Source organism: Dendrobates tinctorius, unplaced genomic scaffold (assembly GCF_039654945.1).
Source record: "Dendrobates tinctorius isolate UK_male_01 unplaced genomic scaffold, ASM3965494v1 ptg000230l, whole genome shotgun sequence".
Lineage (NCBI taxonomy): Eukaryota > Metazoa > Chordata > Amphibia > Anura > Dendrobatidae > Dendrobates > Dendrobates tinctorius.
In genome coordinates, this window is record NW_027361897.1 from 6,281,212 (window position 1) to 6,397,500 (window position 116,289).

The 116,289-nt window shown below is 45.0% G+C and overlaps 2 protein-coding genes across 6 annotated transcripts; one reads left to right on the plus strand and one right to left on the minus strand.

The window, feature by feature from the left end:
- Positions 1-27,850: 27,850 nt before the first annotated feature.
- POLL (DNA polymerase lambda) lies at positions 27,851-67,286 on the minus strand. Of its 3 annotated transcripts, XR_012222583.1 has the most exons (10): positions 67,084-67,194; positions 64,706-64,823; positions 61,500-61,797; positions 59,731-59,890; positions 57,908-58,225; positions 57,339-57,512; positions 57,005-57,133; positions 30,821-30,989; positions 29,538-30,516; positions 27,851-28,342 (listed from the first exon to the last, which is right to left on the minus strand). XR_012222583.1 is itself a non-coding variant. In XM_073555810.1 (9 exons), exons 2-9 carry the CDS (start codon positions 64,812-64,814, stop codon positions 30,155-30,157), a joined length of 1,719 nt encoding a protein of 572 aa, XP_073411911.1. In that variant the 5' UTR covers positions 64,815-64,823; positions 67,187-67,286; the 3' UTR covers positions 27,851-30,154. The 3 variants fall into 3 exon arrangements, 2 of the variants coding, with proteins under 2 accessions (XP_073411911.1, XP_073411910.1); XM_073555810.1 differs by having other exon boundaries at positions 27,851-30,516; positions 67,187-67,286; XM_073555809.1 differs by having other exon boundaries at positions 27,851-30,516.
- DPCD (deleted in primary ciliary dyskinesia homolog (mouse)) lies at positions 66,297-88,156 on the plus strand. Of its 3 annotated transcripts, none has more exons than XM_073555813.1 (6): positions 66,297-66,319; positions 71,904-71,984; positions 72,957-73,081; positions 74,840-74,973; positions 83,456-83,558; positions 87,987-88,156. In XM_073555813.1, exons 2-6 carry the CDS (start codon positions 71,945-71,947, stop codon positions 88,089-88,091), a joined length of 507 nt encoding a protein of 168 aa, XP_073411914.1. In that variant the 5' UTR covers positions 66,297-66,319; positions 71,904-71,944; the 3' UTR covers positions 88,092-88,156. The 3 variants fall into 3 exon arrangements, with proteins under 3 accessions (XP_073411914.1, XP_073411913.1, XP_073411912.1); XM_073555812.1 differs by lacking the exon at positions 66,297-66,319 and adding an exon at positions 67,177-67,302; XM_073555811.1 differs by lacking the exon at positions 66,297-66,319 and adding an exon at positions 67,309-67,539.
- The last annotated feature ends 28,133 nt before the right edge of the window (positions 88,157-116,289 follow it).

The window sequence follows — 116,289 nt, forward strand, 5'->3', positions numbered from 1 at the left end:
CCGCAGAACAAAAAGTGCAATAACGCGCGATCAAAAAGACGGATATAAATATCCATGGTACCGCTGAAAACGTCATCTTATCCCGCAAAAAACGAGCCACCATACAGCATCATCAGCAAAAAAATAAAAAAAGTTATAGCTCGCAGAATAAAGCGATGCAAAAATAATTATTTTTTATATAAAATTGTCTTTATTGCATGAAAACACCAAAACATAAAAAAGATATAAATGAGGTATCGCTGTAACTGTACTGACCCGAAGAATAAAACTGTTTTATCAATTTTATCACACGTGGAACGGTGTAAACGCACCCCCCCAAAAGAAATTCAAGAAACGCTGTTTTTTGTTCATTCTGCGTCCCAAAAATTGGAATAAAAAGCGATCAAAAGATGTCACGTGCCCGAAAATGATACCAATAAAAACGTCAACTCGTCCAACAAAAAATAAGACCTCACATGACTCAGTGGGTCAAAATATGGAAAAATTATAGCTCTCAATATGTGGTGATGCAAAAACTATTTTTACAATAAAAAGCGTCTTTTAGCATGTGACAGCCGCCAAACATAAAAACCACCATAAATAGTAAATCAAACCCCCCGTTATCACCCCCTTAGTTAGGGAAAAATAATAAAATTAAAAAAATGTTTTTATTTCCATTTTCCCATTAGGGCTAGGGTTAGGGTTAGGGCTAGGGTTAGGGGTGTGTTGGGGTTAGGGTTGGAGCTAGAATTAGGGGGATTCCACTGTTTGGGCACATCAGGGGCTCTCCAAATGCATCATGGCGTCTGATCTCAATTCCAGCCAATTCTGCGTTGAAAAAGTCCAAGCCCTGCCATGTGCCCATACAGTAGATTTCTCCCACATATGGGGTATCAGCGTACTCAGGACAAATTGCAAAACAACTTTTGGGGTCCAATTTCTCCTGTTACCCTTGAGAAAATAAAAAATTGGAGGCAAAAAAAACATTTTTGTGGAAAAAAAATATGATTTTTTTATTTTCACGCCCAGGCGTTATAAACTTCTATGAAGCCCTTGGGGGTTCAAAGTGCTCACCACACATCTAGATAAGTTCCTTGGGGGGTCTAGTTTCCAAAATGGTGTCATTTGTGGGGGGTTTCCACTGTTTTGGTACATCAGGGGCTTTCCAAACGCGACATGGTGCCCGATCTCAATTCCAGCCAAAAGTCAAATGGCGCTGCTTCCCTTCCGAGTTCTGCCATGCACCCAAATAGTCCTTTACACCCACATGTGGGGTATCAGCATACTCAGGACAAATTGAACAATAACTTTTAGGTCCTGTTACCCTTGGAAAAATAAGAATTGGAGGTGAAAAGATCATTTTTGTGGAAAAAATATGATTTTTTAATTGTACCGCTGTACCTTATAAACTTCTATGAAGCCCTTGTGGGTTCAAAATTCTCACCACATATCTAGATAAGTTCCTTGGGGGGTCTAGTTTCCAAAATGGGGTCACTTGTGGGGGGTTTCCACTGTTTAGGTACATCAGGGGCTTTCCAAACGAGACATGGCGTCCGATCTGAATTCTAGCCAATTTTGCATTGAAAAAGTCAAACGGCGCTCCTTCCCTTCTGAGCTCTGCCATGCGCCGAAACAGTGGTCCCCCCCCCACATATCAGGTATCAGCGTACTCAGGACAAATTGCACAATAACTTTTGCAGTCCAATTTCTCCTGTTACCCTTGGTAAAATAAAAAAAATTGGTCATGAACTAATTTTTTTGTGAAAAAAAGTTAAATGGTCATTTTTTTTTTTAAACATTCAAAAAATTCCTGTGAAGCACCTGAAGGGTTAATAATCTTCTTGAATGTGGTTTTGAGCACCTTGAGGGGTGCAGTTTTTAGAATGGTGTCACTTTTGGGTATTTTCTATCACATAGACCCCTCAAAGTGACTTCAAATGTGATGTGGTCCGTAAAAATAAAATGGTGTTGCAAAAATGAGAAATCGCTGGTCAACTTTTAACCCTTATAACTTCCTAACAAAAAAAAATTTTGGTTCCAAAATTGTGCTGATGTAAACATGTGGGAAATGTTACTTATCAAGTTTTTTGTGTGCCGTATCTCTGTGATTTAAGGGCATAAAAATTCAAATTTGGAATATTGCGAAATTTTAAAAATTTTCGCCACATTTCCGTTTTTTTCACAAATGAACGCAAGTTATATGAATGATATTTTACCACTAGCATGAAGTACAATATGTCACGAGAAAACATTGTCAGAATCACCGGGATCCATGGAAGCGTTTCAGAGTTATTACCTCATAAAGGGACAGTGGTCAGAATTGTAAAAATTGGCCCGGTCATGAACGTGCAAACCACCCTTGGGGGTAAACCTCCACTCCAGCGGTGCAATCTAAAAAAAATGCTGGTGTGGTGCTTTTAAAAAAAACAACAAACCTGCAAGAGATGAATGAATTGGGGCCAGTCTTCAGTTTTCTCGGTCACATTAGCCTTGTCTGATCACAGTATAGATTCAGTTACTGTTTTTTTTCTGTCCTTGCCCCCAAATCCTTCTGCAGTGCTAATACATAACCATGCTCTGTATCACGGATTTGCCCATAAATATGGAAACTTGGTTAATAACTCTAAACATTTAAGATCTAATTACCCTTTCTACTTTTACAGATTATCTCGTCTTCCCAGAGGGCAGCACAGTGGTGAGCCGCAGAACAAGTCAGTATTTGTGAATCACAGTCATGTAGCACCATCTGCATTTCACGCCTGAAAACTGTGGACTGCTGCCACCTGGTGGTGCGTAAGGGTTTTTGCAGTTTGAAGTTCTTTCCATGCTATCTATCTATGTATGTACCTCATGGAAGCATGAAAACATTTTCTTGGGAAAAACAAAGAGAAAATAGACTACAAATAAAGTCCTGCAAATAATCCCTCACCAACGCTGCTTATTTATTACATACAGATCGTGTCCGATTTTACTCTTCACCACATTTTATTTTTTGCAACCTTCCCATTTAAATATTTCTTATAAATCATCAGTAAATGTACTAAAGGCAATCAGTCACCAGGTTTCTGCTACGTCACCTGAGACAAGCATAATAGAGAAACAGACCCTTATTCCAGCAATGTGTCACTTCATTTACTGGGTGTAGCCTTTGTGATACAATCAGAGTTCCTAGATGTAGCAGAGCTCAGAAAGCTGCCCCTGCTCACACCACAGCTCTGTGTGTAAATTGTCTATAGACAGTGAGCTGCTAATCAGAGGAGGGACGTGGTCGGGCCAGGAGTCACATGAGCTGTATCAACCTAAAACAGTTCCGTGGCCAAACAGACATACCTCTCAGGCTTCAAGCTACAATTCTAAAAAGAATTGGAATATTTGTTATCGATAACCTGATCTCGTGCAGGGTATAGTCCTGAGATGTTTATTCTGTCTGGCATTAGATTTGTCATCTCTTTTATGCCATTTTTTAGTTGCTATATTTCATCTACCTCATCTTCAGCACGCTGTATGTCATTATAATATATGTGCAATAAAATGGACATTATTGTATTAAATCCTCTCTACTATGGTGATTTCTCTCCTATCTATTAATTATTTGACTATTATCTATATTATTTATAGCCTTATTATTTTTTAGGCTTGAAATTGAGATGTTTTTTCGCCATTTTCTCCTTTTCGGCTGTCACATGAGCTGTAGTCTGGACAGCGATAATCTCCTGCTGATAAAACACTTAATGTATGGAAACAATACAGCCCAATAAGTGATCCCTGAAATCAGTCTCAGCCCCTACCTCATCCTCAGATTTCAGAGAAAAAACCTGCTGACAGATTCTCTTAAATCAGATTTGTGATGCGGCTTTTCCTTCCCTTTAGCTATTGTCTCAATCTTCATGCCGCCAAGGCAGCCCAGTTCTAGAATCAAGGAAACAAACTTCCTGAAATAGGACCTGTCACATTCCATAAATACGTCATTCATTTACCTGGAGTGAATGTCGCTATTCTCTTGAATCCTGTCCATTCCTGAGATATGACCCGACCTCCGCTTTCCTTTATGCAAATTGAGTCTTATTAGCCAAGTGGGCGTTGCCCTCAACTGTTCTCTGTACAAATCTTCTTCAGGACCACACGCACTTGGCTAAAATATACACTGCTCAAAAAAATAAAGGGAACACTCAAATAACACATCCTAGATCTGAATGAATGGAATATTCTCATTGAATACTTTATTCTGTACAAAGTTGAATGTGCTGACAACAAAATCATACAAAAATCATCAATGGAAATGAAATTTATTAACCAATGGAGGCCTGGATTTGGAGTCACACACAAAATTAAAGTGGAATGTAATGTCCTTAAAACAAGTCAAACGATGCTCAGTAGTGTGTGTGGCCTCCACGTGCCTGTATGACCTCCCTACAATGCCTGGGCATGCTCCTGAGGGATCTCCTCCCAGACCTGGACTAAAGCATCCGCCAGCTCCTGGACAGTCTGTGGTGCAACGTGACGTTGGTGGATGGAGCGAGACATGCTGTCCCAGATGTGCTCAATCACATTCAGGTCTGGGGAACAGGCGGGCCAGTCCATAGCTTCAATGCCTTCATCTTGCAGGAATTGCTGACACACTCCAGCCACATGAGGTCTGGCATTGTCCTGCATTAGGAGGAACCCAGGGCCAACCGCACCAGCATATGGTCTCACAAGGGGTCTGAGGATCTCATCTCGGTACCTAATGGCAGTCAGGCTACCTCTGGCGGGCATATGGAGGGCTGTGCGGCCCTCCAAAGAAATGCCAACCCACACCTTTACTGACCCAATGCCAAACCGGTCATGCTGAAGGATTTGCAAGCAGCAGATGGCTCTCCATGGCGTCTCCAGACTCTGTCACATCTGCTCAGTGTGAACCTGCTTTCATCTGTGAAGAACACAGGCGCCAGTGGTGAATTTGTCAATCCTGGTGTTCTGTGGCAAATGCCAAGCGTCCTGCATGGTGTTGGGCTGTGAGCACAACCCCCATCTGTGGACGTCAGGCCCTCAGACCATCCTCATGAAGTCAGTTTCTAACCGTTTGTGGCCTGCTGGAGGTCATTTTGCAAGGCTCTGGCAGTGCTCCTCCTGTTCCTCCTTGCACAAAGGCTGAGGGAGCGGTCCTGCTGCTGGGTTGTTGCCTTCCTACGGCCCCTTCCACATCTCCTGGTGTACTGGCCTGCCTCCTGGTAGTGCCTCCAGCCTCTGGACAATATGCTGACAAACACAGCAAACCTTCATGCCACAGCCCGCATTGATGTGCCATCCTGGATGAACTGCACTATCTGAGTCACTTGTGTGGGTTGTAGAGTCTGTCTCATGCTACCACGAGCGTGATAGCACAACCAACATTCAAAAGTGACCAAAACATCAGCCAGAAAGCATTGGTACTGAGATGTGGTCTGTGGTCCCCACCTGCATAACCACTCCTTTATTGAGGGTGCCTTGATAATTGCCAATAATTTCCATTTGCACAACAGCATGTGAAATTGATTGTCAATCAGTGTTGCTTCCTAAGTGGACAGTTTGATTTCACAGAAGTTTGATTTACTTGGAGTTATATTCTGTTGTTTAAGTGTTCCCTTTATTTTTTTGAGCAGTGTACTAGCTTTATATATAGGGAAAAGGGGCCATATCTCAGGAACGGAGAGGAGCAGGAACAAAAGAAAAACAACTCCAGATTCAAGAGAACCAGCAGTATTACACCAGTGAAAAATAATTACATTATTATGGCAAGCGACAGCTCCTCTTTCAGGTGATCATACACATTAGAAGATCATTAGCTGAATCTGACAATTTTGGTAAAGCTAATGTGTATGGCGGTGTCTTAACTCTTCCCTGGTACATGAGAGGAGAAAACAAGGCTTGGGCAAGTAGGATTTCCATACAGCTGAAAGAATTGAAGAGTAACTGTAATTTTCATTTTTATTTTATAAATTAATAGTACACATGAAAATAAGAAACTTTGTAATATATCTTGTGGGAGAAATCTGCTTCTGTCTCCTCCTGGACTGAAATTCCATTCTCAATTCATGGCTAAGCTCGGTCTTTAGTGAATACAGACTAGAGATCAGCGCATTTGTTCGGATTTGGTTCCAAGTACGATCGGAATCAAACATTGTTTTTACAATATTCGTGGAACACAGGCGAACGTCATTAGAGTCAATGGGAGTAGAAATGGCCGAATATGTTTGGAACCGATCATCAAACACACATTCGGCACGAATAGGGTACCAATATGGCACGAATATGGCAAATTCAGATTCGGCGACCGAATCCGAACAAATTTGCTCATTTCACAGACTTTCCAATTACTAAGGTAGGAGATGACAGTTGGTGCTCATAAAGTTCTATGGAGGGAGGAGCTAGAGGCAGACTCACATTTTGCTGCAACGGTTACATTTCTTCATAGAATTTTATGAGTACCTATCGTCATCTCTTATGTCAGTAACGGGAATTTTAGATTTTTTTAATTGACAATTTTGAGAGGTAACGATCAGTTCTGGTGGAGAAAGAAGTGGATCTCTCTGATAAGATACATTACAACGTTTCCTGCTATCACAGGTACTATAAATTTAGGGAAAAAATAATAATAATAATCCACTCTTCATACACTATGGGGATTATTCTTGATGAGGAAGCGTGCTGAAGTGGATGCTCCTGATTCATTAAGAGGCGCCTCTAAGTAAATTTGGGGAGGTGCGTAATGGCGTGCGCCTCGTCCCAAATCTTATTCCAGCCTGAATCTGATGAGCAAAAGTCACCACATCTTGTTATACCCCAGCTTTTATAAAGTGAGAATGGCGTGAAAGTGGCAAAAGTTACATTTTTTTGCACAACTTTGTGTTGCGTAAAAAAATTACAACTTTTCCTATTTTTTTTTTGCGAGAAATCTGTCAAGAAAGCTTTGATAAATCTTTAACAAAAAAAATCAGATTTCCATATATCCGGCCATCTGTATTAATTTATGTGTTTTGTCAAAACGGCAACATTTGTCATTCAGCTTTTTCACCAACTTCTACCGCAAAATGGATGAGCGGGATAAAAGACGACAAAAAGTAACATGTGAACGATGCCGCAAACTATAGGATCTGTCCTCACGTCACTGGGATGGACGGATACGTGGAAAAGATGCCTAAAGGGGACAAGAAAAAACACAGTAGCTTTGTAATTTATCAGGTCAAAATAGAGATAAATAAGACCCTGCACAGAGTGAAGGCCAACAGAGGGCGCTCTATACCCAAAATCTCTTCCCATTAGGAATGGCGGTCGTCGCTGGGATCCAGGAGGCGTCTCAGTTATCCCTTAAAACTTGTCCCTGACAATCTTCCATGGTCCTTAACAACAGAAGCCAACACCACCGTGCCATCATATACTTTAAGAACCTATGTGTAACGCTATGTACAGCTCACTTTTATCCAATTTTCCTTTCTCTTCTGCCTAACTGCTGTCTGTTCGCTCACAAGCGGATGTTGGGTGGGCTACACCTGTATAGGTGGGATTACTATTTGCTTACAGGTACCACGAACCAAATGAACCATTCCTCCTTACATTTCAGGATTAGATGAGGCCAAGACACAAAGTCTTAGAGAATCCACGGATGTCACCAAGAACAACCACAAGAAATTAGGTTTTTCTGCCCCAATGATGTGCCGAGTATGAAGAGGCAATGACAAATCAATATGTAAAAGTCTAACAAGGCCTCTATCAGGCTCCTAGGCGCAGTTTCTAAGATGGTAAAGAGGCATGGGTCAGGGTCGTGGGCAATGGTTCAGAAACAAAGTCACAAGTGGGGGCACAAATAAACTGTAAGGTACCAAAGTGCTGCAATTTGGATAGACCTAAGAGGGATTTCATAAGAAGCCCTATCAGTTTAAGTTTAATTAGCAGGTAGTTCCTCCTGCTGCCACTAGGGGGCACTTGGGTTGTAGTACCATGTGCCAACCACCAGAGGGAGCTCTGATATGTAGTTCCATGTGTCAACCACCAGACGGAGCTCCAAGGCTGGAAACTGCTGAATGATGATGCTGTAGAGAAGAATGTGCCCATGGACTGGATTCAGTAGATACAAGTAGGAGATGGCATCACCCAGGACTCAGTTTACCGGCTTAGCCCTACATCTAAATACATTTGCCATGTTAGATTGCCTTGTTGATGACTCCCTGTAAACAAGCCCCCAATGTCTATGGTCCATTTGGCATATACAGTGCTGATATATGTAGGTTTACCTCCTATTTTGCTTCCTTTCCCCTAAGTAGTCACTACAAAAATGTATATTCAAGGGATGCCCAGCATTAGGAGACAGTTTATTTTACTGAAATGGATATATTAGAGGTTAAAAAATTTTTTTCATTGGATTTCATTAAAAATGTTGCACCGTTTGCGTTCTATAACCTCTATTGCTGACTGCAGAATGAGCTAACTGAGGATCCATTAGCGAGCCCGCTATGATTTCTAATAGCTAGTTTATCACTTTTTTCTTAACTCCTCTTATCTGACTTATGAACACATCAAAGGTTGAATGCGGAGGGAAACAAAAAGCTTCTAAAAGCCAAATGGTGTAAAACTTTTAATAAAACTCAATTGCAAAAATGTTTTTAAGCCCCAAATACATGCAATTAAGGAAGGGATAAAAATGGTCCCAAGAGGTGGACAAACACTTTAGATTCACACACATACAGTTCCCTCTGCTGAGTATTACTTTGGGGTTTTGTTGTGTAGACTGCCTGAAAAAAGACAAATATTGCCGGAGGCCGGACAGTGTCCACAGTGACTCCAGTCAATTGGGGCTCACGTCAGAATCCGGCTTTTCGGAGGTCCTGACATAAGCCCTGACGTCGTACTCCGCAGAGGGCAGCGTATAACTGTGAGCCAGGAATCAGCAGTATATCTCATTTACAATGGCGGACCATGGGCGACATATGCAAACTGTAGGGCAGATGTCAGATGCGTTCGTAGGATGGATATGCCAAACAGATCCCATAAACGCAGTGTGAATGGAGCCTAGGTACTAATGTAAGACACACACTGTATTTAGTATGACCCCTAAAGAGGTTAAAGCACAAAATTACCCTCCTATAAACTCCTGTACTTTACATAAGAAACACTTAAAAGGCACAGCTGACGGGACGCACGGCCCTTCGGATATGTGTCCGAGTTTAATCCCCTACATAACGATCACAATTAGAGCCTCTCGGTGAGCGAGGTGTGAAATCACTCATCACTGATAGTTTTTTGTTGTGCAAGTGTGACCACATCTTTCATATTCTTCCAGCTGGGTTTTTATTAATGCTAATTGCCCCCTTAAACCTCCCGGCTAGGAGACACCAGTTCACCTTTCTCACACCGTCCATGACAATAGAAAGGGATGGGGTCTCGTATTCTCTTCAGAGCCTCCTAAGATATTCCATTTTATTGGTCTATCCTCTGTAGAGACTGTGATGTCTCAGGTTAAACCGTGACCTGGTCCGGCTGTAGCCACCTACTTGTCAATTTATGCACCTGGACCTGGGACTTTGACTTGTAAAAGATTTAATGACTTTGGCTCGCTCTTTGAAGGCTCATTGTTTGAGGGGTTAATATGGTGCTACCAATGACATTTTTCGCTGGCCTTCTTGACTGTGCCTTGTAATTCTTTGTGAGACTTTTGCACTTTAAAAAAACCCTCAATGCATCTGACTACAGACAAAAATAAGTGAAAAGTAAGAATAATATCCGAGGGCACCGGAGACCCAGTAACTACTGCTCATTTTTAGTATTCACTAATGTTATAAATACTGCATGAAAAGTGATCTCACATCACGGTCCGAGTGTGGACCTTCATGTACAGACCGGCAGAAAGTCTCCGGACCCCAAATCAACTACTCCATAGACATACACTACCGTTCAAAAGTTTAGGGTCACTTAGAAATTTCCTTATTTTTGCAAGAAAAGTTTTTTTTCCAATTAAGCTAACATTAAATGATTCAGAAATACACTCTATGCATTCTTAATGTGGTAATTGACTATTCTAGCTGCAAACGTCTGGTTTGTAATGCAATATCTTCATAGGTGTATAGAGGCCCATTTCCTACAACCATCACTCCAGTGTTCTTATGGTACTTTGCGTTTGCTAACTGTGTAAGAAGGCTAAGGAATGGTTAGAATACCCTTGAAAACCCTTGTGCAAGTAGGTTAGCACAGCTGAAAACAGTTTGGCTGATTAGAGAAGCTATAAACCTGACCTTCCTTTGAGCTAGTTGAGCATCTGGAACATTACATTTTTTGTTCTATTAAACTCTCAAAATGGCTAGAAAAAAAAAAACTTTCATGTGAAACTTGACAATGTATTCTTGTTCTTAAAAATGAAGGCTATTCCATGCGAGACACTGCCAAGAAACTGAATATTTCCCACAACGGTGTGTACTACTCCCTTCAGAGGAGAGCACAAACAGGCTCTAACCAGAGAAGAAAGAGAAGTGGGAGGCTCCGCTGCACAACTGAGCAACAAGACAAGTACATTAGAGTCTGTAGTTTGAGAAATCGACGCCTCACAGGTCTTCAACTGGCAGCTTCATTAAATAGTACATGCATAACGCCAGTGTCAACGTCTACAGTGAAGAGGCGACTCCGGGATGCTGGCCTTCAGGCAGAGTGGCAAAGAAAAACATGGTTACTTACCGATAACGGTATTTCTCAGAGCCCATGGCAGCACCACGGAGGGGATCCGCCCTTCAGGGTCAGGAAACCTATAGATAAAAGGGCTATACCTCTCCTCCGTCCCCAGTTGATTACAGAGCATCAGAGGGTCTCCATGTTAGTTATACAACAGAAATATATAACATTATAATATTGCTTATTATCAAAGAACACCGTGCCTATACAAAAACAGTTTACAAACAGTAAAACGTGCTCACCGCACACGTGATGGGGGAAATAAGCGGGTGCTATCATGGGCTCTGAGAAATAGCGTTATCGGTAAGTAACTACCTTTTTCTCTATCCCCCATGACAGCACCACGGAGAGAATTACAGAGACTGGTAGTTTAGGGAGGGGAACACAGTCTGAAGGACCCTTCTCCTGAAGGTCAAGTCAGACGCAGAGGCTAGATCTAATCGATATTGTCTAAAAAAGGTTGACCAAGTTGCTGCCTTACAGATCTGTTCTATCGATACCGCAGATCTCTCAGCCCATGAGATCGCCACTGCTCTTGTGGAATGGGCTCTCAACCCTTCCGGGATGGTATTCCCGCTGGAAGAATAGGCCAGGGAAATCGCATCCCTTATCCACCTTGCCAGGGTACTCTTGGATGCTTTGAGTCCCTTCCTGGGCCCCTGGAAACACACAAAGAGAGAACCTTCCTTCCTACACCCCTTGATGGCTTCTAAGTATTGAACTAGACATCTCTTCACGTCTAGGGTGTGAAACCTCTCTTCTCCCCTTATTCCTAGGATTTGGGCAGAAGGAAGGACAACTTCTTGGGACTTATGGAAATGCAATGCTACTTTAGGTAAGTAGGCCGGGTCAGGCTTTAGGATGACTATCTTCCCAAATTTTTGTAAACGGTGGTACTGCAGATAGGGCCTGAATATCGCTCACCCTACGAGCCAATGTTAGCGCTATCAGTAGAACAGTTTTTAACGATAAGTGTTGTGAATTCGCTTTCTGGCCTACCTCTGGTTACTAGTGAAGGTAGTGGAGCTGGTTGTATTGAAAGAGGGGTCGCGAGTTCTCTTTCTGGGCTCCCTCTGGTGGTTACTGGAGGTAATGAAGCTGATCTGATTAATAGAGGCTTGCCACCTGATAATGAGGAGGATGATTGGAGATCTGGAGTTTCTGACTGGATTTAAGACAGCCGACTCCCTTTATCTCTGCTGGTGATATTTTCCTGCCTCCTGAGGTCTTAGTTTCCAGCTCAGTTCCTGCATGCTCAGCTAAGTGTTCTTTTGCTATTGTTCACATTTGATCTGGGTTTGTCTATTTCAGTTTTGTGTGGTCAGCCAGCTCCGGCATCCATATGTTACTGCTTGTGCCAGTTTGTTTTTGTCCCTTATTAGAGTGGCCTCTTTTTGCTCTGCTTTCAGAATATACCAGAGTGCTGATATAGTGGACTCAGACGTGTTGGACATTTTTTGCAGGGTTTTTTGCGTGATTGCAGACAGTGTCTTTCCTTTCCTGTCCTGTCTAGTTAGTGGGGGCCCCATCGTTTGCTCAGTCTATTTTCCTACCTGCGTTTGTGTTTTCATCTTGTCTCACCGACAATATATGTTTGAGGGCTATCTATTCCTTTGGGGTCTGCTCTGGGGCAGTTTAGATTTCCTCTTTCTTGCTTTAGGCTTATTTAGCTCTCCGGCTGTGTCGAGACGTTTAGGATCATCGTAGGTACGCTCCACGACTACTGCTAGTTGTGTGGATAGGATCAGGGGTCTGCAATCCGCTTAGCTACCAACCTCTTTGGTTTTCTGTGGCTTAGCTTGGTATTGCTCTCCTCCTCGGTGACCCATTCATAACAGATAAGATTTTTAGAGGGGCTGAATCAATAGGCTCGAATGGGGAACCTTTTAATCGAAAATTACCATCGTGGGATCTGAATCTGGTACTAGCTGCACTAATTATCGGCCTAGACCTAGTTGCAGCTTTAATGAATCGTGTCATCCATGGGTTACCTTCTCTCATGGTTATATAGAGCGCCTAAAGCCACTACCTGTACCTTTAATGTATTGACTGCTAAACCTTGTTCTAGGCCCTTCCGTAAAAATTTGAGAATTTTAGTAACCAGGACCCCATCCTGGACTCTTACTCCAGAGGTGGACAGGATTTTTTTCCAGGTTTTCCCATAAGCCTTTGTCGTGATCCATTTCCTACGTTTTAGCGTAGTAATTAGGTTCTCTGAAAAGCCCCTTCCCCCTCAGCAGTGCCCTTTCAAATTCCATGCTGTTAATTGGCGGGTCACTGCCCGAGGGTGTGCTACTGGTCCCTGAGATAGTAGGTCTGGGAGATCCGGTAGGATCCAAGGGTCGGTGATCGATAGCATCCTCAGCCAGGAGAACCAAGTTCTTTTTGGCCAGAAAGGGGCTATTAATATCATTCTCATTTTATCCTCCCTGATTTTCCTTATGACTGCAGGAATGAGGATGATCGGTGGAAAGGGATGTCAGGTTCTGAGTCCATGAGAGCATAAAGGCGTTCAGGGCCCGAGGATTCCCCCTGGGGTCTAGAGAAGAAAATGTTTCCACCTTTTTGTTTTTGAAATCGGCAAACAGGTCTATGTCCGGGGGTTCCCCACACCTTTACAATCTGCCAAAAAATGGACTGATTTAGGACCAACTCGCCCTGCCTCAATTGGTTCTCTGCTCCCGAATGTGTAATGTGGAGAGGGATAGCAGATTTTCCTCTGCTAGGCTGAGGATTTTGGAGGAGGTATTCATTAGGGCTCGGACCTGGTTCCCCTCTGAAGGTTTATACAGGCCACCGTCACTTGGTTGTCCGAGAATATGTGGACGTGATGACCCCGTAGCGAAGGTAGGAAGCGTACGTAACCTACTGCCCAAAGTTCTTTCTGGTTTGAGGAGGCCTCTAGTTCCTGACCCCTTTATTCCCCCTGAGCAACCCTGCTATCCATGGTGATTATGCGTGATATTTTTGTAACCCAGGGGTCCCCTTGGATAGGTTGTCGGTAGAGTTGAGCGACTTTAGTCGGATCGGGTTTCATGAAACAAAATTCGTTTCAGATGAAACTGGTCCGACTACGGCAAAAAAAGTCGGAGTTTCGTCGGAAACCCGACCCCAATGCAAGTCAATGGGAAATAAAAGTCGGCATTGAGCGGATGAAATTCATCCGCTCAATGCCGACTTTTATTTCCCATTGACTTACATTGAGGTCGGGTTTCGGACGAAACTCCGACTTTTTTTGCCGTAGTCGGACCAGTTTCATCTGAAACGAATTTTGTTTCATGAAACCCGATCCGACTAAAGTCGCTCAACTCTAGTTGTCGGTATTCCTCCACCAGGTTAGGGAATGAATAGTTCTCGAATCTAGGGTTATGTGACCCTCTAAGTGGCCCGTTAATGCCAACTGGTTTGCTAATATATCCCACTGGAGATCCCTTGTATGTAGTTGCGCCCACTGGACTGCAGGTAAGCAGGCGGAAAGGGAACACAGCAGTGACATCGCTTTTCTTAGAGTCATGGAGGGGTTCCGTATGGCTTTTGCGCAATTTTTTCTTTTTTGTGGCTTGAGAGGTGGCACTCTTTCTTGTTTGAGTCCAACGTGAGCCCTAGGAAATCCTGCACTTTGCTGGGATCCAGCCTTGATTTTTTCAGGTTTAGAAGCCAACCAAGGTTCTTTAGAGTATCCATCACTCTGTCCCTCTGTTCTTTGCAGTTTTGGGCCGAGTCGCTTGTTATTAAGAAATCGTCCAAGTATGGGATTATTAGGCTATGTGCCCACGTTGCAGAAATGCTGCGGAAATGTCCGCAACATTTCCGCAACTCCTTGCAGTGGGTAAAGCGCCAGTGGAATTCGCATGCGTTTTCCCGCAAAACACAGGAGTTTTGCAAGCGTTTTTAGCTTGCAAAATGCTTTCGCTTTCACAGTGCTTGCGCTTTTGAAGCATCGCTTGGAAAAAAGTGATTGACAGGTTGGTCACACACTTGTCAAGCATAGTGCTTGACAAGTGTGACCAACTTTTTACTATTGATGTTGCCTATGCAGCATCAGTAGTAAAAGATAGGATGTTAAAAATAAAAAAACTAAAAAATATGGTTATTCTCATCTTCTGACGGACCCCGATCTCCTCAGTGGCGCTCCTGGTACGTTCTGCTCCCAGGGATGCTTTGCGCGTGAGACCGCAACGTCATCCCAGGTGATTCGCGCAATGCATCCCTGGGTACGGAAGATGCAGGCAGCGTGGCTGAGAGGCGGGAAAGCTCCGGGGGCCGCCAGAAGGTGAGTATATCCAAATTTTTTTTGTTAATTCTATTTTTAGCAGGATTATGGTACCCAGGGCCTGGAGGAGAGTCTCCTCTCCTCCAGACCCTGGGTACCATCTGCACATGAAGCGCTCACTTTACGCATGGTGGGCATAGCCACATGCGTAAAGTGAGAGTTTCAATGCAATCCTATGGCGGCAGAATCGCCACGATTCCGCAGAAATAATGAACATGCTGCGGATTTTACGACTATGCGATTCTGCAGCGGGAAAATCAGTAGCATGGGCACAGCAACTGCAGAATCCCATAGGATTGCATGGGAATGCATTTTTTAAGCGTTCCCGCTGCGGCAAAAACGCGGAGGAAACACTTAAACGCAACGTGGGCACACAGCCTTAGGATGTCCTGCTCCCTTAGGTGTGCCATCATCTCTGCTACTAATTTTGTGAACACACGTGGGACTATAGATATTCCGAAAGGCAGGGCTCTGTATTGGAATTCCCTTATTTTCCCCCCCTATGGAAACCGCTAGTCTGAGGAACTTCCAAGAGTCTTTGTGATTGGGGACGTGATAGAACGCGTCGCTGAGATCTAATACAGTCACGAAACAGTTCGGGAACAGGATTTTGATGGTGGATTTGATGGATTCCATTTTGAATTTTTGACATATCTATTTAGCTTCCGTAAATTTATAATTGTTCGATATGTGCCATCCGATTTGGACACTAGAAAAAGCGGAGAGTAGAACCCTTTGCCCATCTGCTGAGGGGGGGGGGGGGGGGGGGGGAACCTCCTGAAGGACTGGTTTTTTTTTTTACTAGATTTAGGACCTCGCATTCTAGAGCTTTTTGTTCTCGTGTAGAGGATCTTAGTGGGGTTACCACATTTTTGAGGTGGGAGAGAGAGAGAAAGTCTAGTATTAAGCAGATTGGAGAGATAATATAACTTTTAATCAATAAATTTAAAATAATTTAGAAAAAAAAAAAAAATTACTCATGAGTATATCACCCATCAAATCACAGAAAATTAGTGCAATCCCAAGAAAAAGGTAAAGTGCAAATAGTGCTACTCATACAACTGCACCAAGCAATTTTTTGCCATAAATATTTCATATATAAGAATTTCAAAGACCTAGTTAGCATATGGAGCCAAAATCAACTGATTTTAACCTGTATTAGGTCAGATATCAAATTAAGGGATTTAATTAACATAACGGGCCAAGCAACATGTTGGTTTTACCCATTAGCATCAATTTAAATCAACACCTTAGTATACATAATAAGAAAAAATGCCCATGCTAAACTTAATATTGCAGGCAATAATTACCACAAACACCAACATATACCAACACCTTAATATACAAAAACAGAAAAAAGGCCCATGCTGAACATTACATTGCAAGCATTAAGGACCCAATATATGGAACAGTCTCACCCCGTCCTTCACTATAAGGGACGAACAAATTTATCCCGCTTTGTAGTTTTGAGCCGTATCAGCGGGCAACAGTGCCTGAGGGGACACGATGACCCCGAATTATTGCCCTTTACTCCCCTGAAGAATCTAGATAAGAGGAAAAGCGTCAGGAGTGGCGTTGCCTGGTGGAATAACCTTATCACCTGATGAATTTGTTCGTCCCTTACAGTGAAGGATGGGGTGAGACTGTTCCATATATTGGGTCCGCTTTAGATGTTAAGCGGACTGAGTCAGCGGACGAGTCTGCCAAGAAAGCTGCAGCTCCCCTTATCACTGGGATAGATTCTAGAATCTTATCTCTAGGTGTGCCCTCCCTCAGTTGTTTCTCGAGTTGACCCACCCATATCATTAGGGATCTGGAGGTACATCTTGCCGCTATGGCCGGTCTAAGGATTCCCCCTGCTGATTCCCAGGCCCCCTTGAGGAAGGTGTCAGCTTTTTTTTTTTTATCTAAGGGGTCCTTAAGTGTACCCATGTCCTCAAAGGGGAGGGCGAACATTTTTGAGGCCTTGGCCACGGCAAGTATCGGGGGCCTTGTCCCAAGATGTGGACGCCTCCTCGTCGAAGGGATATTTCCTTTTAAGGGAAGGGACCATGGAGTTCTTCCTGTCCGGCTTCTCCCATTCTTTTTTGATCAGGCCCTGTACATTTTCATTTAGCGGAAACACCGTTTCTTTTGGCCCAGTCTCCCGAACATTATGTCCTGAACTGACCTATCGGGATGAGGGTTCGACACCCCCATGGTATATCTCACAGCTTTCACTAGTGTGTCTACCTCGTCTAGCGGAAAACAATGATGCCCCCCCGTTTCCTCGTCTGAGGAGAAAGAGTTCGATGTATCAGAGTTAACTTCTCCAGATGTAGAGGGATCTGACTGGGAACTTACTAAGGTGTCCTTTTTTTTACTTTAACCCCCTGTTTTAGAGATGTAAGGGCACTCTGAACCTCTTATAATTACAACTCTAAGATCAGAGGCAAAATCTAGAGTTTCCTCGCAGAACACTTCTTGTATACAAGATTCACAGAGCTTCTTATCCCATGATTGTGGTAAGACTCTGTTACAAGTGGGGCATTCCCTGTTCTTCCTTTTCCCCTTCTTCTTTCCCTAATAAGGGAAAAGAAGCCTATTACAATGGTGAACATTCTCGAAGATCACTCACCAGATGGATGATGATCTGCTGTGCTGCGTTGAGTGACTACTGGACCGGGTGTCTCGCCTGTCCCGGTCCTTCTGTCGATGATGCTGCTGCTGCAGCTCCTTCTGCTGGTCGTTATCCTCCATTTTGCGCAGGACACTTCCAGCCAGGAGCATTTTCTTATGCCCATTTTTAAATTTCCCGGCGTGTGACGTCACTTCCTTCCATCCTGCACCGTGCTTACCCGGGGAGCGTGCACCGCGCATGCACCGATACAGGGAACCAGAAGACATCTTCTATTTCCGGAGCAGAGGGCATCTTGGTCCACCACTGTATACTTTGGCGTTGCAACCGCACGTCTGCTCCATGTCCCCGGCAGCCCCAGCCTCCTATCCGGAGCTCTGTCCCCCCCCCTCTCACCCTGCAGACCCAACGGTGGCGGATTCAGGAACCGCACCCGACGTGACGGGGCTTCCCCGCTGCCAGAATCTGGACAGGTCAGCCCTGGATCTTCATCTGTCAGGTACCGCAACCTGTAGGCACCCTTCCAAGGACAGGAAACCAACTGGGGGCGGAGAGGTACCGCCCTTTTATCTGTAGGTTTCCTGTCCCTGAAGGGCGGATTTCCTCTCTCCATGGTGCTGTCATGGGGGATAGAGAAAAAGCCATATCTGAGACTGGCTAATAAAAGGAAAAGATTAATATGGGCAAAAAAACACAGACATTGGACAGAAGAAGATTGGAAAAAAGTGTTATGGCCAGACGAATCCAAGTTTGAGGTGTTTGGATCACAAAGAAGAACATTTGTGAGACGCAGAACTGAAAAGATGCTGGAAGAGTGCCTGACCATCTGTCAAGCATGGTGGAGGTAATGTGATGGTCTGGGGTTGCTTTGGTGCTGGTAAAGTGGGAGATTTGTACAAGGTAAAAGGGATTTTGAATAAGGAAGGCTATCACTGCATTTTACAACGCCATGCCATACCTTGGTGAACAGCGCTTGATTGGATCCAATTTCATCCTACAACAGGACAATGACCTAAACCACACCTCTAAATTATGCAAGAACTATTTAGGGAAGAAGCATGCAGCTGGCATTCTATCTGTAAAGGAGTGGCCAGTGCAGTCACCAGATCTCAGCCCCATTGAGCTGTTGTGGGAGCAGCTTGACCGTATGGTACGCAAAAAGTGCCCATCAAGCCAAACCAACTTGTGAGAAGGGCTTCTGGAAGCATGGGGTGAAATCTCTCCAGATTACCTCAGCAAATTAACTGCTAGAATTCCAAAGGTCTGCAATGCTGTAATTGCTGCAAAGGGAGCATGCTTTGACAAAAGCAAAGTTTGAAGGAGAAAATTATCTATATATATAAAAATGAATGTATGTATGTGTGTCGGCCACGCCCACACCACATAGCCCCACCCAATCACTAAGCATCTTTCATTTCACTTGGCTGCTATGAGTCTGCCATTGTCTGCCCCCCAGAAAGGAGCAGAGAGCACATGACAGAAATGAATCACCCCCTCCCGTACCCATCACACATCCTCCATCCCATAGGCACATCTTCCCTCTTAAAAGGGATCCCCGGTATGGAAGGGAGAGCAAATCTACTCTGCGCTTTGATACTGACCCCAGGCCTTTTTTAAAGGGATCTCCGGTATGGAAGTTAGTGCGCTAATTCTGACCCCAGGCTTCCATTAAAGGGATTATTGGTATGGAAGTCAGGGTAAATTCATAGTTTTGATACCTTCAGAGTGAATCTACAATTTTCATAGTCATGAAAATAAAGAGAACTCTTTGAATGAGGCGTGTCCGAACTTTTGGTCTGTACTGTGTATATATATTATATATATATATATATATATATATATATATATATATATATATATATATATATATATATTGGCATAGTGACCACTGTGTCCGCTATGGGGCGCTGTATGGATGTCCCAGGAGAGAGGATGAATGGCAGAGTCAAGAATAACCATTATGTATCTCAAGGTGGGTGGCCTTGAGATGGAGACTGATGTGTGTGTTGATCAGCAGTGATGATGCTGACGTGTTGTGTCAATGTGTCAGGGAGAAGTCTCCAGGTAACTGGGCGGACCCAGTTACCTACAAACCCACCCAGGGGGTGTGTTTAAGAACGCTATTCCAAAGTGTCTGTGAATGGTTCAAAGACCTGTGATGAGGTCATAGCCATGTGACCCGGTGGGCGTGGCTACGGACCATATAAGGTGGCCAGGGTAGGTCACATGTGGTGAATGCTGGGACCTGGTTGGTCCGTTTTGGAAGGTCCCGTCTGAGAGAGATGGGGCTGTCTTCCTGACAGCAAGGAACGCTGTGTTGAATGGCTGCACGTGCCTGATGATTCCCTGGAGGGAATGGACGTCTGCAGCATGATGAAGGAACTATGAGGAGACCCTGACGTGGGTGAGATATCTGAGGCTGAAGAGCCTGTGTATGCATAACCTGTGTGACCACAGGGACTACAGAGCTGAACTCTGTCATGGACGCTATGCTGATGTTATGAAGTTTATGTTGCTGCTCTGGGTTTATGATGCAAAATAAACCGCATGGACTATGATTGTTTATGGAAAACCCGTGCCGGATCTGGTTTTGTGGCTGCTAAGCGAGTATTCCCTACTTAAATGACAGCGCTACCTCACAATATAATCATTATATAATCTTTAGCTAGTTTCAAATAATCTTTTTTTTTTTAACCTTACCAACGTCTGGACTAGATTTTAAATTAATTTGGCACCTCATTTGATTAATAAAAGTATGAGTGTTCATGAAAAACACAATTGTCCGGGTGACCCCAAACTTTTGAACGGTAGAGTAAATGAAAACTATTTTTCAGTCCGTACCCGGGCCATGATACAGAAGGCCATGCAGCCGTGAGCCACTCCCATCTTTCATCTGCCCTTGCACTCGATGGTCCTTAAATAATATAGGACGGCTGCAAAATGTAAGATTAATGGCGACCACACAGCTCCGAGCCTCGTTGCTCACAAGAACTGGGGTCCGAGTGATTACTCCTCTTGCACAAATCATTGTCCATACAATTTGCCTTGTATTTTTGAGAAATTGCTTATTTTACCGCCAACAAAATTATTATTATCTACGATCACGTGTTCTGGTTTAGGCTCTGTTCACACTGCATTTTGGAAGTTTCGTTTGTTTGCTCCGTATTATGAATTCAAGTCCAAAACGGATCCGATGCAAAACTAATACAGCCGAAAGCAGAGGAGCCCTATTGATTGTTATGGGGTTCACCTGATTTCTCTTTGGGATCAGTTTTTAGAACGTACATTCTACAAAAAGGTTTGCAGCCCTGCAAACCTCCCTATTTGCTAGTATCTCCGGTATCTGTACTCATTAGTAGGCCTGACGCAAAGTCAGACGTACGACAGACTGTGATGAAGATGTTACACTGGACCTACTAACCAGAAGAGGCGCAGGAATACAGATAGGAGAAGGATCGCAGAGTCTGGTCCAATGGCCATAGATTACTGATATGGCCACTGGACGAGGCCTCTACAATCGTTTTGCTGAACCATAATAAAAAAAACCATTCAAATGAAGGGGCCATCCATCGAATGGATCAGAAAAACAGAAATAAAAATTGCTTAGAGCAAATGTGGCAACAAAATTCTAAATATGAACAGGCAACAGAGCGATTATAATACACCATGAACGTAAAGAGGGGTTTATAGTTACTATCTCTACTTGTGTCAGTGGTTACTACTAGTGATGAGCAAACATACTCAGATGTGGTGTTATCCAAGCATGGTTGGGTGCTAATAGAGTGTCTTCAGTGTGCTCGTATAATACGTTACAGTCCCCCAAACTGTATGTCTCACAGCTGTTCAACAGACGCAAAACATGCAGGGATTCCCTAACAAACAGGCATTCCCTGCGTGTGTTGTGGCTGTCGAACAGCTGTGAGATATGCAGCCTCGGGGACTCCAACGTAGTGAGCACCCGAGCATGCTCAGATAACACTTTATCCGAGGACGTTCATTCATTACTAGTTACTACACATTTACAAATATAATTTCAATTGGATAAAAAGGAGATTTTTGTGTACTCACCGTAAAATCTCTTTCTCTTAGCCTTTAATTGGGGGACACAGAACCGTGGGTGTTATGCTGCTGTCCACTAGGAGGCGACACTATGCATAATCTGAAAAAGATTAACTTTGGCTCCTCCTCTGCAGTATACACCCCTGGACGGCGTCAGCCTTCTCCAGTTTTGTGCCAAAGCATAAGGAGGAACGTAACCAAATAACATAACAATGCCTGTAAGAAGGCTACTATGTACGAGCTCAAAGAACAATATGAGAACTCAACAGTAAACAACGGCCCGTAAGGGCAACAGGGTGGGAGCTGTGTCCCCCAATTAAAGGCTAAGAGAAAGAGATTTTACGGTGAGTACACAAAAATCTCCTTTACTCTGTCGCCTAATTGGGGGACACAGAACCGTGGGACGTCCCAAAGCAGTCCCTGGGTGGGAAGCAGTGGACGAATATTGTGTTGACAGTTCCCTAGACTTGGGGTACTGCCGCCTGCAGAACCAGTCTACCTAGGCTCGCATCCGCTGAGGACTGGGTATGAACACTGTAGTGTTTCGTAAACGTGTGTAGGCTAGTCCAAGTGGCCGCCTTACACACTTCTTGTGCCGAAGCCTGATGCCGAATGGCCCAGGAGGCCCCTACTGCCCGTGTAGAGTGTGAAGTGATACCGGCCGGAAGAGGGGAACTGTTAAGTCGGTAGGCCTCATGTATGGTGGACTTGATCCACCTGGCAAGGGTAGCCTTGGAAGCCGGCAACCCCTTGCGACTACCTTCCGGAAGAATGAAGAGGGAATCAGATTTCCGGAAAGGTGCAGTCTTGGACACGTAAATCCGCAATGCTCTGACGAGGTCAAGCGTATGCAGAGCCTTCTCCACTCTATGAACCGGAACCGGGCAAAGGGAAGGCAGTGAAATCTCTTCATTGAGGTGAAAGTTGGACACAACCTTCGGAAGGAAGGATGGTACCGTGCGGAGAACCACCTTGTCCTGGTGAAAGGCTAGGAAAGGCCGTCTGCAGGAAAGTGCTGACAATTCCGACACTCTGCGTAACGAGGTGATCGCCACTAGAAAAACCACTTTCTGAGACAGAATGGAGAGTGGAACTCCCCTAAGAGGTTCGAAGGGTGAAGCTTGCAATGCTGTCAGGACCAGATTCAGGTCCCACGTATCCAGCGGACGTTTGTAGGGAGGAACCAATCGGGAAACTCCCTGGATGAAAGTCCTTACTTGCGGTTTAATAGCAATGCGCTTTTGAAAAAGGACTGAAAGCGCCGACACCTGACTCTTAAGCGAACTTAAGGATAGCTTGGCATCTAGGCCCGATTGAAGAAAACCTAGTACCTTCGGGAGGGAATAAGGGAGTGGGACTTGTCCATGAGATTCGAACCAAGAAAAGAAAGCTCTCCAGGTGCGATAATAGAGCTTGGCGGAGGCAGGCTTCCTTGCCCTGATCATAGTTGCAATGACTGCCGGTGAAAAACCTGCCTGGGTTAGAATCCAGGTTTCAAGGGCCATGCCGTCAAATTGAGAGCCCCTGAATTCTGGTGGAAGAACGGACCTTGAGACAGAAGGTCGTGACGGTCGGGTAGACGCCAGGGGGCGTCTGCTGTAAGTTGGACGATGTCGGCGTACCATGTACGTCTGGGCCAGTCTGGCGCGATGAGGATGGTCGGAACTCCCTCTTGCTTGATCTTCCTCACGACCCTGGCGATTAGGGGGAGGGGTGGAAAAATGTACAGGAGTCGGAACTGGGACCAGTCCTGGACCAGGGCATCCGCTCCGAGCGACCGCGGGTCGTGTGTCCTGGCCATGAAATTGGGGACCTTGGTATTGAGATGGGATGCCATTAGGTCCACCTCCGGGGTTCCCCAGCGTTGACAGATCTGGTAAAAAATCTCGGGATGGAGAGACCACTCCCCCGATTCCATTCCTTGCCTGCTGAGGAAGTCGGCTTCCCAGTTTTCTACACCCGGAATGTGTACCGCAGAAAGTACCGACCTCGTGTCTTCCGCCCAGCGGAGGATATGAGCCACTTCTCTCATCGCCTGGGCGCTGCGGGTCCCGCCTTGGTGGTTCACGTATGCCACAGCCGTGGCATTGTCCGACTGTATCCGTATGTGCGAGGCTGCAAGCAAGTGATGAAAGGCTCTCAGTGCCAAGAGGATGGCCCTGATTTCCAGAACATTGATGGGCAATGTCACTTCCCTCGGTGACCACTTGCCCTGTGCCCTGTGATGTAGGTGCACTGCCCTCCAGCCTGTCAGGCTTGCATCGGTAGTCAGGATCTTCCATTGTCCTGAGAGGAATGGCTTCCCTCGTGTAAGCGAGGTTGGTTTGAGCCACCAATGCAGGGACCTCCTGGTTGATGACGTCAACCTGAACTCCCTGTCGAGGGAGAAGGGGTTCCTGTCCCAAGACCTGAGTATGGCTAGTTGAAGGACCCTGAGGTTAAACACGGCAAATGGCACTGCCTCTATTGCTGCTGCCATCCGGCCTAGGACTCTCATGGCAAACCGGAGAGATCGAGGAGGACTGCGAAGGAGTGTGCGAACTCCCAGACGGATGGCCAGTGTCTTGTCCTTGGGAAGGAGTACCAGGCCCCTGGTGGTGTCGAATACCATTCCCAGGAATGTTAGAGTCCGAGTTGGGACAGTCGACGATTTCTGTAGGTTGACTAGCCATCCCAGGCGACTCAGTGTCTAGTGTGATTGAGACACTGACCTCGCAGTCCTTGAAAGTGGGAGACTTGATGAGGAGGTCGTCCAGGTACGGGACGACTAGAATGCCTCTTGAGTGCAGGACGTCCATGGTGGCCGCCATGACTTTGGTGAACGTTCTTGGAGCCGTGGCAAGTCCGAATGGAAGGGCGACAAACTGGTAGTGATTTTGGTTGACCGCGAACCTGAGAAACCTTTGGTGGGCGGGAGCAATTGGTATGTGGAGGTAGGCATCCTGTATGTCTATGGAGGCGAGGTATTCTTCCTGGTCCATGGATGCAATGATGGACCGGAGGGACTCCATGCGGAAATGACGGACCCGTACGTAATTGTTGAGCTGTTTTAGGTCCAGAATGGGTCGGACGCCGCCTCCTTTCTTGGGTACTACGAACAAATTTGAGTAGAATCCTCGGAATCTCTCGTTCGCGGGAACCGGCACCACAACTCCTGATTGAAGGAGAGAGGAAACCGCTTGGTGGAAAGCACGAGCCTTTTCTGGTGGTGTTGGAGGAATAGAAAGGAAGAACCGGTTCGGTGGAACGGAAGTGAACTCTATCTTGTATCCGGAAGACACTATTTCCCTGACCCACCTGTCTTCTGTAATAGGTAGCCAGACTTGCTGAAAGAGTAAAAGTCGGCCGCCTACTGGTGGGGTGTCTTCCGGAGGTCGCGAGTCATGATGAAGCGAAGTTCTGAGGTTTTCCTCCCTTGGGTTTCGCTTGGCCTGCTTTCGACTGCCAAGCCCTGTCCGGTCGCTGCTGCGTCCGTGGGTTGTCCCTGCGTGGAGAACGGTTACGGTTTTGCACTGGGCGCGAAACGGACCAGCCCGAGGAATTCCGAAAGGATCGGAATCGCGTCTGGTTTCTTCGTTTAAACGTGCGTTTCGGTTTTAGTTGAGGGAGAGAGGTACTCTTACCCCCAGTGGCATTGGCAATCATGGTGTCCAACTTTTCGCCGAAAAGTCTCCCAGTAAAATATGGAAGTCGCGTGAGGGACTTCTTTGAGGCCGCATCCGCTTTCCATTCTCGCAGCCAGAGGATGCGTCGGATCGTGATGGCGTTTGATGCTATTCCTGCTACACCTCTGGCGGAATCCAGGGCTGCATGAATCATGTAGTCTGCTACCACTGCTATCTGGACCGCTTGGTCCGAGAGCTCAGGATTTGAAGCCTGAAGACCCTCCTGTAGTTTTTTGGCCCAAGCCAGGATGGCCTTGGCTGCCCAAACTGAAGCAAACGCAGGGCCCAGAGAGGCGCCTGCCGCTTCGAAAATAGAAGGAGCCATGCGTTCTACTTGCCGGTCTGCTGCGTCCCTGAGGGTTGAGCTATCCGGCAGAGAGAGTAAAGTCTGCGCTGCTAGCCTAGAAACCGGAGGGTCCACTTCAGGTGGATCTGTCCATTGTTTGGTGTCTTTCTGTGGGAAGGGGTACTTCGCTTCCAAATATTTGCGATTAGCGAATTTTTTCTCAGACTGCGCAAACTGTTTGGTAAGTATTTTCTCAAACTCATCGTGATTAGGGAAGACCTTAGGTGGTTTCTGAACACTTTCGAAGCAAATCCTATGTGCTGGGACTTCCGGGGCCGACTCTGGAATTTTTAGCACCCGATGAATGGCAGAAATTATGTCCTCAACTAGCGCTGTATTGCTAGGGGGAGAAGGTACCACGGACCTGACCGTTTCGTTATCTGAGTCGGAGTCACAGATGCCCTCCGAATCCTGTGCCTCGCTAAGGAGATCCCTGGAGGGCGACCTGGGGCGGGGGTCTTCTGTGGTGGGGGATCCCTGTGGTAAATTGCACTGTCTGTCTGTGGCAGGGGACTGCCCAGGAGACCTGGAATGACGCTGTCTCTCCCTGGAGAGGGACGACCTTGTGCTATAGTGCGACTCAGATGATCGAGACCTGTGGGTCCGCTTACGTCTGTGAGAGTCGGAAGCAGCATGTTCCTGAGACAAGCTGTCCGTTTGCTGTGTACCGTCCATAGCCGGGGCCCGACTCTGCAGAGCTTGCAGCAATGTGGCAGTTAGGTTGTCTATGGACTGTGACATAGACTGAGACATCTGAGTTGCCCATTCCGGCGTGGCCTGTGACACTGAAGCGTCAGTAGGGACTCCCTGGGGTTCTGACCCAGAGTTCTGGATGCAGTCCCGGCAGTGCGGATACGTGCTGCCACTAGGGAGCATGGCTTTGCAGGCTGTGCAGAATGCATAGAAACATTCCTGCCTGGTTCTCTTCCTTGAGCCCGGCATAGTGCACAGAGGCTGGCTATAAGGGATTGTACAGGGGTGGCTACGCAGAGGGAACCCACAGAGAGCCTTATAGGAAGTATAGATTCACAGCTGAGTATGAGAACCCAGCTGTGAGCTTACCCCACCGGTGTGCCCCTAGGTCCAGCGCCGACAGATCCCAGTTCTGTGCCCCCCGGAGACCGCTGTGATGCTCCTCTCCTGGATCTCATCCAGAAAAAATGGCCACCGGGACTCTGAGGAGAGGGAGGAGGGGGCGGAGAGCTGAAAAGGGCGCGCTGGGCTGTGTAAAAACGCGCCCTTTCTGCCTCAATTCGCCCCTTCTATGACACTCCAGCGTGTCATTTTGGTCATCCGGAGGGCGGGGAAAAGGCGGCGGCTTCGGCTAGGCCAAAGCCGCGGTCTAAATTAGAGGCCTGATGCCCAGGAGGGCTCCAGAGCGGCGCGGTAGTCCGGGGGGGGGGGGGGGGGCGGATTTGTACCGGACCCCCCCAGAATGGTCGACTGGATAGCGGTGGGGGTAGCAGGGGTAGCGGTTTCTATATGGGGGGGCCCCTGAAGCGCTATGGAGCCGCTGCTGTTGCAGAGACAGGGATGCAGAAAAACCCTGTCTCTGCTGTGCCATCCAGTCCGCACCCTCCCCCGGCCCCAACAGGATCCCTCAGCCGGCCTGGGGGTCCCTGGAAGCTGCGGAATGCTGCCTGATCTCCGACCCTACCTGAGGCGTCTCAACCTAATGCCCCCTGCGGGGGATTAGGGAGGGTGCGTCTGTCACCGTCAGGGGGTCTTCATCCTCGCCTCAACCTCAACCCAGACCCCTTAAAGGGGTTGGGGAAGGAGGGGGATCTCGACCTCGAACCAGGACCCGAGGGACTGGGGAGGGAGCGACATGGGAAATAGCCACCTCGACCTCAACCGGGTACCCCTGATAGGGGACCGAGGAGGGAGCCATGCCGGGAGTCTCGCTGGAGACCCACTTTTCTTCATCTGTATTTCCAGACGAAAAAAGGAAAAAAACGGAAGAAAAAAAGGTGTGCCTCCTTGCGACACTAAGCAAAAACTGGAGAAGGCTGACGCCGTCCAGGGGTGTATACTGCAGAGGAGGAGCCAAAGTTAATCTTTTTCAGATTATGCATAGTGTCGCCTCCTAGTGGACAGCAGCATAACACCCACGGTTCTGTGTCCCCCAATTAGGCGACAGAGTAAAAAGCTGATCCTGATCCTTTCCAAAGATGCCTGTTGTGATCGCTTCCAGCAATGGGATCAGCGGCCCAGAAGTGAGAACAAGACGCAACATATATGTGAGCAGTATACTTTATTATACACCTAGCATATAATGCAGACGTGATTACATCACATTCACAACTCTCATCATCCATAATTATCATCTTCATAGAAAAATACATCCTTTCAAATTTTCCAAAAAGCTAAGAAACCTACTAGATTTCAGGCTCTGTATAAAACAAATGCGATTAGCGTCTTCTCATCAACACTCTCACATTTTACTTCATTAAAATGGTGTCTCGTAACGACAACTCCTGTGTGTGTTCTCTCAAGGCATCAGAGGTGGAATCCCTCACCAGGACCCCCTCTAAGAGCCAGAGAAGTTCTTACCAAGAAAACCAGCTATTGGGAACAGTAAGAGATGGACAACACAGCAGCTCCAAACTAAAAGGGGTTAATGATGAGACATTCTATTTATGGCTGTGTTCACATTAGGCATCGTGGTTCAGTTTCGTCAGGCTTCGTTTGTTCTTCACAGGCAGAATAGTATCAGCTGCATTATTCTGCTCAGGAACAAAAAAGAAACATAAGATGCTATACAGGTCAATAAGATTTGGTACAAAATCGGTTGAAACGGGTCCATCATAATTGTCTTGGATACTATAAGATCAGAAGCCAAAAAAATCCAATGTGAACAGAGCCATATATTGCAAAACTGCTGTGAGGCTAAATCTGGCATATGGTACAGTGCCATCACCGTATATGCGTTCAGTCACTCAATCATGATTCATTATAGAGTCCGGGGCTCTTGAATATGCCGTAATGAAGGTGATTACTTGCTATGCGCTTTGTAAAAGAGGTTTGTCGCAACACAGTATGAATCCGGACAGAGTCATGCCTCCTTCACAAGTCTGTGATACCAGTACATATGGCATCCATGTATTTCACGAGTACCATTATTATCTATGCTGCTGTTCACATGTCCGTGTTTTCCCAGCAGCACACAGGTCCAGGACCAGTAGAAGTCTATGGGTCCATGAAAACCACGCACAGCACTTTGAAAGTACAACCTGCTATGTCAATAACATAAAATAAGGTGGTGCAAAGCTTACAAAAATAGTGGTTGACCCATTCCATAGAAAGAGAAAAAGCCGCACTTACCATTCCTAGGATTAAAAGTCCTTTATTGTTGCAGTCAAGACATGCTTGCAGGGTGCAGGCGAATGAGGGCGAGGGCAGTTTTGCGCCTACTGTTATGTTCACATGGGACCTGGAGCGCGTGGAAGTGTCACAGTAGGCGCGAAACTGCTGTTTCTGCCTTTTCTCTTTCTATGGTATGGATCAAAGTATAAGAGAAGCTTGTAGTGAAGAGCAAGAGTGCTCGGATAAGGTGTCATCCGAGCACGCTTGTGTCCTAGTCAAGTAGTTTCGGTGTGCTTGAAAAAATGCGTGCATTTCTTGCAGCTGTCCGACAGCAGCAACACATGCAGGGATTTTCACACGGTCCACGTGAAAAACCTAACGTGCGCACCACCACTGAATACAATCGGTGTGCGTATGTCCATATTTGCGGCCCTTATAAAACAGACCGCATACGGACGTGTGAAGAAGGCCTTAGTGTGTATAAGAATGTGTCCTCACTGACAGAGGGGGCGCTGATGGTCAGTTTAGTCAAACTTTTCCCAGGGGAACAGCACAATAAAGGCTTCCAAGATAACAATAATCCAGAATTATTATTTCCTGGGAAATACAAGTATTTACTAAACCAGATAGGTCAGTGGCATCAGGCCCTCTCTAAGGTGTTCTACAAAACAAGAATGAGCATATTCAGTCACATCTGTCATAGGTATAAAGTGCGAGAAGAAACATTAGTGGTTGTCTGGGAACTGACCTGTGGTACAAATAGTGAACTGAAGAAACGTGACAATAACGCTGCACCATGAGATACCAAATATGGTGTACAGTTCATTGTATTTTCAGGATTCACGGCTGCCAATAGTGCCAGAGGGTAAGCTTGTCCTTCCTCTCAATAGGGAGAGGGGAATAAGTCGCGGTTGGTCACTGCTGGCCGCTCCTTATCTCCCAGGAAGTCTTGCGTCTTCTAGATTCTTTCATATATTTCAATAAGGGTAAATAAAACAGGTTGTATTATCAAGACAATAACTGTCCAAATGTTAGATGGCTTAAAAACACGGCACTTTGGCAGCTGGACTGCTGATATTGGGTAGTTTTTATAGCGGTCTATACCCTACAAAGCCAAGTGCATCGTTTTTACTGTCAGTTTGGGATGACAGACTCCCTATAAGACTTCATATGATGCACTGAATAATTGAAAGACCAGCTATATACAGGCCAAATATGGTATTTAAAAAAAAAATCTACCAATCTCTTTCGTGCGGTTCTCTGAAGGGAAGCCCGAGGATCTCAAACACATGTCTCTCGGTTGGTGTTGGCAGTGGGTATCCAGCATTTACCTTCAGGTTTCCGTTACGCACCACGTCCTTGTTGAGGGAATGCTCGGATAGACTCATGCCCTTGGTCTTTGCAAGAGCTCGCATGGATCGATTAAAGTGAGCTGATCCTGTGAAATATAAAATGGCGCAGGCAAACTCCCCATAAGGAACTATGATGACATCCAGTCTACGGTGCCGCTGAGCTGGTCCTGGCAAGCGACATACTCCCATGTACTTCTTCTGATTTCCGTTATCCTCGTGGCTCACCAAATCATCTGTCAGGAACCCTGGAAGGATCAAACACAAAAGGGAAGTAACATCAAATATTTGGTTGGTAGCTTTAATTAGAAAAGACAATTTCTCTTTATTCTGTGATGTCCCTGACGGCAGGTGAATGAAATCCAGCAATGATTGGTACGTAGGAGCAGCACGGTATGATTAGCACATGGAAATTACAGGGCTCTGTGTCCTGGGTCCCAGGGTGCTCGTTCCTGGCTCATAAATAAATACATCACAGGGGCTTGGATATGATTTGTGATGCAGGTTATATATGTTTTCCTCTTATCTTACAAACCGTAAGGATTTCCTTACCTTGCAATTTGAGGCTATCAATCAGTTTGCTGAAAACTCCCTTGTGAGACTTGCCATCAGGATGCGTCACTAACACATCAACATCACCGCACGTCGGCTTCTGTCGCCAGTAGGAGCCACACGCCATGCACATCAGCTCGGGGTTAATCACTTTAGCCGCTTTTCTAACCTGATACAAAAATAAGAAAAATATAAATTAGCAGATAAAATCCTTTTTATACAGGAGTGGACTGGGAAGTTGCTGGAATATTGGGCTGTCACAGAAGAGAATAAGAGTAGATAATGTACAGCACAGCAATAAACATAACTAACCATAAATATCACACTAGGATGATAACGAGCTGATTTATGAATAATCTGCAGATAAAAACCCTCTCTATTATATAAAGCTCAAGTGTGCGCATGTATGTATGTATGTCTGTCCGGGATTGGCATCCGCACCGTCGCAGCTACGGCCACAAAATTTGGCACAGTCACACGTCTGGACCCTGAGAGTGTCCTAGGCTATGTTGTGAGGCGAAATTTTAACCCCGCGCGTTCCAATTCACCAAACAATTTTGCCCCTATCTACATACCAGGGGAAAAGTGTGTGTTTATAAAGCCCCGCCCCTCATTATGATGTCATAATGGTTGCCATGGCGACGCTGATGTCATCATAGGTTGCAAGCCCCGCCGCTCATTATGATGTCATAATGGTTGACTATGGGATGGAGGATGTGTGATGGGTATATGGGCACTCGACTATGCGATGGAGGATATGTATGATGGGTATATGGGCATGGGATGGAGGATGTGTGATGGGTATATGGGCATGGGACTATGGGATGGAGGATATGTATGATGGGTATATGGGCACGGGACTATGGGATGGCGGATATGTATGATGGGTATATGGGCACGGCACTATGGGCTGGAGAATATGTATGATGGGTATATGGGCACGGGACTATGGGATGGAGGATGTGTGATGGGTATATGGGCATGGGACTATGGGCTGGAGAATATGTATGATGGGTATATGGGCATGGGATGGAGGATGTGTGATGGGTATATGGGCATGGGACTATGGGCTGGAGAATATGTATGATGGGTATATGGGCACGGGCCTATGGGATAGTGGATATGTATGAAGGGTATATGGGCACGGGACTATGAGATGAAGGATGTGTGATGGGTATATGGGCACTTGACTATGGGATGGCGAATATGTATGATGGGTATATGGGCATGGGATGGAGGATGTGTGATGGGCATATGGGCATGGGACTATGGGCTGGAGAATATGTATGATGGGTATATGGGCACGGGACTATGGGATGGAGGATGTGTGATGGGTATATGGGCATGGGACTATGGGCTGGAGAATATGTATGATGGGTATATGGGCATGGGACTATGGGATGGAGGATATGTATTATGGGTATATGGGCACGGGACTATGGGATGGAGGATGTGTGATGGGTATATGGGCATGGGACTATGGGCTGGAGAATATGTATGATGGGTATATGGGCATGGGACTATGGGATGGAGGATATGTATTATGGGTATATGGGCACGGGACTATGGGATGGAGGATGTGTGATGGGTATATGGGCATGGGACTATGGGCTGGAGAATATGTATGATGGGTATATGGGCATGGGACTATGGGATGGAGGATATGTATTATGGGTATATGGGCACGGGACTATGGGATGGAGGATAATTATAATTTGTTATAACTATCCACAGTTAGTTACTATGCCCGGGCAGCGCCGGGCTCTTCAGCTAGTATATATATATATATACTGAGAGAGAGTGCGTGGGTTTCTACTGTTATATAGAGTGTATATATCCACATCGGTCTGTACTAAATACATACATTGCTTTGCTAATCTTCAAATATTACATTTTTTGGCAGTGAAAACTTCACGCACTAAGAAGGCAAATATATTTTAAAGATACAATACAGATACTTAGTGTGTGCGCAACTTGGAAACGTATTCTGGCTTCTGAAATTAAAGGGATTTTCTCACAAAAAAAATTTTAATCAACAGATCTTGGAATAATAATTTCCACAATTGAATGCGTTTAATAAACTGTTCCTGTCCTGAGATAATCTTATACATGTGTCCCTGCTGTGCACTGTGTAATGGCTGTGTCTGACCGTACAGGGACATGGTCTGATCATACCACAGCTTCTGGGCAGGGGAGGAAGCAAAAGAATATACAGACATTACAGCAGGGGATCAGAGAAGATTCTTTCTTTCAGGTAAAACATTGCTTAAATAAAGGTAAGTAAAAGTTTTGCCTCACAAAAATATCAGCTGCGATCCCGTGCTGTCCTGTCTGTATACTCTTTTGCTTCCTCCCCTGCCCAGGAGCTGTGGTATGATCAGATCATGTTCCTGTATGGTGAGACACAGCCATTAGACAGTACACAACAGGGGCACATGTATAAGATTATCTCAGCACAGGAACATTTTTTCCCAATTGTGGAAAGTATTATTACTTCAAGATCTATTGATTAAAATGTATTTTGCTCTTGAAAAAACCCTTTTAAAGGAAACCGTTTAATTCTGCACCAAAGATGAGCAGCATAACATACGGACCAACTCCTTTATCAAAAAGAATAGCCTTTTACTCCAAAATACAATTCCATTTCAGAGAAAATACATTTTTTAAAGAAGCGGAGATCAACGAGAAGTGTCCACTGACAGAATCTCTTTTGGCTACCATTTGCATACAGTGAAAAACCTGCAAATGAAGCCAATCCATGAAGTGAGCCACCTAGCAGCCACTCCTCACCATTCCTGGCTGTTTAAGCATCAGGGTGTTAAGTCACCATGGGAGCCAGGTGCCTGTCGCTGCCATCTTGGTACTCCTCTGGATGGGCTTTATAGTGCCTACTGTCACTGCCATCTTGGTACTCCTCTGGCTGCGCTTCCTAGTGCCTACTGTCACTGCCATCTTGGTAATCCTCTGGATGTGCTTTCTAGTGCCTACTGTCACTGCTATCTTGGTACTCCTCTGGATGCACTTTCTAGTGCCTACTGTCACTGCCATCTTGGTACTCCTCTGGATGCGCTTTCTAAAGCCTACTGTCAATACTACCTTGATAATCCTCAGGATGGGCTTCCTAGTACCTACTCCTACTGTCACTGCCATCTTGGTACTGCTCTCAATGTGCTTTCCAGTAAATACAACGTGTTACTAAAGTATTGCTGTATAGTATGGATGCCATCGCAGGTTCAAGACCCCTAGAAGGGCTCTAATAATTTTAAAATAACTTAAAAAAAAAAAAAAAAAAAAAAAAAAAAAAAAGTTTGAGAAACAAAACCCCCTGTTTCCCAATAGATATATTAATTTAAAAAAACAAAGAAAAAAAAACATGGATTTTTGTGAGTACTCACCGTAAAATCCTTTTCTCCGAGACGCTCATTGGGGGACACAGAGACTGTGGGGTGTGTGCTTCTGCCGTCTGGAGGCTGACACTAAGTATACAAAAAAAGAGTTAGCTCCTCCTCCGCCGCATACACCCTCGCCCCCAGACCGGGCGTAACTCAGTTTAGTGCATAAGCAGTAGGAGAACGCGCCTTAAACTCAGGCAAGAAATTATACGTCTGAAAAAGGGACCACCCTGATCCTTACATAAGGATTTGTATAATTTAAAATAAACAGATGCCAACTGGCTAATAGGGTGGGTGCTGTGTCCCCCAATGAGCGTCTCGGAGAAAAGGATTTTACGGTGAGTACTCACAAAAATCCATGTTTCTCCTTCGTCTCATTGGGGGACACAGAGACTGTGGGACGTTCTAAAGCAGTCCCTGGGCGGGATCTTAGCTCACCCAATCCATGCTATTTTGCGCCCCTGATTAGAGGTGCGCAACTGCTGCCTGGAGAATCTTTCTTCCCAGGCTTGCATCCGAGGATGCCTGGGTATGTACGTTATAATGTTTGACAAACGTATGCAAACTGGACCAGGTAGCTGCTTTGCACACCTGTTCCGCTGAAGCCTGGTGTCGCAGTGCCCATGAGGCACCCACTGCTCGAGCCGAGTGTGCCCTGATCCCTGCCGGAACCGGCGTGCCACTGATTTGATATGATTCTTGGACTGTCAGACGAACCCATCTGGCCAAAGTCGCTCTGGACGCAGCGAGTCCCTTCCGCCGCCCTTCTGGAATCACGAATAGAGAGTCTGTCTGGCGGAATGGCGCTGTCCTTGTCACATATCTCCTAAGGGCTCTTACCAGATCCAGGGTGTGCAATGCCTTTTCTACCCTATGCACCGGTGCCGGGCAAAACGAGGGTAAGACAATGTCTTCGTTGATATGGAATGCAGAGATAACCTTCGGCAAGAAGGGGGGAGCTGGCCTTAAAACTACTTTATCCTTATAAAAAGTCAGGAACGGCGGTTTACAAGATAAAGCCGCCAGTTCCGAAACCCGCCTAATAGATGTTATCGCTACCAGAAAAACGACCTTCCTGGACAGGTAAGGTAAGGAGACTTCTTGTAACGGTTCGAAGGGAGGCTCCTGAAGGGCCCTGAGCACTAAGTTCAGGTCCCATGATTCCATCGGTGCCTTATAGGGGGGTACTAAATGTGCGACCCCTTGCATAAACGTCCTAACCTGCCAGACCGAAGCGACCTTTCGTTGGAAAAGCACCGACAGGGCCGAGACTTGCGTTCTGAGTGAACTCGGAGCCAATCCCGCGTCCAGCCCTGCCTGCAGAAAAGCCAGTACGTTGGGGATCGAAAAAACCAGAGGAGCCACTCCGCGATCCCTACACCAACGGAAAAACACTTCCCAAGTCCGATGATATACCTTCGCCGAGGAAGGCTTTCGGGCACTCACCATCGTGGCCACCACATCGCGCCTGAATCCTGCCTGTGTTAACAGCCAAGATTCAATGGCCACGCCGTCAAACACAGGGCCCCTAAGTTCGGATGGCAGATCGGCCCCTGGGACAGTAAGTCCGGCCGATCTGGGAGACGCCAGGGTACGTCCACCACTAGTTGAACCAGATCTGCATACCAGGCCCGCCAAGGCCAGTCTGGGGCCAGCAGAATTGCTGGAACCTTCTCTCTCCTTATCTTTCTGATGACTCTTGGAAGCAGAGGTAGCGGGGGGAACAAGTACAGGAGCCGAAACTGGCTCCACGGAAGCACCAGAGCGTCTGCTGCGATTGCCTGCGGGTCGAGGGATCGAGCGACGAACCTTTGAATCTTGGCGTTCTCTCTGGATGCCATAAGGTCCACGTCTGGTGTCCCCCACCGTTGGCAGATCTGTTGAAAAACCTCGGGGTGCAGGGACCACTCCCCTGCCGCGACCCCCTGTCGGCTGAGAAAATCCGCCGCCCAGTTTTCGATTCCCGGAATGTGCACCGCTGAAATTACCACGTGGTTTTTCTCGGCCCAACGCAGTACCAGCCCGACCTCGTGCATGGCTGCCTGGCTGCGCATGCCCCCCTGATGGTTCACATACGCTACCGCTGTAGCATTGTCCGACTGAACGCGCACCGGCCGGTTTGTCAGCCAACGCTGAAAATGTTGCAGGGCCAATCGTATTGCCCGTATCTCCAGAATGTTGATCGGGAGAATTACCTCCCGAAAGGACCACCGCCCCTGGGCTGTGTGACTCTGAAAAACTGCTCCCCAACCCTGCAGGCTTGCATCGGTCGTCACCACCAACCACTGTTCCGGGGGAAAGGGTTTCCCCTGAACCAGAGACGAGTCGCGAGTCCACCACTGGAGTGACCGTCGGACCGGTGGAGACAAACTGCACCGATGATTGAGGGAAAGCAGCCTTCGGTCCCATGCTGACAAGAGCGCATGTTGAAGCGGACGGAGATGGAACTGGGCAAACGGGATTGCCTCCATCGCCGCCACCATTCTGCCCAACACACTCATGCCGTACCGGATGGATCTGGAGCCCGGCTGAAGAAGGTTCCGTACCCCCTGTTTGATCCTTTGCGCCTTGTCCTGAGGGAGGATCACCAGCCCCTGGGAGGTGTCGAAAACCATGCCTAGAAATACGATTCTCTGAGCCGGAACCAAGGACGACTTGTTCCGATTGATCAGCCAACCTAGGCGGGCCAGGGTATCCAGAGTGATACCGACATTCTCCTGGCACGCCTGAAACGACGGCCCCTTTACCAAAAGGTCGTCCAGGTAGGGTAGTACCGTTATGCCCCGAGCATGCAGGATGGCCATAACCACCGCCATTATCTTTGTAAAGACTCTGGGGGCAGTGGCCAGACCGAAGGGCAGAGCAACAAATTGGAAATGTCGCCCTCCGATCGCAAAACGCAGGAACCTCTGGTGTGGAGGAAAAATCGGGATGTGTAGATATGCATCCTGCACATCGATCGAGGCCAGGAATTCCCCTGGATCCATGGCTGAAATGACCGAACGGAGGGATTCCATCCGGAATCGCCTGACCCTGATAAATTTGTTCAGGATCTTTAAATCCAGTACTGGCCTTACTGTCCCGTCCTTTTTGGGGACTGAAAACAGGTTGGAGTAAAAACCTTGCGTCTCTTCGCTTTTCGGCACTGGGACAATGACCCCGTTGCGCTGTAGCGTCATTATAGCCTGCAACAGACCTTCCGCCTGCGATTCTGTTCCGGAGAGCCGGGAACGGAAGAAACGCCGTGGCGGGAGTCCGACAAACTATCTTGTACCCGGACGATATCAGTTCTGCCACCCAAGCGTCGCGTGCCACTGCGACCCAAACGTGGCTGAACCTTAGTAGGCGTCCGCCCACTCTGTCGTCCGTAGGTACGAAGTGCCTCGAGTCATTTTGCTGGAGGCTTTTGTGATCTGGCCCCCCTCGCTCTGGGCAAACGGCCTCGGCCTCTACCCAGCGGATTGGCCCTGTAAGAAACTTGCCTTTCCCTAATCTGACCATCATTTGCGGAGGTGGATGCCCTGGCCGAAGTCCACCTCCAGGAGCTACGAAAGGGCCGAAAACGCCTCTGCGTCTGCCTGAATGCCGGCCAACTCTTCTGCTGCGGTAGAAAACTACTCTTCCCCCCTGTGGCTTCTGAGATAAGCTTATCAAGCTTTTCACCGAACAACCGATTGCCTTGAAAAGGCAATGAGGTCAAGGATTTTTTAGAGATAGAATCCGCTTTCCATAATCTCAGCCATAATGCTCGCCTTACGGCGATCGCATTTGCTGCTGCCACAGCAGAACACTCGGCCGCATCCAGAGCGGCGCCGACGAGATAATCACTCGCTCCTGATATCTGATTTGTCACCTCCAAGATTTCCGCGGGCAGATCCCTGTCTTGGAGGGCCCTATGCAGAGTGTCTGCCCATGAAACCATGGCCTTAGCCACCCAGGTAGCCGCAAAGGAGGGGGCCAGAGCCGACCCTGCTGCCTCATACACTGAGCGGGCAAGCCCCTCTATGAGGCGATCAGTTGGGTCCTTAATAGAAGAACCGCTGGGTATCGACAATAGCGATCTTGATGCTAAACGTGACACCGGTGGGTCCACTACTGGCGACTCCACCCACCCTTTATGGAGTTCAGGAGGAAACGGATACTTTGCTTGCAGCGCCTTTTGCATTGCAAAGCGCTTATCCGGGTGTTCCCTATGTTTCTGGACTAGCTCCTCGAACTCCGGATGTGTGGCAAACCTTCTATGCGGACGCCTGGTTTTCTTGAAGGAGACCTTGTGACCTGAGGCCGTGGACACATCATCCTCGATCTCTAAAGTCTGGTTGACCGCCTCAATGAGGCTGTCCACCGAGTCCTGGTATCCCAGGCTTTCTGGATTCCAGGCTTCCTCCTCCTCCTCCTCGCCCTCGTCCTGATCGCTTCCTGAGCTTGGCGACAGGGAACGAGATGCCCTAAAAATCGCCGCCGACTCCCCAGAGGGCCCGGCCGACGGAGAACGAGCTCTCTTACCATGAGCTTGTCTGGTGCTGGAGCGGCCCCTAACGGACGAAGGGTCCTGAGACGTGGACGAGCTGTCTTCCGCTGGCAGACCACCATCCTTGACCCTGCCCGGGCCCCGAAGGGACTCAATTGCCTTCGTAAGGGACATCATAGAATGCGATAAAGACACTGCCCATTCTGGGGGGTCCTGACCCCTGGGCTCTGCAACCATGGGGGGCTCCTGGGCTCGCTCCGACTCACAGGCTTCGCAAAATTTACCCGGCTGCGCCTTAGGCAGCCTGACCCCACAGGAAACGCAAACAGCGTATAGGAAAGAGTGAGCTTTCCCTTTGCCAGACATATTGCAGGGTAGGGTAGGAGGAGGAGGGTAACCCCTTCCTTGACAACCAGTGCGGCACTCGAAACGGGGTTGCACTCACCCACCGGTAACGTCCCACCTCTTCCACGGGGTGCTCTGGACGCAGCGAAAACCCTGAGACGTGGACGAGCTGCTTCACGTGCCGTTACTCGCCGGGGGCACTGCGGTGCACTCTGGAGAGAGGCGGCGGGGCTTCCGACCGCACTCCGGCGAGGAAATGCGAGGAGGGGGACGGGAGCCTCCGGTCACTGTGCGCGCCCGCCGCGCTCCCCGGGCCGCCGGAAGTCAGTGGGAGGGGCTTCCGGCCCCCACCGGAAGCGGCGGGCGGGCCACTCGCGGCGCCCCCCCCCCCCCATACAGCGGGGACCGCGGAGCTTCAGCCGTACTCCGGCGGGGACCTGCGAGGAGGGGGAGGAGGGCGCGCGCTCCCCGGTCACTGCGCGCCCGCCGCGCCCCCCGGGCTGCCGGAAGTCAGTGGGCGGGGCTTCCGGCTACCACCGGAAGGGGCGGGCAGGCCTTGCGGATCTCCCCATACCGCGGGGACCGCGGCCGCCGGCGGGACTTCTGGCCGCACTCCGCATGTGGCACTACTCGCACCGGGTTCCACCGGGGAGAGAGTCGGGCCCTGTGAGAAAAAGTAACCCCGTCGGGCGGGGGAACAGACAGCCCCGCGGCGCATTCTGGGGGGTCCCGTTCCGGGGGGTGACCCTACAAAAAAAAGGTGAGTCTGGCCGCCGGGGGGGCTCTCTTGGGGTGCTCTCAACCCCATCCCTGGGCGGGGAGGGGGAGGCTACTGGGGGTGGATGCTTCGATCCCCTGGCTCACCTGCGCCTCCAACTGCACCCCTGGTGTCACTACCTAGGGGTGGAAGGGGCCAACCTGAAATCCCGCGTTGCAGGAGAGGAACAAAACGTGGAGTCCGTTGGGGATCGCCCATCGCTCACACGTGCTCGCCCGTTGTAGTTCATGGGGAAATCGAATCCTCTCATCAGGATGCGTTGCCCCTCTTTACAAAATAAAAAAGAAAAATGGTTGTCTGGGGAAAAGTCCCAGATGTGTCCCTCGGTGCGGGAGAGAAAACACGTGGAGGACTACTCACACGTGGTCGCCCGTTGATGATTTGGGGAGATCGGACCCTCTCTATAGGATCCGTCGCCCCTGTCTTATCTTCAAAGAAAGGAAAAAAAAAAAAAAAAACCTAGTCTGGAGCTCCAGACTGCGTGTGCCTCCATCAGACACTAAGCAAAAACTGAGTTACGCCCGGTCTGGGGGCGAGGGTGTATGCGGCGGAGGAGGAGCTAACTCTTTTTTTGTATACTTAGTGTCAGCCTCCAGACGGCAGAAGCACACACCCCACAGTCTCTGTGTCCCCCAATGAGACGAAGGAGAAAAACAAGCCCTACCGGAAAAATAACAAAAAAAGTTCTGGGTCTCAGAAACAGGGGCACAAAACGATTTTTTTCTATCAACTTTTTAATTATTTAAAAGTGATAAAATATAAAAAAAAACCATATAAATTTGGTATTGCTTTTATCATACTAACCTTTAGAAACAAATTAGGCTATTTTTACCACACAATGAATGACATATAAACAGCCTGCAAAAAGCAAAGGAATAATATCGGGAAGATGGGGGTGAGAGTGGTTCACCATTTCATTCCAGTTAAAATTTTTACCTGTTGTTCACTACATTACATGGTAAAGTGAAATGTGCCAGACAACCTGTCCAACAAAAAGCAAACCCTCATATGTGAATGTAGAGAGAAAAAAAAACTCATGGATTTTGGAACATGGAGAGGTATGGCGCAAAAATGAAAATGAGGTCGATCAGGAATGGGGGGGGGGATTTTTTAGAACTTGCACTTAGGAAAGCCTCAGTCCTTGGCCCCTTCTCTTCTCTCTCTACACGGCCCCAATTGGGCAGACCATCAGTATTTGGCTTTCAGTACCATCTTTATGCTGATGACACACAACTATATACGTCATTCCCTGACCTTACCCCCGCTGTACTACAGAACGCCAGTGACTGTCTGTCCGCAGTCTCCAACATCATGTCCGCTCTCTGTCTGAAACTCAACCTCTCAAAAACTGAACTTCTTCTGCTCCCGTCGTCTACTAACCTCCCTAAATCTGACATTTCCCTCTCCGTGGGTGGTACCACAATAACACCCCGGCAGCAGGCACGTTGTATGGGTGTTATGTTTGACACCAATCTCTCCTTCACCTCCCATATACAATCTCTTGCCCGCTCTTGCCACCTACACCTAAAGACCATCTCTAGAATCCGCCCTTTTCTCACCATGGAAACAACAAAAACCCTGACTGTAGCACTGATCCACGCCCGCCTGGATTACTGCAACGCTCTATTAATTGGCCTCCCCATTACTCGACTATCCCCTCTCCAGTCCATACTTAATGCAGCGGACAAGGTCATCTATCTGGTAATCGGTACTTGGACACGTCTGCTCTTCGCCAGTCCTTACATTGGCTGCCCATTCATTATAGGATCCAATTCAAAGTACTTGTTCTCACCCACAAAGCTCTCCACAGTGCTGCACCCCCCTACATCTACTCCCTCATTTCTGTCTATCGGCCTAACCGACCGCTGCGCTCTGTGAACGACTTTCGACTATCCTCTGCACTAATCTGTACCTCCCACTCCCGACTCCAAGACTTCTCCCGTGCTGCGCCAATCCTCTGGAATGCTCTACTCCAAGAAATTAGGACTATCCACAATTTGCATAGTTTCAGGCGCTCCCTCAAAACACATTAGTGAACGCGATAGGCCGCTCTGAACAAATCAAAGTCATTCTATGTGTAAGTGTGCGTGTGTAGCCCATTCACTATCTCCAGCCATCCCTCACTCCCTCAAGATGGCTGGACCATCATTGTAAATACATCATTGTAAATACACACCTGTACTTTATATCTCCCCCACCTCATTGTAGATTGTAAGCTCTCACGAGCAGGGTCGTCTTATTTTGCTTTAATTATTGTATTGTTAACGTTGTTACTTATGACTTGTGTTTGAAACTGTTAAACTGTAAAGCGCTGCGGAATATGTTGGCGCGATATAAACATTTTTATATACGTGGCATTTTACAGTACCAGCAAATTCTATGAAATTTCAGAAATCTTATGCAGACAACTCTTTTTTTTTTTTCATCCTAAGAATTTTGTGCTTTGCTTGGTTCTTGCAGAATACAGTATGTCACTTTCAGCATTGTTTCAGCCATTGAAAGTAATGGGTTTTGAAAAAATGTATCAAATGTTGCTGCGTTTTTTGTGCCAAAACCTTACGAAGTAGAATATGATTTTTTTTGTCAACATGCACAAGAGACAAATGCTGCATGACAAAAACGCAGCACAAGACGAACAAAAAACGCAAGAAAAAAACAAGCAAAACCTGCATATTCTTTACTGCCAAGAGAGAAGGTTTTACTGCAGAACAAAAAAGCTGCCGAAAGTCCACACATTGCCTAAAGTGCGCTGGAGTAAAAGGTGCCTAATTTATTAAGAAGCACATGTTTATTAATACGTTGGGTCTCGCTCCATGATTTTGGTCCATTTATAAAAAAAAATGCACAGAATAGTGTAGTTTTGTGCCGAAATTTGTCTTTTTTCCCCCACCACATTTCTTGGACTAGGCCCATATTAGCCCCACAGCAATGAGATAGCCATTTAAGGACTTTTTTTGCGGGATGAGTTGTATTATTGAATAGCATCTTTCATTCTAACATACAATGTACTAGAAAACAAATTCCAAGTGTAATGAAAAAATAAAAGCAATTCCACCAATGTTTTGTTTTTATAGTGTTCACTGTCTGGTAAAAATGACCTGGCAATGTGATTCTACAGGTCAGTACGATTACAACAATGCCAAATTTGTTTAAAGGGAATCTGTCACCCTTTTTTTTGGCCTTGCAGCTGCCGGCATAGACATCGGGGGCTTATCTACAGCATTCTGTAATGCTGTAGATAAGCCCCCCGATGTAACCTGAAAGAGAACAAAAACACGTTAGATTATACTCATCGAGGTGGGCGGTCCGGTCCGATGGGTGTGGCCGTCCCGTCCGGCGCCTCCCTTCTTCTTGCGATGACGTCCTCTTCTCCCATCCTGTAATGGCTCCAGCGCAGGCACATTGCTCTGCCCTGTTGAGGGCAGAGCAGAGTCCTGCAGTGCACAGGCATCGGGAGAGGTCTGGCGCCTGCGCACTGCAGAATTCTGCTCTGCCCTCAACAGGGCAGAGCAATGCGCCTGCGCCGGAGCCATTACAGGACGGGAGAAGAGGACGTCATCGCATGAAGCGCCAGACGGGACGGCGACACCCATCGAACCGGACCGCCCACCTCGGTGAGTATAATATAACGTGTTTTTCTTCTCTTTCAGGTTACATCGGGGGCTTACAGTTGTGGCCAAAAGTATTGACATCCTTGCAATTTTGTCAGCTAATACTCAGTTTCTTCCTGAAAATGATTGCAAACACATTCTTTGGTAATATTATCTTCATTTAATTTGTCTTAAATGAAAAAACACAAAAAGAATTGTCCTAAAGCCAAATTGGATATAATTCCACACCAAACATAAAAAAGAGGGTGGACAAAAGTATTGGCACTGTTCAAAAAATCATGTGATGCTTCTCTAATTTGTGTAATTAACAGCACCTGTAACTTACCTGTGGCACCGAACAGGTGTTGGCAATAACTAAATCACACTTGCAGCCAGTTGACATGGATTAAAGTTGACTCAACCTCTGTCCTGTGTCCTTTTGTGTACCACATTGAGCTTGGAGAAAAGAAAGACCAAAGAACTGTCTGAGGACTTGAGAAACCAAATTGTGAGGAAGCATGAGCAATCTCAAGGCTACAAGTCCATCTCCAAAGACCTGAATGTTCCTGTGTCTACCGTGCGCAGTGTCATCAAGAAGTTTAAAGCCCATGGCACTGTGGCTAACCTCCCTAGATGTGGACGGAAAAGAAAAATTGACAAGAGATTTCAACGCAAGATTGTGCGGATGTTGGATAAAGAACCTCGACTAACATCCAAACAAGTTCAAGCTGCCCTGCAGTCCGAGGGTACAACAGTGTCAACCCGTACTATCCGTCGGCGTCTAAATGAAAAGGGACTGTATGGTAGGAGACCCAGGAAGACCCCACTTCTTACCCCGAGACATAAAAAAGCCAGGCTGGAGTTTGCCAAAACTTACCTGAAAAAGCCTAAAACGTTTTGGAAGAATGTTCTCTGGTCAGATGAGACAAAAGTAGAGCTTTTGGGGCAAAGGCATCAACATAGAGTTTACAGGAGACAAAAAAGAGGCATTCAAAGAAAAGAACACGGTCCCTACAGTCAAACATGGCGGAGGTTCCCTGATGTTTTGGGGTTGTTTTGCTGCCTCTGGCACTGGACTGCTTGACCGTGTGCATGGCTTTATGAAGTCTGAAGACTACCAACAAATTTTGCAGCATAATGTAGGGCCCAGTGTGAGAAAGCTGGGTCTCCCTCAGAGGTCATGGGTCTTCCAGCAGGACAATGACCCAAAACACACTTCAAAAAGCACTAGAAAATGGTTTGAGAGAAAGCACTGGAGACTTCTAAGGTGGCCAGCAATGAGTCCAGACCTGAATCCCATAGAACACCTGTGGAGAGATCTAAAAATGGCAGTTTGGAGAAGGCACCCTTCTAATATCAGGGACCTGGAGCAGTTTGCCAAAGAAAAATGGTCTAAAATTCCAGCAGAGCATTGTAAGAAACTCACTGATGGTTACCAGAAGCGTATAAAACAAAACCATACGGAACCAAATGTAAATCCCGGTAGAGTCGCCCACTATATAGTGTCGTCTCAATGGGAAATAGACACTCCCGCATAACATATTAAACAGGAAAAAACAGGGAGTACAAGTCCAATCACATAAAAATAATGAGCAAAGTTTATTAAACATATAATATTGACAATTACATAAATGACAGAATATACATAAAGGATCAGATAAGTATCTGCTGCTTGTTAGTCCTAAGAAATTAACAAAATAAAGTGCTTAGTGCCTGTAACAAATATGGGCCATATTTGAGGGATATAAAGGTAAAAGAGATCCTAACAGGTGCGCATCCTGAAAAAATCACTATCCCAAGCCATAATGCTTACCCATACTAAACTTAGCCAAGGACCACAAGCAGCGCCGCCACCGACGCGCGTTTCGCCTCTTTTTCAAGGTGCACTAAGCACTTTATTTTGTTAATTTCTTAGGACTAACAAGCAGCAGATACTTATCTGATCCTTTATGTATATTCTGTCATTTATGTAATTGTCAATATTATATGTTTAATAAACTTTGCTCATTATTTTTATGTGATTGGACATGTACTCCCTGTTTTTTCCTGTTTAATGGTTACCAGAAGCGGTTGGTCGCAGTTATTTTGGCTAAAGGTTGTGCAACCAAGTATTAGGCTGAGGGTGCCAATACTTTTGTCTGGCCCATTTTTGGAGTTGTGTGATATGATCAATGTTTTGCTTTTTGCTTCATTCTCTTTTGTGTTTTTTCATTTAAGACAAATTAAATGAAGATAATACCAAAGAATTTGTGTTTGCAATCATTTTCAGGAAGAAACTGAGTATTATCTGACATAATTGCAGGGGTGTCTATACTTTTGGCCACAACTGTATCTACAGCTTTACAGAATGCTGTAGATAAGCCCCCGATGTCTATGCCGGCAGCTGCAAAGCCAAAGAAAGGGTGACAGATTCCCTTTGTTTGTTTTTTTTATTTCTTTGAAAAGGAAATTTGTCCGTGGGATCAATCCACCTAAGCCAAAGCAATGCAAAGAGCACAGCAGAGTGATGGTGGCATCTAGGGGACCTTACTCATGTCCTTCACTGGTGAGAAGCCCTAAAATAACCTGTGGGTAGATCACTGTGTCTCTGTCTGCAAGATCAATCCCCCTATGCCGTCTATAGGGGCATGTAGGTCCTGCAGTCTACTGACCTCCCTAAATCTGACATCTCCCTCTCTGTGGGTAGCACCATAATTACACCCCGGCGGCAGGCGCACTTTCTAGAGGTTAGGTTTGACACCAATCTTTCCTTCACCTCCTATATACTCTCTCTTGCCCGCTCTTGTTGCTTGCGCCTAAAGAACATCTCTAGAATCTGCCCCATTCTCACCAAGGAAACAGCAAAAAGCCTCACTGTTGCCGTGATCCACTCCCACCTGGACTACTGTAATTCTATTAATTGGCCTCCCCCTAACTCGACTTTCCACTCTCCAGTCCATCCTTAATGCAGCAGCCAGGGTCATCTACCTGGCTAATCTGTACTCTGACGCCTCTGCTCTGTGCCAGTCATTGCAATGGCTGCCCATTCATTATAGGATCCAATTTAAACTGCTTGTCCTCATCCACAAAGCTCTCCACAGCGCTGCAATTCCCTACATCTCCTTCATTTCTGTTTATCAGCCTACCCTCTTTTTACGCTCCACATCCACATTAATCTGTACCTCCCACTCCAAGACTTCTCCTGGAGTTGCACCATTCCTCTGGAATGCTCTACTCCAAGAAATTAGGACCAACCACCTCCAAGACTTCTCCTCGAGTTGCACCATTCCTCTGGAATGCTCTACTCCAAGAAATTAGGACCAAACACAACTTACATAGTTTTAGGGGCTCACTAAAAACACATCTTTTTAGAGCAGCCTGTCACGATCCCTAAACGAAGTCCTTCTATATATAGCCTATTCACTATTTATCTGAAAATAACTCTACATCAAACTCCACCACATCCAAAAGCACCACAAATACTTGCTGGTGACTACCCCATGCAGGCTTTATCCCCCACTCCCTCAAGATGGCTAGACCATCATTGTAAACACGGACCTGTACTGTGTCTCCCCCACCTCATTGTAGATTGTAAGCTCCTAAGAGTAGGGGGTTGTCATTAATTTGCTTTAATTATTGTATGATCTTTAACATTTTTACTTATCACTTGTATATTAACTGTTGAATTATAAAGCGCTGTGGAATATGTTGGCGCTAAAGATTATTATATAGGAAGCTGAATAAAGTGATACCTTGATATCTGCAATCTGATGTCTTATTCCATAGAAATCCACATTTTTCTTAATAAATTGTTCGTAGTGTCAGTGTTATGAGTCTATATATTGCTGTACGCATAATAAACCACTGACGAAGTGAAAAAAAAACAACATTACTCAACTTTATGTCTACTTGGTAACATACATCTCAAAAATGACATTATATACCTAATTAAACTATAATGATCCTATCCTGCCGCCAAGTACCTTTGTGTAATATTAAAAACTATATGATGCCATAGAATATGACTCGATTTATTTTAACCATGACATTCATGATGGTGCCAGGCCACCATGTCCCGGTATGGTAAGATGAGAAGAGTTCCACCTGTCCCAAATCTTGTCAAATTTCTCTAAACAGCCCCTGTTCTGATATAATGTTCGCTTGTACTCTATTGTGGATTTTGACGTGTTTAGGATCATTATCCATCTGCAGAAGCCATCCTCTTTTCAATTTCAGCGGTTTTTACAGATGCTGTTATGTTTGTATCCAGAATTTGTTGACATTTCATTGAATCCATTCTTCTCTCTACAAGTGAAATGTTCCCTGTGCCACTGGGCTGCAACACCACTCCAAAGCATGACTGAGCCACCCCCGTGCTTAGTGGCTGACAACATGTTCTTTTCCTGAAATTCTGGGTCCCTGTTTCTTCACACATACCTTTGATCATTGTGGCCAAACATTTCTTTTGCATTTCCAAAATGCATCAGGCTTGTTTAGATGTTCTTTTGCATACTTCTGATGCTGAAATTTATAGTGAGGATGCAGGAGAGGTTTTCTTCTGATGACTCTTCCATGAAGGCCATATTTGTGTCTCTGAATAGTAGAACAATGTACCACAACTCCAGAGTCTGCTAAATCTTTCTGAAGGTCTTTTGCAGTAAAGCAGGGGTTCTGATTTGCCTCTCTAGCAATTCTAACAGCAGCTCTCACTAAAATTTTGCTTGGTCTTCCAGACCTTATCTTGACCTGCACGGTTTCTGTTATCTTAATTATATTTCAAACTGAGAAAAGGGCAACTTGAAAACGCTTTGCATTCCTCTTATAGCCTTCTCCTGCTTTGTAGGCCTCCACCCTTTTCATTTTCAGAATGCTAGTCAGCTGCTTAGAAAAACTCATGGCTGCTGTTTTTTGGCACAAGGTTAGAGGAGGCTGGATTTTTACAAAGCTGGGAAATTTGCATCATGTAGCCTTTCCTAATGATGGTTGTGAACAAGCCATAACCCTAACAGGCTAATTAAGGTCTGAAACCATGGTCAAAGTTATCTGAGCACACAAATCTCCAAGTGTGCCCAAACTTTGGCATCAACCCATTTTCTTTTTTGTAATTTTAGAATGCAAAAAAATTTATTTTTTTTGGGGGGGGAGGCGCTAAAATACAAAGGCAATGTGTCATCTTTAACTTTAGGCCTTTTACAGATCATTTTATTTTAAACTTGTTTAACTGTTTACAACAACAGTAATTTTGACCAGGGGTGCCCAAACTTTTACATGTCACTGTACGTCCAGCCCAGCGATCTTAACACCTCATTTACATAGGAAAAAAAATAGATTTCTCTGGAATAAGACATCGGACTGCAGATATCAAGGAATCACTTTCTTTCAACTCTCTATGAACTACATGCCCATATAGACCGCTTAGAAAGGTTAATCCCACTGCTGGATTCCCTATAAAAAAAAGTTAAAAAATATTCCAAATTTAAAAAAAAAAAAAAAAATGGTTGTCTTGCCATTTTCAGAGACCTTTTCTATCAACGGACCTGTATAAAGGCTTGCTTTTTGTTTGGAAAGCTGAAGTTTTTATTTAATCCATTACTGTGTAGATACAACATATTAATCGCTATCTATTGCAATTTTTTAAGGTGTGGTGACCAGGAAAAAAAAAAGTGTTTTTTTTTTTTTTTTTTACTCATAAAAGCGTTTATGGCTCTGGCTAATTATCATCTGTTTATTATCAATGGGGTGGGAGAGGGTAATTCACTTTTTTTTTCATTTGTTCTTAAAAACTTTTATAACAATGTCTTGAATACTATTTTTTAGACCACGTAGGGAAAACTGAACTTGCGGACGCCTATTGTTTTGCAATACAAATGTATTGCTGTTTATAGACAAAAAAAAAATTACCGGTAAGTCTTCGTGTGAAGCCCAGCCACGAGAGCTCGGGTTCACAGGAGGACAGAGATGTCAGTCATGGGGGCGCTCAGGTCCCTGGGCTGCCATGATATCCCATTGGCTCCTGTGATCAGCTGTATATAGAGATGTTACCTGTCACTGTTACCTGTCTCTGATAAGGAAATTGCTGTAAAGAGTACCTAAAAAGTACAGGAAGTACGAGTCTAAAAAAGCCCCAGTGGCCAGTGTGAAAATTACTAATTTTGTGATGTTTATTGTGATGTTAAAAAAAAAAATACATGTAACAAAAACATTTGATTTCAGCAATATGTAATTTTCTGATGATGGCTCCCTTTGCAGTCTATCCGCTATGCTTGAATCTCTGCTTGCTCCACTATTTACTTCCAGAGAATGATAAACCCGTCCTAGTTGTTGGGTGATCTCTCCGGTGTTGGACGCGTCCTTCGCAAACTAGGACAGAATTACATTGTCTGAAAGGGAAGCATTTACTGACAACAAGCAGAGATCCTAAAACAGTCAGGAATCAATAAATAAGAGTGCTTTAGACAATTTCACAAATAACAAATAAGCTTAAATTGCAAAAAATAGAATCAGCCTTTTCAAGGGTTTGTAGTCGCACGTTACGTTTCCAATGATTCTGTACAACTGGACCAGCTGGTCTATGGGCCAATACACGCACGCTTCATTTCCATCATAAGTCCAGGCATTTAGTTAGCACTTTGGTAACGTTACTGGACATATTTACATCTTGTGACAATCCCGGACTATCGGACACCAGATTACCGCAATCCTCCTGTGTGTGCGGGTCTGTAGTGCTGATATAGACACGCACATCTGCAGTGATCTGCTGACTTTATTTTACGATGGCCAGCGGTGAAGAATGGCTCAGATGGGTGAACAGCCAGAGAGACTTATGTAGTAAGCCGTTACCCAGATGTGACGAACAATGACACACTGAAGGGTCCGCAGTCCCCCCATATCGCCCTTTCTGTGTAGTCCTTCCCTTTATCTCCTTATAACAATTACGGATCATCTTTCATTAGCAGAATAAACCCATTAATTCTGTCTTGTGTACCGGTGACATGCTTAAGAAGGTCAGCGCTCTTTCTTAATGCACATTTTGTCTCTTTTTAATGAAGATTTCTGAAGACCTGCTACACCGCGACTCAGGGCAAAGCCCCCCCAAGATCTTGATGCGACATACAGCAAGGACAGTGGCTAATCCCTTAATCCCTTCTTTCTCCTGTGTAGCACCCACGGGGGCCCAGAGACCCGGGACGAGTAATCCCATCAACAACAACAATAGGACCGGGGTCCTCCTCCTATAGCAGCCACAACAACCTGGCTGACTTTTCAAAAGATGGGGAGGGGGAGAAGAAAGGTACTTGAAATTGGAAAGTCATTCTTGAAAATCTTTAACGTGACAACCGTGTTTGAACAGAAAAGGAGGGGGGTGTCAGCCTTTGGCCTTTAATCATACGCATGGGAACAAGTTTCTCAGTGGGGTCCGGTTTTGGTGGGCATTCTTTGAGGTCAGGCTGTGTGGCTGAGTGACAGCGTCGCAATGACCGATGCTTCCACGGTGATGGGGGTATGCAGGTGTAACATAAAGCGCCTCGTTCCAACCCACCCCAAGGGATCCTGTCACTCAACGCCAACATTCGAACTCTGCCGCCTTTCATTTTCTCAAACAGACGACGGTCTTTGAAATAGTGTGTCCTGATGATCATCACAAAGAGCCGCGCTTTTATAGAAGCTTGTGGGAGAGAAAACCTTTTCTTAGCAGAATATATTAATGTTGTGACCGAATAATAACAGGAGAGAAAGAAATTTCAGAGGCTAAAAGGCACAAATACCCGGAAAACAAAGGCAAGGAGTAGAGCGGAGTTTATCGGCACAGCTTGATCGTGTCTTCTGGTTCCATTCCCAGATCTCAGATGTAGTTTAACCTTATTTTAATCAACTTTCGTCTTGGCAAAAGAGCCCAGGAATTTGTTCAAACATTGCCAGCTATTTAGGAACAAAGTGACAATGTGGCCGTCTATTGTGTCCCAGCTGCTTCCTAGGCTTTGTAGCGGCTGCACCTTGGTGGTATCGAGGTGTATTCATGGTCGCCAGACTTCACCACCAAGAACCAGTGCAGAAAATGGCGGGGCCCACAGCACCCAGTTACACCACTGTTTCTATCTGGCACTGGAAAAAATGGAAGCTGAAGTCTGACTGGTTGTCACCCTTCATGCCATATAAAAACAATCTGAAGAGAGCTTTTAATGCTATTTATAAAAAAAATACATACTCATATTGATCCTCACTACGGTTCCAGCACTTCCTGGCTCATCGCTGGTCCTTGCTGTGGTCAGATGGCTAGACACCACATGAAGTCTCAGCTGATCGTGAGCTGTCTAGTCTGGTGATTGCTGCAGCCAATAAATGTTTGGCTGCAGTGGTCAGGGGTTAATGTCTGGAGCTCAGTGGAGGTTTTGACCTGCACACCTGGGGTTAATGATTGCGGCCTCTCTTTGGTTCTGGGAGAGCTTCTTAAACCCCTGGGAAGCTCCAAACCCTGCCAGTTATACTTTTGCCTTTGGCCGAGTGTGCTGACCTCTGTGTGCCTGTTTGTTGCTATAGCTTGTTTATATGGTTCTGACCCGGTTCTGTTCCGCGTTGTGAGTTTGCCTGTTGATTCTGTACTGCGCTATCCTCTCTGTGTATGACTCATTGCCTGTGATCTGACTACTCTCTGCTCGCACCTCTTGTACCTTCCAGCTATCTCTGTGTATGACTCATTGGCTACGTCCTGACTATCCTCCCTGTCTATGCCCCTTGGTAAACTTTGTCTCGCAGTTACCCTGCTAGGAGTTCTCTTGCAGCTCCTAGCAATCTGGAGTTTAGACCACGCCCCCAGCAGTCACGTGCTTCAGGTCCTGCTGTTCTGAAGTACGCATCTACTCGGCTGCTGCCCGCTCCACAGGTAGCTTTGAGCACAGTTTGCTTTATTCAGGACACGCGCACTGGCTCAGTGAGCAAGTTCAGTGCGGTGTTCCTGACACAGATGCTGGGCAGTACAGAGATCGGCAGGGGACCAGGAAGCATCACACCCAGAGCGACGAGGGATTGGTAAGGAACGTACGACTTTTTTAATTTAGAACATTCTAAACAGTTTGGGGCTTGTCATCCCTTAAAGGGATATTCCCATCAGAAAGATTCTATCCCAATATATGGTCGGTGTGATAATAATATTAGCAAATACATCCAACTATAGATGTAATATAGTTCTTCTGATTCACTTACCCCATGTGCAGGGCATTGCATAAGCTTAGGTATGCATGGTTACGACCGCTCATTAGTGGTCACACCCATGAGTGCCTAAGCTACTGCAATGCCCTGCACATGGGGTAAGCGACATCGCTCTTCAGAAGAGCTAAACTACATATTTAATTGAAGGTGTTTGCTAATATTATAATTACACCTACTACATATTGAGATAGGATCTTGGAGATGGGAATAGCCCTTTAATATCTCTAGATGAATGGGATCAGAGATTTGAGAAAAATCTTTCTTTTAGGATCCAATGCTGCCCAAAGGCACAGTCAAAAGATGGCTATATGCACAACCAGCAGCAATTTTTGTAAGTTCAATTGTCAGAGTGTGACCAGTCATTGCCTGCAGTGACCGAATGGGTGTATGGCACCTCAGCGACCACCTAAGCACTGACAGTGAAGCAGTGAAATGACAGCAGATTTAATAGATGTTAGGAGCTCTTTTTACAATATTTCCTGCGTTTAGTTAAATGTATACAACAGTCGGACGAACCTTTCGACTAAACCGATCTGTTATAACTTATTGCTCAAAGAAAAAGAGTTGTTAAATCCTGAACTCACTGGGTAAAGCTTGCGGATGATAGCAAATACTGAAAATTTGTGTCAGTTTTATTGATCATGTATTCTACCAGGAGATTCTAACTCCTAATATTCAATGCAAACATACAGTACAATGGGGGGAATTTTACCAAGATTGGGTTTTCGTACACCAGTCCTGAACTTACAGAACCCACTGGAGAAAGTGGCGCTAAAGGTTATTGGCATCTTCTTGGAAAAACAAGCAACTATGCAAATCACTTTTCTTTTCTTTAAAATTGTAATTATTTTTTCCATTGTTTACTGCTCATTGCCATGGGGAACAGCCTCCGAGGCTGTCCAGCAGCGACAAGCGTACGTGTGCATGGCTAAAAATCTCTTGTATACAGACAGAGCTTGTAAGCGCTGCACCGAGGCTGGGATTTGATGGAGGGCACCGCTAGCACAGGCCAGCTTCGGTCACACTGCAGTTCCAATGCCGCAGAGACAGAGCACCATCATTTAGTACCACTGGCACATTTCGGGCCAGCAGCGCAATGATGCTGTCGGTGTGTGGACACTCAATCAGAAGACGAGGGAGCGGTGGCATTTCTGAATATGTATGCTGCTACACAAGAAACCATAAATGCTTCTGCTTGATCCTCACCTTACAAGTTATAACTACAGCTGCATTTAGGCCCTGATTCACTATTTGCGGGAGGTGGGGATTAAGTTACTTTTCTTTTTTGTCTTGTGGTATTCATTGCTGTTTTTGCACTAAACTTTTCAAAATGGCGGTCCCCAATTCAAACTCAAATTGTCTTCGACCTGTTTGTGACTATTTAGTGCGAAAAAAATAAATAAATTGCAATTGATGAATCCGTGAAAACATCTAAAGACCCAGAACTCTGTCCATATTGGTGAACAAAAGAAACAACAAACACATAAAATAAGACGTCAAAAAAGGTGCAAATAAAAAGAATTAGGTGCAAATGAAAAATGGGCAAAAACACCAAATTCGAGACAAATAGGAGCAATGCCATTAGTGCGCATACACTTTGAGGAAGCAATAACTGCAACTAGACTTAGGGTCCGATTCAATAAGGCTGGAGTTGTACACGCCAGTTTTTAAGAGGGATGTGGTGGGGTAAAATGTGCCAATTCACAAGGCTACGCTCCCACGATGAGCCTTTGGTAAAGTTATTGATGTTACAGAATTTCTGCAGCTATTATTTATATTAGTTACTTGCATCTTTTTCAATGAATTTTTGGGTGCGTTTTTTTAATATGCGTTTTTATTAATGTGTTTTTTTGTCTGTTAGCGGCGTCATGCCTTATAAAAAGCAGCTTTGATATTGATACTTCCTTGTTATTTGTTTTGACAAAACTTTATTGATATACTTAGGTGCAGATTACATGCGTTTTTGGTGCACATTCGTCATGGAAAAGCACTAAAAACCCATGTGCGTTTTTTTGCTAAGGATTTTTTGCATCTAATGCAAGTCTATTGGGAAAATCTGCACAGAAAGCTCAGCGTACCCATAAGAAAAATTGACATGTTGAAGATTTGAAAGGTCAGTTTACGAAGCGTTAAAAAGAAGCAAAGTGGGAGTGAGATTTCTAGAAATCCCATCCACTTTGCTGGAACTGTAAGGCGCAATGTTTTTGACTCAGCAAAAACAAGCAGCGCCAAAAACGCACCAAAAGCTTACTGTGGGAACGTAGTCTTAAGAGGCGTAAGGCTAGGTTCACATTTGCGGATGGCCGAGCTGTGGAGGGCTTTGGATTTCCTCTGTGAAGCTCCGCCCACTGCCGCACCTCCTCTGGTCAGCTCCGCCTACGTCTGCATGCGGCCTGCGTATCTATCTTTAACATTGGATATGCAGGTCATGCGGATGCAAGCGGATGCATCCTTTTTACGATGCGGCGACCCACGTCGAACGCAACATGTTGGAATTTGATGCGGTCGCCGCATCGTCAAAACGACGCATGCGAAGGCATCAGCACACATCCGCACGACCTGCTTACCCAATGTTAAAGATAGGTACGAAGGCTGCGTGCAGACATAGGCGGAGCTGCGGCAGTGGGCGGAGCTTCACGGAGGAAGTCCGCAGCTCCTCCATACGCTAGTGTGAAACTAGCCTTAGGCCTGTTTCACATTTCAGTTTTTTGTGTCAGTTAAAATCCGCCAAAAAGCGGATCCGTTCCTAACTGATGCCACCGGATCCGTTTTTTTTACAGATCCGCCAAATGAAGAATTTTAAAGGAACGAGAGAGAATTTTTTTTTTTCTGTGTCCGCCAGAAATGATTTCAGGGTTAAATTTCCTCCTGACTTCATTCCTCCGGGCATGCGCTCTATAAAACTGCGGATCCTGCAGTACAAAAAACGTTACATGGTCCGTCCAGGCATCTCGGCGGACGCCAAAAAATTGACGGATCCGCAAAAAAACGGATCCAACGGATGGCCATCTGTCAAGATCCGCCGGTAATGCAAGTCAATGGGGAAAAAAATGGATCCGCCAAAAAAAAAAAAAAACGGCGGATCCGTTTTTTTTGCAAAAACGGCAGATTTTGACTGATGGTCAAAAACGGAAGTGTGAAACAGGCCTAAGCCACTTAATGAATTCTGTGCATCTTCTCCGTGGTGTACACCTCCATGTGCCTCGCTGGAAAGGCTACTCCATTCAGTGACTGAAGTAACACATCTGGCCTAAGTTACAACATTAAAGTGGTGATTTCGGCAGGCCCACCCTGCCCACTTTGACAGAACTGGTTGGAACTGGAATGGAAAATTTTACACCTTTTCAAAGGGTTTTACACCTGAAAACTGGAATAAACACTTTGATGAACTGGCCTCTTAGAGTGCATGCGCCTGTCCAGAAAACGGCGACCAGAGCAGATAGACCTAATGTTCGGGCTCATATGATACTTAGGCTATGTGCACACGTTGTGGAACTCCCGCGGAAGTTACCGCGGGAATTCCATTCCGCGGGAAAACCGCATTTTAAATTCCCGCGATTTTCCCACAGTAAAACTAGCGATTTGCAAGCTTACAGAATGCTAGCGTTTTCCAAGCGATCTGTAGCATCACTTGGAGAACTGATTGACAGGTGCCTATGCAGCATCATTAGTAAAAAGATCTAATGCTAAAAATAATAATAAAAACAAAAAATGGTGTTTTTCTCACCTTCTGACGTCCCGTGCAGCGTTCCCGATCATCGCGATGCTTCCGTTCCCAGTAATGCCTTGCGAGACTGCTACGTCATCACAGGTCCTTGCAGCAAGGCATTACTGGGAACAGGAGTTGGCGGGAGCATCGATAAGGCTGCGCGGGATGCCGGAAGGTGAATATAACCCGATTTTTTATTTTAATTCTATTTTTTACAGGGATATGGTACCCACAGCATGGAGGACAGTCTCCTCTCCTCCACCCCCTGGGTACCATCCGCAAATGTTCTGCTTACTTTTCGCATGGTGGGCGCAGCCACATTCGAAAAGTAAGCAGAATAATGCATTACTATGTGGGCGGAATCGCCGCGATTTCGCAAAATTAATGAGCATGCTGCGTATTTTTCCGCGATGCGATTCCGCCGCGGGAAAATCCGCAGCATTAGCACAGCATTGCGGAATCCCATAGGATTGCATCGGATGCTGTTGTTTTGCGTTTACGCAGCAAAATCGTGCGTTAAAAACCGCCGCAAAACCGCAAAAAACCCGCAACGTGTGAACACAGCCTTAGACTCTCAATTCAGAGCAGTAGGTATCAATACTGAACTTATACGACTCCTATGCCAAGAGACACACATAAATTCCTCTCCTCGTATTCTAGGTATCAATAAACCACTATGACGCAAGCATTAAACAGAGGAACAGGAATCTTACAGTTTCTTCAATCTGTGCAGCCTCCTCCCTTGGCATACGATCTAGGAAGTCTTCATAATGTTTCAGGCCGATCGCCTGCTGCGAGGTCAGGTTTGCCTTTGTGCGTATGTCATCAAGACTGCGAAATCCCTTTAATTAAGCAATAATAAAGTAAAAAAAACCTGTCTCGATACATATATATGTACTATATTTTAGAGTTCTAATATAGTTTTCCCACGCCTGTAACACATCTTTGTTCATCCTATCCCCTGGCAACACCCTTCTTGACAGCCCCAATAACCTGGGACCGCAATCAGACACATTGGAGAATAATTGGACGTGGCACACTACACACCTGCTGGTACCAGCTTTGGGCGGTCTTCACACCAGCTCCCCATATATTAGAGAACACCTCCAAAATGCTCACACTTTCGCTTATATGGTCAAGTTTGCGCAAGTGTCCACTGTCTAATATTTCATCTATTTTCTCAGCCATCTTCTTCCCAATGCCAGGAATTTTAGAAGCTTCCTAAAAAATAAAAATACGAAGGCAATATTACAATTAAACTGCAACTGTATCCAAAGCAATACTTCCCATTACTCTATCAAGTCCTATTTATCGGGAGTTTATAAGATGCGCTGTGACTATGCTCCACACAGGGACAGACATTTTATTACACATATGTGCACAGTATAAATCGTAAGTATAAGCTATTAAGGCGGTACTCCAATCACATCAGGACATGCCATCACTTAATGATCACTGGGGTGCAAATCTAGAAAAATGAATGGGTGGATTGCTGCCCTCCACCGCAGCACTCCTTGCCACCTGACTGCGCAGGGAACTTTAGTCACCCCATTCTCTTAAATATAGCAGCGCTGCTGCATGTGGCCAAAATGCTATATTATATTGGGGTCACTTACTTCTGCTGACGTCACAGGTTTATGGTAACTTTTCAGAGCATTTATAGCTTTAGAATAACCCAGAGATCTCCATCGGTCTCCTTGTACAGAATAAGCCTTTGCCAGCACTTCCAGCTTGTCTGTGATGAACTGGTTATGATTCTCCTTCTTACTCTCGGACGAGTGGGCGCATACCCATTTCCCTGTCACTGTGCCAGTGTTCTCAGTTGCCTTTTCACCATCTTTGCTTTTTGAAAGCTGCTGACCGAACATCAATGCATCCAGGTCTCCTTGTGTCACTCCAACGTCTTCTCCATCACTGGTCTCGTCATCGGGGACCTGCACACGAAAGAGTATCCCTCCAGATATTATATACGGTATTAAAATGCAGGTACTGTATATTGCAAATAATGTACTGTATGGAATAATACTGAGGTCAACCAACTGGCACATGGATGTGTTATGGATGGTTATACAGGGGCCTCCCAATCGGGCCATTTAGGCATGCCAGAAGCCTGTGTATAACTCATGTGCCCTTTCCTTGAGGAAAAAGCCTTGCACTTTTGCCCTCTGCACACGGTCTGGAGGATGCCCTGGAACAAAAATTCAAAGACTCTGTACCAAGGAACAGCCTACATCATGCAGAGGTCTACATTCTGGGGACCACGCAATAAGGGCAAATCTGCCGCCTTTTTTTTTTTAATACTATTCCATCATGGACAGTCCGATTGTTATTGAAGAAGAGATTAGCAACGCTCTGCTCCTCTCTCTCTCCTTTATGTGTTTATCCCCTAATAAAGCCCACTACACAACACTAAGTATTGGTGACACACCGATCTATCATACTCTTAATTATCGAATTCAGGTTTTTCACTCGGCCTCATCGGCTTAGGTGTATAACCTCCGGCCCCTCGCCATGCCATCTCTATGTACTATTATGTGGCAGAATAACTGGTGGTAAAGAGCCCCATTATATCAGTGTGACCCTGTAATAGGAGCAAATGATGTACCGAGACTGTTCATGACATTTCTTCCCTCCTAAATCTCCGCCCCGTCACCTGTGAGTGATATTATTGAGAAGTGAAAGGGTGGAAGGAGCAGCAGCAAGTCAGCCACGTAAACTCACAGAGTAGGGTCATCAAGTGCTGAGCAGCAGAGGGCAGAAAAGTCACCGACTCTCTGCCTACTCTATAACGGCAGAGTCCAGACCTCTTCTGGTATTAACATCAGCACAATACTGCGCCCCCGCCGGGAGCTTCATGTAGCCTTACATCACCAAGCACAATGCCAAGTGTTGGATGAAGTGGTGTAAAGCCACTACCACTGGTCTCTGGAGCAGAGGAAACATGTTCTGTGGAGTGAAGGATCCCACTTCTCTATCTGGCGCCTGATGGATCAGTCTGGGTTTGATGAATGTCAGGAGAACATTACCTGCCTGACAGCATTGTGCCACCTGAAGTTTGGTGGAGGAGGGATAATGCTATGGGTTAGTTCTTCAGGGGTCTCTTTACTTCCGGTGAAGGGAAATCTTTATACTCCATGAAACAAAGACAATTTGGACAACTGTAGCTACCAGCTGTGTGAAAACAGTTTAGGCTAGGCCATTTTCTGCTCCCCATAACAGTGTGGAAGAACTTGACCGGCTGTGCAGAGCCTGGACCTCAACTCCATACAACACATTTGGGATAAACTATAAAACTACTTATTTCCAAATAGTTATAACTTAAAGATGGATACAGAGTATGTCCATATAGTGTATATTCTATAATAAACTGGAAATCACCGTGCTATTCAGGATGACTATATTGAATCTGCCTAGAAGAAGATGATGCTGCACACCTTACCTGTACTTTCAAGTCTTTGCTGTCACTCAGTTTGGAGACATCAGAAGTCGGCTGTGTATATGAGCAGCTGGCTGAGGCTTGTTCATCACCTTCCTTCCCGTCCATCACAATATCTTTGTGCCTTTGTTCTGGCTCTCCTTCGTCCTTCACATCCAGGTACCTGCCGCACAATTATAGTCATTTCAAGAATCATCTTTATTTGTGGCTCTATTGAAGTCATGGACTTAACGCTTTTATGCCCATGGGGCACATACCAGAGTATAGGGGAAAACATGATTATTATGTGATAATAGGGATCTTAGGAACAAGTTCTGGGAAAACTAAACGCAGCTTCAGGAAGGCCGGAATACTTACAAACACGGGTACAACCTCTGGGGTCCGCAGCTGCCAGCACAGTAGTTATGGGTGACAACATCAATACACCATTATTTACATGGCTCAGCCACAAACAGATTCATATCTGCTGCCTACATCAAAGTTTGACGTACACCTTACATAGTTGTCCGACCAACAGGTATTCCCCGGCCCAATGTAGATATGAATTTGCAAGTTTCTGAAATGGGACAGGTGAGGATTCTGCTGATAGACACTTCTGGTGGCGACAGATGAGGGGACAGCTGGGAAGCCCCCACATGCATTAGATGGGCAATGCATTCAGGCGATGTTTTTGTAACATGTATGAGCCCCTCAAGGACTGGACCTGCAAATGACTACTACATCTCCAAAACTTCAAAGCAGACTCCAGCAAACTACAGACCAGCCCATCTACATACGATACAAACACAAAAGCTTCGGCTGCAGCCTTCACATCTGGTCCAAAACAGGAAGAAAAGTGGTAAATCCTACTTGGACCCAATGTGAAGGCTGCAGCCAATCAATGGCTGCTAGTTGGCTGAACTGATCAATTGATGCCCTCTGCTGGATGTTGACGTCTTGAGATTGGCGTGGGACACAAAACCGAGTAGTACAGAGAAACAGCGTCAATCCAGGAGCTAATGATATATTATTTTTTTCTTATTTCTTATACAACCCTAGGCCTACTAAGTCTACCTCTTCAAGTACCAGACAGGATTAGCGGTGACCATATGACTTGACTACAGCAACAAATTGTGTATAATGGAGGTCCCAGAATTTGTAAGACTCTAAATTAGTAAATGTCATGAGGTGGACCCTTAGGGCTTATTTCCATTTGCGATGCAATCGGACAAGTGCAATCTGATTAAAAGAGGGAAAAAAAAAAAAAAAAAAAAAATCGGATTACACTCGCCCCAATGTTTCTCTATGGTGCAGCTCACATCTGCAATTATTTTCTTATGCCGATTCGCCATGTGAAAACAATCAGAGCATGCTGTGATTGCACCGGAGAATCGGATTTAACGCACGGCACTTAGACATCACCCGAGTGCAGTGCGATTCCCGCTGACGCCGGCAGCAGAGGAGATGGAGAAATGACTTTCTCTGTCTCCTCCAAACCTATGCTGTGATTCTCTCATGTGGGAGAATCGGAGCACGGACACTCGGATCACTCTCACAGCAGAGCAGGAGCCGAGGGTCATTAGCAAACTGCACCCAATGCTCTCTCATGAGAGAATCATCGGATGCCGTGCACTAACGGACTCCGGCCTTAAGGATATCACAGAACCCTTCACGATTAGCCAGAACATAGATGTAAGATATAAACTTTAGTTAATATCACATGGGCGGCCCATATATTAATGGGCAGATACAAGAAAGCCTGTAATGACCCTGCAATGATACTAAGTGATTACCTCTCTGGGATGAAGATGCTGTACCCGGCCGTGTTTACTAGTTTCTTTTCATTAATGCATAAGCTTAACCAGCTGCACTTCACCAGCGTCACGCCTGCCGGGAGCTTCTGCAACTTCATCAGTCGGAAGGCGCGATCACAGTCCATCCGTTCATCCACTATAATATGTGTCACCTCGGGGCATAACTGGCTGTAAACCTGACCCCCGTTCTGAATGATCTGCTTCTGAAATATTCCTGATCTGGCCTGGCCGATGCCCGCCGAAAGAACATAAGCATGGACTCCAGCAAAACATTTTCCTGCATAAGTAAAAAAAAAAAAAATAAATGAAAAAAAAATTCTATATATACAGCTATGGCAAAAATTAAGAGACCACTGCAAAATTTTCAGATTGTCTGATTTTCTTCTTTCTAGGTATATTTGAGTAAAATGTAAATTGCTCTTTTATTATATTAACTACTGACAACATGTCTCCCAATTTCCAGGCACTAAATTTTGTATTTATTTTCAGAAAATGAGAAATGGTGAAAATAACAAAAAAAATGCATTGCTTGCAGAGCTCAAATAATGCTAAGAAAACAAGTTCATAATTATTTAGAAACAATACTAATGTTTTAACTCAAAAATTGGGAGAATGTGGTCCTGTCCTGTGCTGCGCTGTTGAATCACTGAAAGTCCAGTGGTATTTCCTGATGAAGTTTTGTGAAACTCTGAAACGCGTTGAATAAAAACCACAAATACTAATACGCCTGGACTTTCAGTGATTCAGCAGCGCAGAACAGGACCACGTTCTCCCAATTTTTATATCTCACAGCCATTCCTTTTTTGGATCCGTGGATCTGCTGCAGCGAATCTTCTCAATGCTTGATCTCAGCTACATCTGGTGAGTGCAATCTTATTGTATTAACTATTTATCTCTCAGATAAGACCCTATTTTTGCGCTATTACCTTCAACAGCTTTCATAATGTTTTAACTCAGAAAGAGTTCAGAAATCAATATTTTGTGGAATAACCATGATTGTTAATCACAGCTTTCATGCGTCTTGGCATGCTTTCTACCAGTCTTTCACACTGCCTTTGGGTGACCGTATGCCACTCCTGGTATAAAAATTTAAGCAGTTCTTCTTTGTTTGATGGCTTGGGACTATCCAACTTCCACTTGATTACATTCCAGAGGTTTTCAATGGAGTTCAGGTCTGAAGATTGGGCTGACCATGACAGGGATTTGATGTGGTGGTCCTTCATCCACACATTGATTGACCTAGCTGTGTGGCAGGGTGAATTGTCCTGCTGGAAAAAACAGTCCTCAGAGTTGAGGAACATTGCCTGAGCAGAAGGAATCAACTGTTTTTCCAGGATAACCTTGTATGCGGTTTGATTCATACGTCCTTCGCAAAGATTAATCTGCCCAATTCCAGCCTTGCTGTAGCATCCCCAGATCATCACCGATCCTCCATCAAATTTCACAGTGGGTGCAAGACACTATGGCTTGTACGCCTCTCCAAGTCTCTGTCTAACCATTAGACGACCAGGTGTTGGGCAAAACTGACAGTCCTCTATGGTACAATCCTTATGGTGTTTGGCAAACTTCAGCCTGGTTCTCCTTTGCTTCTCATTGATGAAAGGCTTTTTTCTAGCTTTACATGACTTGAGCCCTGCCTCTAGGAGCCTGTTACGAACTGTTCTTGCCATGCACTTCACCCCAGCTGCCATTTGCCATTCCTTTTGTAGGTCACTTGATGTCATCCTGCGCCTGCTGTGTGACATTCGAATAAGATGACAGTCATCCCGGTCAGTGGAGAGTCATTTTCGCCCTCTGCCGGTCTGTAACTTTGTTGTCCCCAATGTCTGCTGCTTGACCTTGTTGTAATGGACTGCCGCCTTAGAAATTTTAAGGATGGAGGCAACATCACTGTATCGCCTCTGATAGTAAAGCCAGAATTGAGCCCTACTTTTCCTCACTCAAGACTTTTCTTTTCAACTCCTTTGGCATGGTTAAAAGTTATTTTTTCATTCCTATTACTTTTGGGTAATTACTAGCACTTGTTTTGCCATCCAGCTTGTCCTACTGCAAGAGGATTGTGAACACCACAGCAAGTTTTTATACTTTCACTCGTTAAATAAGTTTTGGTTCAGGTGATCACCTAATCAGAAGCACATAGTAGAATGAGTTGTACTCTGGTGGGAATTCAACTGACTGGAATGGCTGTCAGACATGTAGAGAAGCTGATTTTTATAACACTGTGCAGTGGTCTCATATATACAGATCTGGCAAAATGTATCATGACAAAATATACAGTAAGGCTGTAATAACAGGTGCAGTTAAAGGCAGAAAATAAGATCCATCGGGTGCAACTCTGTGTTACAGTGCTCATCCATATGAATTAATATGTTTATGTCACAATTTATCAAACTCATGAACCTTTGGAAACAAAATGGATGCGAAGCATATCAAACCTTTTCTTTGTTTTTCTTCAAGGAGTTATTCAGGACTATTTAATTTGTTTACTATGGACCTAAGAACTGACAGGTAGGTAGTTGCTAACTATCTGCTTGTTGTGCCTGGCGCTGATCTCTGCCGACACAGTGGCCATTGACTACTCCTGCTGGGGGATTCAGTAGCTCCTGCTGATGTCACGTCAACAGAGCAGAGGCTTCTCTTCTGCTCAGTTGACGGGGCGTGACTGCTGACGTCATACTGATTGACAGCCGGCTCCCTTCTGCCTAAGGCATTCTTCACACGTCCGTTTTTTATGTCCGTATGCGGTCCGTTTTTTAAGGAACACAAATACAGACACACACGCCCATTGTCTTCAATGGTGGCGCGTATGTGTCAGGTTTTTCATCTGTGTTGATAATGAGACTGCCGTAAAGTCTTCTGTACAGAGTAGGAAGTATGAGTCTAGCATTAGACTTCAGTGACCAGTGTAAAATTGCAAAAAAATTTTATTTTTAAAATAGTGATATGGAAAATTGAAAAAAAAATATCAAAAATGCAGAAAAGAAAATTTAAGCGTAAAAACCTGATGTAAAGAAATGGTCATTTCTGATGATTTATTATGGTATTGTAAATGTGTTTTGGGGTCAAAAAAGCTCTGCAAAGGTGTAAATGTATGTGTGACTTCAAGACTTTACAGTATGAAGGGTTTTGACATATATAGTGCTATCATATATTCAGCCGGATAAGTAACATTGGGCCTCGCTTACCCTGAACACCAACATCGGCTTTGATCTTTTTTCTGTCCTCTGTGGGGTTGCTGCTTTCTCGCAACCGTTTCACTTTGGGAAAAGCCTTCACGATCCCTCTTGGTTCCATGCACACAATCTAGAGGGGAAATCAAATAGCAGTCTTATATTCTTAAAACAATGAGTGGTTGAGGATGGCTGGTTGCTCTGAGGATAAATACAATTTTTCTGGCTCGATATGGTTTATATACAGTTTGCCCTGGGAAGTGAAATAGTTACACAAGGCACCGGACTAATGTAGGAAAACTGACGGATGCAGTGCAATAAATCCACTGGGCTGTAATCCAGGGTCTCTGCAGGGTACGCCAGGGTTTCCCTCCGGCCGGGGTCAGACTTGCAAGAAACTCGCACGAGTCTTGCGTCTCAATACCCAACACTCGGACCGGAGCGCTCAACTGCACAGAAATACATGAAGCCACACACTCCGGTCCCAAGTGCCGGGGGCAACGCCAGGTATTGAGACGTGAGACTCGTGCAAATTTCTCGCACACATGACTCCAGCCTCTATGTAAATCTCTACCGATCACTTCTTTTTTTACCTCTTTAGGACCAAACAAATTTTCATTTCTGTGCTTTCGTTTTTTTACACCCCTCTTTTTAGAAGAATCGTAACTTTTTTATTTTTCAGTCGATCTAGAAATACGAGGTTTCCTTTTTTTTTCCCTTGTAGTAGTGAATAAAAATTGATTATATTGCAATTCTGCCATTGTGTTTGGGGGGGGGGGGGGGGGATTTAGTTTTTATGGCGTTTATTGTGTAGTAAAAATGACCTCAGAAATCCAGGTCAGTAAAATTTCGCTGATAACTAATTTGGCTACATTTAGAAATTGGTAAAAAAAAAAGTTTTTTTTGTCATCACATTCCAAGAACGTTTTTTATTTTCCTGTTGAGGACTTCTGCCGGGGCTCGGTTTTTGTGAGGTGAGCGGACGGTTTTATTGATATTATCTTTGGGTACCTATGATGTATTGATAATTTTTTACTGCAGTTTATTTTTCTAGGGTGAAGTGGGGACCAACAATCTGGCAATCATTATGATCTTTTTCTCTTTACAGTGTTTACTGGGTTAATTTCATATTTCACTAAATCGCACTTTAAGGCTATGTGCCCACGTTGCAGAAATGCTGCGGAATTGTCCGCAACTCCCCGCCGCGGGTAAAACGCATGCGTTTTCCTGCAAAACAAGTGTTTTTAGCTTGCAGAATGCTAGCGCTTTTCCAAGCATCGCTTCGAAAAGTGATTGACAGGTTGTCACACTCGTCAAGCATAGTGCTTGACAAGTGTGTCCAACTTTTTACTATTGATGCTGCCTACGCAGCATCAATAGTAAAAGATAGACTGTTAAAAATAAAAAAATATTGATATACTCACCTCCTGGTGGCCCCAGTTCTTCTCAGCGGTGATCCAGATCCTCAACGGCGCTGCCGGCAAGTTCCGTTCCCAGGCGTGCTTTGCAAGAATGACCTTTGTGACATCACGGTCACGTGACCTCTACATCAGAGGTCATTCTTGCAAAGCACGCCTGGGAAAGGAACTTGCCGGCAGCAACGCTGAGGACTCCGGGGGCCAACATAGGGTAGGTATATCCCTATTTTTTATTTTAATTCTATTTTTTACTGGAATATGGTACCCAGGGCCAGGAGGACAGTCTCCTCTCCGCCAGACCCTGGGTACCATCCGCACATGAAGCGCTCACTTTACGCAGGGTGGGCATAGCCACATGTGTAAAGTGAGCATTTCAATGCAATCCTATGGTGGCGGAATCGCCGCGATTCAGCAAAATTAATGGACAAGATGCGGATTCTACCGCTATGCGATTCCGCAGCAGAAAAATCCAGGCATGGGCACAGCAACTGCAGAATCCCATTGGATTGCATGGGAATGCGATTTGTTAGCGTTTTTTAAGCGTTTCCACAGCGGCAAAAACACAAGTCCCAGCATGCCTACACCTGACAAGCTGCTGCGGTACCACAAGTCCCAGCGTGCCTGACACCTGACAAGCTGCTGTGGTACTACAAGTCCCAGCATGCCTACACCTGACAAGCTGCTGCGGTACCACAAGTCCCAGCGTGCCTGACACCTGACAAGCTGCTGTGGTACTACAAGTCCCAGCATGCCTACACCTAACAAGCTGCTGTGGTACTACAAGTCCCAGCGTGCCTGACACCTGACAAGCTGCTGTGGTACTACAAGTCCCAGCATGCCTACACCTAACAAGCTGCTGTGGTACTACAAGTCCCAGCGTGCCTGACACCTGACAAGCTGCTGTGGTACTACAAGTCCCAACATTCCCCACAACTGACAAGCTTCTGTGGCACCACAAGTCCCAGCGTGCCTTACACCTGACAGGCTGCTGATTGCACACAATGAGCGCATATTTTCTGCAGCGCACTACAACTCCCAGCACACTCTGTCAGGAGCCGGTCGTCTCCTCCGCACTCACATCTCCGGGGGGGCGGGGAATGGATATTATGTAGGTCACTACCGCTTCCGGCTGACCCGGATGTTGTTATGACGGACACTGGCACTTATGGGGCCCGGGGCAGTGTTCTATGCGCGGTAAGACGGCGCTGTAGTCACTAGTTGCACGTGTACACTAGGAGGGCGCCCCCTGCCCCGGGAAGAGCTAGGCCGCGTTGCTATAGTAACTAGCAGCTGAGACATATACGTGGTTATGGTGACCTCTGGTTGCTGTGGTAACGACGCTCCGACAGACCAGTGGGTAATCCAAGATGGCGGTGCAGCACTGGCTGGAGAGTCTGAGGGCGGCTAAGAAGACCTGCATCCTACAGGACGGTGACTGACATTCTCCATCTCCTTACCTCACACTTTTCTATATCCGGGCGGCTCTATGGTTTGTGCCCTTGTCCCTGTCTGCACATGTAGCAGGAGGATGAGATCCATGTGGGCTCATGCACATCCAATCAGATCGCAGCTTGTATTTTCTAAAGTGCCTTTGAGAAATGAGAGCTGGAATCTGATTGGTTGGTAAGGGTCAGCGCCCCACTCCAGTATAGCAGACTGCTGCTGCCATTATCTGGGGCGCGGTGAGCGGCACAGACCGGGGTCCGCCATCTTCCGTCTGCCTGCTGGGGTCACAGGTTTAGTCTTACATTTTGTCATTACAACTTTTCTTAGAAATCACAAACGATCTACAATTGTGGGGACCACGCTCCTCATCGCACCCGCAGGGACCCCAAAGCGATCGTCTGCTGAGTACATGCAGCATTTCTTTCTACATAGTCCTTTTTTTTATTATTATTGATTTATTTTTGGTTATACAGCGGGGAATGATTTTTGTATATAATTTTTGTGTCATTGCCCAGATCAGGGGAAAATGAGGGAAACATTTTAGATGATTTTTTTCCATTAGCACAAATGGCCGCTATCATAGTCTTACATTGTGTTCCCCTTTCCAGAACAATTACGGTATGTTTATAATAATAATTTTATTTCTATAGCGCCAACATATTCCGCAGCGCTTTACACTTTAGTGGGGACTTGTACAGACAATAGACATTACAGAATAATACCCAACTCAGATACCAGAAAAGTGAGGGCCCTGCAAGACTGCAATCCATCAATCTGACATTTATTTATTTTTATCAAGGACAGGGCTGAACAGAGCGATTTGGACCAGTTGCAATTCTTTCTTTCTTTTTTTTTTCTTCTTCCTTTTTTTTCCTTTTCTTTTTTTTCTTTTCTTCTTTCTTTCTTAAATTTTTTTTTCCACCCTCTGTCCCCCAAAATGTCATAAAAGACCTTTTGGAGGGCATTTCAAGACTGGTTCTGCTCCGTCCCGACATGATTGGTGGAAGGATTATTATTATTTATTTGTATAGCACCATTGATTCCAAGGTGCTGTACATGAGAAGGGGTTACATACAAATTACAGATATCACGTACAGTAAACAAACTAACAATCACAGACTGATACAGAGGGGAGAGAGGACACTGCCCTTTCGGGCTTACATTCTACAGGATGGTGGGGAAGGAGACAGTAGGTTGGGGGGTTGCAGCAGCTCCAGTGATAGTGAGGCAGTCACTCCAGTAGTGGTGAGGAGGCAGCGGGGTCATTGCAGGCTGTAAGCTTTCCTGAAGAGATGGGTTTTCAGGTTCCATCTGAAGGATCCGAGTGTGGTTGATAGTCGGACATGTTGGGGCAAAGAATTCCAGAGGATGGGGGCTATTCGGGAGAAGTCTTGGAGGCGGTTGGGAGGAGAGGAGGAGGTCTTGGGAGGATGGGAGATTAGTTCAGAGACATATGAGGGAGACAGGTTATAGATGGCCTTGTAGGTCAGTATTAGTAATTTGAACTGGATACGCTGAGGGAATGGGAGCCAGTGAAGAGATTTGCGGAGGAGTAGCGAGGAGAGAGATGAATTAGTTGGGCAGCAGAGTTAAGGATAGACTGGAGAGGTGCGAGGGTGTTAGCAGGGAGGCCACAGAAAAGGATGTTGCAGTAATCAAGGCGGGAGAGCATGAGGGCATGCACAAGCATTTTAGCAGAGTGACGGTTGAGGAAGGGACGGATTCTGGAAATATTTTTGAGCTGGAGGCGGCAGGAAGTGGAGAGAGCTTGGATGTGCGGTTTGAAGGACAGGGCAGAGTCAAGGGTTACTCCGAGGCAGCAGACCTCCGGTACAGGGGAAAGCATGATGTCGTCAATTGTTTTAGATAGTCAGGTAAGGAAGATCTGTGAGATGGGGGAAAGATGATCAGTTCAGATTTGTCCTCGTTCAGTTTGAGGAAGCGGGAGTAGAAGAAGGAGGATATGGCTGATAGACCCTTCGGGATTTTGGAGAGCAGGGAGGTGACATCTGGGCCAGAGAGGTAGATCTCAGTATCATCGGCATAAAGGTGGGACTGGAATCTGTGGGACTTTGAGTTTCCCCAGTCCAAGTGTATAGATGGAGAAGAGTAGGGGTCCTAGAACAGAGCCTTGGGGACTCCAACAGAGAGAGGGTGGGATGAGAAGGTAGTGTGGGAGTGGGAGACGTTGAATCTGCAGTTGGAAAGGTATGAGGAGATCCAGGATAGGGCGAGGTCTTTGATGCCAAAGGAAGAGAGGATCTGTAGTAGGAGGCAGTGGTCAACTGTGTCGAAGGCAGAGGACAGGTCAAGAAGCAGGAGTATAGAGTATTGTCCGTTCGCTTTGCCTGTAAGTAGGTCGTTGGTAATTTTGGTCAGGGCTGTCTCAGTGGAGTGATGGGGGCGGAAACCAAGTTGTAGATTGTCAAAGAGCAAGTTAGATGAGAGGTGGGAGGAAAGTTCAGAGTGGACGTGTTGTTCCTGGAGTCTGGAAGCGAATAGGAGCAGCGATATTGGGCGATAGCTGGACATAGCGGTTGGGTCGAAGGTTGGCTTTTTAAGGATAGGCGTGATTGTGGCATGTTTGAAAGCAGAAGGGAAGGTACCGGAAGTTAGTGATATGTTAAAGAGGTGGGTTAGGGATGGGATAATAGTGGTGGTGATGTTGGGGAGGAGGTGGGATGGGATAGGGTCAAGAGCACAAGTGGTGAGGTGTGATTTGGAGAGAAGATGAGCAAGCTCCCCTTCAGTGATGTTGGATAAGGAGGTTATGGGGTTTGGGCATTGGTCTGGTATACAAAGGGGTTGTGGTGGTTGAGCAATATAGACTTGCCGTGTTTGTTCTATCTTGTTTTTGAAGTGCGTGGCAAAGTCCTCGGCAGAGATTAGGGAAGTCAGAGGGGGCAGTGGTAAGCAGAGGAGGGAGTTAAAAGTATTGAACAACTGTTTGGGGTTGTGGGATAAGGTAGATACAAGGGATGTAAAGTAGGTCTTTTTAGCAGAGGTGAGGGCAGATTTGAATGCGAGTGTTGCTTGTTTGAGTGCAGTAAAGTCGTCTTGTGAATGCTTTTTCTTCCAGTGCCGTTCAGCAATTCCGGATGCTTGCCGAAGCTTTTTAGTGATGTTATTGTGCCAGGGTTTTCTATTGATTCGTCACACTCTGGTGTGCATGAGAGGGGCGACCGAGTGGATGGCTGATGCAAGAGTGGCATTGTAGAAACTAGTGGTAGTGTCAGTGTTGTGGAGTGAAGATATGGAGGACAGAACAGAGTCAGAGAGTGTGCGAGTGTCTAGATGTGCGAGGTTTCTGCGGGGGTGCGCATGTTGCTGAACATAGGTGACAGGTGAGGAGGACAGGGACGAGAAAGAGAGTAGATGGTGGTCAGATAGAGGGAGAAGGGAGGTTGTGAAGTTAGATAGGGAGCAGAGAGGGGTGAAGACCAGGTCTAATGTGTGTCCATCTGTGTGGGTGGCTGAGGAGGACCAATGGGTAAGTCCAAAAGATGATGTAAGGGACAGGGGTTTGGAAGCTGCTGACACAGCTCTCAGGAAGGCAGCGATGGTAATAAGCCATCTCTGCCTTTTCTGGCAGTCGCCCCCTTCCCATCTCCGCACATCCGTTTGCTCTACAACGATGTTCTAAACTATCCAGGCAGAGTCTTATGCGGACCGCTGATGCGATAAGGTGTTGGGAGGTCCGCACGTAGTTACAGAAATAATCTGTCAGCAGCGTATGTACCGTACTCCCCGTGCCCGTACCATGAGGCCGTGCTGAACTTAGCTGGCATCATCACGGCGGCCATGTGCCATTAAGGGATCATCAGTCCTGGAGCCACTCCTGTCCCTTTAATTCAGCCTTCTCCGTCAGGCAAACAGTGAAAAGGAAAGGCCGGGCACATCGTTTGCACATTGCATTTCATGTATTGGCACATGTATAGTGCAAATAAAAGAAATATCACGGACAGGGTTTTTTTCTTCCGGGTCAGTGGTCAACAAGAAAAATAAAAACAGGTTTTGCCTGAATTTCTAGACCGCAGTGTCTATAGGTATATAGGTAATAAGAATGGGTACTGGGAAATAACCCCGTATACAGGAGTGGTGTCATGGCACCAGAAAGGCCCGTTCTCATGGAGAGGTCACGTGTGATATTCTAGTTCTGCGCCCAAAGGTACAAAATCCCGGATTGTGCTCCTGATTCTAGCTGGACATATCTGGACCCGAAAAGCCACTTTCCTTTAGTGATGGTCATGTTTTATATGTCATGGTAAATCCATATGGTCATATTTAGCGGAGCTGAATTTCCTTCTAATCACAAGAACTGATCGGATCTTTCCCCACTTTTCTTATAGGCAGAAGGAAAGTTCACTATCTGTTTTCAGATGGGAAGGAAATGGCAGAAGAATATGACCACAAGAGCCATGACCTACTGGGTAAGAGGTTACGAGAGATGTCAGCGATCCCCGATCACCCCCTTGTTAGCATATAATCACCTAGCCTAAACAATTTTTTATTTTTTATTTTTTTTTTACGATTGGTGTCGTCGTATTCTTAGCAACCTGTAAAACCGTATTGCCGGGTCGGTTATACCGCCAAATAGTATCGAAATTGCGGGGGGTGGGATGAGGTTGGCATGTAACTGTGCTTGGAATTTTGTTTCTGCTCGGCAAAATTTTGGAAAAAATAATGCTATAAATCAAAACTACAACTCATGTAAAAAAAAAGTCCTTATACCTGCTCTATTGACAGAAAAATAAAGAAGGGAAAAAAATCAAAGGGCAAACATAAAAATTGTCCTTGGAAGACAATAAAGGGATTTTTTTTTAGGATTGCTTGGCCTTAACAAAATATGTCAGCAGTGTTTGCTATGTAATTTAAGAGCAGCATAATGTAGGGGCAGAGAGCCTGATTCTGGGGATGTCACTTGCTAGACAGATTGCTGTAGGTTTCATAGAATCCCTGTTTACTCTGCTGTACATGTAGCAGTGCTGTGAATGCTGAGCGCCGTATAACGCCGCCCACACAGTGATCGGAAGCTTTTTGTGTGCACTGTAATGTCAGCAAGCTGCTAATCAGTGGTGAGGGCGGGGGTACACAGATTAGCTGGACTAGCTTGCATGTGAGACCTAGTCCTGCAATGATAATCTCCTGCCAATAAAATACTGATTGTATTGAAACTAGAACACACCGCCTATTAAGTGACTCATCCCTGGAATCTGATTTGTGCGGATAACCGGTGTCCGATTCCCTCTACGTTGTTATCATTGGTGCATCGTATTTATAGTCGCTCTGTCGTCTGCGACTGATAACAGGGGACAGTAAATCCTATTGCTGAGAGAATCTTTGGCTTCATTTCTTGATCAGACGATGCTTCTCCATCTTGTCCATTTATGTCCTGTTCACAGTAAGAAAGTGGAAACAGAAGTCCTCTCTTGGGGCACACGGAGAATGGCAGACTGAGGTTGGCGACGCTCCCCTCCCAATTGTCGGGGTTTTACAGCCAGACTTCTTAAAGGAAAACAGTTCAAACGTAAGCTTATCTGACAGCGCTACGAACTGATTTTTTTATTTTCTAATATGAATACAGCTTCACCACAATGTCAGAATATTCCCGAGCTGACCATCTACAGGACCATATAAGTCCATCAGATAGACAGATTGTGAAGGGTCCATCTTTCCTCCATTAGTCGCTACAGCTACTACTGAAAAAATAAAAACATGGCCTTCATTTTCAAGATAATTCATTGATCTTCGGGTGCCTGATTCCCAACAATCCCTAGAACGGAGGTCTGGAACTAGGGAACCAGGCTCGTCAGGGCGCCGCCTTCCCTGGAGATGCTCATGCTTGAACTCTGCTCCTTTTACTGTCTATGGGACTGATGGAAATAGTACTGTAGTGTATTTCCGGTAGCCCCATACACAGTGAATGGAGTGAGGGTCGATCATGTACACCGACGCTCCATTCCGACTGTGAAGCCCCATTCTCGGGATCACTGGCTGTCCCATCAGTCGGACCCCAAGCAGTCTGTAACTTATGTGTGTATAGGGGATAACTTATCCTCTTGGGAATATCCCTATAAGGGTCTGTTTACTCGGACTGTCCGGCGGCACAACACGATCGCTTTACTGATCGGCGGATGTTTATTAGCCTGTTTACACAGACAGACCAAAGTAGTCGACGCGCACAGAGCGATCTGTAATAAATGTCTCCGTGCACATTGGCTGCCATAGTTCTCCGCAGCACGAGTCCTGTGCATTCACCGCCCAGAACGATGATCTTTTCACCAGATGAGCCCGCGTTCTGCTCATTCATCAGATGATCAGTAGCCTGTTTACACCACAAGACTATTCTGAAACCAGCGTTGTTAAAAACACTCGCTCACAATTCTCTTTCTTTGCATATGCAGCTTTAGGCCTCTCCATCCAAAGTAAAAGTCTCAGGGTGCCCCCTAAAGACATTTTTCTGTGTTTATTATTGTGTATGGCATTTTTAGTATTTCTTAGGCCTAAACACACTGTGGCCAAATGTTAATAAGTCTAGATCTAGAAAACTACATACAACCGGGGATGTTTCTGAAGCTGTGCCACCTCTTTGGTAAACTTTCTGATCTCGGTCCTCACACGTTTTGCACACATACAGTGACTTTTTATTCTGCAGCTCGTGTCGCTTTTCTGAAACATAGACTGAGAAAGTCCCCGACAGATTTACTACGATTTACCCTAAAAAATGACAGTGAAAATCCACCCCAGGTTTCCCAGATTTCAGTTTATGACCTACAAACAGCCTTAGATGCCCCAAGTTTAGTGATAGCGCACATTTTACTCACGCAGGCTTCTGTTAAAAACTGGCGTAGAAAAAAAACCTTATTACATTCTCTGCCCCAAAATTTCGGTTTTGGGTATGCCGTTTTTATACTGCCATGTTTTCACATAAACTTCTCTATAGGACGGGTAAAATCTCAGAAAAAAAAGCATATATTAAGGTGACAAAAAAAATGCCACTAGAAAAGCTTAATGGCTCTATTGTGATGGAGGAAAAAAATGACCTCTCTGACCGGTGCCGCTCCTGTGATCTCCCTGCGGGGACATAACATTCTCACATCTTATGACGGCTGCAGTCAATCAGCATCCGCTCTGTGATTGATTTCCTATGTTTCCTGCACCAGTAATGGCGTGATAAGGTGATAGTCAGTCAGTATTTAGGGACCACCATTGGTGAGGCAAAGTGGTAACCAGTCTTTGGGCATGGAATATCCTCATGTAATTTTATCTGTTTCTGTTCTTCTAGCCAGTTTTCATGAGGAAGGACACAAAATCAAGTTTTCAGTGGAGAATCCGTAATCTTCCATACCCAAAAGAGGTGTATAGCGTGACCGTGGACCGGAAGGAGCGATGCTGCATTGTACGGACCACGAACAAGAAGTACGCGGGTTACTCTACTCACCTCCACTAATTCTCCATCCACACTGTGCAGAGCAGCACGAGCTTTCAGCTCTCATTTATTTACAAAGCAAGTGGAAACGGAGCCGCTTCTCCATACTCCACATTGCGTCCCCCACCGATCTTCTGGAGGGGAACATCACTTGACCGCTGAAGCCAATCAACAGCTGCTGATGGGTTGCAGCCTTCACATTCTGGAGGAGACATTGTTTCTTACAGTTCAAATCGAATGTGAAGGCTGCCGCGGTCACGTGATGCCCCAAATCCAGAAAAATAACCAAGAAACCGGCCTAGAAGATGGAGGAGCGCTGTCGTTTCAGTGACGATCAGTTCTCCCCACCGAGTGCTTTTATATTAGTGTTCAACCACTTTAAATAAGCACTCCTATCAAGGTTTTTATCCCCTTAATATATTGAACTCATCATATTATACAGCACTGTGCACTTACAATTGCTCATTTTACCTTTCTACCCAGATAATTCTTCTCTTTTCTTTGCTCTGTGTAGAAACAGAAAGTCTCTTGCATTTATCATCCCCCTCTTCAACTCCTGACTCAGCTATTCTCTCCTCCCCCACCAGTGACTTTTAGGCCTGGATCACACATGCGAGAAACACGGCCGAGTCTTGCATGTCAATACCTGGCACTGCCGGCGGCACTCGGAAGCGGAGCGTGCGGCTGCATGTATTGCTATGTGGCTGCACGCTCCGCTCCCGAGTGCCGGGTATTAACATGCGAGACTCGGCCGTGTTTCTTGCATGTGAGATCCCAGCCTTACAGCGACTTATGAGTCATGCAGGGATCATTCACCTCTTGTTTCTACATAGAGCTTAGAAGGATTCAGCTAGTCAGTTTTTAATCACGTGAAGTCTTAGACCTAACGGAAAACAGAAGAATTATCTGGGTAGAAAGGCAAAATGAGCAATTTTAAGTACACAGTACTATATAATATGATGACTGCAATATAATAAGAGGATAAAACCTTTGTTGGGAGGAGGAGGAGGAGGGCTTCTTTAAAGCCAACAGGGACGTGAACATGGGAACAATATATAATACATTGTGTATACAAGCATATACAATGCAATGCAATAGTTCTGTGCTGTACTGTATCATGCCCGCCGGGCCTAGGAAGCTCGGACCTGGGGTTGTTAGACCCCTTCAACTCATCAGCACACGTAATCAAATTCTTCTCCAAAGCCATATAGATGTTGCAGTTAGAATTGATCTTAACATGTAAGTGCTATAGTGTCCAGCAATGGCAGCCACCACCCACTGCTCATGAGCCCGCACCACGGCCGGGCCGTAACACATGCAGGAAGGGGATTGTCTGGCAATTATTATCTCGAGAAGCTGCGGGTAAAATGTGGTAGCTCATGGCGCCCATTCAGATGATTTCTTCAGAATAGGAACTGCTCTTAGCTACGACTCAAGCTAATGGCCGACGTGTGGCTCCTGAGCTGCAGGAATGCTTCTCTGCCATCTATACTCTTGTATGGACTCGAGTTTTCCGAATAGAACCCTAACCACACATATGATCACAACGACCTCATGAAACTACCATTTCTAGTCCGTGATCAGGATTAATTAAAGCGCCACTCCAGATTATTTTTTTATTTCTGCGCTGGAGTGGTGCTACTTATCAAAGTTCCTTCCACCTAGCATCACACTTACCAGCCGCCGTCTTCATCTTGTATCGGCACCGCTCTGGTCAGCCTCGTGCCGTTTGTGATCTGCCGGATCACGCTAGTGTTTGCTGGAAGTCACAACTCAGTGTAAGTCTATGAGAACCAGAACGAGGGTCTTCTAGACTTATATTGGGAGCTTGTGACAGTTACCTCTGACTTCCACACAGTCCGAAGTTGCGGCCACAAGATGGCGGCACCAAGAAGAGCTAAAGATAGCAGCTGGTAAGTATAAGATAATGGTGAGGGACTTAGATTAGTAACACCACTCCAACGATGAAATAATGAAAAAATAAAATAAAAACATGCCACTAGAGTGGTATCGCTCTATTATCTTTATAACCCATGGGATGTCTGAGGTTGAGTTATTAATACATTTATTAACACACCTGAACATCGCTGATCTTACCCGTCCCAGGATGATTCGTTACGTCACAATATTTCTGCACATTTGTCCTTGGAACAATAGAGGGCGCTGTTGGAGAGGACGTCCTGGTGTAAGTAAAGCGCTCTCGGTCCAGTGACTTCGTGAAGCAATTGCGTGTCTTCTAGTAATAATGCGAGTCTGAGGCTTATATATATTTATCATCCCAGAGCACTGTACAGTTTGGGAAGCAACACAAAACTAAAATGACGTCATTACAAAAATTAAAAAAAAGGTTCCTACACATAATAATTTACAATCTAGAAGATAGAGGTCACTGCCCATATCACCTTAGACCGCTGGGGACCACCAGAGCTTTATTAGCAGGGTTCTCACTCCTGTAGAGTGCAAGCTCTTATGGGCAGGGAACTACCTCTCTTCTGAATTAACCATTGCTGACACAACAGAGGAGAGGTCTCCACTGATGAGCTCTGGTGGTCCTGTTTCTGGAGCAGTAGACATCTGACTGTGGCAGCCGATCACTGGCCTCAGTGGTGATGACATACTTGGTCTAATGCCCAGTGCGGTCATTGGTTTAGTCAGGGAATTTGCTGGACCTTCAACTTCGCTGCAGTGATGACGTGCCGACCATGTGCAAATGACCACCATGGCACAAACTCATCTCCTAGACCGGCGCTGTTCCAGCGATGCGTCATTCTTATATCACATGAGCACTGCAGCCAATCACAGAACCACCGACTGGCTGCAGTGCTAATGTGACCCTGCATCGGTCCTAGATCGATTCTTTGACAGTGGCAAGTTCCTAATGGGATTTTAATCTTCGGCTGCTTCCACCTTCGCAGATGATGTAGACCGCACGGATACATTTGGCACAGGAACATTTGTGGCTTCGCAAGAACTTAAAGCAACACTACGGTGCACATTTTTTAATCAGTTTTGGCCTCAAAAGCCTCAAAGGCAAATAAAATAATGGGATGCATTAAAAGAGGCATAGATGCTCATGAGGAGAACATAATTTTACCTCTATATAAGTCACTAGTGCGACCACACTTAGAATACTGTGTACAGTTCTGGTCTCCGGTGTATAAGAAAGACATAGCTGAACTGGAGCGGGTGCAGAGAAGAGCGACCAAGGTTATTAGGGAACTAGGGGGTCTGCAATACCAAGACAGGTTATTACACTTGGGGTTATTTAGTTTGGAAAATCGAAGGCTTAAGGGCCTGTCACACTAAGAGATATCGCTAGCAATATCGCTATAACTAGTGACGTTATAGCGATATTGCTAGCGATATCGCTATGTCTGATACTTACCTCCGACGGGCTCCCCCGCTGGTTATCGCTGATCGCGCGAGAACAGGCTGGACTGTTTCTCGTCGTCTGCTTCCTGTGGCGCTTCCTGCTGTGAGGACGAGTGACGCGTGGAGCCGGGCGGGAGGACGCAGGATCGCCTGGTGTGACAGGTAAGTAGCGATCCCCATCCCCTGCGATGTCGCTAGTGAGATCTGCCTGTGTGGCAGCTCACTAGCGACCACTTAGCGATGTACCAGCGATCCTGACCGCGTCATATCGCTGGTCGGGATCGCTGGTACATCGCTAAGTGTGACAGTACCTTTAGGGGTGATCTTATTACAATGTATAAATATATGCGGGGACAGTACAAAGACCTTTCTTATGATCTTTTTACTCTTAGACCAGTGACGGGGACAAGGGGGCATCCTCTACGTCTGGAGGAAAGAAGGTTTAAGCATACTCACAGACGCGGATTCTTTACTGTAAGAGCAGTGAGACTATGGAACTCTCTGCCATATGATGTTGTAATTAGTGATTCCCTACTAAAATTTAAGAAGGGTCTGGATGCCTTTCTTGAAAAGTATAATATTACAGGGTATATACACTAGTTTCCTTGATATTGCGTTGATCCAGGGAACTAGTCTGATTGCCGTATGTGGAGTCGGGAAGGAATTTTTTTCCCCAATGTGAAGCTTACTGTTTGCCAAATGGGTTTTTTTTTGCCTTCCTCTGGATCAACATGTTAGGGCAAGTTAGGATAGGATATGGGTTGAACTACACTGTGTGCAGAATTATTAGGCGAATGAGTATTTTGATCACATCACTTTTTTTATACATGTTGTCCTACTCCAAGCTGTATAGGCTTGAAAGCCAACTGCTAATTATGTAAATCAGGTGATTTGCATCTCTGTAATGAGGAGGGGTGTGGTCTAATGAAATCAATACCCTATATAAGGTGTGCTTAATTATTAGGCAACTTCCTTTCCTTTGGCAAAATAGATCAGAAGAAAGATTTGACGGACTCTGAAAAGTCAAAAATTGTGAGATGTCTTGCAGAGGGATGCAGCAGTCTTGAAATTGCCAAACTTTTGAAGCGTGATCACCGAACAATCAAGCGTTTCATGGCAAATAGCCAACAGGGTCGCAAGAAGCGTGTTGATAAAAAAAGGCGCAAAATAACTGCCCATGAATTGAGGAAAATCAACCGTGAAGATGCCAAGATGCCATTTGACACTAGTTTTGCCATATTTCAGAGCTGCAACGTTACTGGAGTATCAAAAAGCACAAGGTGTGCCATACTAAGGGACATGGCAGAGGTAAGGAAGGCTGAAAAATGACCACCTTTCAACAAGAAACATAAGATAAAACTTCAAGACTGGGCCAAGAAATATCTTAAGAGAGATTTTTCTAAGGTTTTATGGACTGATGAAATGAGAGTGACTCTTGATGGGCCAGATGGATGGGCCCGAGGCTGGATCAGTAAAGGACAGAGAGCTCCACTCCGACTTAGACGCCAGCAAGGTGGAGGTGGGGTACTGGTATGGGCTGGTATCATCAAAGATGAACTTGTGGGACCTTTTCGGGTTGAGGATGGAGTGAAGCTCAACCCAGACCTACTGCCAGTTTCTGGAAGACACCTTCTTCAAGCAGTGGTACAGGAAGAAGTCAGTATCGTTTCATGCAGGACAATGCTCCATCACATGCATCCAAATACTCCACAGCGTGGCTGCCCAGTAAAGGTCTAAAAGAAGAAATAATGACATGGCCCCCTTGTTCACCTGATCTGAACCCCATAGAGAATCTGTGGTCCCTCATAAAATGTGAGATCTACAGGGAGGGAAAATAGTACACCTCTCGGAACAGTGTCTGGGAGGCTGTGGTGGCTGGGGCACGCAATGCTGATCGTAAACAGATCAAGCAACTGACAGAATCTATGGATGGAAGGCTTTTGAGTGTCATCGTAAAGAACATCGTGGCTATATTGGTCACTGATTTTTTTTTTGTTGTTTTTGAATGTCAGAAATGTTTATTTCTAAATTTTGTGTTCCTCTATTGGTTTACCTGGTGAAAATAAACAAGTGAGATGGGTATATATTTGGTTTTTATTAAGTTGCCTAATAATTCTGCACAGTAATAGTTACCTGAAAAAACAGATATCCTGCTAAGCCAAATCTAAAAAAAACCCACTCCAACTTCCAAAAATATTAAGCTTTGATATCTATGAGTCTTTTGGGTTGATTGAGAACATAGTTGTTGTTCAATAATAAAAAGAATCCTCTCAAATACAACTTGCCTAATAATTCTGCACGCAGTGTAGATGGACTTAAAGTCTTCCTTCAACCTTAATTACTATGTTAGTTTGTACAAAAAAATTGAAAAAGTGTAGACATTGCTGACATTTTTTGCACAAAGTTAGGTATCGTAAGTGGGCATATCTTAAGGAAACGATGCAGCCAAGAATTTTTTGGCAGATTTTTTTGAGCCTAAAGCTAGAAAATGATGACAATTTTAGTGATAAATCTACCTGCCCATAGCCGGAAGGAATGTAAGTTTAATTTCCCAACATTAGAAGAGTCCAAAATGCATCCAATAAGAAGTTTGCAACTCTTGTAATAAACTTGGCACAGCGGTGGAAAGATCCCAGGAGCCGAATAACTAATGCATCAAGAAATCTATGATCTGCAACTTTTTTAATGGCAACAGGTTTACATAAGATGTCATGTTTGCCTGCAGAGAAACAGAGGTCTGACATTGGGTTATCTGCGTAATATATGGACAGTGGTGCTCAGGACGAGAGCGGCAAACTGCAGCAGCCATGGCTATGTGCCCTGATCTCACCTCGAGAGCCACATTCAGGTCTGAGATATGGTCTTGAGACATATTCTGTGCGGAGAAACTGCAGAAGTCACCTGTGTGCCCCTTTGACAGCTTTGTGCCGTGTGCCACCATATAAAGTAATAAATGTCCCATTTATAAATTGCATATCCTCTGAGTGCCCCCTATAAAGTAAAAATGCTCCATTAAAGGCAATAATGCCTCCAGTGCTGCCTTATAAAGTAGTAATGCCTGAGTGCCATTTAGAATCTAATAAGTGCCGCCTTAAAAAGTGATAACAGCCCGAGTGCCTCCTTGTGCTTCTTTATAGGGGGCACCTAAAATATTATAGTGCACCTTAAAAAGTAATAATGCCCTCCTGAGCAATTATTTAAAAGTAATAATGCCCCATGTAAAAATAAAATAATGATCTGAGGTGCCCATCAGACAAGTCCTCTCTCTTTTTAGAAAAAACTGAGTGATACGGTCCTGTCATTCTGCCGCCTACAGAAGGATGCTGACATCATATGCGTGCCCCCATCCGGGCCACAGGCCAAACCTGCAGCCTCCAAAAAATTAAAAAATAAAGGAAAATGGTGGAGCAGAGAGCCAGTGGTATGCTGCTCCACCACAGGTCCACACATGTAGTGATGTCCTCTGAACTTGGAACAGTCTAGAGTGGCATTCGGGGTCCCCCAAACCACTGGTTGGGATACCTACATTAATATCGCTATTTGCCCTAGTCTCTCTCTGTATCAATCATATTAAATTAAAGGGGTTGTCCCACAAAGAATTCCTCACTCATTGCCAGGATAGGTGATAATCGGATGATTGGTGGGAGTGTGACTTCATGTATGATCACTACACAGTTCGCCTCTTTAGGTCTATGGGAGCGATCCTGCGCATGTGTGACCACCACTCTTATAGGCATTGAATAGAACGATAGTAGCGCAGGCGCACGTCTGCTTCAGAAGGCGGAAACAAGACCCCTGTTCTCGAGATTGGTGGGTTCTAAATGTTTGGACCACCTCATAAATTTATCTCCATTCCTGTGGATTAGCGATAGGTATTATTGTACGAATGCTTTCTTGCTCATTTAGGGTCTTAAAGAGTTGATGGAGGAAGCGCGTCTGTATGTCAGTACATTGGGACCATTCTCTGGGCTCTACCTTCATCCATTTTTGTTTTCCTGTATTCTTGCTGGAACTTGCTTTAAAAGGAAAATAAAAGTGACTAATACCGGCTGGTGGAGGCCGTCTACATGTCTCGGCACCTCGTGCGCTGCGCGTTATCAGCTCGAACAATGTCCCAGATATATTAATTGTAAGGAACACTCAGTGGTTGGATTACTGCTCAGTTCCTCCCTGTCCCAACCAAACTTCTGCGCTTTGTATAGTCTTTTTATCTATCATTGAGGAGTTAACACTTCTTTAACATGTCTTTGTGTTCATCTAATCTCTGCTGTTTAACCTTTGACATCTCCCTTATTATCCACGTCTGCCACCTTTGCCAAATACCAAGAGGAGCTACATCACAGGAAACTTTAATCTCTGTCGGAGCACATTCTGCACCCAGCCGCTCTGCTCGCTCATCGTTTTCTTCATTTATCTATATTTGGAATTTACTAATTGAGGAATATTCGGTAGATGATGGACAAAAAACAGTGAAACGTACCAAAAAAAGAAACAATGCAAATCATACAAAAAATTAGGAAAATTTCTAAAGCAACCTTGGTGCTGAACTAGGAAATTAGTCCTTGTAAAAGGCACGTTGGCTAAATGTGGGCAAATAGTTATCAATAGTTATTTAGTTAATAATAGTAATTATCAAAATGTTACTAAAATTGTGGGATCCAACTCGTAAAATGAAATGGCTAATTGAAACTGAAATTTTGTATACATGACCATCTTGGAAGCGTCCTCTGACGGTGGCTTATTGCGTGGGGTCCGTCTTGCTATGTACTGTAGACATTCTTGCCACGCGACCGTCCCCCTTCACACTCTCTCTGATAAATCACAGACCTATCAGCTGTCTAAAATATCTTCCTCCACGTCTGATACCGTAAATGTGAAGGAATCAGCCAGTCACTTGCAGAGATTCCTCTTAGTCCTTTCGTAAACCAGTAAGTGCTAAATGTTTGCTGTACTGTAAGGTGCGGCTAATGCACAGTTTTAGGGGCTCACACGTACTTTGGGGGGTACTTATTCCTCCTATATTTGAGCCAGGCCTTCCACAGCTATTGTGACTGTTTCATATGGTTTTACTTTTGATTTCCACCTACTTTGTTCTCACAGGTATTATAAAAAGTTTTCTGTTCCGGACCTAGACCGATGCCAACTGGACCTGGACGAGAGCTCCCTAAGTTTTGCCCACGCAAATAATACTTTAATCATAACTGTAAGTATTGACACGTCAGCCTGTGGAACATGTATCCCAGCGAGTATGTGCCACATTTCTGGTGGCTACTCCCACTGTCTTCATGCTTTTAGGCTGTTTTCACACATCCATGGCTCCCACATCCATACACTCTAGGATGCAACAGACTGACTGTGGGTCTCTTGAACAAACTGGACAGATAGAATTAAATGTGTACTAAAGGTTTCAAACAAGTGTGGAAAACCTTCTGCAAAGTAAGAACTCTTAAAATTGAACTGTTGATAGGTTCTTTGACTGAACAAAGAAGAAATCTAAATCAAATCGATATTTGGTATGAGACCTCTCTTTGCCTTCAAAACTGCATCAGTTCTTCTAGGTACTTCCATACTGTTTTTGAAAGAACTCGGCAGTAGTGATGAGCGAGAGTGCTTAGATAAGGTATTATCTGCCATGCTCGGGTGCTAACTGAGTATCTTTGGTGTGCTCGAACAGTATGTTCAAGTCCCCACACCTGAATATCTTGCGGCTGTTCAACATGTAGGGATTGCCTAACATCATGCAATCCCTACATGTGTTGAGACTGTTGAACAGCCCTGAGACATGCTGCCGCGTGGACTCCACCATATTTTTCAAGCACGCCAAAGACACTTAGCACCCGCGCATGCTCAGATAACACCTTATCCGAACACGTTCGCTCAACACTACTTGGCAGGAAGGTTGTTCTAAACATCTCGAAGAACTAACCACAGATCTTCTGTTGATGTCGCATGTGCAAATTCTCCCGTCTCTTTATGTAATCCCAGACAGACTCAATTAAGCAGGACAACAACCCTAAACATACAGCCAATGTCAGTAAGAATTATCTCGATAAAGAGCCCTGATCTCAACACCTTCCAGTCTGACTGGGATTATATGAGGAGCATAAGCCGACATCCGCAGTTCTTCAAGATGTGTGGAACAAAACTTCCCTGCAACGTTCCTTCAAAAACTGTGTGCAAGTACCTAGAAGAACTGATGCCGTTTAGAACGGCGGTCACACCAGATATTGATTTGATTTAGATTTTCCTTTTGTTCATTCACTTAATATTTTAATTTTATCAATTAGCAAAATATAAACACTTCTATTTTTGATAGCATTCTTACTTAGCGGAAATTTTTCCACATCTGCCCAAAAAGTCTACCCTGTAAGGCTGTTCAGTTCAGGCACGGTGGTCCATACAGAGCACGAAACACGGATGTGTGACAACCGGGCTTACTAGGTAGCACAGTGTGGGCTCATTTCCTTGGTCGTACTTTGATGTAATGAGTTACGTATGGGGAAATTGATTTAGAAATGTGGATAAACACTTTAGACAGTTTTGGGGATTATGTTTTATTTTATTGATTATCGCGTAAGGGAGATTTAAACCCCCACAAATATTTCATGCTGACACTACAAGCTATGGATACGTCTTATACAGTGATGGCACATGGCTAGCTTATGCCATTGATCAATGATCAGTAGCGGGTCTGACTGCTGCCGGTTTAGTTTTCCCTGCACAGGGGCACGTGGCTTGTAAGGAAACTGCTCCATTAATTTGAATGGCCCGTGGTGTAGTTGCCTGCACAGTGATGGGTCGGGGTGTCACTGTAAGGGGTCATGGAGTGATGCTTTATTCTATCAATATGCCATGATTTTTCTAAGGGAATTATCCATATTCAGAATAAGCAGACCCAATAATTTTTTAAAAACATTTTTGTTTGAGTGTATATGAGTTGGTGACTCTAGGTTAAGCACCTGTTCACACTTAGTTTATGCTTGGATGTGACGGTCAGTTTTTTTGAAATTTGTATTCATTAACCTTCTGACTGAGCACTCCACCTCTTAGCCACAGGTGATTTTAATCATAGCAGGGCCACCACCCCTCCACAGAGATATAGATTCCAGTCTTCGGAGAGGATTTACATAAGTTCCCATACAGATGAAGACTTTAGTCTAAGTGAGGATTGGCATTAGGTTAGGGTCCTGGAATACAAGAAACGCCTTACTGTCGCTGCCAGGTACACATAAATTGGCCATTTTATGCGCTAAGCTTTCTCAATTTTTCATATTTCATTTTTCATGTTTGCATGCTATGGCGCTACAGAGTGCTTTCTTTTTTTGTTTTAGTCCAATACATTTTTTTTGATTGGATAGAAGAAATAACTTTTGACATTTCATCTCTCTTCTGTGTTTCTTCAATCATCATTTACATTGGAAGGAAACAGTTGGGGCTCAGATCTCCACGCTACAGGAATACGACCCAGTCCCTTCATTTTAGAGGGCTAAACATGGGGATGGGTTCACTTTAAGATATTTAGGTTCGCTACCAAAATGTAAAAAAGTGCAGATGTGCGGCACACATGTTCAGTGACTTCATGCAGATGACTTGCATTGCTGTTCGGGGGATTTTGGTATGTGTCCAGATTGCTTCTTCCACCAAAAATAAAAAGCTGATTTCCAACATTTTTACTGCTGTCACTTCAATCCCGTACTGTAATTATTAACAGTTTTCCCCTAAAAATAACAATATGACCAGAGAATCGCTTTGTCTTAAAACGAGTCCCAAGGGTTTCAGATCTCGCGGGTGTCCTTGTCTGAAATGCGTTGGATGGCATTTAGACTTAGTACTGGAATAAAAAAGGTTTGCAGCCATTGCCACAGAGAGTAAAACTGAAACTGTCTTGTAATGGTAAAATATTACACTATCTGGGGAGATCAGGATTAAAAACACATGGCTGCTTTCTTCCAGCACCACACCCGTCCACAGGTTGGCTATGGTATTGCAGCTCAGTCCATTCACATCAGTGCAGCTGAGCATTGCTGCCGGACACAACCTACCGCAGACACTGGCCGACGTCTATCATTGCATTTGCGCACAATATTTTGGCCACTTTGTGGATTTCCTTGTTGAAAATTATCACCCTAAATTTATTTTCTTTAAACCATTTACTGCATGATTTAGTACCTACGGAAAAAAATAAAGAGCGCCTATCGCCAGTCTGGGGGTGCCCTTTTTATTTAATTTCTGAATAACACTCATCAGCAAAAGTGGTCAGAAGGGTCCCTATTACCCCAGTGGTAGATTGGCTCATTCGGCTGTACACGGAGATAGACACGGGAACATTGCGGCTTTAAAGGGACTCGGTCACCCCATTTTAGCCCTATCAGCTGCGGCCACCGCCATCAGGGGCTTATCTACAGCATTCTGTAATGCTCTAGATAAGCCCCGGATGTAACCTGAAAGAGAAGAAAAATAAGAGATTATACTCACTCTGGCGTCTGGTCTGGTCCGATGGGTGGCGCGGTCTGGTCCGGCGCCTCCCATCTTCATACAATGCTGTCCTCCTTCTTACTTCTGCCGCAGCTCTGGCACACTTTATATGCCCTGTTAAGGGCAGAGGAAAAGAACTGCAGTGCGCAGGCGCCGGTCCTCTCTGACCTTTCCCGGCGCCTGCGCACTGCAGTACTTTACTCTGCCCTCAACAGGGTTAGGGTGAGTATAATCTAACTTATTTTTCTTATCTTTCAGGTTACATCGGGGGCTTATCTACAGCATTACATAATGCTGTAGATAAGCTCCTGATGGCGGTGGCCGAAGCTGATAGTGCTAAAATGGGGTGACAGATCCCCTTTAAGAACTTCTTTTGGTTTATTATGGACAGCATAAACCAGGGTGTAGTAAAACAAATACAGCCCTCTGGGCAAAACAGATAAAGAAAACAAAATGGTAGCAGAAAGCACAGTCCTTCTGAGAGCGAGGTTCCTCCCTCTCACCGCTAGCAGAACACACAGACACATACACTATTCAGGTTGGTTCCAGCATAACAACTTCTCTGGAGTGTTCCTCTCCACACACTGAACTCTGCTCCCTATGGAGGCCAGCTACTTAAGCCCCAGACCACACCCTGGGGTGGAGATAAGGTGGACATCCTCCCTCCCGCTCTATGGATGTCCACATAAAAGCCAGGACTGCCGGAAATCGCCACGTACAGTGATTAGCTATCTCATCTGGAGTAGAGATGCACATGCTCAGCCTACGATCCATTCTCTAAGGCATTGTTCTCAGATCTGTAGGGGTGAAACACTTTAATCCAATGTGTATGAGGGCTTTCAGACACTAGCCATGGCCTATTAAATGACTGCGGATTGACTTCATGCAAGCTGGCTGATTGGCGGTCATTTACTAGCCTGTTTAGACAGGTCGACTGCACTGCCATGGGCACAGAACAATCGTTAATTGGTCTCGGCCGCACGTGATCTGTGTTTATGAGGCAATGTGCTATCGAAAGCCATGATTTTTTTGCAGCCTTAAAGTCATTTCACCCTACAATCTAATAGTAATAATGATGTCTATAATTTCTATTCTGTGTTTTTCTATCCAAGCCATCTAATCTATCTCACTCTTTTCATTGTCCATGTCTTCATAGTATCAGAAACCGAAGGAGATTCTCGCTGTCGAAGAAGAATTGCAGAAAGAACTGAAATCTATGAAGTCCAGTTCTGAAGGGGATGTCGACTGCAAAACGCAGTGATTCGGGAATGTCTTCTGTTATCTTTTTAGTTTTTCTATTTAAAAGAATAAATGTGTATAATTGCATCTCTGCCTGTTCAGTATGGGGCAAGCTCCCATTTACACAGGTCCACATAATCTAGTAATCAGACCCCCATATCATACACGTGAGGTTAATGAATGCGAGGACCGCGGAAGGTGCAGGGCGCTCACAGTTTTGTATGTTTGCACTAAGCCTTCGTAGACCCTCGGTCAGGAAAGGCGGCTTAATGGCTCCAATTTAACTACAGCAAATGCAGTGGAGATTACTGTAACATTTCCCAGACCAACGTTCTAGGACTCTGCAGATTAAATGATGATTCATGAACGCTTAGACTTAAAGATGAATGCGCTGAGATAAAGTTTTAGACGACTCAAGAAAATATATTGTGATGTTTGTGTCGTGAGGTTGAGCTGGATGAAAACTTTGGCTTCCAGCAACCGCCCCTCTGCGCCGCACATAGCTCCGTCTGCCCGTTATATGGCCGGATATGGGGTAACAGCAAATGAAAACTCCCCACTGCTATAAAATTCTCTTTCGTAGGCGAGAGATTTTTGTTTTCTCAAGATTTTCCATCTTAGGTTATGATCACACTTTGCGTTTTTGCTGTGTTCTTTTTGCTTTTTTATGCAAATTTTAAGCAACGTTTTACAGTACCAACAGAGTATGAGATTTCTGAAATCTGGTGGACACACATTGTTTTTTGGAAAATTGCGGTGGTTTTGAAGCTGCAGCATATCACTTCTTTCAGCGTATCTGCACGGTTTTTTCACCCATGGGAAACAATGGGTGAGTGCAAAAACGCAGGTATCAGTTTTTGGTGCAAAAACTTATGGAAGGTAAATCATGCTTTTTTTGGGGGGGGGCACTAAACTTTATCAACATGCACAAGAGACAACAAAAATTCAGCAAAAACTGCTTTTTTGTAAGCAGCTTCTTTACTGCCAAGAGAGCAAGTTTTTCCTGCGGAAAAAGACTCAGCAAAAACGCAATGTGTGAACATAGCCTTAATATCTCTTAGGGCTGCAGTCAGTCTTCCATGTAACTGATGATTACTTGAGCATGGGTTTTCTTACATTTTTTTCTCTGTTGGTCCATATGCATTCCTTTCCATTGTAAACCCATTCTCCTTCCTATACAGCACAGTGGAATCTGCTAGATGGCCACAATCGCGTATTATCCTGACCATCACACCTTTATGCATGTTGCACATCCCTCTCCAAAACCACGGCCATGGAGTTTTTTTGCAGCACCCATTCTTCTGGGAAGGCTTTTTCCAGTTATTTGGAGTGTAATATAAAAAAGTTTGTGGATACATCTAACCTCATCCAATACGTATACCGTATATATTTGTTGTTGAGCCAGGCTCCTGGGCAATCCTTTCCACTGTGCATGACAGGGTGGCAAACACGGCTTCTGATCAATGGTAAAATTACCGCCTGTCAGCCACGGTTCCCACACTGTCAAATGACCGCGTGAGCCCGCAGCTGTGGTCAGAGGTAAAAAGTTAACCTGCGGTCACTGACGTCGGCTTATGGGACTACTGCGCCCATCAGCCTACGCCTGCTGTCGCTAATACCAGTGAGAGCAGGCAGCAGCCGATGGGAGTATTCATCAGCTGGCGCCTGTGCTTTAAATAATTAAGTAACAAATAAGAAAGAGGGCACCACTTCAAAGTAATATATGCATCTACATGTCACATAATGCAATAAATGCCGAATATATGTAAAGAAAATGTCAGTACGAAATGACAGTGAACACCAAAGTAAAACAAAAATATTTATTAACAACAAGCCAAACCAGAAAAATTAAAAAATAATTAAAAAGCATATTAAACTTATGCAAACACACCAGACCACAACATCGTAATGTTATGAGTCAAAATCCTAGATCTGTGCGAAACGTGTCACAAGAAAAACTGTAGTATATTTATAGATATGTCGAAAGATATATATGTCCTAACAGTGCAAGCCAAAATAGCAAAGAGCAATATATGTAGGCAGGAAAATAAATATATTTCCATTTAGCAGGCAAAAAAATGGGACATTTCACATTTTAGCGGTAAAGTGCATTTGCAATAACGGGAGCATCCAACATAACAGATGTCCAACCATTTATAACATGTCAAATAGTATTTATGAGGACAATAAAGTGCATGTTCAGAAGATAAACCCAAATAAAGGCGTATTATATATCACATAATAGTTAATATTGCAACCTGCCTTACCCTATGTTGCTAAAGGAAAAGAAAAGTGCGGTCAGGCGGAGCGCTGGGCATACAGAAGAGGGCAAAAGGTTAATGTAAAAAGACAGACCTTTATTTACACAACGCGTTTCGGCGGCTGAATACCGCCTTCATCAGGTGCTGGGGGAACATTACAGGCAAATGGCTTATATATAGCAAATGAACAGGAAGTGATCAACAACCCATTAAGCCCTACTTTACCAGACAGTAAGAATCATAGTTAAAAGTGAAATAAGAACAATAAAATTTAAAAATATAAAACGAAACTAAATGAAAATAGTCAGAATGCGTATTTATTATATCACTTTCTCCAATGATAAATTAAGCCCCTCTGGAGGTATTGCACCAAGTTTAAAGATCCAGTCATTTTCCTTGATAGTGAGTTTCCTATCTCTCTATATGAACAGGACTCGGCTATATGGTCAGTGATGGTCAGCCTCATTTCACTTGGGTTTTTTAAATGTTCAAATAAAAAATGTTCAGAAACACTGTACAGAAGGTAACCTGTCCTAATGTTGTGTCTATGTTTATTAAGCCTAGCCTGCAAGGTCTGTATCGTGCGGCCGACATATTGCAGGCCGCACGTACATTCCATCAGGTATACAACATAGGACGAATTGCAGGAAACATTACATTTTATGGGAAAAGTTTCTCCCGTGGTACGAGATGAAAAAGATTTAGCCCCATTGACCATAATAGGGCAGCATAGGCGTTTTGGAGCATTACACCGGAAACAACCCAGCTTACAATCTAGTTTACCCCCTTTTTCCTCTAAGGCTTGAGAAGTACTACTAGGAGCCACTAGGTTTCTAAGATTTTGGCTGCGCCTATAAATAATCCTTGGTTTGGTGGATAAGCTTTTTGACGACTGGATCATTCATCAGAATAAATCAATATTTGTTCATTAATCTTTGAAGCGTCTGCCAAGACTGGCTGAAGGTTGTTACAAGACTCAAATGTGTAACACCATAATCCCGGACTTTATTCTGGCTGTCTTTATTTACCATATAACTATAGGATAAGTAATGGATAGGTGTCTTGATGCCTCTCCATTACTAAGCAGTGGGGTTGATGTCACCAGACAATACAAATATGGACCCCGCTTGCCACCGCTATAGGGCAAGTGGGAAGAGCCGGGCAAAGCTCTAGAATTGACACCATTTCTTGGTAGTTAGGGGCTGCTATTTTTAGGCTGGGGGCATATCCATGGCCCCTTACCAGCCTGAAAATACCAGCCTCCAGCTGTTTGCTTTAGCTTGGCTGGTTGTCAAAAAATAAGGACTCCACGTCATTTTTAAAAAATTATTTAAATAACAATCAGCGTGGGGACCCCTCTTTTCTTGATCACCAGCCTTGCTAATGCTGACAGCTGAGGGTTGCAGCCCCCAGTTGTCAGTTTTGCCTGGCTGGTTATCAAAAATACAGGGTAACCAACTCCGTTTTTTAATTATTTAGAGTACAGGCGCTGGCTAATTAACACTCCGATCAGCAGCCACCTGCTCTCACTGTTATTAGAAGCAACCGACGTCAGTGACTGGAGGTAAACTTTTTACCTCCGATCACAGCTGCGGGCTGACGCTGTAATTTGACAGCGTGGGAACCGCAGCTGTCTGACCGGCAGTAATGATTTTACCACCGATCAGAATCAGTGTTTGCCATGCTGTTATGCACATGACAGCGTGCAAAACACTGGATATTCAGGCCCCCCATTCAAGTGAATGGGGTCCTGGTTCGGGTCCTGTTCTGGTACCCGAACTCAAACTTTTTTTTTTTTTTTTTTTTTAACTGTTTGGCCAAACCTGAACATCCAAGGGTCCGCCCTGCTCTACTCAAAACGTGTCAGGAAATTTTTTTGCTCATGCTATTTTAATGACTGCACAAAAAATTATTTTTGCTTTTAATTTGCTTTGTTGGATTGATAAACCTTTTATCAAGATTTTGGAGAGCGTCTGGGAGGGCAGGTGCACATGGTCAGTAAATTCTGCGGGTTGGACGCAAGATAAATTTCACCCATACAATGCGGTGATTCCGCACGGCTCAATGAACACAGGCGGAATTACCTGCGTTCAATAGCCGGTAGCGCTTTAGAAGCAACGGACATGTGCTGTGTCAGGAGCGCTGCCAATTACTAAACGTGTGCACCTATCCTAAAACGTTGTGCCCATTTAACCTAAAGAGCATTTGTGTGGTCAGACTCTGAGGTTGGAGAAAAAGCTCTCTGTCTTATAATTCTTGAAAACATGGTTGATGCAGTCGGGGGTCAAGGCTTTGCCTAGTCACTCGAGTTTCTGCATACTAAACTCATCAGGTCTTTACTGACCTCACTTTGCAGAACTGGAAATGGATTTCTCCAATTACAAAAAAATACGAATATTTCACTATCCTTGCCCTGAAAGTTAGAGAAAAGTGTTTTCTTTGCTTCAGAGTCCGGGGGCAGGATGCTTTACACTCCTCCGGTGAACACCATTGCACCTCGTGCTCTTAAGTTTGTGTTTTGCAGCTCAATGGTGGAAACCCCATTTCTTAAAGCTGATGGAAGTGATTCAGGATTAGCGATGAGCGAATCTGATCTTGTCAGTGCTTATTCGGCAAGCTATAGCGCTTACCAAAAAGCTGCAGAGGGAACCCGGACACATGGAGTGCTCCGGCTGATCAGCTGTTCGGTGTCGCAGCTGCATGTGTCGTGGCTATGTGACAGGCACAACACATGCATGGAGATCTCAACAAACAGGCTCTACATTCATGTGTCGTGATTGTCACCCAGCCGCGACACATGCTGCTGCGGAGCCGAACAGCTGATCAGCCGCCACGATCCAGTCGGGTTCCTGCTGCAGCTTATTTGGTAAGCGCTATAGCATTCTGCTACAAGTTCTCCAGAAATGTCAGTTATAGTTCTCCATAGAACATTATGAGCACCAACTATTATCTCCTCTCTCATTAATGAGTAAGTCTGCATTTACTGAAAACAAATTTTATTCATGAATTGAGAGTGAAAAATCAGTCCAGGAGGAGAAAGACACTGATTTCTCTGATAAGATATAATACAAAGTTGCTTGTTTTTACCTGATTCACGAACACTTTTTTTTTGTTATAACTGTTACTCTTTCACAATGATGGTACAGTTCAGATGACTGAGTCATAAATTTCACAGACTTTTGACATCTTAAAGGGAACCTGTCACATGAAAAAAACGCTATTCACCTACAGATATGGGGTTAATTTGCAGTTTAATGGCATTCTGAACCTGTCCTACACCGGCACTTGAAGCCCCACTGACAGAAGGAAATTAACTTTATTGCTCCCAGCAGCGTTTGGGTTTCAGTCACGGGGGGCGACGCAGGCTGAGTCACCACTCTGTGTATAGAGAGCAGCGGCTGTACCTGCGCCATCGGCTCTGACTGATCAGCTGTCAATCAGTGGCGGGTGCATGGTTACTGTTAGGGGCTGGTGGAACGCATCAAATAATAAAGATGGCATTTAGGTGCGTTCGCAGCCCGGGGTCCACTGTGCAGAGGTGTTAACTGCTGCTCGGTAATGGCGGAGGTGATATGGCGGTATAATAAAGGGACACACAGGGTTATCCTCACCCAGTGTGTACAGAGGCGGACTCTGTTACCTCACAGAGCCGCACAACCGCCAAATTATAAATGCCATAGCCTGTTTGTACTCACAGAGCTTGGCTGAGTGAGCGCTAATTAGCAGTCACAGAGCTCTGTCCTAGAGGCACAGGACTAGAGCTCCTCTAGACCATCAGCGCTTGGCGCCACGGCTGCGGTGCCAGCAAAAGATATATATATATAAACACGCCAAGTGCGCACAGTACCGCTTCGGCGGACGCCACTAATCACCCAGGGTGGGGAGGAAAGAGCTAGAGGTGTGCACGGCGTCGCACTGGCGGTTACTGCTACCTGGTGCGGTACGACAGTGCCCTGAGCAGGAAGGCACAGTCGGGCGCTAGACAGTGCAGAGGACTGGGATGCACTGTGGTATATAGCTTAGCCACGGACAGGCGCTGACTCTAACCTCTAAGCCCTAACTACAGTCACCACGAAGGGTAGCGGTTTCATAATGAGTCAGTCACCAGATGCATGCATCCATCATCATACACACCATAAGCCATCAGAGTCTATACTAGCGCATGGTCATGCGGCTCTTTTATAGCAGCATCCTTCCGGGACCTTCCTGACGGTCCAATCTGAGCTGGAGAAGGACCTGAGTATGTGACCTCCGATCTCCAATGAGAGATCGTCCCAAGAGCATGCTCAGTGGACCGAAAGGAGGACTTAGTCCCTGGAGTAGCTCGCTGCTGACCAGCACGCGTTGCTATAGCTGGACCAGAGGTGGCAGCAGCAACCAAACTTACAGAGCTGGTATGAGCAGAGTGCCTGAATCGACGAGTCTGCTGAGCAGCTTCTGCGGCCAGAGAGGAATGGGAGACTGCCGAATGCAAGGCTCGGGATCTGTGCTGTGCAGCTACAGAAACCCGATGCCTAACATTACCCCCCCTCCTAGGTTCCCCTTCCTCTCTGAGCCTAGCTACACTCAAATGCCGCAATGAGAAGCGGAGCGTGGATGTTCTCCACTGGCTCTCAGGTCCGAGCCTCTGGACCATGACCCTTCTAGTCCATCAAATAAAACTTTTTACCACGCACCACCCTGCATCCCATGATGGTATTGACCTCAAACTCATCCGAAGACAGGTCTGATGTCCCAGCAGATGACTCGGAGAACCGGGACATCTGAACAGGCTTGAGGAGGGACACGTGGAAGGTGTCAGTGATAGCCAAGTGTGGTGGAAGGGCCAGACGATAAACCACAGGGTTGATCTGCTCAAGGACCTTGAAGGGGCCAATGTAGGAGGTGCAAACTTAGCGGACTCAACCCGCAGCCTGATGTTTCGGGCGGAGAGACACATTAAGTCGCCAGGGGCAAAGGTCGGAGCAGTGCGCCGGTGTGCATCAGCGGAGATCTTCATTCTCCCCTAGGAGGCCCGGATAGCATCCTGAGTGCGATCCCAAATGTCACGTGCCTCCACTGCCCAGTCTGCCACCCTAGAGTCGGTGGATGACACGGGCATGGGCACAGGGATGCGCGGATGCTGGCCGTAATTTAAGAGGAATGGGGTCTGACCGGTGGAGTCGGCCACAGCATTGTTCAAAGCGAACTCCGCCCACGGCAGCAAGGATGCCCAGTCATCCTGCCTGGCCGAGACAAAATGTCGTAGATATGTGACCAGGGTTTGGTTGGCTCTCTCTACCAGCCCGTTCGCCTCGGGATGATAGGCCGAGGAGAGATTTAGCTCAATGCTGAGCAGGGTACAGAGCTCTCTCCAGAACTGAGACACAAACTGAGGACCCCGGTCGCTGACAATCTTATCCGGCATGCCGTGCAGGTGGAAAACGTGCTTAATAAACAACGCTGCCAGGCCCCATGCAGAAGGTAACTGGGAGAGAGGTACCAGGTGCTCCATCTTGGAGAAGTGGTTGGTGACAACCCAAATGATCGCACTGCCACTGGACTTGGGCAGTCCCACTACCAAGTCCATACCGACCATCTCCCAGGGTCTGTCCGCTATCGGCAGAGGGTAAAGTAGCCCAGCGGGCCGCTGCCGAGAGGACCTATTCTGGGCACAAGAGACGCATGCCTGAATATAGTCCCTGACGTCACGGGCCATATGCGGCCACCAGTACGTCCTCGCCAGAAGCTCAGGTCTGTTTTGTCCCGAAATGTCCACCCACCCTGGATGAATGAGCCCAAGAGAGGACCTCCGGTCGCAGATGGGCAGGGACAAATGTCTTGCCTGGAGGTACCGACTCAAGTGCGACCGGAGCCACGGTCCTCAGGCTCCCGGATGGGACGATCAGCCGAGGCTTCTCCTCCGATGACACCACGGAGTGGGAGAGAGCATCGGCCCTGACGTTCTCACCGGATAGGAAATGGAGGGTGAAATGGAACCGGGAGAAGAACAAGGACCATCTGGCCTGGCGAGAATTTCGCCGCTGGGTCGTCTGCAAATACACCAGGTTCTTGTGGTCAGTGAAAACCTGGAAAGGGTGGTGAGCCCCCTCCAGGAGGTGTCTCCACTCCGAGAAGGCCAACTTCTTCGCTAGCAACTCCCTGTCCCCGATGGAATAATTCCTCTCCGCTGGTGTGAAGTTCTTAGAGAAGAAGCATGGATGCTACCGACCTTGTGAGTCCTTCTGGAACAGGACCGCTCCAGCACCGACGGAAGAGGCATCCATCTCCAGAATGCAGGGTTTATCTACATCGGGGCGATGTAGAATGGGAGCGCCAGCGAAATGGGTCTTAATGGAGAAAGCCTTGGAGACAGGTTCTGACCACACCTTGGGATTTGCACCCTTCTTGGTGAGGGCAACCAAGGGGGTTACCAAAGTTGAGAAGGGGAATGAATTGGCGATAATGATTTATGAACCCCATAAAGCGCTGCACCGCTTTGAGCGAATGGGACTCCTGCCAATCCATCACCGCCTGTAGTTTGGCAGGATCCATGACCAATCCCTGGGCAGAGATGATATAGCCCAGGAAAGGCAAGGAATCCTGCTCAAACACACACTTCTCCAGCTTGGCATAGAGGGAGTTTGCCCGTAGGAGGTCGAAAACTTTGCAAACATCTCTCCGGTGGGAGTCAATATCTGGAGAGTAGATGAGGATATCATCCAGCTAGACTACAACTGAGGAGGTGAGCATACCCCGGAAGATGTCGTTCACAAAGTCTTGGAAGACGACCGGAGCATTACAGAGCCCGAAGGGAATCACCAGGTATTCATAGTGCCCGTCCCTGATGTTAAAGGCCGTCTTCCATTCGTCCCCTTCACGGATGCGAATCAGGTTGTAAGCCTCCCGCAGATCAAGTTTATTAAACACTCTCGCTCCCCGTAGTCTATCGAACAGTTCCGATATCAGGGACAGAGGATACTTGTTCTTATCGGTAATAGCGTTAAGACCCCTGTAATCGATGCAGGGACGCAGTTCTCCATTCTTCTTCTGGATGAAGAATCCCACCCCCGCTGGTGACACTGACTTCCTAATGAATCCTCTTGCCAGATTCTCCCTGATGCATTGAGACATGGCCTCTGTCTCCGGGAGAGATAAGGGGTAGACCCAACCCCGGGGAGGCTCAGCACCACGCAAGAAGTCAATAGTACAGTCATAGGGTCAATGCGGTAGAAGTGTCTCCGCCGCCTTTTCGGAGAACACGTCCGCATACTGTCGATAGTGTTTGGGGAGTGAGGAAAGATCTGCTGGGACCTCGGTGGAGGCAACCTGGATGCACTCCCTCAGACATCTACCCTCACATGACTTACTCCTACCAAGAATTCTCCCCGAGAAACACTCTATATGGGGAGTGTGATACCGCAACCAGGGGACCCCTAGAAGGACCTGGTCGATACCCTCGGGCAAGATAAGGAGGTAAATCATGCCTTGATGAGATGGAGACACCGAGAGTATCAGTGGAGTGGTTTGGTGGGTAATCTTTGAGGGCAGAGTCGCGCCGATCACTACTCTGACGGTGACTGGCTTAGACATCATAACCAGTGGTATTGCATGCAGTTGAGCGAAGGCAGATGACAAAGTTGCCCTCCGCTCCGGAATCCACGCAAACCTCCACCGCCAGAGTGGAAGAACCAAACTCAAGTGTCCCCTTAAAGGACAACTTGGAGGAAAACGCCGCAGATTCTAGTAAGCCGCCTCCTACAGCCACTAGGCGCGAGCGTTTTCCCAGCCACTGTGGGCACCGGTTGGCAAGGTGACTGGACTGCTGGCAACCATGACAGATCACAGGGGCTCGAGCGGACCGGGGCCTGGATCCCTCACGGGAAGCCCCCTGACGCTTGGACGCCCGATCGGGAGGTTCCAGAGGTTTAGAAAAACTGGGTTCCAACCTAAACCTCTGCCTACACTGGGACTGCTCCAACCTTCGCTCGGCAAAGCGACGGTCTATATGGGTGGAGACGGTCATAAGCTCCTCCAGTGTAGCGGGAATCTCCCCGGTGGCCAAAGCGTCCTTCACATGGTCAGCCAAACCTCTCCAGAATGCCGGAATGAGGACCTTATCTGGCCACTCTAACTCCGAGGCCAGCGTCCGGAACTGGATGGCAAAGTGACTGACCATGGACGAGCCCTGTGACAATGCCAGCAGCCGGAGTGCGGTGTCATTGGTGACTCGCGGTCCCAGGAAGACCTGATTCAGAGTGCCCAAGAACTGCGAGGCACTCTGCACGTGATCACCATGCTCCCACAGCGGTGTGGCCCACTCCAAAGACCTGCTCGACAGGAGGGAAATAATAAATCCCACCTTAGCCCGCTCGGAGGGGAATCGTGCTGCCAGCAGCTCCAGATGTATAGACCACTGGCTCACGAAACCCCTACAAGAAACACTATCACCCGAGAACTTCACGGGCAGCGGGAGGCAGAACAAAGTCGGGACAGGGATGGCAGTGGTCACACAGGAGACAGACTCCGTGGCTGCCTGAGGTGACCGCAGTAACAATCGCAGCTGAGGCTGAACGCTCGAGAGCCTCCAACCTGCCCTGCAGCTGCCGCATGTACTGCAACAGTCGCTGTTAGTCCGCCATTACTAGCCAGACCCTGACACTAGTATAATGTTAGGGGCTGGCGGAACGCACCAAATAATAAAGATGGTATTTAGGTGCGTTCACAGCCCGGGGTTCAACGTGCAGAGGTGTTAACTGCTGCTCAGTAATGGCGGACGTGATATGGCGGTATAATAAAGGGACACACGGGGTTAACCTCACCAGTGTGTACAGAGGCGGACTTTGTTACCTCACAGAGCCGTACGACCGCCAAATAATAAATGCCGTAGCCTGTTTGTACTCAGAGCTTGGCTGAGTGAGCGCTAATTAGCGGTCACAGAGCTCTGTCCTAGAGGCACAGGACTAGAGCTCCTCTAGACCATCAGCGCTCGGCGCCACGGCTGTGGTGCCAGCAAAAGATATAAATATATTATATATATATATATATACGCCAAGTGCGCACAGTAACGCTTCGGCGGACGCCACTAATCACCCTGGGTGGGGAGGAAAGCGCTAGAGGTGCGCATGGCGTCGCACTGGCGGTTACTGCTACCTGGTGCGGTATGACAGTGCCCTGAGCAGGAAGGCACAGTCGACGCTAGACAGTGCAGAGGACTGGGATGTACTGTGGCATATAGCTTAGCCACTGACAGGCGCTGACTCTAACCTCTAAGCCCTAACTATAGTCACAACCAAGGGTAGGGGTTTCATAATGAGTCAGTCACCAGATACAGTTGTGGCCAAAAGTATTGACACCCCTGCAATTCTGTCAGATAATACTCAGTTTCTTCCTGAAAATGATTGCAAACACAAATTCTTTGGTATTATTATCTTCATTTAATTTGTCTTAAATGAAAAAACACAAAAAGAATTGTCCTAAAGCTAAATTGGATATAATTCCACACCAAACATAAAAAAGAGGGTGGACAAAAGTATTGGCACTGTTCGAAAAATCATGTGATGCTTCTCTAATTTGTGTAATTAACAGCACCTGTAACTTACCTGTGGCACCTAACAGGTGTTGGAAATAACTAAATCCCACTTGCAGCCAGTTGACATGGATTAAAGTTGACTCAACCTCTGTCCTGTGTCCTTGTGTGTACCACATTGAGCATGGAGAAAAGAAAGACGACCAAAGAACTGTCTGAGGACTTGAGAAACCAAATTGTGAGGAAGCATGAGCAATCTCAAGGCTATAAGTCCATCTCCAAAGACCTGAATGTTCCTGTGTCTACCGTGCGCAGTGTCATCAAGAAGTTTAAAGCCCATGGCACTGTGGCTAACCTCCCTAGATGTGGACGGAAAAGAAAAATTGACAAGAGATTTCAACGCAAGATTGTGCGGATGTTGGATAAAGAACCTCGACTAACATCCAAACAAATTCAAGCTGCCTTGCAGTCCGAGGGTACAACAGTGTCAACCCATACTATCCGTCGGCGTCTGAATGAAAAGGAACTGTATGGTAGGAGACCCAGGAAGACCCCACTTCTTACCCCGAGACATAAAGCCAGGCTGGAGTTTGCCAAAACTTACCTGAAAAAGCCTAAAACATTTTGGAAGAATGTTCTCTGGTCAGATGAGACTAAAGTAGAGCTTTTTGGGCAAAGGCATCAACATAGAATTTACAGGAGAAAAAAAGAGGCATTCAAAGAACACAGTCCCTACAGTCAAACATGGCGGAGGTTCCCTGATGTTTTGGGGTTGCTTTGCTGCCTCTGGCACTGGACAGCTTGACCATGTGCATGGCATTATGAAGTCTAAAGACTACCAACAAATTTTGCAGCATAATGTAGGGCCCAGTGTGAGAAAGCTGGGTCTCCCAGCAGGACAATGACCCAAAGCACACTTCAAAAAGCACTAGAAAATGGTTTGAGAGAAAGCACTGGAGACTTCTAAGGTGGCCAGCAATGAGTCCAGACCTGAATCCCATAGAACACCTGTGGAGAGATCTAAAAATGGCAGTTTGGAGAAGGCACCCTTCTAATATCAGGGACCTGGAGCAGTTTGCCAAAGAAGAATGGTCTAAAATTCCAGCAGAGTATTGTAAGAAACTCATTGATGGTTACCGGAAGCAGTTGGTCGCAGTTATTTTGACTAAAGGTTGTGCAACCAAGTATTAGGCTGAGGGTGCCAATACTTTTGTCTGGCCCATTTTTGGAGTTTTGTGTGAAATGATCAATGTTTTGCTTTTTGCTTCATTCTCTTTTGTGTTTTTTCATTTAAGACAAATTAAATGAAGATAATAATACCAAAGAATTTGTGTTTGCAATCATTTTCAGGAAGAAACTGAGTATTATCTGACAGAATTGCAGGGGTGACAATACTTTTGGTCACAACTGTACATGCATCCATCATCACACACACCATAAGCCATCAGAGTCTATACTAGCGCATGGCTGTGCGGTCATGCGGCTCTTTTATAGCAGCGTCCTTCCGGGACCTTCCTGATGGTCCAATCCGAGCTGGAGAAGGACCTGAGCATGTGACCTCCAATCTCCAATGAGAGATCGTCCCAAGAGCATGCTCAGTGGAACAAAAGGAAGACTTAGTCCCTGGAGTAGCTCGCTGCTGACCAGCATGCTTTGCTATAGCTGGACCAGAGGTGGCAGCAGCAGCAGCAGCCAAACCTACAGAGCTGGTCTGAGCAGAGCGCCTGAATCGACAAGTCTGCTGAGTAGCCTCCTCTGCGGCCGGAGAGGAATGGGAGACTGCCGAATGCAAGGCTCGGGCTCTCTGCTTTGCAGCTACAGAAACCAGACACCTAACAATTACAGCCACTGCTCTCTTTTATACACAGAGCAAAGACAGAACTCGCACCACCGCCGCCCCCCATGTCTGAAACCTGAATGCTGCCGGGAGGGATAAAGTTAAATTTCTGCCGGCAGCGGAAGTCTTAAGTTCAGGCAACAGGCAGGTTCATAACGTTATTATCCTGCAGATTAACCCCATAACTGCATGTTAATATTGTTTTTTCACGTAACAGGCTCCTTTTAAAGTCAGTGCCGTGTTTTAAGTCACTGAGCTCAGCCTAGCCTCTGCTGCTGCCAATGTTTGTCTATGTAGATGGCCTAAATGGCATTCTGTCTAATACCTCGGACTTAGTCCTTATAACCCTAATGTTATATTTTCATTACATCTAGAATTTGAATATTTGCCATTTGATTATTTGTGTGGAGAACAGTTCCGGGATGCTTTTTCTGTCTGGCATTATATTTGTCATCTGTATGCCATTTATCTTTTAGCTGCTATATTCCATCTACCTCACCTTTATGCACTTTGTATGTCATTTTTATATGTGCAATAAAATTTATATTATTATATTAAAAACCTCTCTATTATGGTGATTCCCTTCTTTACTCACTGGAGTATTGATTAATTATAGCCTCATGTGCTAGACTTATGATTGAGAATTCTTTTGCCTTTTTTCTTTGGTTAAAATATATATGGGAGAAAAAATAGCAAGAAAAAGGGTCCAATACAAAATTTACAAATTTATTGACAATAATATTATTCAAGTATATCAGGATTATAGAGAAAAGGTGAAACAGAATCAATGATGATCATAGCAGGTACATGGACAAAAAGCAATAGGGCACACAAAGGTACATGGACACGGGAATGTATATAATTTTATGAATATACAGCACAGTATCCCAATCAAAACCCCTTGATGAAGGCCATCTAGCTGAAACGTGCGTTGGGGAGGGTACACCTGGGTGGACTCTTATTACATACCAGTCTGAAAGTAATATGTTGTGACATTATCTGTATGTTAACTCTGGATTTAGTACATGCCATGAGTGGTGGCTGGTTCCATCATCTGTGGTATTGCTATCCGGTTTTGATTGGGATACTGTGACTGGTTATTTTCTAATTATGGGACTATGTGGAATATTTAAACTTTGTGCTGTATATTCATAAAATTATGTACATTCCTGTGTCCATGTACCTTTGTGTGCCCTATTGTTTTTTGCCCATGTACCTACTCATCATTGATTCTGTTTCACCTTTTCTCTATAATCCTGATATACTTGAATAATATTAGTCAATAAATTTGTAAATTTTGTATTGGACCCTTTTTCTCGCTATTTTTTTCTCCCATATATATTTTATATAATCTTTTGCGATGGTCATCTATGTCCATATATACCCATTTGTTTGGTAATATTATACATATGTGTACTTGTTTCACTATACATTAATGGGGTGGTTTTCCATGAAAATATTATGGTCTTTTTTCTTTGGTTGTAGCTTTAAGCCCGAGAGGTATATCCGTTTGGCCACGGAATTAGTTTTAGGTTGATAGTATACATAGAGTGTGACAGTTTATAGGAAACGGCAAAATTTAACACCAAGAAGTGCAGGACCCTACATTACTGTAGCATTGTCATTGAGTAGAAAAGTATGAGCAGTGTAGTAACTAGATATTTCTTGTTGCAAAGCCTGCCAATATCAGCAGTGGTAGCCGTGGTGGTCAGTTGTCTTTTCGGAGCTACAATTTTAGAGCCACAGACACCTGTTATAACTTCAAAATATTCCTGGATTCTCAACCTATGTGCCTAGAGCAATTGCCACCCCTGAATAGTTCCAAATAGTAGTAGTAATCAGAGCAGAATTTCCCCACAATAGTGCCATTTTACACCTACTCTTTGTTATCCCATGAATAAGTGTGTGCCAAGTAGTCGAGACAGAACAGCAATAGCTCCAATTGGAGATGAGAGGGTCTTATGGAATTTGAAAAAAATTTGGTTAATATCAATACTGGAAAGCTTGTAAAATACAAGTGGACAAGAGAGAGAACCCCACTGACCATAAGAGCTTACACTCTACAGGCGAGAGCGAGAGAAGACCCTGCTGACCATAACAGCTTACACTCTATAGGAGAGAGGATCCGAATGACCATGAGGCTATGTGCACACGGTGCGGATTCTGCTGCGGATCCGCAGCGTTTCAGGAGCTGCGGATCCGCAGCAGATTTAGGTGCGTTGTACAGTACCATTGTTTTGAATGGTAACATAAAAAACGCTGTGCACATGCTGCGGATTTTTCCGTGTGGATAAGCTGCTGGTTCAAATCCGCAGCATGTCAATTCTTTGTGCGGATTCCGCTGCGGTTTCACACCTTCTCCATTGTAGAGGTGTGAAACCACAGGGCTAAACCGCAGCCTAATCCGCAGGTAAACCGCAGGTCTTTTGACCTGAGATTTTACCTGCGGATTTTCACAAATCCACGCGGAAAAGTCCGCAGGATCAAAATCTACGTGTGCACATAGCCTAAGAGCTTACACTCTACAGGCAAAAGATGAAGGACCCCGCTGACCACAAGAGCTTACACTCTACAGGAAAGAACCCTGCTGATCATAAGAGCTTACACTCTACAGGAGAGGACCTCACTGGCCACAAGACCTTACACTGTACAGGTAAGAGACTTACCCAGTGATTCTGGAGATGGAAAACAACTCTGCCAGATACGGGCCACCACTGTACAACGGTATGATCCGCTAGACAATATAGCTGCAAAGCATTATGGGGAGGCCCTCATGAAGAGAAATTAGTCCTCTCTCTGATCTTTCAGCATCTGGTAAATGATGCCCACAAGATTTTTTTTCTATTTTTGCAAACCGCAAATTGAATCTCAAAACGTTCGAATTCACGTGAAAACTAAGATTTTAAGAAATTCCACTCAAACTCAATCCTCCATGAATCGATACGCTCATCTCTAGCTCCAATCATGTGGCAGCGTTTGCAGACGTAAATTTGCCAAAAAACAGCAGTTTCAATGTGCAAGCTCTAGCTCGTCTATGATACAACACACTTCTCTTCCATGGTCATGTACTGCTCTGTTCCCCAAAGTAACTTACATTCAAGCAGCAGATGCCACTTTAATCTAGTCATCACTCCCAACTGATCAACACATTCAGAGGCTGGAGAAAGCAAGGTGGGCAGAGAAGCTAACAGTTGTGATACCATACAGTGCAAGGTATCTATGACTAGCAGTTACTCCTGGACACTTGCTCAAGATGGGGCTGCGGAGGCAGCAAGGAGACAAAAGAGCATCACAAGCCACATGCAGCACTGGGAGCACTGTGGTCACTCTGGCTCAACTTCACTGGACCTTATTTTTTTTCTGGCAAATTGCATGGTAAGATGCAGTGACAGATCTGTTAAACCTATGTTATAGTCTTTATACTGGTATATGTAAAGTCCTGGACTTGTTGCACTGTGGAAAATATGCAGCTTCTTGTAGCTCTGCAGAATGTGTGAAAAGTATCCAGAACTCTTCCCATTAAAATAATGCATTGACTTGCACATGCCACAAGTTTTCCTTTGATCTCTTTTCAGGGCTGTCCCAGTTCTATCCACTATATTCTTCCTTTTATAGGTGTCTGAAAAAAAAGGCTAAGTGAGCAGCAGACCATTAAGTAATGCATCTACATTCACAGGGAGCTGAATCCCCAGATATCTTGATGGTAAGTCTGATTGACAAATGGTAGGATGTGTGACCATCCCTGGACTCTACAGGAGAAAAAACACAAAGGTTTTAGTCAAAACCACTGCTTTATCTGATATAACTGACACGTCTACTCAAATACTTTAGACACTTTGGTAAAAACACTTCAATATTGGGAAGGAGTCAAGTTATTTGTATTTTTCTTCTACTACAGATGTTTATATTGCCCCAAAGCCGAGAGGCCGAATAGCTAAACGCAATTCATTTTAGGAGTCACGTTACACTTTTGACGAAGATAAAGAAGAAAAACTGTCTTTATTCAAAGGTGATCTGATTAGCTCCTGTTTCAGGTGACTGCTTGTTCCCTTATGTCTGACCTCTTGACAATAGTGCACAACTTCTCATGATGGATCTCGAGCTCCACACTATTTGGTCTTGTCAATGGTATCCTGTCTTCAGAAAACTTGTCTTCGGATCTGTTTTAAAATCTCCCACGTTCACTTCTAGACACAAAGATATTCTACAAAGTGAAGATCAAGGAGAAGGGAATGAAAAATACTTTATATAGTTCTCGGACAAAGTATCTCCAACCAGGATACCCCCATCTTAGTAGATAGAGGATTGTATAACCTGCCTGACGTGACCACTGTTGTAAAGAATTTGAGCCTTTAAGGTCAAGAAGCGTTCTATAACCTACACTAATATATGGCGAGGTCTACACAACAACTTTTATATTGTAACCAAAAAATGTGCAGATTGTTTATTTTATGGCACGATTTGGCTATAACAGTAGACGAGAGGCATTAGTCAGTAAAAAGAAACCTAAAAATTGCATACGTTTCAAGTGAGCTGCAGTCCTTCCTACTTTTAAGACTTGTTCACAATTAAACTACTGTTGAATGTCGGAAAAGAATGTTGTGATTTTCATATTTCACAGCCAAGTCATAGCTTGGCCCAAGTGTTATGGTTCTTGGTTGCAACAGTGATTCCCCATGAGAGTGAAGAAGCCATGAATGGTTATCAGACAGATGTTCACATATTTGATGTAGACCTCTGTTTCCAGATATACGGTACACTGTCAAGGCACAATTCTCAAAGATGGGGGCTGTCAAAACTTGTCTGCATGGCGAGATCTCTATCTCCTTTAAACATGACACTGACATGTCCTATTCTTTGCAAACTTAGGATGTTGCATGTTAAAATATTGCTGGCCCAATCTAGCTTTCCACTTTAATTTGCCATCCAACCAGACAATTGGATGACCCCCTAAACATTAGATCAGCTGAAATGGCAATCCGGCCAACTGCTATCTTATGTAGACAGTTTTGATCAGTTTTTGAGAGGGATTAATCAGCACAGGGAAAGGAGTGACTGACAAGTTAGGAGAAAGAGGCAGCTTTTTTTTAAAAATATAAATTAGCTTACTATCTTCGCTTTTACTGTGTCACGTAGTGACTTGTCCTGTGTGACGCGACCAGCGCAGGTCGGTAACTAGAACGACAAGACAAACATGGGAACACCGGGGGCACAGTTACAACGGTGGGGATGTGGACACCTCCTGCACTCTCCTGAGGCTGTGTCCCTGAACACTCCTAACGTTCCCTATACAGGCTCTTCAGCTGTCGCCGACCAGGATACCTGAATCCCTCACTAGCCCTGCACCTATCCCTTACTAGGGAACTGGCTAGTGCGGACACTGGTCCCACCGCTGTACTAATATAACATTAGGGAAAATAACGAACAGGGAAAACTTAGCTTTCTCTGTTGCCAATGCTCCTGAGGCAACAGAGTACAGCACCCGGATACAGCTTCCAACTGAACAGCTGAAACACCAAAGCTCTGGATGAGCTGCAAATCACTGCTCCCAATAGCTCCTCTCTCCTCCAAGGTTGGTTAGGAAATGACCAGTATCACCAACAGTGATCCAGAGCACCTGACACCCTTTTATAGGAAGGAGGGTTAACACCTGCTGGCTAATTTACACATGTAGTAACCCCAGCAGCCACCAGGGGCTACCCATTAGCAGCAATCAAGGTTGTAATAACCCCAGCGGCCACCGGGGGCAAAAACCCATTAGCAGCCACTAAGGTTGTATTAATACCGGCGGCAAAAACTAACATTAAGCCAGAGGCTTGAAGGAAAAAAAAAAGGTTATATGTGAGCCCAGATCAGCCACAGATCCAAACATGGATTGTGACATACTGTAATTAAAGTACACGTGTACATTTGGTTTCACATCTTTCTGGAAAGTAACTCTTCAACTTGAGAGTTTTCTTGCATACTGAAGCAGGATATTTTTTCGACATTCACTTCACCCTCTTCCATTAACATAAGAATCCCAACGGCATGCCGCCATCACCACCACCACACTTAATGGGCTTGGCAGCATTTTTTCATTGGATGCAAATTGGCTTATAGTTTTCTTTTTTCCCCATAGGCAAACATGATCCTACAAAACCATATTTTATTGATCCAACCTCAAACAAGACATTACACTTTTCTGTAGACCTGATTCCTAAGAAACAAGAAGCCTCTTCTGGTGCTCCGACTGGTACTGTAATTGGCATTAAATAGATACGACTGGATCAGCTTTTATGTGTTGACAAATTCCATGTAATATCCTGTTTACCAAATTGTCCCCTCATCTAATCTCCCCCTAATCTTTTCATAAGCTTTGCCTGACAGGATTCTCTTCGGCTTCATTGTTGTTGATCACGTTCCCCTACATTACGCTCGTAACATAATTCTGTCAGATGCTGCATACTCTGGAGACCTAATAAAAATAAATTATACACTTTTCGTGGGAATCATTGTATAATTTATCGGTCCCAAGACCATTGGATCCTCATAGAGATTATATATTGATAGAAGATGTGTTTGGATAGTTAAGCCTCATAATAATGGCTCATACCCCATAACGGTGCTGCCACATAGTAACATAAGGGAATCAGTATAATGATATATGGCTGATCAATAACATAACGGAGGGTCAGTTTACTGAGGAACCATTTATTGTTTCTTAAACAGAAGCCGATGAGCATGACGAGAACGTGCAAAGAAAAATCATTCATAGAAGATAACATTTATATTTTATTGGTATTTAAAATGTACAATCATTTATTCCATATGACACGAACTCTCTGTGTGCCATAGGTAATAAATTGGATCATTAAAAACAAATTATAACCTATGGACAGTATGTGCAACAAAATCAGGGAACCTGTCATGACGATTTTACCAATCAAACTAATGCTAAGGCCGTACAGGTCATAGAACAGTAGTAGAAATGATACCTTTCTTGTAGTAATCAATGTGACAACACTGAGTAATCAAAGCTTTGAAGCCACATGTGAATTGGCCTGGAAGTGCAACATCACGTCCAAGAGCTCTTCCAGGCATCTCCCTCCACTCGTCATACAACACAGGACGTAGGACCGTATGCCACATGACAAATATAGCCCCATTCAGCATTACTGCCGAGACGTTTTACATGTCCCATACATCTTTCTGTACGGCTCATACATCTACTCATGCACGGGTCCAGTAAATAAGCGGACTCTGTACCTGTGATGCTGATATGTATAGGGAGATGCTTCCTTTCTTGGGATGACCACCAGTCTTCTGGGAGAGGGTTTTGTTTTGGGGTCCCAACCAGAAGATCTTTTACAGTAAGTACAGGGAGGATGGCTGAATATAAATGGATGATACGTAGGTAAGTACTGAGTGACTTTCCTAGAAGAGACTCACTTTTTTCTCCTACTAATCAATTATGGATATGTCAAGTGGGAGGAAATCCAATCTCTCCACCAACGTTGGCACTTATCCCTTGAACTCCAGTATAACCCGGCAAACCGTGTGTGTCTCTCTACGGTCTTTAATCTATAAATGCATTGTTTCCTTATGTACTATTTTTTTTCTACGTCTCACTTTCACAACTACGAAGGTCAAAACCCCATCATCAACCTTTCTTCATGGATCTTCTTTTCCTCTCTCAATCATCTTTGGTCTTAAAAATCAACAATTGGTTTCTGTCTGCCATCATGGTGCACCAGTGTGTGCAGAATTTAGCACTGACTGCAGGTAACCCCCGGCTAGGAAACAATCTTGTGGGGTTTTTTTGTTTTACTAATTTGGCAGTGCTTCTTCTGGTTCATATGAAATGTGAACGCTGCAGCTGATCAAAGCTGTTGATTGGCTGTAGCGTTCAAGTGATAACTCGCCATATTTTGATGGTGCGAAACCAGTGGAGAATGCAGTACTGACTACAGAGTATTAAAGCAGGTGAGCAATAATTTTTCTTACAAGTCTGAGACAATTACTAAAGGGTTGTCCACTAGTAGACAACTTTTTTTTAATGATAATGAAATCTTCCAAAATGTAAGCAAAAGTAGGATATAGAACAAAAGTAGGATGTAGATGAGCAACCAAGAGTGCATCATGCCAAGCGGTCTACTAATACTAGACATTAGAAGCTAGGAACAGGGAGGCAGCTTTCCTTTCAGTGCCACAAACCTGAGTATATTACATATATAGTGTTAATCTCTGCCTTGGATGATTATCATTGGTCACCAGAATATTCATGGATTACCTGTGATGTGGTGGGTTTATACCCGTCCATACCACATAATGTGATTATCTCTAGTCTCACATTCTTTTTGGACAAATATAGCACATATGTGATAGAAATTCAATCCTTCATTGTGGATGCAGTTTCCTTTCTTCTCTCACATAATTATTTTTCATTTGATGGAATTTTTTTCTTACAAAAACAAGGAGTAAGTATGGGGGGTAAATGTTCCCCAGCTTTAGCTAATATTACAGTAGCTGTTTGGGAAGAGAAATATATCTTATGTAACAATAATCCCTTTTCACAAAATATACAACTATATGGCCGCTTTATAGATGACCTGATTTTGATTTGGAAGGGAGACATCTCAGGGATTAGTGATTTCATTAGCTATATTAATATGAATGATTTTAATCTTTCATTTACATTTACAGTGTCGGATTTTTCTATCAGTTATCTGGATGTGACTTTGTCTGTGAATTCTGACAGCCAAAAGGTCTGCGTTTTTCCTTTCAGAAAACCCACAGATACAAATTCAATTTTACAAGCTTATTCTTGTCATCCTAAGCACGTGGTTAAAAACATTCCAGTGGGAGAATTAATTAGGTTAAAAAGAAATTGTAGTTCACCTATAATATTTGCTAAAGAATCAAACAAAACCCTTTCTAGACTTAAGGACAGAGGATATGCTAATTGGATGCTAAGGAAAGCTGATAATATTGTCAGCAGGATTGATAGACACACCCTGCTGAATGAATCTCCTTTGAGCCTTGTACACACTGGAGTTACTGCTAGCAAGAAAAAGAATCGCACACGGGCCCCCTGTAATAATTATGACCGTCCTATAGTTAGTTTTTCTACCATGTACAGTCCACAATTCAATAAGATAACGGACATTGTCAAAAAATATTTACCTATTTTACACAATGATAATAAACTTGGTCAAATTCTGGACAATACCCAGATACGATACATAGCCAGGAAAGCTCCTGCTTTGAGCGATATCTTATCCCCCAGTCTTTTTATCAGTAATAGGAGAATTAAAAATAATACTTGGTTGTCATATAAAGGCTTTTCCAAATGTGGACATCATCCCTGTAAAGTCTGCAACTATGTGGTTAAAACCAGCAGATTTACTTCTAGTGTTACTGGCATATCATACCCTATTCAGTCTCACATAAATTGTAATTCAGAAGGAGTAATATATGTTATTGAATGCGTTTTTTGTAACCTACAATATGTAGGCTGTACAATAGGACCTCTTAAAAAGAGAATTAGGAAACACTTGTCAGAAGCTACTAGTAGCAATTATAATATTTCAGCAGTTTCTTATCATTGTAAAACTGTTCATGGAGGTAAAACTGATAGCCTCAAAATTATAGCAATAGAGAAAGTCTATAGATCTACTAGGGGAGGTGATTTCAGGAGAAAATTATTAAATCGTGAATCCTTTTGGATTTTTAAATTAAATACAAGAGTACCATTAGGTCTGAACAAACGACTTGATTTAATATTGCAATTAGATTGATATTTTCTTCTGTATATTTACATTCTACTTAGTCCTATTCAATTCTGGTTATTCTGATAATTTTTGTGATTGTTATTATATTCTTATGATATCTTTTTATTAGGTTTTTTTTTTTTTTTTTTTTTTTCCGTTTTTCCGACTAGTTTTTGTTTCAGCTCCACATTAGGCTGAGTGTTTGCAAGAGTTAACTGGTAGGGATACTCCCTATTTTCATTAATTCTTTTGTCCAACACCTGTGATTTACTAGTTTTTGTACTATTTGTAGTCGTCAGTATTGGTCTAGTGTGAACCATGAGTAAGACCCTCTAGGTCGAAACGCGTTGGTTGGAGACCACCAGAGACCCCATCTGCCTGTATGTCCTTATCCACACTTTTTCTGTTCGATTTTAAGAATTTACAATAAATGATGTATTTTTAACTGAAGTCCAGCGCTGGAGATTCCATCCTTTACATATATAGTGGAATGACCAGATGGGCACTGAGCCATTTATGGAGAAATTTTGAATACTTTCGGTGAAAAGAACTTCTTTAGTTACAAAAGATTTCTAACATGCATATCAAAACCATTTAATATTAACTGGAAATTCAATATGAAGGTACATATCCTAATGACATAAAAAGAACTGACAGACGTCTCTCTGCCCTTTAATATTGGGGAGACAATTGGAAGGATATATCAAAACTGGTTAAAAGGATAAGTGGAATAGTTGTGCAGGACAAACAAGTCACTGCCCTTGAAAGAACCTCTGGTTGTAGAACATGGTACAGAGAACCTTGGGGTAACCCAGAATCCCACAGGTTAAGCACTCACAGACATACTTGGTTATACATCAGGCCCAAGCAACCTACAAGAATTATAGCTATGTCCCAGAGATTTCAACTAAGGGCAAGCAGAAACAGACTGCCGTATAACTCGTGCGAGGATCGCATCGTAAACCTCATACTGGCTTGTCTGCTCTTCTGACCTTAGCATGACCGCTGCATAGAACTACATCACGCGGTCAAGCTCAGGTCAGGAGAGGTGCCAGGCCAGTCCGTGCAGTGTGATGCGATCCTCGCACGAGTTATACGGCAGTCTGTCTCTAAAGCTAGGTTTACATGTGCTAGATACACTATATGGGAAAAATGGCAATGCTTAAGTGCTTTTTTAGATTGAAACAGGTAACCCAGTCTATTATGGACATTGTTTGCCTGGCATGTTTTTAGAACAACTAAATAATGTACCACGTTTAACTTTTTTGTATTTGGACATGACACTAGCTAGTTGCTGTGTCAAACTACTGGGCTTTCCCAACATGAAATGTTTCCCATTGCACATCCAATGTACAGTTCTCTGGATCTGGTAGTGTGAGCAGAAATTCATTGAAACTGAATGTCAATTTACCATTTTGTTTACTACATGGGCAAAAATATAGCGACACCTGCATGAGCTTTTATGTCATCCTATGCCAAATCCAAAAGTGGTAATATGGAGCTGGTCCCAACTTTGCAGCTATAACAGCGTTCACACTTCTGGGAAGACTTTCTAGAATAATTTGGAGTGTGTTTCTAAAATCTGGATCTAGAAAAAGTGTGTTTACAAAATCTTCATCCAAAATCTGGATGAAACGGCAAAAAGAATTTTTGCCCCTTCACCCAGAAGAGTATATGTGAGGTTAGACAATGATGATGGTTTTAGATAAGGCCAAGCTCAGGGCTCTGAACGGCCAATTGAGTTCTCCCGAAGCAAACTTACCAACCATACCCTTGGCGACTTTCTTTTGTGCACTGGTGACAGTCATGACCGATACATGACAGTAGTGACCATTAGGATTCAGGAATTAGTAGATCTTTAGAAACTTAAATAATGGCAGTTTCAGTAGAGTGTAAAGAATGGAAACCGGATTGTAGAGGGTAAAGAAGAGCGTTATCTGAAAGATAGCAGATTAGACGGGAGTGGACCAAGCGTTCCAGGAGTTTAGAGATGAAGGGAAGATTGGAGACTATTGCTGGTTTGCTAAGAAATCCCTGCATGTGTTGTGGCAATCTAACAGCCGAAAGACATGCAACAGTGGGGACTCATACATATTTTTCGAGCACGCCAAAGACACTCAGTTAGCACCTGAGCACTCTGACAAGACCTTATCCGAGCACGTTCGCTCATCACTAGTCAGCAGTCAGTTTCAGGTAGACGGAGGAAGACAAATGGGTCCAGTGATTGGCTGCAAAGCCCACATGCTGTAGCCATGATGTCATCACTGCAGACATGTCAACATAGTCCAGGACTGCAGCAGAGAGGCACCAATGGAGCAGCAGAGGGTAAGGATAATTTTCTTATTTTTATGTAGAACAGAAATGAATCTGAAAAAAACTTTCAATGGATAAACATGCATCTGAGCAGGCTATGGTAACTAACATTCTTGACCTAGTTGTAAATTATGCAGTGTCATGGCCGAAGGTGTTGGCACCCTTGAAATTGTTCAAGAAAATGAAGTATTTCTCCCAGAAAATATGTTTTGCTACACACAAGTTTATTTCCTTTGTGTGTGTGTATTGAAACACAATAAAAAATTTAAAAAAAAAAAAAAAAAAAAATAACACCAGAAAAAAAGGACACAAAGACCTTTCCAAAATTGTGGGTAAACAACTTTGTTTCAAGCATGTGATGGTCGTTCAAACTCACCTGTGGCAAGTAACACCTGAAATCAGCTAAAAAGAAGAGAAGTTGACTCAATCTTTGCATTGTGTGTCTGCATGCGCCACACTAAGCACGGAGAACAGAAAGAGGAGAAGAGAACTGTCTGAGGACTTGAGAACCAAAATTGTTGTACAATCTCAAGGCTACCACAAGTCCATCTCCAGAGATTGTGATGTTCCTTTGTTTGGAACAATTTCAAGGGGTGCCAACACACGCGCATATTATATATATATATATCTCTCTCTATCTCTATCTACAGTCATATGTTAAAGTTTTATTATTGTTAACCTTTTTTCTTTATAACAATTTTGGTTTTTGCAACAGCTATTTCAGTTTCAGATATCTAATAACTGATGAACTGTTATATTTCTGGATTCAAATGAGGTTTATTGTACTAAAAGAAAATGTGCAATCTGCATTTAAACAAAATTTGACCGGTGCAAAAGTATGGGCACCTCAACATAAAAGTGACATTAATATTTCGTAGATCCTCCTTTTGCAAAAATAACAGCCTCTAGTCGCTTCCTGTAGCTATTAATGAGTTCCTGGATCCTGGATGAAGGTATTTGTGACCATTCCTGTTTACAAAACAATTCCAGTTCAGTTAAGTTTGATGGTCGCCGAGCATGGACAGCCCGCTTCAAATCATCCCACAGATGTTCAATGATATTCAGGTCTGGGGACTGGGATGGCCATTCCAGAACATTGTAATTGTTCCTCTGCATGAATGCCTGAGTAGATTTGGAGCGGTGTTTTGGATCATTGTCTTGCTGAAATATCCATCCCCTGCGTAACTTCAACTTCGTCACTGATTCTTGCACATTATTGTCAAGAATCTGCTTATACTGAGTTGAATCCATGCGACCCTCATCTTTAACAAGATTCCCGATGCCGGCATTGGCCACACAGCCCCAAGGCATGATGGAACCTCCACCAAATTTTACTGTGGGTAGCAAGTGTTTTTTAGCCTCCATGCATAACACCTTTTTGTATGACCAAACAACTCAATCTTTGTTTCATCAGTCCACAGGACCTTCTTCCAAAATGTAACTGGCTTGTCCAAATGTGCTTTTGCATACCTCAGGCGAATCTGTTTGTGGCGTGCTTGCAGAAACGGCTTCTTTCGCATCACTTTCCCATACAGCTTCTCCTTGTGCAAAGTGCGCTGTATTGTTGACCGATGCACAGTGACACCATCTGCAGCAAGATGATGCTGCAGGTCTTTGGAGGTGGTCTGTGGATTGTCCTTGACTGTTCTCACCATTTTTCTTCTCTGCCTTTCTGATATTTTTCTTGGCCTGCCACTTCTGGGCTTAACAAGAACTGTACCTGTGTTCTTCCATTTCCTTACTATGTTCCTCACAGTGGAAACTGACAGGTTAAATCTCTGAGACAACTTTTTGTATCCTTCCCCTGAAAAGCTATGTTGAGTAATCTTTGTTTTCAGATCATCTGAGAGTTGTTTTGAGGAGCCCATGATGCCACTCTTCATAGGAGAATCAAATAGGAGAACTACTTGCAAGTGGCCACATTAAATACCTTTTCTCATGATTTGATACACCTGGCTATGAAGTTCAAAGGTCATTGAGGTTACAAAACCAATTTAGTGCTTCAGGAAGTCAGTAAAAAGTAATTAGGAGTGTTCAAATCAAGAAAATGATAAGGGTACCCATACTTTTGCACCGGTCAAATTTTGTTTAAATGCAGATTGCACATTTTCTGTTAGTACAATAAACCTCATTTGAATCGAGAAATATAACTGAGTCCATCAGTTATTAGATATATGAAACCGAAATAGCTGTTGCAAAAACCAAAATTGTTATAAAGAAAAAAGGTTAACATTAATAGGGGTGCCCAAACTTTAACATATGACTGTATCTATCTATATATATATATATACACTCACTGGCCACTTTATTAGGTACACCATGCTAGTAAGGGGTTGGACCCCCTTTTTCCTTCAGAACTGCCTCAATTCTTCGTGGCAGAGATTCAACAAGGTGCTGGAAGCATTCCTCAGAGATTTTGGACCATATTGACATGATGGCATCACACAGTTGGCGCAGATTTGTCGGCTGCACATCCCTGATGCGAATCTCCCGTTCCACCTCATCCCAAAGATGCTCTATTGGATTGAGATCTGGTGACTGAGGAGGCC

Bases quoted from the DNA above. Each gene is read 5' to 3' on its own strand.
- POLL (XM_073555809.1), bottom strand. From the start codon at position 67,119: ATGCGCTCATTGTGTGCAATCAGCAGCCTGTCAGGT. The intron at 57,134-57,338 runs GTGTGTAGTGTG...GCTTAATTAAAG, and splicing joins CCCAAAGCTGGTACCAGCAG to GGATTTCGCAGTCTTGATGA. The intron at 30,990-57,004 runs GTAAGATTCCTG...TTTTTGTATCAG, and splicing joins CTGCACAGATTGAAGAAACT to GTTAGAAAAGCGGCTAAAGT.
- DPCD (XM_073555811.1), top strand. From the start codon at position 67,476: ATGGCGGTGCAGCACTGGCTGGAGAGTCTGAGGGCGGCTAAGAAGACC. The intron at 73,082-74,839 runs GTAAGCTTATCT...CTGTTCTTCTAG, and splicing joins TAAAGGAAAACAGTTCAAAC to CCAGTTTTCATGAGGAAGGA. The intron at 83,559-87,986 runs GTAAGTATTGAC...ATGTCTTCATAG, and splicing joins ATAATACTTTAATCATAACT to TATCAGAAACCGAAGGAGAT.